The sequence below is a fragment of the Crinia signifera genome, chromosome 2, assembly GCF_055691185.1.
Source record: "Crinia signifera chromosome 2, ASM5569118v1, whole genome shotgun sequence".
Classification (NCBI taxonomy): domain Eukaryota; kingdom Metazoa; phylum Chordata; class Amphibia; order Anura; family Myobatrachidae; genus Crinia; species Crinia signifera.
The window spans coordinates 333,105,350-333,249,528 of record NC_139218.1 but is presented as its reverse complement, the minus strand read 5'-3'; the positions used below and the strand labels follow the sequence as shown (position 1 = coordinate 333,249,528).

Sequence of the window (144,179 nt, the reverse complement as noted above, 5' to 3'; positions counted from 1 at the left end):
GGGCGGGGGCGCTAGTCCAGAAGGGAGACTGTGAGGGAAGAGGGTTTGTCTGCCTAGGTCAGCACGGCAGTGGGACTGAGTGACAGTGAAGGGCAGCTGGGGGATGAATCCCAGTGATGTGCGATGGTGGCTGTGTCCATAGAGAGGCACAGCCACTCACCACGGCCGCTAACGCCCCCCCCCCCCCCAGCTGCCGCCAATACCTTACTCTCCCCGCCGCCTACGACAGCCCCCACTCCCCTCCAGGCTCCTCATTGTTCCAGTCCCCAGGAAACGCAGATACAAAGCTCCTGAGCTTCAGGAGACCGTTGCTACTTCCAAGTTCCGCCCCTAGTACTGTCTGTCTCTGCTCTGCAGATCGGGGACTGAGTCTGACAGGCAAACTTGTAGAGACATTTGCTGCTGTCAGTGAGTGAACTAATCACTCCTGATTGTCTGCCGTCCGTGAGCTGTGATTTACTTTAGGAAAGCGGCAAATTCAAAATGCTGCTGCGCTGTCTCTACAAGTTTGCCTGTCAGACTCAGTCCCCGATCTACTTGACTCAGAGTCAGAGCAGAGACAGACAGTCCTAGTGGCAGAAGTGGCACCGGTCTCCTGAAGCTCAGGAGCTTTGTATCTGGGTCACCAATCTCCTGCTGTGCCCCCTTGGGGTCTTTGGGACTGAGACACAGTCCCATTTATCCAACTCCTGATGGTGGCCCTGTAGCAGCACGCACACCTGCCCCCCCCCCCCCCCCACTCCTGCTATTGTTACATTATTAAATGGAACCCTATGCTCCCACAGGCCTCTCGTACTCCCACACTTGTAAAGCAGCCGTGGTGCCTGAGGAGCAGCGTGGGACAGAAGAAGAAAGAACATTGGTAAGTTTGTAATTGTCACATGTGTAATGGCATTGCGGTGTGTCGCATAATGTGTAATGGGCTTTGCGGTGTGTCTCATAATGTGTAATGGGCTTTGCGGTGTGTCTCATAATGTGTAATGGGCTTTGCGGTGTGTCACATAATGTGTAATGGGCTTTGCGGTGTGTCTCATAATGTGTAATGGCATTGCAATGCGTCAAATAATGTGTAACGGGCTTTATGGTGTGTCTCATAATGTGTAACGGGCTTTGCGGTGTGTCTCATAATGTGTAATGGGCTTTGCGGTGTATCGTGTAATGGGATTTGCAGTGTGTCGCATAATGCGCGAGGGGATTTGTGCGTTCTTTATGTGTGCATTCTTTATGTGCGCATTCTTTATTTTGAAAATATCTATTAGAGGGACACATTTCTACTGTTGACACTAATGGTGGCCACACACGGTGCGATGCGCACTGGTAGAGACTTCAGTTAGGGGGGGCCCCATTATAAATTTTGCTATGGGGCCCACAAAGTTCTAGTTACGCCCCTGTGTAAGGCTGTTGTTAATGAAGAGAAATATCGCGAGAACTACCAACCTCTCACGAGAATTCCCCTGTACTTTACTCCCGGCAAAACCGCCGGGCGGGTGGAAAGGCCACTCAGACCGGCTATGGGTGGCCGCGTATGGCCCCGGGGCCTGAGGTTCCCCACCCCTGCTGTAACTGAATGAAAGCAGGCTGGAACTGCCAAAGGCCAGGAAGGCTGTACTGGGCTAAGTGCAGGGAGAAATGGACAATTACCAGCAAACGGCTGGTGAACTCCAAACAAAGCAGTACCCAGACAGGTAACCAGCTGGGGATTGGAAATAGCAGCTACCTGCACAGGAAACAGGAAGCTGGTTACTGGAAGCTAGAAGCTATCACTGGCAGAGCATTGCAGGAGTCAATGCCTTATGAAGGGCTCAAGGGCTCCAGGCAGCTCCCAAGCTGTACTAATGAGCTCCTTACCTCGCAGGCCTGTGAATAAATTAAGCTCACATAATATAGAGCTGTAATGGCACAGACCCACCACTGGAGGCCACCACAGAGCCAAATGCCAAACAAACACAAAACAGAACTATGCCATCAATCCTGGTTCCTAACACCTGTTATATCATGCGGTAGTAGTGTACCTGGATGACATCCTGATTTTCTCCAAATATTTGACATCACATCAGATTCAAGTAAGAGAGGTTCTCCGGAGACTCCGTAGCAACCGCTTATATTGCAAGTTGGAAAAATGTATCTTCGAAAAACTTTCGTTGCCTTTTAAGGGTACATAATTTCTGGAGAGGGTCTACAAATTGACCTAGAAAAGTCCAAGCAATCCTGAACTGGTCGCAGCCATCCACTCTCAGAGCCATACAATGCTTCTTGGGGTTCGCTAATTATTATAAAAAATTCATCCGAGGATTTTCCACAATTGTGGCTCCTATCATTGCTCTAACAAAGAAAGCAGCTAATCCAGCCAATTGGTCCCCAGAAGCCATAATGAACAGGTCGGAAGGATGCGGACCCATCCCCTCGTGCCGCTGGCACACTTGAAATTAACAATTTTCTTTGGGAAAAAAATGGATCTTAGGATGAGGGGTAAAGGCCCTGGATTTAAATGGTGCGTCCCTCTGTTGTGGAAAACATAATAATGCAAAGATCAACTGATGCTACAAAGGGCTTTATAATCTTGCGGTGAATTATAACTGATTTCTATATATATTGCCATCACATAATGATTAAGTGTGCTGTAACCGGGTGTTCTCACACAGGCTAACTTCAAGTGTGTGACAACGAATATGCATACGTCTGGAGAAAGAGGTGTAAAAAGTGAAGTGGTTTAAGAAGTCAGAGCGGAAGAAACAAGCTTGGGAGGAGCTGACACTTCTATTTAACTGCAAAGTCCCCACGCAGACTTTAGGAAATCTGTTACCAAACTACTATGGCAGAAGCCAAGCAAGGAGGAGCAGGGGTCTTTGCTAAAAATGTCCAGAAGAGACTCTCTCGTGCACAAGAAAAGGTACAGTACAATTGTGAACAATTGCAAAATATTTCCAAACCTAGTGATATGAAACAGGATGCTTGCACTGTTTCATATCACTAGTAGTAGTGACAAATGTATTGTTTAATAGAGACAAATGGCTCATCAGTAAGGACCACTATGTGTTGTTTTGTCACACAAACTGCAGTGTATAGGCAGCGGAGCTTGTTTTCTACAGAAAAGCAGTGTGTGGCAAGACTGCTGTGGTTTTAGTGAACAATAACGTACGGCCGTATTGCTTGGATTTACATACTGTAAGTCCTCTTCCTATAGCAACGAGGCAAGACCAAACAGGCAGGAGGTGCTGTCACGTCAAAACTACTATCTGAGATAACTTTGCATTTTAACTTGAGGGATAAAATTGACAATAGGGATATGTAGTCAGTTAGTCTTCTACTCAATGCACACTCTAAAGATTACTGGCGACCATTTATTAGATATCCGCTGTTATGATGTTATCCCTTTATTCCCACCCACATCCCCTATAGGTTTTTATGAGGGATGTCATGCTGTCAGCTTTAAGAATATGCCGAATGCATATCACCATCTCTAAATAGCAGTTTTCCATTGAAGCCTATTGGCTACACATCGCGGAAGTAGTTCTGAAATGGTTCCCCAGGAATCCGCCACCAGAAATTGGCAATGTGCATAGCGGTCAGCGTGGACCACACATGCACAGTAGCCCCCGCACCACACTAAGGAAACATATATAAGGGGTATTCAATTAGTCATTGTTTTTGGCTACCCGGAAAAAACAGACTTTCCCTATTGTCAGTTTTATCCCTTAAGTAAGTTACCTCAGCAATCATTCTCATACCTCCTAACTGTCCTGTGACAGTCCTGTTTTTGGGGATTGTCCCACCCATAGGTATCCGCAGGTATGTGTGGGCATGTTGGGTTCTATTCACAAGAGACAGAGGGACTGGGGGCATGGTCAGGAGTTACAGAGCGCCAGAGCCGGCCCTAGCCTAAATGACTCCCTAGGCAAGATTTTGACTGGTGCCCCAGAGCACCGCCACTAGTTCCGCCTCTAACCCTGCTCCCCTTTCCCAGCACCCCTCATCATAGCAGTCATCATTTTGGTGCTCCTACCCACAATATTTTAAATAGAAACAGTGCACACATTCGGTGCGCAGCCCAAACAGGGGTGTGTTCTTGCTGGGAAGGGGCATGGCCACACAATAGTACCCCCAATTAAAATTATGCCACACAATAGTGCCACTTTATTCATATTATATCATGCGATGGTGTCCCTTATTCACGTTACATCACACAGTAGTACCACTTTACCTTATGTACATTACTCCTCATATTATTCACATTATACCCGTAGAAAAAAATCCTGAGAAAATATTGTATTTTAAGCACCTCCATGACCACACTGCAACCCATCACAAAGCAGTGTGTGCTGGGCAGAGGAGAAGAACTGCAGCTGCTGTTGTCACTTAGGGGGAGGGGTCCCGGGGCCCCCACTGGGTCCTGCCATCAGACTTTGGCCTGGGTAATTTGTACCCCATTCCTTTCCGAGTTCTCTTTAAACTCCTCACCACCACCTACAAGGCTCTCTCCTCCTCCACAGCTCCCTACCTCTCTTCACTGATCTCTATCCACACTCCCTCCCGTCCTCTTCGCTCCATCGCTGACCGCCGACTGACCTCTCACCTAATCACCTCCTCCCACTCCCGTGTCCAAGATTTCTCTCGCGCTGCCCCCCTGCACTGGAACAACCTCCTGCCACCCATCAGGCTATCTGATTCCCTTACCTCCTTCAAGCGCTCCCTCAAAACCCACTTTTTTCGACTAGCCTATCCCTCCTCCTAACCTCTTTTGATCCTCCTATCCTGCCTCCGTTCCCCTCCGTTCCTACTTATCCTATTGTATTTCGTTCGTCCACCCACCTATTTTTAGTATGTTAACTCTTATGAGCAGGGCCCTCCTTCCTCACGTACTCACCCTACCTCATTACCTCACCTGTACTCCTGTCCTGTTCTTCCCTTCCTCTACTTCATCTTCAGTCTCCTTGACAATTTTGACACCTACTTCTGAACTGATGCTGATTTTAGTTCTACCAGCTATACCCCTATTTATACTGTATCTTTCAACACACCCTGTACGTTACCTTGTAATTTGTTTGTTTTTTTGTTTGCTATGTACGGTGCTGCGGACACTTTGCGGCGCCTTATAAATAAACGTACTACTACTACTACTACCCCCTACTCCTTTCTCTCGGCACCCCTGATAATACCACACAGTAATGCCCCTTACACATGACACACATTATTAATGTCCTTATAACCATAATGCCCCTTACACATTATGCCAACCTTTATTAATGCCCTTCATACACATAATGACACACATAATGCCCCTTACACTTATGTCACACATTATTAATGCCCTTATACACATGACACACATAATGCCCATTACACATATGCCGAACACTATTGCACAACCTACCCACCCGCAGACAGCACTCACACAGCCGCTTACACTGTGACCTCTGCCTCTGCTTGGATACAGATGTTTCCTTGTACATCTTGCCTCAATAGGCCATGCAGCTCCTGGCCAGTTCTGCTAACGTTGGGTGCATTTTTTTGCAGAAAATTCATCTTATTTGCATTGTTATGACCAGCACACACAAGGAGCTTCCGATGATTAAAATGATATGCGGCATGGCTATATTCTGTGTGCGACTGTGGCTGTACCTGCATACGGAATGCTATGTTACAGTGATTTTCATGAATACACTATTTCATATGCAGATACAGCCTCACTCACACACAGAGTATAGGCATGCTGCATTTTGCCTATGCCTAAGGCTGGCTCTGCAGAGCGCTGGGCCTGCCTCCACACTGATGAAAACGGGAGGTGCAGCAATCCCAGAGTGAATATCCCAGATGTTGGGATAATCATACTTTGTATATGCTTATTCCTGGCTATTTGCATTATTTCTCACATACTCTACATTCACTTGCTCCAGGATCTTTGTTGTAGGGTTATTCCGGTTTATTGGGAGCATAGTGGCGCTGATTATCTCTTCATTGGTCTATCATAGTGCAAAAAGGTCATAGGACGCGTACCGCCGCCGCTCGCCACGCTTCGGATTGGCGTTGATAGTGGGGGTGGCGTTGACATTGGGGGTGCATTTAACATTGTAAGCACCCATCAGGGTGCTTGTACAATTAAAAATTGAATCACATCGCATGCGATGCGATTGTGTAAGATGCACTTCGATCAAAATCGGGGGCGCCGTGCTAGGAAACAAGTACCCTATTTAATTATACACACCCTCCAACATGACCCATTCCATTAGGTACAAAATGCTCTGTTCCTGGACTTCCGTGCCAGTGGCAGTTACAGAGGTTGGACTCCAGCACAGACCAATATTCAAAAAGGGGAGCCACACCTACTACCACCCAACACATCACTGTCCTGGACTCACTGGCAGTTGATGTGACCCCCCTCTTTGAATATTGGTCTGTGCTGGAGGCCAACCTCTGTAACTGCCACTGGCAGGGAAGTCCAGGAACAGAGTATTTTGTACCTAATGAAATGGGTCACGTTGGAGGGTATGATTATATAGGGTTCACATATATAACAGCATTTAACAGAGAATATTTTAGCCATTTACATCAATGCTGTTGGAGTTTACTATCTCTATTCCCTACCACACGTACATACACATTCACTCTAGGGTTAATTTTGTCAGAAGCCAAATTAACCTACCAGTATATGTTTGGATTGTGGGAGGAAACTGGAGTACTCTGAGATAACCCACGCAGGTACGGGGAGAATATACAAACTCCACACAGTTAGGACCATGGCAGGAAACAAACCCTTTACCTCATTACTGTGAGACTGTGCTGCCCAGGCAATATATATAAACCATGTGTAAGGGACATTGATGTAGGTGTAGTGCAGTGCATAGGGGTTATATTGTGTTTTGTAATGCAGCCTGTAAGAGCCATAATTGTGGAGGTAATGTTAAAAGTATGAAAGAAATAAAATTATATTCATCATTGTCATAAAGCTTGGCTTTGCTATTATTTTAATAATTTCCAAAAAACAAGTCTGTACCTTAATCTATTTCAAATTACATAGAAAAGCAGTGTATCACAAATTTGGGACACACACACCCACACAGTACATTGTGGTTAGGTTTTAACTTCCTCTTCACTATAAAAAAATATGTACGTACAGTAAGTGCAGCATAGCAGGAAGTCAGATAGTAACAATGAAGATGCAGCTTGACTTAAAGTTGACCTTTATTTTAAACTCCATGGGGGAGACGTACTAAGTACTGGCATATCTAGTGGCCTGATTCGAGTTGATTGCAAATGCAAAATGTTTATTAAATTGGCAAAACCATGTGCACTGCAGGGGGGGACAAATGTAAAATATGCAGAGAGAGTTAGATTTGGGTGAGTTATTTTGTTTCTGTGCAGGGTAAATACTGGCTGCTTTATTTGTACACTGTAGTTTAGATTTCAGATTTAACATCCTCCATCTAAATCTAACTCTCTCTGCACTTGTGATCAACTCTGAATCAGGCCCCATAATGGATGCAAGGTGTGTGGGGCACACAGGCCCCAGGGTTCTGGGGGGCCACCACACCGCACATCATCATGCACCCATTTATCTATACTCACCTCTGTGTTGGTCTGGTGTCGGGAGAATAGCGTCAGAATTCACTGAAAAATGGCCACCGTATCCATTTTGTGGTGATTCGAGCATGTGCAATATAGCACACATGCCTACAGTCCAGTAATAGCTGGGAGGCTCACGAAAATCATGTGTCCCTCCCACCCCCCTTGGACGGTAGGCAGTTGGAGAGAGCTAAAGCACTTAACATTAAGCTCCTAACTGTCATGTTACAAGCTGTGTGTGAAAAATTATAGTTAGTTTATGTTTTTTATGGTATAGCTGATGGTTTTTCACTCTAAACTATCACTCTCCAAGGTTTAGTAGATCTCCGCCATGTAAGATGCATTCATTTAATGGAAAAAAAAGGGGGGTGGTGGAGCGCTAGTACAGTATTAATCAAATAAACAATAATAAATATACTAAAGTATAATAATGAAGAGCGATCAATCAGTATAACAATATTTATTAGGTAAAAAATAGATACAAAATATACAGTACTGGTAAAGGTAATGCACCAATATTGTTATACTATTGTAAACCCAATTGGTCGCTCTTCATTATTATACTTAAGTATATTTATTATTGTTTATTTGATTAATACTGTACTAGCTCTCCACCTCCCCCTTTTTTTTTTTTCTTTGTGTGAGCAGCTGGCCAAGCACCCCAACTGTAGGCGCCCACCCTCCCCTATTTTTAGGGGAAGAGTTGCCTTTCTATCTTGCATTCATTTAATAGCCATTATGGATTGAGAGCGGTCATTGTTATATCTGGACCGATCCTCCCGCCTGCTCCCCTCTCCAGTCAAAATACACACCAATAATGTCACGCATCTGCATGCATTGCTGCTGCAACAGGCACAGGAAATAAAGAAGGAAAGGGTATAGCTGGCATGTCACCATACTCCCAACATTAGTGGCATTGGAGCGGGAGTCTTGCGCTCATAGAAGGGGCGTGCCTAAAATAAGGAGCGGGACCTTGCAGTCAGGGGGCATGGCCTACAAGTGCTGTAATCTGATGAGGCCACGGCCCCCTTTTCCACACTGTGGGGGGGGATACATGGCCAGCATTCTGAGAGCTGCTGGCCATGTCCTCAGCCCCTCTGTCTCACTGAATAGACACTGTGCGCATGCTAAGCAGAGCAGCAGTTAGCAGGGGGACTCCCAATGTGATATGATGTCGGAGAGAGGCAGGGCCGTCTTTTCGTATGGGCTTAATTGGCACTTGCCCAGGGACCCCAGGTATATCCTGATAGCTGAGGATCCACTTTTTCCAGGGATACCAGAATTTTGAAAATCGGCCCTGGGGAACTGGAGATATCCAACTTCAAAGCAGCAGTCTACATCTGACCTGTTAATTGCAATTCCCAGTCATATTTCTCATGTTCTCTCTGACATAGAGTTTTTCTGAGAGTATATTCCAAATGCTGGGTCTCTCTCCTTTCTGTCGACACTAGCGGCTTGTCTCTATCATGCCTAGAACCAGAGATATCAGCCTTCCAGCAGCCGGTCCTTGCTCCAGCTCCAAACGTCTGGTGTACAGTTTTATATTTTTGTCAATGGATTGCTCTGGCTCCTGATCTCTGATCCCCAAGTTCCCAGCACCTCCTGAAAGTTGGGACTCTAGGTTTTTATACTATTGAAGGCTAAGAAATCTATTTCCAGATAATGTCGATATCTGCAGTCAAACAAGCTGCACTTCCACCGGAAAATTACGAATATTAAGCCCACTCCATTATCCAACTCTCCACTGCGTATAAAACCTCCCTGGAAGTCATTTACAAGGGACCCTTCATTCAGCTCAGTGCCCCCTTCTACACATTAGTGTTCTATCTCCCACCACCTGTGCAGTAAAGGAGTAATTAGCAGAAGTTACTGCTCCAGGTCCTACATGTTGAATGGAAGATAGAGCACACCCTGCCTCCCGTGGGACATCAAAGCTTCTGCTGATAGCACCCCCCCACCCCTAGGAGGGGAGAATGGGTAAGGGCCCCAGTGCATTGCTTTGCCCAGGGGCCCACACTGCTGTTAAGACGGCCCTGGAGAGAGGAGATGGTGTGAAACTGTGCTCATGAATCGATGGTGAGAGAGAAGAGCAGAGGAGGTTGTAAAAAAAAAAATAAGCTAAGCAAGAGAGACAGGAAATACGTGGTAAAAACATGCATGAGAGGGTGTAAGGTTATTTGTAAATGTGGGTCAACAACAGAAAGTGAGCACATGTAATAGGAACTGAGGGGAGGTCACAAACAACATAGTAGTAACGGTGCTTTTCTTACAAAGATGTTTACAAATTCAATTGGATACATTTTACCAACATTATATCATAATGAGAACTAGACCTCATTCATGTAGTATATCTGTTTGATTTCAAATGGATTATGGATTATTCTCTACGCGTAGACAACTGGCTGTATACAATGAGTGGAAGCTGGTATATTGCAATGTTTTCCTTCATTTTTCAGGTTCTACAAAAACTGGGACGAACCATTGAAACCAAAGATGAGATGTTTGAGCAGTGTTCTAATAATTTTAATGAGCAACAGGTAAATGTATCAAATCCAAAGTAAAATGATCTACAATGCCTATGTTTTGTATTCTCTAAAGGTCCATACACACTGAGTGATAATGGCCAGTGTGTATATGGACTACGATGATGAGGAAAATCGCTGGGCTGAAACACGCTCAGTGCATACACACTGCATACACACTGAGCGTTGTTCGCACTTCCCTGCGATTTTTCCTTAGTAGCTCTAAGGACAGGAGGTACTGTTAGAAGTCGCCATGTGACGCTCCGGACACACAGCTCTCGGCTGTTGCCTGGTGACCAGGATGCTGCGTCTCTTCCAGGTACAGCAGCTGGCAGCATATGTCTGGTGTCTGACAGCGTAGACGCTGCAGTGCCGGGGATCAGCTGATTGCTTAGCAACAGGGATGCTAGTGTCTGAGGACGTTCCTCGTTGCTGGCCAGCTGATTGAGCAGGTGTTTGCCTCAGGGTGTGCAGCGATGCAGTTGCATACCATTTAGTCATTAGGCAGGCACTTTAGGGAATGGGTGCTCTCTCTTTTAAAAGTACTTCCTGTACACAGAACTTTGCTGGTGGTAATCTCTGTGTGCTGAATACTCTGCCTTGATGAGACCTAGTCCTGTTGCTCATTTGCCTGCCTGTGTGTACTTTTTTCAGTATTTATTCCTATATAGCTTTCATTTGTGTCTTGTCCTTCTGAATATATAAATCAGGGAGGCTGAATTCCCTGATTTATACTGTATATTCAGAAAGAATTAATCCAAAACCCCATCTCATATTAGATTATATACAAGGGTTACATGTTGGACCGGGCAAGCCGCAACTAATTAATCAATCTCATAGTGTGTGATAAAAGAACTGCAAATTGGGTTCCTCCTGGGTCTACATACACACCAGGGGATTAATACAATACACACAATCCAATACTAAGGAAATTGTACCTCGGGGGCACACTGTACAAGGATTCATATCCTTTTTTATAATCACCAGTCTCGTGTTTATATGTGTGTTTGTGTGTATTTAATTTCGCAACCTTTTAGAAAACTTTAAATAAAAGTTATATTTTATTGTACATTTTTTCTCAGGTGCACCAACCAAAGAAATTCTGTTTCTTTCTCCTTTTTTGTTCTTAATATGTGCTCACTTACCAATACCGACAGTGGTCCTGGTCATTTGTGGTAAGCTTACACTGGCACCAGTAGCATAAGTCCTGATGGCATCCAAGTACCAGTAGGCATATAAAGCCTTATGGGAACATGGCTATTATAGGAACAAAGACCGGCTAGTGACCTCTGTGAGTCTTACTACTGGGTGTACTGGGGCGACTGTCCAGACAGCTGCCAAGTACCACCTTCCCAGGTTATCCAACACTTCAAGCCAGCTTTATCTAGTCTTCTAAGGTACTCCCACTCTGGATCATAACAGGTACTGGAAGGGTAGAGAGCTCAAACAGATGGCAGCACTGTACATCTGCTGTTTGTACATTGAAGATCATATATATTACAGCACCAGTTATTCCTTGGCGGTCTCCCATCAAAAGCATTATAACACTGGTTCCTCTTATTTCAGAATGAAGGTAATAAATTACACAAAGACTTAAAGTCTGCTTTAAGTGCTGTGAAAGGTAAGACCTAACTCTTAATCATATCATTAACCCTTTGATTGCCAACATCATTGAGAGATGTTCAAGATATCTGCTTAAAATGCCAGCGTCGCTCACATTTGTTATATAAATTATAAAAAATATTGAGTAAAAAAAGATTATATTTCCTATATACGGTAAGGTAAACATTTCAGGCCATTATGATAAATATGAAAGAAAACTAACCGAGGTTAGTGTAGAGCGCTTGTACCAGAGTGGGTTTTGTCAATAAGCTGCTGCTTGTAGGGAGTAGTCAGCTCCCAAATGAATTAAGGTTAAAAAAAGAAAAAGGAAAGCAGCGCTGGTAAAATTAAATATGCATGAGGTTTAAATGAAGTATAAACATATTAAAAAATCACATATAAACATATAAACATAGATTTGGATAAAATAATTTAAATGGACCCAAGTTTGAATAGTCACCAATTAGTTGAGAATGGTAAGTCCTGCTCTGATCTTGGTATAAGGGTTTTTTGGGGAGTCCGTATTAGCCAATGATGGTATCCTGTAGATGTTATGAAGTGGACTTGACCGATGGCACAGTTGGAAATTAGCCCAATCGGGAGTCCTCACTACTGCGAGTGACAGGTGTCCAATTTCTGATGGCAAGAGACTTCCAGAGATGAAAGGAGAAAAAAACGATCAGATGGATAAGCAGGTGGAGCAAGTCCTTAGTGTCACACCAGGGGGCTTAGTCGACAAGACTGAGACCTCTGGTGGGGACCTGGACCGGTACCTGAACCGGGGAGGTTGGAGAGGACCCTTGCGCATGGACTGCGCGACAGTGCACCCAGAGCCAATAAGCAGTCAGAGGTAAAATACAACCGGAGTTTATTTGCAGATGGTTGTAATAATGACAGACAGTAAAGTATGCAGGAGAAATAACAGAGTTCATGCAGATTGCAATACTTTACAGATGTGATGTGATGTGGGATCGATGGTGGAACATCGGATGTGAAGACTGTGGGTCCGGAATGACGGACGGAAGACTTGAGCTTGACTGTGGGTCCGGAATGACGGACGGAAGCAGGAGATCCGGAATATCGGACTAGCGATGAAACATCGATGGTGGATGATGCTGGAGCATCGGAAGGACCAGAGTCCCGGAGCTAGGCTTGGTCGCTGGGCTGAGAGGCAGGATCACAGGCGGTGGAATAACCTGGACTTCACAGGAGATGGAACAACCTGGAACACACTGCAGCATGGAAAACAACACCAGCAGAGAAATACACTTGCACGGAGACAAGGACAGCTGACCATACACTGGAGACAACTGAAGCACTAGCAATGGTTCTGAGAGCTCCCAGCATACTTATCCCCACTGGGTGGCCAGGATTGGCCAAGGAAGTATGACAGGGAGATCAGAACCAACAGGATTGGACAGCACAGACATGTGACTGGAAAGAACATGGCAGCCCCCATGTCTGCTATGGCGGGAAAGTGTGTTTGTGCACACCATGCTGGATACTGGGAGCAATGGCGGCGGACAGGCGGATTGCCGTGCACTGGGGACTGTCACTGGGAGACAGGAGGCCGGCAGAGATGACGTCTGGACCGCAAGCTGAACCTGCGGAGGCACTTAGCCGGTAAGAAAGTCTGTCTGACAGCTCGGATCGTGACAGCACCCCCCCCCCCCCCTTTAAGGGTGGCCCCAGGACACCTTTTAGGCTTGCGGGGAAACTTGGAGTGGAACGCCCGGATGAGTCTGGGAGCATGGACATCGATGGCATTGGTCGATGATCGCTCTTCGGGGCCGTAGCCCTTCCAATCGATCAGATATTGCAGACGACCATATCGGATGCGAGAGTCCAAGATTTTACTGACCTCATATTCTGTTCCACGCTGGGTGCAAACCTTAGGAGCCTTGGGGAGCTTGGAATGAAAGCGATTCAGAACCAGCGGCTTGAGCAGCGAAATGTGGAATGTAGCTGGCACTTTCAAATAGGGCGGCAACTTGAGCTTGTAAGCTACTGGATTGACGACTCGCTCAACTGGGAAAGGACCAATATATCGGGGAGCGAACTTCATCGATGGCACTCTCAATCGAAGATTCTTGGTTGATAACCAGACACGATCTCCTGGACAGAGGGCTGGCACAGCTCTGCGTTTCCTGTCGGCAAATTTTTTGTACCTGCTTGAAGCCTTCAGAAGTGAAGAACGAATGAGCTTCCAGGATTTGACGAATTGCCGGATGGTCGTGTCGACCGCTGGAACAGAGGACACAGGTTGCAGAGTGAAGTCAGGAACTCGAGGATGAAACCCATAATTGGCAAGGAATGGAGTGACATTTGATGAAGAATGATATTGGTTATTATGGCAGAACTCTGCCCATGGAAGGAGTTGAGCCCAGTCATCTTGGGAAGAAGAGACATATGTGCGGAGAAATGCTTCAAGGTCCTGATTCACCCTCTCCGTTTGGCCATTGGTTTGAGGGTGGTAGGCTGTGGAAAACTTGGTACTTGTGAGTTATCCGGACGCCCGATTTTAAAATCGGGTCGGATCGGGACATCGCATCGCATCGCATGCGACCATCGGATGCGATGCGATGCGATGCGATGACCCGATTTTTCCATAGGAATCAATGTTAAAATGGACTGAGTCCATTTTAACATGGAATTCAATGGGAAAAAGGGGTCCTTTTCATACCCCTACTATCCAAGTGGGCATGGAGTTGGATATAAACCTGTGGCGAGCGTAGCGAGCCACCGAGCCCGAAGCGTGGCGAGCGTAGCGAGCCCCGCGAGGGGACACGGAATACCGTCCCCTCGCGGGGCTCGCTTCGCTCGCCACGCTTCGGGCTCGGTGGCTCGCTACGCTCGCCACAGGTTTATATCCAACTCCATGCCCACTTGGATAGTAGGGGTATGAAAAGGACCCCTTTTTCCATAGGAATCATTTTAACATTGATTCTTATGGAAAAATCGGGTCATCGCATCCGATGGTCGCATGCGATGCGATGCGATATCGCATCGCATCGCATCGCATCTGATTGTATGCCTTAACTTAAGGCATACAATCAAAAAATCGGGCGTCCAGATAACTCACAAGTACCGAAAACTTTAACTTGATTTGAAGCAAGGAGCACAGGCTTCGCCAGAACTTGGCTACGAATTGGACTCCTCTATCGGAGATGATTTCAAGAGGCAGCCCATGAAGCTTGAATATCTCTTTGATGAAGAGCTGGGACAGCTTGGAAGCTGACGGAAGACCGGTGAGGGGAACGAAGTGAGCCATCTTGGTGAACCGGTCAACAATCACCCAGATGGTGGTGAACTTGTCAGACTCTGGAAGATCAGTTACAAAGTCCATAGAGATATGCGTCCAAGGACGATGTGGCACTGACAGTGGCATCAATTGCCCAGGAGGAGACTGACGACTGGTCTTGTGCTGAGCACATTTAGCACAAGAGGAAACAAAGTCCTGTACATCCTGTTTGAGGGACGGCCACCAGTAGGACCTGGTGATAAACTCGTAAGTTTTCTGAATGCCTGCATGGCCAGCGAATTTTGAAGAATGCGCCCAACAGAGCAACTTCTTTCTTAGAGCTGGCTTTACATATCTTTTCCCTGTAGGGGGCGTGAGATTTGAAACTCTCGTTGCGGAGAAGGCCACTGGATCAATAATAAAATGTTGATGTGTGGACTTAGACTCACTTTCTTGCTCCCATGAGCGGGAAAGGGCATCAGCTTTTCGGTTTTGTGTCCCTGGACAGAACGACAGCTTGAAACGGAACCTGGAAAAGAAAAGTGTCCATCTGGCTTGACGGGGATTTAAACATTGAGCAGACTTGAGATACAGAAGATTCTTATGGTCTGTGATAATTGTGATCTCATGAACAGCGCCCTCTAGAAGATATCTCCATTCTTCTAATGCCAACTTGATGGCGAGGAGCTCTTGGTCACCGATGGCATAGTTACGCTCTGCAGGCAGGAACTTACGGGAGTAGAACCCACAGGGATGAAGAGGACCATCGGGCGCTTTCTGCGAGAGGACTGCCCCAACACCCACGGAGGAGGCATCAACCTCGAGAATAAAGGGCAAGGTGGTATCAGGTTGTCTTAAAACAGGAGCGGAAGTGAACCTCTGTTTCAACAGATGGAAGGCTTCGATGGCTTCTGCCGGCCACTTCGCTGGATTAGACCCCTTTTTTGTTAAGGCAGTGATGGGAGCCACAATAGACGAGAAATTACGAATGAATTTTCTGTAATAATTGGCAAAACCCAGGAAACGTTGAATACCTTTCAGCGAAGAGGGAATTGGCCAATCTTGGATGGCCTGCAGTTTTCCTGGATCCATTTGAAGACCAGAACCAGAGACAATGTACCCTAGGAAGGGTATAGACTTCACCTCGAAGACACACTTCTCCAGTTTACAGTAGAGATGATTTGCTCGCAGCCGGGACAGAACCTCTTTGACCCAATAACGATGTTCTGTGATGTTATTGGCGTAGATTAAAATGTCATCGAGATATACAACTACATGACGATACAGAATGTCCCGAAAAATCTCATTGACATAGTGCTGGAACACGGCTGGGGCATTGCTGAGCCCGAAGGGCATGACGAGGTACTCATAGTGGCCGTCTCTGGTATTAAACGCCGTCTTCCACTCGTCGCCCTCTCGTATGCGGATGAGATTATATGCACCCCTCAGGTCGAGTTTCGTGAAGATGGTTGCACCGCTGACACGGTCAAACAGCTCGGTGATGAGGGGCAACGGATATCGGTTCTTTACTGTAATGTCATTGAGGCCGCGATAATCAATGCAGGGACGTAGGCCTCCATCCTTCTTCTTTACGAAGAAGAACCCTGCGCCAGCAGGAGAAGTCGAAGGACGGATGAATCCCTTTGCCAGATTTTCCTTGATGTAATTGGTCATGGCTTGAGTCTCTGGAAGAGAGAGAGGATAAGTTCTACCTCTGGGTGGTTCTTTGCCTGGGATAAGGTCGATAGGGCAATCCCACGGTCTGTGAGGAGGTAGGACATCAGCGCCAGACTTGCTGAATACATCTGAGTACTCTTGGTAGGGAAGAGGCGGAAGGTCTGCTGCATCGGCTGAAGAATGACGAGCTGGGAGTACCTTTTGGAGACAGGTACCGGAGCAGGAAGGATCCCAGGAAAGGATTTCCGATGTCTTCCAATCAAGACGAGGATTGTGAAGACAGAGCCAGGGTAAACCCAGAACCAGCGCATGAGTGGCTCGGGGTAAAACCAGGAAGGACAAAAGTTCAGTGTGCAGGACTCCCACTTTTACTGTAAGTGGCAAAGTTCTGCGGGAGACTGTCGCATCAGGAATCCTACTGCCATCCACAGCAGTAAGGAAGACAGTCTTGGAAAGACTTTCAGTGGGTAACCCCCACTTGCGGACCAGTTCTGCAGTAACGAAGTTGCCAGCGGCACCGGAATCAAGAAGTGCGGAGACAGTCTTGAAATGCTAACCAACTTGTAGGGAAACTGGAAGGACACAATCAGTTGCTGATGGAGAGGACTTAATTACTCCTAGCCTACCCTCTCCTTGACGGGCTAGGAGGAGGAGTTTTCCTGACGCTTTGGGCATGCAGAAATTTGATGTGCAGGATCGGCACAATAGAGGCAGAGCTGTGCCAACCGTCGACGTCGACGTTCTCCTGGAGACAAACGGAAACGGTTTATCTCCATTGGTTCTTCTTTGGAATGGACCGCAGGAGCAGTGGGTAAAGAAGGCGGAGGAGTTGGCACTTTAACTGGAGCGCTCTTGTGACGTTCTACAGCCCTTTCTCGGAAGCGTAGGTCTACTTTGATACACAATGATATAAGGTCATTTAGACCTGAGGGTAAGTCTCTGGTAGCGAGTTCATCCTTAATATGATCGGATAGGCCATGCCAGAAAGCTGCGTATAAGGCCCCATCACACCAGGAGAGTTCAGACGCCAGAATCTGGAACTGGACCAGATATTGCCCGACGGAGCGGGATCCCTGACTGAGACGGAGGAGTTCAGTGGAGGCAGATGCTGATCGCCCAGGCTCATCGAAGATACGCCGGAATGTTGACACGAAGTCCTTGTAGTTGGACAGGATGGCATCAGATCTTTCCCATAAGGGAGACGCCCATTCTAACGCTGCTCCACACAGGAGGGAGATGATGTAGGCGATCTTGACCCTTTCAGTAGGGAAGTTGCTGGGTTGCAGCTCGAAGTGAATCTCACACTGATTGAGAAAACCTCGACAGGTCTTGGGGTTCCCATCATACTTGGTGGGGACAGAGAGATGAAGGCGAGGTGCAGCAGCCATTACAGGAGGATGAACTGGACTTGGAAGTTCTCTGACAGGCTCAGGGCCACTGAGAGTGGTCTGTAGCTTATCCAGCCGGGAAGACAGATCTTGCAGACAATGAATCACTTGGCTCTGCGCAGCCTCTTGCTGATCCAAGCGAACAGCCAGTTGCTGTACAGGGCTGGGTGGAGATGCTTGGTTTGCGGCTGGATCCATTTGGCTAGTGCTTACTGTCACACCAGGGGGCTTAGTCGACAAGACTGAGACCTCTGGTGGGGACCTGGACCGGTACCTGAACCGGGGAGGTTGGAGAGGACCCTTGCGCATGGACTGCGCGACAGTGCACCCAGAGCCAATAAGCAGTCAGAGGTAAAATACAACCGGAGTTTATTTGCAGATGGTTGTAATAATGACAGACAGTAAAGTATGCAGGAGAAATAACAGAGTTCATGCAGATTGCAATACTTTACAGATGTGATGTGATGTGGGATCGATGGTGGAACATCGGATGTGAAGACTGTGGGTCCGGAATGACGGACGGAAGACTTGAGCTTGACTGTGGGTCCGGAATGACGGACGGAAGCAGGAGATCCGGAATATCGGACTAGCGATGAAACATCGATGGTGGATGATGCTGGAGCATCGGAAGGACCAGAGTCCCGGAGCTAGGCTTGGTCGCTGGGCTGAGAGGCAGGATCACAGGCGGTGGAATAACCTGGACTTCACAGGAGATGGAACAACCTGGAACACACTGCAGCATGGAAAACAACACCAGCAGAGAAATACACTTGCATGGAGACAAGGACAGCTGACCATACACTGGAGACAACTGAAGCACTAGCAATGGTTCTGAGAGCTCCCAGCATACTTATCCCCACTGGGTGGCCAGGATTGGCCGAGGAAGTATGACAGGGAGATCAGAACCAACAGGATTGGACAGCACAGACATGTGACTGGAAAGAACATGGCAGCCCCCATGTCTGCTATGGCGGGAAAGTGTGTTTGTGCACACCATGCTGGATACTGGGAGCAATGGCGGCGGACAGGCGGATTGCCGTGCACTGGGGACTGTCACTGGGAGACAGGAGGCCGGCAGAGATGACGTCTGGACCGCAAGCTGAAGCTGCGGAGGCACTTAGCCGGTAAGAAAGTCTGTCTGACAGCTCGGATCGTGACAGCACCCCCCCCTTTAAGGGTGGCCCCAGGACACCTTTTAGGCTTGCGGGGAAACTTGGAGTGGAACGCCCGGATGAGTCTGGGAGCATGGACATCGATGGCATTGGTCCATGATCGCTCTTCGGGGCCGTAGCCCTTCCAATCGATCAGATATTGCAGACGACCATATCGGATGCGAGAGTCCAAGATTTTACTGACCTCATATTCTGTTCCACGCTGGGTGCAAACCTTAGGAGCCTGGACCGCAAGCTGAACCTGCGGAGGCACTTAGCCGGTAAGAAAGTCTGTCTGACAGCTCGGATCATGACACTTAGATGTTTGTAGGTGACTCCTGGGGAACAAGATTGGGCCCACTGGGCAGGCACCAACGCGTTTCGCAGTGTTCTTGACAAAGCAGTGAGAACACTGCGAAACGCGTTGGAGCCTGCCCAGTGGACCCAATCTTGTTCCCCAGGAGTCACCTACAAACATCTAAGGACTTGCTCCACCTGCTGATCGTTTTTTTTCTCCTTTCATCTCTGGAAGTCTCTTGCCATCAGAAATTGGACACCTGTCACTCGCAGTAGTGAGGACTCCCGATTGGGCTAATTTCCAACTGTGCCATCGGTCGAGTCCACTTCATAACATCTACAGGATACCATCATTGGCTAATACGGACTCCCCAAAAACCCCTTATACCAAGATCAGAGCAGGACATACCATTCTCAACTAATTGGTGACTATTCAAACTTGGGTCCATTTAAATTATTTTATCCAAATCTATGTTTATATGTTTATATGTGATTTTTTAATATGTTTATACTTCATTTAAACCTCATGCATATTTAATTTTACCAGCGCTGCTTTCCTTTTTCTTTTTTTAACCATTATGATAAATATACATGTTTGCTTGCCAATTTTCACACCTACACTATTTTGACAAATTCACTTGGCACACAAAGGGTTACAATTATAAATATTATAAACAATTAGCAAAATATCTTCAGGCAATAATTAAAAATGACAATTACTACAAAAAGTAATGCTACCATAATAATTTGTATAGTGAGAACTAGCTGTATATAGTTATTTATATCCATTACACTTTTATTTACAGTATCTCTGCTGGAGATATGGAGCGCTAAAGCATATTGGATGGGATGTTTGTGGTATAGAAATAGAAACCAAGGGGGAAAATTACTAAAATGGGAGTTCTATTAAAGATGGGATGTTGCCCATAGCAACCAATCAGATTCTATCCATTATCATCTAGAACAGGCATGTCCCATCATGCCTTGCCACAGTTTTGCTATTAGGGAATGCTAAAACTATGGCAAGGCATGCTGGGATGTGTAGTTTCACAACACCTGGAGGGCAACAGATTGGACATGCCTGTAGATGTGCTAAATAAATAAGAAATATAATCAGATTGGTTGCTATTGCCATCATCCCATCTTCAATAAACCTCCCATCTTGGTAAATTTACCCCCAATAGTCTTATTGTATGAATTCAGTCTCTATGGTCTTATATAACCAATATCTCTCATTTGGTACTTTACCGGACTCCATCTTGTTTCTACAGTATGTGTAATCAGATCACGGAGAGCTGGTTATGGGGTCTATCATGTTTCTTAAATGTTAATTGGTATATTGATTTTACATGTCGATTGTGCTAGGATTGTAGGCAGGGTGTTTATATATAGAATTATAATAAATATAATACAATAAATAGGACAGTCATAATGCATTAAATTGAACCTGTAAATTCTTTAGAAAATATCAAGGAATATTATTACTTATATTTCATTTATATTTCCTAATTCATATTCCCTATATTCCATAATCACTTGTACATATTGTACCTTTTATCTTTCAGCAATGCACGAAAGCTCTAAGAGATTAGCAGAAACACTACATGCCATTTACAGAGCTGACTGGGACGGATACAATGAGCTGAAAGCGATTGTAGAGGTAAAAGGAGTGTGAATGAGCCGTATTATATACAGCGTTATTACAAAAGACATACCGTTTTACAATTTTGGAAATAATTACTATTAAATATAACGACATTCACCATACAGCTTCATAGTTAAACTGAGCAAATTGTAACTACAGAAGGCAACGGTGACGTATGCAGTCAAAGTGTGTCATGCAAGCTGGCCATGAAGGGTATGGGTAAAAACCGGACCAGGACAAGAAATCTGCAGTCCGGAGCTTGTAGCGTCCGTCCCGGGGATGTCCTGTCCGGGGGTGTCCTGTCTGGGGGGGCTGCCTGTGACATCTGTCACCAGGGAGAGGAGGAGGGGGAGAATAAAGCCTCCCTGTATGTTCCAGGCATGTAACAAAAACCGGACGGTCCGGACCATATGGGGAGGCTGTAAACTCCCCATGTCCCTGGTGATAGCTATCACAGGGACCCCCGGATAAGACACCCCCTGGATGGGACACCCCCCGGACCGGACACCACAAGCTCCGGACTGCATATTTTGATGTCCGGTCCAGCGGTCCGGGGTTTAGTCCGGGTCCGGTTTTTACATAGTCCCTGCCATGAACGCTGAGAAGGCTTTCTTTGTAACTAAAATGGGTTCCGTCACAGTTGTTCAACACCATTTTAGAATACGATTCAGGAATTAACCACCAACTACAATTAGCACCAAAAATCTAAAACTTGTGCGGACTGCCAAGCCTGATAAGATGTCAGTATTATTTATCAAATATTCTTCTTCCTTAAGTAAACATATCTTCTCCTTTTTCTGTAATTCTGCTCTGCTCTCTCTTTTAACCTCGGCTATAGTTTTCCTGAAAATTCCCCGCATACAGGCCTTAAAAGTGTCCCCCATTATGGGTGCACTGGCCGAACCCCTGTTCAACTCCCAGAATTCTTGCCATTGAGCCCCCAGATCCACCTTTAATTCCATTCTATGTAGCCAATTAGAATTAAGCCTCCAGAAGCCACATCCCTGGTCACTGTCCAAAGAGAGCTCCATAAATAATGGGGAATGGTCCGAGATGCCTCTTGGTTTGTACTCGATCTTTTAGATTTGAGGGATGAGGCTCCTGGAGACCAGCATAAGGTATATCCTAGAAAAGGCGAGAGATGAGGTGGAAAAGCATGAGAACTGCAAGGTAGATGGATTTCGCTCCCTCCAGGGGTCCACCCATCCGATATCCTCCGTTTTATCTTTTAATTTAGCCCCCGAACATTCCAAGCTAGAATATTAATCATCGTACTTTAGTTAAGGATCTCTGCCAGGTCGCCTTCACGTTCCCCATTTTCCATATCAGGTTATATTGACAATTGAACAAGCGCAGTATCACATCACATAACATATACAACATATTACATACTACATTTAGTCCCTCCCTGTATACCACCCAACCCTAAGCATACTTATTCCCCCAACCCCGCCCCCATCTCCCCACCCCCAAGGAAAAAAAAAGACAAAAGAAAAAGAAACGAGCTCAACCCGATTACCTGGGGGCTAAAAAAAAATAGGCCACCAATTTGCGGGGAGCTCCCTGGTAATAAATTTATAATTTCACAAATGCCTTGCCGTCTGCCAGCTGCCTTGGCCCGGGGGCATAATTGTCCAGCCACTTAGTGGCTTCATGTGGGGTTTGGAAGAATATAGTCTCATTATTATATATCACCCGAAGTTTTGAGGGGAATACCATAGGGTATTTCAGAAGACGTTTTTTAACTTCCGCAAACTTCGCTCTCTCCTTCTGCACCTCCAGTGCGAAGTCTGGGAACACAGAGATGTGGACCCCGTTGTACTCCAGTTGCCGCTTGGAGCGTATTAAATGCAGTATCGTATCTCTGTCCTGGAAATTAAGAATTTTGACTATTAAAGTCCGTGGTGGAGACCCAGGTGGCCTGGATGGCACTGGGTCGTTCAGCACATTATTCATCTTCAGTATGTTCAATCAAAAATGACTTGATATTTAAGTTTGTGACAGATAAAATGGAAAACAGCCTCTATAGAAGCAGTTGGACTAATAAAATGTGGTAAATATGTACATCACTTGTCTTTAGTTTCTAACAAAACTTGTCCCCCTTTAGAACAATGACCTTCTGTGGAGTGATTATGAGCAGAAGTTATCTGACCAGGCTGTGCACATCATGGAGAATTATATGTCTCAGTTCTCTGAAATGAAGGTTCAACAGTACCCATTTTCCTATTTCATATTCTGTCTTTGTTTTATTGTCAAACTTACAGTATATGCAAGCTCTGGCTTTCTTGGATTAAATAAACCTACTGTATATAGTTTATGTCAGTGGTTCCCAACCCTGGTCCTCAAGTACCCCCAACACTGCACATTTTCCAGGTTTCCACACAGAACCACAGGTGACATAATTAGCTCCACCTGTGGATCTTTTAAAATGTACCTGAATAGTCTGTGCACCTGCTGGGTGACCTGGAAAACGTGTACTGTTGGGGGTACTTGAGGACCAGGGTTGGAAACCACTGGTTTATGTTATACAGTCATAAACCCATTATAAGTGAATTTACATTGTACTCTACATATGGTTTTTAAAAATGTGTATTTGTTGTCACAGTTTATTACAGTACTTCACTGACAACTTAATACTATTAATACTAAATACTGCTCACCCAATAAATCATCCATGAGCCAAAAAAATATGCAGAATTGAGAACACCTATAATATTGTAATATTATATCAAGAATTAGTTATTTTTATAATTATGATACTTTATATATAATATGCTGTTAGCAATGGGGAGCTATACTCTTCTACTCTATTACTAACATTTTGTCACACACTTCACAGGAGAAAATTTCAAAAAGAGGGAGAAAATTGGTGGATTATGACAGTGCCAGGCACCATCTGGAGGCTCTACAGAATGCCAAGAAAAAAGATGAGGGGAAAATCACTAAGGTAAGAGAGAAACTGATCTGACCATCTGATATAAGGGCAGATGGTCATTTCTCTTGATGGTGGAAAAGCTGCCCAAGTGATAGGCCGGGGTTTGGGCTACAGTAGGGACCACTGGAACTTTCTGAAGTGTTTGTACTATGCTGTGACATCTGTATGCTGCAGTTCTGTGCTGATTTACCTGGTATGCTGTTCACCTGTGGAAGAAATCAAAAACCAAGACTTTATCTGAGCCAGTGTATGTGCTTCCTTGGCACAATAGGTTACTTTTATCGCAACCAATCCACGTCCTTTCTGATAGTCATAGGACCCAGTTTTTACCTGGAGAGAGGCACCCATCAGGGTTGTTCCCTAGGTCCTCTACTATTTAGCACTAGACCCTTTACTGAGAACACTTCAGAATTGGTCATTGTTCCACGGCATACAAATTGGCCATCAACAAATCAAAATATCTGCCTTTGCTGACATATTGCCTAACCTAAATGGCATCTTCCCATAAGACTTTATAGGACCCGTATTAATGTGGAAAAATCACAGCAATGCTAAAACGTATATACCATACCTAGGAAATCTTTTGCCCAGACGTCCATAGAACCAGTATGGGTCTAATGTGGGAAGGGCTATCCGCATTGTTTGTAATGATACTAAAGGGTTGGGCTGCCTACCTTGTCTTGGATGAGCTAACCTGCTTAAAATTATTGTAGATCCCTGTCTGCTCTACCCATTACAGTCCCTCTCAGTGATTCTAAGCAATTTTGCCCATACACTAGGGCAGGCGTTACAAATCTTTTTTGAATCACGACACCCTATATTAATGAGCCAAACCAGTGCTGGTGGCTGCCAATCATAAAATATGTACAAACAGAAGCAAATCCTGCCCTTTACCACATAACTGACCCTAAGAATCACATATAAACCCAATCTCTAGGGCCTAGAGTATCAGAATTAGGCCAAAAAAAAACTTATTTAGATTGGGTTTATATGTGATTCTTAGGGTCAGTTATGTGGTAAAGGGCAGGATTTGCTTCTGTTTGTACATATTTTATGATTGGCAGCCATCAGCACTGGTTTGGCTCATTAATAATTAAACATTGATAATTTGAGTTGGTCCTGGACCACCAACCCAGGGCACCCCGGTTATGTGTCCTGAGGCACCCAAGGGAACCACGGCATACAATTTGGGATACACTGCACAAGGGCGATATTGCATACAATCCTTCGATTTCGACAGCACCTGTGCGATAAATCGAAGGATTGTATGCCCAAATAATGGTTCTCCTGACGCGATGCGTGGGCCCGCTGGTTGCATGTCACATCGAAAAATAAAATAAAAGGAGGGTCACTCCAGAAGAGCCCTGTGGAAACTTTACCAACCAAAATAAAATGGGGGCATTTTCTAGACATTGTTCCGATAACCTTGGAGCTGTTAATACACGCGTGTGACTGGCTGCGTAGAGACATATGAATACCTTTTTGGAAAGGGCTGTTTCAGATGATATGGATTTGCTGTGCTCAGGGCAGGCGACAGGGGGGGTCAAAGGGGACACCTGTACCGGGCCCCAAGCTTGTGAGGGGCCCCAAGGTTCTGAGGGACTCAGGGACTGTAAGCATGGCTGTGGCAGTGCAGTAACTAGCAATGGTTAATAAAGTCACCTGCCTGGAATCCGTAAGGGTACTTTCCTGGAACCCCCCCCCCCTGGGATTAGTGAACATGAATTGTTTCTTTTGTAACAAAAAAACACGTTCAGTATGCAGTGTACTAAAATATTCTGCACAAGGGGGCGGGGTACCGGGCCCCAAGATTTCTGTTGCCAGCCCTGGCTGTGCTTTCTCCATCAACATGACGGAAAGATACCATATCTGGTGAAAGCAAACTCGCTTCTTTGGACAGCCAGGAAAATGTAGCATATTCCCTGCTGCAGGTAAGACACATGTCCTACAGGGCTGGATTAACAGTACACCTCTTCAATTACCCCTAATTTTTTTTTTTAATAAACAGCACTTTTTATTCAGAATGGATTGGGTAGAAACTTCTTATATCAGGAAGACAGGTGGTATGCTTTTTTATGCTGTGGTAATCTTATATTGATGCAATCCCACAAACAACCAAGGAACAAATTATTCATAGCCTCTGCCATATCACCTGGAATCTTATAGTACGTTTGCACAGGACCCACCTATCTCCTTGTTGAGCGATATTACACTGACCGGTGCTTCCCTCCCAGGTTCTTTTAGCCACCCTTATGATTTGCTACCTGATTTAATTGCTATTTTGACTGTATCCATGGTTATTCTCTGATAAGTTATGTTTTTGTGTGTCCTCATAGTCAACACATGGCCATATTCAATACCATTTCGAGGTATCACAATGTACTATTTGTGTCTAGTTTTTTCAATACATTTGGTTTTTATTTCCAATGATAAACTGTTTAATTACAATGCCTCACAGTTACAGTTACAGTCTGTAACAGACAATACAGAAAATAAAATTGTTTCAATGCCCAGAGAGGAGCAGCAGACAAGTTCAACTATAATCTAACCTCAACTGCCTTCATGAAGGAACACCCCAAATAATATTTTGAACAGTTATGATACATAAATGTTTTTCTATAAGTATAATTATCACAAAAACTAAAGTGCAAGAATATATGTATTTGTGTTATGCCCTTTTTATATAGAAATGTAATATATAATGGCTATTATAAAACCAAAGTGGAAAAAAGTTGCCAACAACTAATTAGCTTCTTCCTATTATTTTATAAAATGCCCTTGATAAATGCTAGCTAGAATCTCATTGGTTTCTTCTTCACTTGTTTCCCACTAACCCTTCCACCCATCCTTCAAGTCAACAAGACCAGAAACTTAAACCAATGAAAATATTAATTTAATAAAAGTTTGACTAAATGCATATTTTAATTCATCTTGTCAGTGAAGTAAATACAAGTTTGTTTTTTAATCAGGCAGAAGAGGAGTTTAATAAAGCACAAATGATCTTCGAAGATTTGAATAAGGAACTGCGGGATGAGCTGCCAGTTCTGTACAGCAGGTACACTACAGCCATCTATAATAGCAACACCTGGCAAATTGTTGATGTTTACATATGTTCTATTGTAGGGTTTCTCAAAATATTTTGCTCTGGAACCCCATCAGACAATAAAAAATAATGACAGGACCCCAGCAAGTTACTGCAGAAGGTCATCACATCACATGTGTAGTCAGCAGACAGCACAAGGGTCATTCCATGATAACAACTGTTCATAGGTGCCGATTCTGTGGGTGCTCAAGGGCCCGAGCACCCACGGAAATTGATGAGCACCCACGGGCCCGAGTCCCACTGCTGGGCCGCCATATTAACTTGCTAGTTTGCGGCCACCTGGGAAACAGTATGCCGGGAAGAGTGTATCCTGTCCGCGGAGCACCTGCACTGTGGGGGCATTTATGTACCTGCACTGTGGGGGCATTTATGTACCTGCACTGTGGGGGCATTTATGTACCAGCACTGTTGGGGCATTTATGTATTTGGAACTCTGTTGCCGTAATTTGTATTTTGGAGACAACTGTGCTCTGTAATATAAATTGGTATTATTTTGTCGCCACACCCCTTCCCCATGAAGCCACTCCTCTATATTTTTTACTTGAGCACCCACCAGCAAAAACATAAATCGGCACCTATGCAACTGTTAAATTTTGACTAAAAATATAATGTGAACTATATTTTTTGAGCATGTGTTTTGCATATTCTGTGCATACCTCCCAACTTCTGCAGATTAGAAATAGGGACACTCGCGTCCTAAAAGAGGGTGTGGACTATGCTAATTAGGATGTGTCATATGCAAATTAACCACTATTAGGCCACGTCCCCATTTTACGCTCTCTGCGACACTGAATAGACGCTGTGCGCATGCAAACAGCATCTATTTACTTCAGGCTGGGGGGACTCCCAACAGCCCCCGACCACCGCGGGACACTGCCAGCCCGGGTGGGAGGCAGGACCATCCCAAAAAGCCTGGATGGTCCTGCGAAAAACAGGACAGTTGGGAGGTATGATTTGTGTGGTACATAATATGCCTTTATTTTGATGCAAAGCTTGTCATGAAAACTGGTATCAAACATTACATGAAATTACCATTTTCATGGAATGACCCACATGCATTGCAGCATTGTGGAGGCACTAAATGATGTGAGGAGTCTGAAGAATGTGTTGAGTTATCTGTTACTTCAGACTTTTTGAATCACTGATTGAGATTAGAAAAGTCATCACCCTGATGGTCAGCAACATGGAGTCGCATCCCCATGCTGAGAAGGTTGGGACCCACTTTGGGGTCAGGACCCACAGTTTGAGAACCGCTGTTCTATAGTGATCACTTTTCATTTCACTAATTAATATCTACTCTAGATGCATGCTCATATACACCCACTTGGACTTAACAATCAATCCACCAACGGTATATCTTCTTGATAAAAGACTTGAGGGTTTTTTTATCAATAAAAAAATATCGTGCAAATATCATTTGAAAAGTTTGGCAACCTTGTCACACAGAATTAAAGGAACGATTCAATGCTGGATAGTTAGTTTGAAATTAATAGCAACTAAAGCCACTAGTGCCATCTTGTGGTCAAGAGAGAATTTTTTAATGTCAGATAATGTCTAATACTGCTTTCACATTGCAGAAATGGGTAATGACACGGTATTCTTAAATGGGACTTTAAAACGGGTCTGAGCCTTGAGACCTTTCACATTGCAGGTGAAAACCGTTTTAAAAATCATTTAATACCATTCAAACATTCAACCCGTTTAACCCCCAAGGGACACGTTTCAAGCCATTGAAATAGAGCTGTTCAAACTGCCAAAAAAACGGCTTTGAACCGTGTAGGACTCTGCTTTTTAACCATGTTGAAATACCGGTTAACTTTAACCGGTAAATCAACTCTGGCACTTTCACATTGCAGCCTTAAACGTTTTAAAATGGAAAAAAAAACGGCAATATACCGTTTTAAAAGTGCGATGTGAAAGGGGTATCAGTCATATAGAAGTGTTGCAATTATTACTAATACATCATTTTATGGTCTCCTCTGTGGGAAAAAACCAAAGAGGAGACAATACAGGACACTTTTGGGGATCAGGGCTCGGCTGTGTTATTGCTTAGATCCACCGGGTCACAGCAAAATGCAGATAATTACCAGGGCCGAAACTAGGGTTTCCGGTGCCCGGGCCAAGGAAGTCATTTGGTGCCCCCCTCCCCTGATGGGGGGGGGGACCAAATGACCACCTTGGCCCTGGCGCCGGCGACCCGCCTCCCCGCTGAATTCAGCCAATCAGCGTCCGGCAAGTCTTTTCAAAATCATCAACAGCGCTTCCCGCCGCCGCGCTAGTAGGAGAGAGTAGAGATGGACAGAGTCAAGCTGCCGCTACAGAGCCTACCCGGAACCCCGCTGCCTGTCACCGGACCTCCGCTGGCTGTCCCCGGACCTGACAGCGCCCCCCTCCAGCGCCCGGTGCGCGTGACCCCCCAGCCCCCCCCCCCCCCCTCCCCTAGTTACGGCCCAGGATTTACTGATCTGTGGGGCGGAGGTGGGACTCAGTTATATGGATGCTCCTGTATACAGAGCCGCAAATCACGACAGTTGTCTCCTCATACTGCCGATTCCCTAGTAACTGGGTGGGATGCAGGAGATTCGTATACTCTGGTTGCAGGGTATTGCCTGGAAAATCATGAGTATGGGAGAATTGGCAAGTTTTTTCTACTCACTACTAATAAACTACTTACTACAGTACTCAATACTAATAAACTATCACTACAGTACTACTCACTAGTAATAAACTATTCTGGGAGCCTAGTGCTTTGGGCAGTGTCTTGATGTAAAACCTCACTTCAAGTAAACTATCATTAATAGACAGTTTTAAAAACATCAATGGTATACAATAATTATATACAATTTTATGACATCCCTCCCAATGATTTCTTTTTTTTTTTTTTTTTTGCAGCCGAGTTGGGTGCTATGTGACTATTTTCCAGAACATTTCAAATCTAAGGGATGTTTTCTACAAAGAGATGAGTAAGGTAAATACATTGTGTACATTTATTAGTATTATTTCGAAAATATAAAAAAATAAACCTTTTTGGATAACAAAAGTGAGTTTAATATTTTATAGTTCTTGGGTGGAATTTAATTCCTGGCATTGTACCTCTGGGCATCCCAATGATACCTGGCTATACTTACAGTAACAGCCAGTTATGGTGATACCTGCAGACATGAAGTACCATTTCAGATCGACTCAGCATGTCAATCTTGGGGAATTGGATTGTCCCTATTGATTATGCAAAATTATTGTTTCTAAAGTTTGTATCCGCTTTTTTTTTCTCCAAATGTTGCTTTTGTGAGTCAGTGTTTTTTTAAGGGGTATTTGAAGAAGAATCTAGTATACAGTATATCACAGGTTCTCAAACTCGGTCCTCATGACCCCACACAGTGCATGTTCTGCAGATCTCCTCACAGAGGCCCTTATTCTGGCCTACTCGCAAAGGCAAATTCCTTCTCAAATGGACAAAAACATGTGCACTGCAGGTGGGGCAGATGCCACATGTGCAGAGAGATTTAGATTTGGGTGAGTTATTTTGTTTCTGTGCAGGGTAAATACTGGCTGTTTTATTTTTACACTGCAATATAGATCTCACTTTGAAGTAAAACCCCACCCAAATCTAATTCTCTCTGCACAAGTTACATCTGCCCCACCTGCAGTGCACATGGTTTTGTCCATTTGAGAAGGAATTTGCCTGTGCAAGTGAACCAGAATAAGGGCCAGAATCACACGTCAAATAGTTAGCTTCACGTGTGGCTCTTTTAAAATGTGTCCGTGAGTAATGAATGCACCTGTACACCTGCCGGGTACACATGCCGGGTGACCTGGAACACCTGAACTGTGTGGGGTCCCGAGGACCAAGTTTGAGAACGGCTGCATTATTTTGTGCAATCGCTGCCAAACAGATGGATTTGAATAAGTACATATGAAAAAGGCTCATTTGCCTTCAAATGCCAAAACATACAGATGGTTCATTGCTTCTTTATTTGCATGTGGAACTGTACCAATATTTGCAGAATTGTAAAAACAGCTTAAATTGGCAATGTCTTAGTACTTGTGTCATTCTTCATGTGTGAAAGTTTATTTATACTAGTCAAAGAGCATTTATGGAAAGGTCCTTTTAAACAAAAAGAATGCACAAATTAGCAAAAATAGAATATCTTCAGAGCAGGTGGTAACACCAAGTACTTTTGTAGAATGAGGCTACTTAATGCACCTTTGTCTATTAGTTTATCTTAATAAAAGCAATTTTATTTTTCATGTGTAAAGCTGGCCATACACTTATACCATTTGGGCCCGTTTCACCCAATTCTGAGGGTTCGGGCAGAGAAAACGGGTGAAAAGTGCCCAAATGTGCCTAACCTCTGAATCTGATCCAATGCTCGGTCCCACGATCATCGGATCGGATACAGAGATCACATGTGCTGCGCAAAAGATTAGTCAGATTTGAAAGCACTTGCTGGGAGTCGCATATAATATATTGTATGCAGGGCCCCCAAAAGGGGGGGGGGGGGGAGCAGGTACTAATTACCTGGGACGGGCTTGCTAAAGGGGGCTGGCGGGGGCCCTGGTCCGACCCTCCCCCCCTTCCCCCTCTAGGGCAGCAGCAGCAGCAGCAGCTCACGCCTACAGCATGTGCTGTGCTGACAGCAGTCTCATCATGAGCGTCTCATGCTGAGCCTGCTGCCAGCACAGCACATGCTGTAGGTGTGTTCTGCTGCTGCTGGAGGGGGCAACAATAACAATCCCGCCTCGACTTTAGGGTGTTTTTTTCAAACCCCCATAAACACGCCTCCTGCGATTAGACCTCACCCCCAAAATGGTACCGGGGCCCGGTATACCTCTCTGTGGCCCTGATTGTATGCTAAACGACATCCCAGCATCTGCATGCGATACTTCGGTTTAGTGTATAGGCAGGGCCTGATTAACCAATAGGCTGATTATAAAAAGTAGGTTTTTGTGCTGTGTTCCATCCCTGTATCTTACTGTGGTGCACTCAGTACAAAAACCTACTTTTTATTACTGTCTATCAGGACGGTGAAGTCAGACCGTGTGCCAGCACACGCCTGACAGCCAGCCGCACAGTGTAGGCAGCCAGCATCCAGGCAGTGACCGCGCTCGCCAGGACAGGGGCAGCCTGCTCTGCAGATGCCATGGCTGCTGCAGATCTCCAGGACTCCCTCCTTCAGGTATAGCAGATGGAGGCTGGATGTTGTGCTGCTGGCCTCCTCCCCTGTCACACTGAATGGCTGCATGCTCTATCTCCCCCATGTACAGCCCACCCTCTGTCGCCTCACACACACTCCCCTCACTACAGTGCAAAGAGCAGACATGTGTTAAGCCATCACTTACATCAGATAAAGTGTAAATTGTCTTAACTCATGTCTGTGTCATGATCTGGCATATGGGGGTGGGAATATGATTATGATTTTAGGAATGATCACCCTAGGGCACCTGTAACCTTTAATCAGGCCCTGTGTATGGGGGCATTTGGAAAAAAGAATTATTGCTAGATCCAATTCCCTAAATCTGCTCTTACCATGTATGGTGTAAAATATAATATATTTAAGTTATCAATTTAAAACAATAAAAAGTCCAAGTCCTAGTACACCTAAATGCAGGTGTAGTGCCCTGTTTCTGTATATAGGCCCTGGTTCTGGTTGACTTGCTAAGCTGAGAAGCTCGCGGCTTACCGAGTCCCAGAGGGCCTGCCCTGCCGCCTGCCGAATCACCACCCCCGGTGTCGTATCCCCTCGCAACCATGTCACGAACTACCAGAATGACCCTCATAGTGTATCATAATTATATTATGGTTATATCCAGCAGTAGAGTCGTGTAGAGTAGGAGCAGCGTCCTATGTCTGAATGCTGAATATTAGAATAGTTTTATGTTAAAAAACATTTTCCATGAGTTTCCATCTCATGTTGGTTTTGTTTAGTGCTTTATGACTCTTCAAATGAAAGTGAATATACATACCTGTTTTATTGTTATGTCATGTAAGTTGGTATTATGTAATACCTGTATAACAACTAATAGTATTGTGCTATCATAATGTGATTAGTGATCATATAATGTTGTAGAGATATGTATACAGCAAAACCATCTGTACAGCGTGTAGAATGATTGTATTATGTCCAGCAGTTAGGTATTATATATCTCTTTATATTGTTTACATCTGTAGCTCTTTAGGTACAACAAGGGCCAAAGCATAACACATCCCTAGGGCAAGTGTAGTGATGCCGTTCCAGCAAGGCTTTCTAGGAAAGTGAGTGACATGCCTACAACCATGGCTTACTCTCACGTGCAGATCTAGTTACTAGATATTGTTTTCAGGATGTAATGGAACTGGGTTTTCCCCAGGCAAGTTTGAGCGGCTTTCAGCTCAAAGCCGCCCAGTGTGTATTTCGCTGGGAAAGCCGCTCATCTGCTAGTATTACCATCAGATGAGCAGCTTTGAGGACGGCTATGCATAGCACTGCACTTTTCATGGCCGTCCACCCCCACGCTGACCGCGTCGGGCAGGGGGAAAGCCGCTCAGTGTGCACTGAGCGGCTTTCCCCCCATCGATGACAGCGGTCATTGCTGTCCATACACGCTGGGCATAATCACCCAGTGTGTATGGACCTTTGCGGGTTTATTTACAAAGATGGGAGTTCTGTTGGAAATGGGATATTGCCCACAGCAACCAATCAGGTTCTACTTCTTGTTTATTTAGCACCTTCTAGAAGATAATAGATAGAGTATGGTTGGATGCCCATAGCAACATTCCATCTTCAATAGAACTCCAATGTTAGTACATTAGCACCGCAAAAACCCAGGTCATCGGCGGGTCAGAGGCATTGTAAATGGGTCACCCTGTGTCCCTTTACATGGGACTTCTGACCTGGGTTGAACACGGCTAGGACCTGGGTAGAGGGCAGTGCAAACGGGTACGCCGGAAAATCCGACCCGGCTCCCGTTTATATCAATGATGAAAGCCCAACCTGCGGACTGTAGCGTCTGCAGGTTGGATGGGGGGCACACACAGCCTCCACTGCTGTCTGCTGTACTCTGCAGACAGCAGCGGTGGTAGGGAGGAGGTGAATGGATGCCTGTGTGCAGCATCCATTCACCTCGCGGACAGGGGCTGGGGGCTGCACGGGTGCTGGGGACAGCCCAATAGTGTCGGATCCGGGATTTTTGGTGTAAAAGGGGTATAAATAAACCTCTTTGTTTGTCAAAAAAATTCCCGCAACAATTGTCTGCTACAAGTACAAACACAGGTCATCATGCTTACGATGAATAATACAATATGTCCTTGATGATCTTCCCTGCAGCTTAACCATGACCTATATGAAGTCATGAGTAAACTGGAGAAGCAGCATTCCAATAAAGTTTTTGTCATTAAAGGAGTTAAAAGGTATGTTCTGTTTACTTACAATATTCTGCATGCCAAATGTGAGTCATATACTGTACTTTGTTTTATGGTGTGTTTGATCAAGGTCTCAGCAGCCTATTGTATCCAATCTTCAACTCCTGAGCTACACGGATGTCCTCAGCTCCAGAACACTGAAATGGTTCCAACAGCTGGTGAAGGAGCTGGGCTTGGAAAAGGGAATGACCGGTCCACATGTGTCAGTGGCATAACTATAGCACCGCAGCCCCCGCGGTCGCGGGGGGGCGCTGTGCATATGGGGGCGCCGGGGGGCGAGGGTGCTATAGTAATCCCCCCTGCCCCCCATCCCCTGCATGCTTAGCTGTCCGCGCGTCCCGGCTCCCCTCCGGGCTTCAACCAATGCTATGAAGACGGTCCACGATAAAATGGCCGCCCCATAAAGCAGACTGTTCTCTCAAACTGTCTGCGGTATGGGGGCGGCCATTTTATCGTGGTCCGTTTGCATAGAAGTTATTGAAGCCAGGATGGGAGCCGGGACGCGCGGACAGGTAAGCATGCGGCAATGGGGGGAGGGGGCACAGGGGGCATGGGGGTCAGGCACGGGAGGCCGGACGGACGGGCGGGCGGGGACGCCCCAAACAAAGCTACGTCGCTGACATGTGTGATTGTATTAGTGATGACAGCTTCAGCATCATAATGTGTGGAGGGGAATGAAAGCAAGTGGAAAACCATACACTTTATAAAGGACAATGATGTGAGATCACACTAGGGCAGGAACACTGGTGTTAAAGGCACCACTATAGAAAAGTTAGTACAGTGATGTATCCCCCTACCCAGCGTGCTTGATTCATAACCACAACAAAGGCAAACAATACAATATTATCACATAAGGATGAGCATCCATCGGAATACTATCTTGAAAAAGACTTGCTTACCAAACTAGAATAACATTAGCCGATTCACTAACAGTTCTTTACATAGATGTATCAACATTTCCAAATAGGATTTACCAGGGCCGGAGGGAAGGGGGAGCAAACAGTGCCAGCACCTAGGATGCAAGTGCTTGGGGATGGCCAAAAATGCAGGGCCCCAACACTAGCAGGTGTCTGGAATGGCTACTACTGCAGTGTATTAGTGCTTATATAACCTGCAGCGTCCTCTCATGCATTGCCTACCAACCTTTAATGACTGATAATTCGCAGTTTTAGTGGTAGATTTAATAAGCAATGGATTGCCAAAACCCACAATCTTTGTAGCTTTGCCTAAAGGTGCCCACAGACGTTACAATTATCGAATGCGTTTTGTACTTTTTAAGCACAAATTGCATCTTATGTACAATTATTGGATGGTGTTTATGTTCCCTGGAGCCCGATATTGTATGTCTAAAAAAGTACGTGCTGCACGTACTTTTTAGACTACATCTGAAATTTAACATTACAAACATGGGTTCATCACATGCATCCAAGTGCACATCTCATAGCAAGCTGGAAGAAAAATTGTATAGAACCATTGTACAGTCAAAAACGCATAGCCCAGTACAATTGTAGCGTCTGTGGGCACCTTTACAGATTTAAAAGAGCAACAATAATAATAAATACAAAATAGTTTTGCATTAAATATTGACATTTATAAATGTGCCAGGCAAAATCTGCAAAATTCATTGCTTAGTAATAGTCTACATTAAATCGAAAGTGGCCCAGAATCGTACAGTGTCAGCCGCATTCGATGCCGATTCGATCCCAATGCGTGGCCTGCGGCATTCGGATCAAAAGCAGAAATAAGCGGGCAGGGCTATTTCTACTTCGAAAGGATCAAAATGAGGGCCATGCCCCCCCTTCCCCTGCCATTACACTAGATGATTTTTCTCTGGAATAATTTCATAATAAGAATATTAATCCCTTCTTTGGTTGTGTGTGGGGAAAAAACATATTTTCTCGCACATGTAATTAGAGATTATAAATAGGATTTACTATAATCACATATGCACAAATGTCATCTTCTTGAAGGAGATTCTTTGCATTTGGTCACTTTTAAGACTTGTTAATATTGTTCCTGTCTTCATTTCCCATCAAGTAATCATTGTTTGGCTAATTTAAATATTTTACTTTTCAGTAAAAGAAATTCCCTGATGATCTCATCTCCCATAAGTTCTACCAATTCCTTTTTCATGGCTTCAGTAGACCCTGGGACAAACATTACAGCTACTGACAAAGAGTCCATAGATCAGAAGTGTGAGGAGAGCTCCTTATCTTCCACTGCCAGTGACATACACGATCCCTCCACGGATGGCATTTCTTGTACTTTATCGGAGGAGGTAGCGCAGGATGTATCACCAGCTCCTCCTGATAACAATTGTGGGAAACAATTAGAGGAATCTGAAAGTGAGGGGATTGTACAGAACACAATTAAATGCACAGAAGAGACGCAATCGGAGGACAATACAGCAAGTGGATTAAAAGAAGGAAGTAAGGATTTCACAGACACTGAAGAAGTGCCACAGCATAGTTCTGGGATTGCCGATACAATAATAACACAAGGCCAAAGTGGAACTGAAGACAGTACATTTAGAGGTCACTGCATTGAAATGGTTGCAGAAGAGGCTGCTCATGTGGGTCCAGGTGATACAATAGACAAAGACACCGGAAAAAGCATACAGTGTCATTCAAATGATGTAAACCAGGGCTTGGTGCACGCAGCACAGGATCATTTAGAAAATACAACACAAGTTCATCCAAACTATCCTACTGAAATGGTGCAGAGGGACATGGAAGACACGCAGGACCTGCTACAGGAAAATACCAGTGATACACCCCAGGACAAGCCAGGAGATGCAACTATAGAGGATTCAAAGAACTACACACAAGAGTGTTTCAGTAGCAATTGCCAGGAAGACACAGTGGACATAACACAAAATGATTCACATGATAAAACACAGGATAATTCCAAATCGGGAACACAGGAGGTCACAGAGGACAAAGTGGAGACTAAACCCCAGAATGACAGAATGCAATGCTCAAAAACTGAAGTGTCATCAGAATCTGAAGGTATACCTGAAGACAACGAATCTGTCGGGCAAACAAGAACTACTTGCTCCACACCACAAGCAACTGATCAAGTGGCTCCACAAGCAGATGTGGGTGCTGACGTACTGACTGGGAGACAGCCGGATGATTCAGGTAGAGTTTCTAATTATTATAGATCTATATTAGACATCTCCCAAATTATACTAACTGAATACATTACCCTCTAATTAAGGGCCTGATGCAGAGTCCCACACATACCGCATAGTTTAGCATTGGTTTTTCAACTGCGAATGCACAAAAATTCCCATGCCGAGTGTCACCAAAGGTAGGGACGCCCCTGGGGCAGTGCGTTAACATAGGGCATTTAATACTGAGCATTTTGTTTTAGGTAAAGTTGCAATAAATCAGAGTACTACAGTCTGAGAGAGCTACCAGCAGTTCATGTTTTCCAGATCACCTAGCAGGTACACAGGTGCACTCATTACTCTCTGACAAATTACAAAAGTTCCACAGGTAGAGACAGGGCAGGCGACAGGGGGGAAGGGGGGTCAAGGGGGACAAGTGTGACGGGCCCCAGCATTCTCACGGGCCCCAGAGCTTTCATGCCCCATCGCGGCCGCTGGCCTGTCATTGACCCTTGCGGCCAGGCCGTCTACTGTGCACCATCTGTGTGTGGCTGAGTCTGACTGACACTGTGTGCCACTGCTGTCTACTGTGTGTGCGCCTGGCCGTTCGGTGCTCAGAGCCATCTACTCTGTGTGTGCACATGGCCTGTGGCCGCAGGTGCACAGCCATACCCGCCGCTGCCACTGTAGCCTCAGTCTCTGGCTCCTGTACTTTATAGCACATGCGCGGGTCGTCTGTTCCGTGCCTGCTTGTAGTGCTGAAAGTCAACATTATACCTCACCCAATGATGTGATCATGTTAATTATCACTCACTATGTACTCAACAACCTGACAAGTGCATGTCTGGCACTGAAATAAAGAACTGTTGGCATGGTTTAAGAACAGTCCCTCCCTTTGAAGGCTAGGTTAATGTTATGCTAGGTACACACCAGAGCGATTATGATCGTGAGCAGATTGTGAGACAATTGTAGAATGGTCGCATGATCTGTTGGAGCACACAATCTGCTCATGATCCGCTCACGATCTGTACCCAGTAGAAGGGATCTTTTACACATCCTGACTACAGCAGGTAGGATCTCCAAAACCACCAAACCACCAGCGGGGACGTGCATCGGATTGAAAACCCACCCAAACATGCCCAAATTACATACAATCGGTCGAGATCGAAATTGGGGGAAGTGAGGCCAGATCGTTCTGATGTGTACCCAGCATTAACCCCTTGAAGTGGAGGGTTTTCCTGGGGCAGGACAAACCTATCAGGGCAGGTTTGTCCTGTCTCAGGAAAACCCACCAATCAAGCTGCAGCCACTACCTTCTGCCCCGGTCGTTCTGCAGCCAGAAGCATCAACAGCAGTTCGTGGGGGGGGAGTGCCCGGCAACAGTGGCGACGGTGCCCAGCACACAAACGCCGGAGTGCTCCCGAGAGTTCCCGAACCTCCGGGGGAGCGGTGCTCGGCGGCAGAGGGGAGTAATGAGCGGCGGAGAGTGATGATCGGTGGCTGGGAGTGCCCAGAGGGGCCAGGCTCGAACGGGACAGATGAGGGGAAAGGTGAACAGCATGTAGGTGCACGCCAGTGCTGGAGGCACCACTGGCGCTCACCTACCTACTGTATTGTGTTATGCCTGGAAATCTTCTGGGACAGCCCGCTGCGGCAGCGCAGCTGAGTCCGGAAAATTTCGGGGCATACCACCGAAGTGGATAATCATTACTAAACAATACCAGAGACGGGGTATAACAGTGGCCAGTTGTTGAGATACTCTTATAGAGAATGGTGCTGCTTTCCACTTGCACAGCTACAGACATAAAGACCATATAAGGTGCACATGGCCAGGGGCGGATCCAGGATAAAATGACAGGGGGGGCACCATGATAAAAGAGGGTTTAGGTGGGGGAAGAGCGGTGTTAGTGGTGCAAGTGTATATGCTAAGAGAGCGTCAAAGAGAGGGTGGGAATGGGATTAAAAATAGTCCCTGGCATTTAAAGTATGCAGGCCCACCCTGGCGACAAAAGTGAAGGATGTAGTTGTGCGCTCGCCGAAGGCGCGCTCCGGAAAAGGGGGTGTGGCCACTTAACAGAGGGCGTGTCTTTGGTGTGTAGTGTACAACACCATATACAACTTCTACACATTATGCAACAAAATACTAGACCCCCTTATACTTGCCCCTTACACATGATGCCAAATGGAATGAGTCAAAAGTCACATAATGCCACATGGATATAGCCAAAATTCACATAATGCCACACGGATTGAGCCAGAATTCACATAATGCCACACAGATTAAGCCAAAATTCACAATACGCTTCATAAACAGGGACATTGTCTGCCAAAGGCGCGCATTAAACATTTACACCATAATGTCCATTACACGTTAAGTTACACGCCATTATGTCCATTATGTATTATGCCAAACACCATAATGCATATTAAAAATTATGCTACATAAGTGCTGCTTATCTACATGCTCATTGCCAAGGGTTCCATGCTCATTGTCAGAGATTCCATGCTTGTTGCCATGTGGGATTACATGCTCATTGCCAAGGGGGAATACATGCTCGCAGTAAATGGGGGACAGCCGCCGCCAGGCAGAAGTGATAGCCACTGACAGTGGCAGAGCCTGGCTGTATTCAGAGCACTGCAGGTCCCGGCTATTTGAAATAATACCCCCTTCACACCAGAAAATGCATTCCCAGGTTGGCTCCTTTTACACCAGCCTAGTCCCTCCATTTTCTGGTGTGAGGGGGAGAGAAAACCACCCCTCCCCCCCCTTTAACCAGTTATCTATTTAACCGGCTATATCTTTGGAACCAACTGATCCATTTACATGAGACAAGTATCATATTGAAGAACTTTTGAGTGGGCTTTGAATGATTTTGGTCCAGTAAAACTGGAACGTTTGGTTCCAGAGTAATCTGCCCTCAAAGAACATGAACAGCCATGAAATTACATTTCAAATTATAGAAAAATCGGTTTACACGCAATATCTCTGGAACTGATTGACCGATATGGACCAACGATTTGGAATTGAATGAGATCAACCACAAGCTTTTGTGATGCCAGGGGGGGAATTGGCAGCCATCGGAACCGGGTGGGGATCGGAATTGACGGGTCCCATATTATCCTATGGGGAAAAAAAAAGTTACAGCTTTACCAGGCGATATCTCCGGTTCCCGGGGGGCTAGAGATACGGGGCTGGGCTTGTTGGAAAGCCCTGGTCCTCAGCTACCAAACTAACTGACAGTGGGGGCACGTGCCCAGGTGCCCCCCCCCCCCCCTGAATCTGCCACTGCACATGGCAGCCCAGCACCCTCTTCTTATGTGACTGTATATTGTTGTCTGTTCACTACCTGTACTTACAATCTCTGTAAAGAAAATGTTTAATAACTGCTTATTGTCTTTATTTGATGCAGGTTGTGAAGAACAAGTGAGCGCACCAATGTCTATGCAGACACAGGTCACAAAGCTGTAGCTAATGAGGACATAAGTAACTCTGCATAGATAAGCTATGGAACAAATATGTCACTCTGCATATTCAGCATCATTCTTCATATTTAGCTTCTGTATTACAAGATAACATCCACTGGCTGCAAAAAGTGACTAGGTTGACACCTATAAAGGGTCGACTTACCTTAGGCAACGCTGTCAAAAGTTGACACCCGTTTATGGTCAACATAGGACAGTCAACATGAGCTTTTCATGATTTTTTAGTGTCTATGTAATTGTACGTCGACATGGACACCATATATATATGTACTGTGTCCCCTCACATAGCTCGCTTCTCACGCCATGCTTTGGGCACAGTGCCTCGCTGCACTCGGCACACTATTATATTCCCACTCTATGCCCCCTTGGATAGTAAAGTATGAAAAACCACCTTTATTTGGAAAAAAATATAAAAATCACATTGACCTTTTGACAATCGACATAGCCTATGTCGACCATAAGCGTATGACGACCTTTTGGCAGTGTAGACCTAAGGTATGTTGACCATTTTAAGGTGTCGACCTAGTCACTGTTGGCCATTAGTGGTCGACCTAGTGACTGTGGACGTACACATTGTCTGTCCACTGACTGCATACCTTCTAACTAAGGGAGGCCATTGACATACCTGACCTGTGGAAAATGTGCCACCTCTAACTTTCCACTCTGAATGTACTCCTTTCCCATTTATAGGGGGCAGTTCAATTGTTTCCTCCTATGACTGGCACTAGATGGTGCCCAATGGAGCATCCATCAATTGCTTTGTCTGAGCATGATGAGCTGCGGGAAGACACATTTCAGCTCATACCCCCCTGGACTCGCAAACTGAACTATGCAAAAAGTTACCCATTTGGGCGCCCACGTGTCACTTTTCACAATGCAATGATCACTTTGGTTGGGTTTAACCCATCATGTCTGGCACGATCAGAGCAATAAAAAAAATTGAGAAAAGAAGTGACATAAAAGTCACACAGTAGCGCTGGTTCTGAAATTCCTGGCAAACCTTCTCCCTGTTCTGGGTATAGTTGCAGGCCCTTATCAGAGGATTTGTGATCCTCTGTATACAAGCAACACTCAGGGGTACTAACATTATAAATTGTTACCTTTCAGAGGCACAGCTGTACCCAGTGCAATAATTACAACAGTTTAGGTATATAAAAACTATTTTTAATAAAAATATATATAATTCAGAATACTCAACGTGCACTTCATTACGTATAACTCATAGACAATACATGACATAATACCTTACATAGATAGATAGTACTTGCTTAGGCACTTTGGTGGTGTCTGTTTACAGTGCAGTTCTCCCTTTATTCAGAGGTGTGCTCCAGGTACTTTGATGTCAATAATTCGCAGGTCACCATATTATTGAGTCAGAGAATTTCCCAATATTTTACCAGCACTATTATCAGCTCAGCGGTGACCAGACCGGACTGTGTAGGGCTCACAATACGCGTTTCTCCGCCTGTTATAATGGATCAGTGGCTACCTCAGAACTCGGAACACTGCACACAGCTGTAACCTATGATCATCTTCCCCAGTGCAATGACCTGTTCATTACACATTTCTGTGCCTTGTCTGATGATGTGGAACATGATGTAGCATTTTTTACGAAACACAGAATTCAGTACATTAAGGAAAACATTACTGCTGTCAAAAAAATGTGTATTACTGGGTGTACGCAGGGCCGGCGACAGGGGGGGTCAAGGGGGACAAGTGTGACGGGCCCCAGCAATCTGAAGGGCCCCAGAGCTTCTGTGCCCAGCCCGGCCGCTGCCTGTACTAGCTTGCCTGTCAGTGACCCCTAAGGCCTGGCTATCTACTGTGTGTGTGTGCTCAGCCACCTGTGGCCACTCTGTGTTCTTTTAAGTCGGCAGAAAGCAGGCCAGCAAGAAGCAGCAGCCAGGAGTCAGGCCAGCAGGATGGAGAACAAGAGAATTCTGCACTTAAAAGCAGGATCTGGAGCCGCAAATGGTTAGGTGAAGCTCATGCAGAAGAGGGTTGTATGGGTTTGGGATTAGGTGGCGGGATGGGGGGCCCCAGAAATATAAATGTACAGGGCCCCTTTATTTCTGTTGCCGGCCCTGGGTGTGCGGGGCAGTATAAGAATTGCAAAACGTTCTCAATTTGTACTGCCATGATCAAGACTTCACTTTCAAAGCATCGTGGGCATTTTTTTGCAACCAGCCATAGTAAATCTCTTTGTAATGGCATTGGTGGAGCAATTAAGCATCTGGTTGCCAGAGAGAATCTTCATACTGTAGAATCAGTTCAGCGAAAAACTTCAGTTCCATTTCTCAAATCAGAAGCACGAGTCAATATGTCACAAATCAGTACAAGGTCATACATGGCATGTGTTTACAATAGTTCATGTTTTTTAGGGATTGATACTTTCAAAATATGAGGAGGAATGTGATGCTGAAGTTAAGTTGACAGTGGCGTAATACAAAATGTGAAGCTCCCCCCAACACCCCCCCTCTTCCTCCAGCCACCGCCGCTGAGTCTGTAGCTGGCGGGAACTGCAGTTCTACTTGTCTGTGGTCCCGGCATTCCTGCTCCCATAAAAATATCCCACAAGATGCCACCACGCAGAAGCCAGTTATTAATAATGCTAGGAGAGGTCCCCCATGAAAACAGGGGAACTTTTAATGGGAGCAGAAGTGCTGGAACCACAGCCAAGTAGATCTGTAGGTCCCATCAGCAAAACAGCAATAGTCCCAAAGACCCCCAGGACCCACACTTTCCCAGCGCCTCCAAGCCACTGCGGGTCTACAGGGGCAATTGCTAAGCCATTGTAAGTTAATGTCCCCTATGGCCCTGCTCGATCATTGCAATGGCCTCTAGAGAAGAATTAAATCATTTGTTATGCTCAGCAGCTATCAATGCAGGTAGGGAAAGCAGGGTTGCCCAGCTGCTCAGGGAGTGCTGGACATGCCCACAAAATGATAAAAAACGGTACTTGTGTATTTTGGCGGCGCCCGTCGTGGGCATCGTGTGCCTTAACTTTAAGGCACAGGACGCGACGCGATGGACGCGATTTCTCCATAGGCTTCAATGTTAAAATATTTTTAACATTGAACCCGATGGAGAAATCGGGTCCATCGCGTCGCGTCCTGTGCCTTAAAGTTAAGGCACACGACGCGACCGACACGATTTCTCCATAGGCTTCAATGTTAAAATATTTTTAACATTGAAATACTGTCGGTCGCGTCGGACTTGTGCCATTATAATGGCACAAGATCAAATGTAGTTGATAAAGTCCATCTAACATAGAAAACAATGGGAAATGGGCCAATATGGCCCATTTCTCATTGTATATGGTCCCGTCATGTCCAAATAAAAATGCCCCCCATTGTTAGCGGCACCCCAGTATTGACGCCAACCCGAAGCGTGGCGAGCGTAGCGAGCCCGCGAGGGGCGGCGGTACGCGTCCTACGACCTTTTCATACCCCTACTATCCACGTCAGCGTGGAGTTGAGAATAGAATAGTGTGGCGAGCGCAGCGAGCCACCGAGCCCGAAGCGTGGCGAGCGCAGCGAGCCCCGCGAGGGGACGCGGATACCTTCACAGGTAAACGCGTCCCTTCGCGGGCTTCACAGGTGTCCGCGTCGCCATGGACACCTGTGAAGCCCGCGAGGGGACGCGTATAGCTGTGAAGGTATCCGCCTCCCCTCGCGGGGCTCGCTGCGCTCGCCACGCTTCGGGCTCGGTGGCTCGCTGCGCTCGCCACACTATTCTATTCTCAACTCCACGCCGACGTGGATAGTAGGGGTATGAAAAGGTCGGAGGACGCGCACCGCCGCCCCTCGCGGGCTCGCTGCGCTCGCCACGCTTCGGGTTGACGTCAATACTGGGGTGCCGCTCACAATGGGGGGTCAGTTATATTTGGACATGACGGGGACATATACAATGAAAAATGGGCCATGTTGGCCCATTTCCCATTTTATTACATGTAAAATGGACTTTATCAAGTCCATCTTATCTTGTGCCATTGTAATGGCACAAGACCGACGCGACCGACACGATTTCAATGTTAAAATATTTTAACATTGAAGCCTATGGAGAAATCGGGTCCATCGCGTCGGTCGCGTCGTGTGCCATGTTAATGCACACGACGCGACGCGATGGACGCGATGGACCCGATTTTTCACACACGATGGACGCGATCCTCATCGTGGGCGCCGCCAAAATACACAAGTACCTAAAAAACACCCCCACCCACACCTGCAGCCACAATCCTTTTTCAGCCATGGCTATGACTTTAGAGCTCAGGTCCATCTTCAAGGACAGCGGAAGGTGGAAGGAATGGTGTAACTGAACATGTCATCACTTTTTTCTCTTTGGTTTTCTTGTTATTGTTTGTTCTGTATTGCAAAATCAATAAATACCACTATTCTCCAAGAACAAATTTATAAAAATTGTATTAAGCTTTGGCTCGTGCATTGAAATTCCTTAATTTAGTATGAATTATTCAACATTAGGGGGTATTCAATTAGCTGCAATTTCGCAATATTTTTTACGTTAATCAGGTGAAAAGTGACATGAAAACGTATTGTTGCTTGTATACATGATACCATTTTTGTACCTATTCAAATCCAAAATTGCAAAACAGGTTTTGCGCAAAAATTGTTGCTGTGAAAAGTGAAAATGGGGAATTCAGCCTGTACCCCCACAAATGCCAAACTGAAAGTGCGCATCCACTACAATGTATTGGGGCAATCAGCCGATCCCCTGATGGTTGCGTTGGGAGATCGGGGATATTAAGCATGCTTAAAAATACTGATCCTCTGATACTGTAAGGGAACAAAGAATCGGTACATTTTTAACATTTAATTTCCCTGAAATGCTGATGGATCATAGGATCAACCCCACTGATTTACAGTGGGCACCTTAATATAGGAAAACAGTATAGAAGTTTAATAGTGATCATATTAAATAGATATGGGGTACATAAATTCAAATGGCTGTTATTTGCATTTTTAAAAGATGATAAAAGCTATTTTTTCAGAAAAAGACCGACTACTCCCACCTTCATTCTTAAAGCCCCCCGATAAACTTCAAGATTATTATCACCACCTCTTGTGCCTCAGGGCTGCAGCCAAGGTACTCACTAAAGCTGGGGTAGCCAACTCCAGTCCTCGAGAGCTAAAACAGTGGGGGTGACATTCTATGGTATGAGATAAAAGCACATTTTTTTATCTCGCTCCACATCGCCGCTTTTCGCACTTACTGAAATCGCATTTTTTTGTAATAAATCACATATTTAATGGGATGCGCTTTGGAGGCTGAAAAGTGCGATGTAGTGCGATTTGCGGCGAAGTGGTGCGATTTTATGACACATAAAAGTGTGATTTCTTCCGCCGGTCATTTGCGAGTTTTGGACCAACCGGAGTGCGATTTACAAGACTGTCTCCGCATTCCTCCCTCCTGCGCAGCTCCTCCAAATGGGCCACATCACAAATCAGCAACTCCAAACCACTCTGCATAATGTCCATGTCTAAATCCCTCACAGGTGTCCTTAATGATGTTGGGGTATATGTAGGGGTGTTTCTGAGGTGAAATTGAGGGCACCTGTGTTGAAATTAACCATTTGTGCACTTGACCAAAGTGAGTTCTGGGCCAAATCGCCCAACAGAACCTGGTCTGAAAAAAGTGCGATTATTAGACACCTTAAAAGTGCGATTTACGAAAACGCATCCCATTAAATAAGCGATTTGTATACTTTTCTGTACGAAAACATCTGGATGCGATAAAAGTGCGATTTTTTACCACACTTTCAGTACGCATGAGTTATCGCACAGAATATGCGATATCCGGTCATTAGCGCTTCCCTTTAAATATGCGATTTCATGTAAAAATGCGATGTCTCCATTTTTTTACTAATAATCGCCAAAAAACACACATCTCATCCCATAGAATGTCACACTTAATGTTTTCCAGATCTCCTCACAATTGAAGTAATTAGCTCCAACTGTGGATCATTTAAAATGTGTTAGTGAGTAATGAGTGTACCTGTGCAGCAGCTAGGTTGTCTGGAAAATGTGAAAGGTTGGTAGCTCTCGAGGACTGGAGTTGGCTACCCCTGCACTAAAGGATACCATTCCCCTCACAAACACAGAATACAACTATGTGGTTCCCAGGCGCTGTCCACTTAAAATCTTTCTCTAGAAGCCTTTGTGTGATGTCTCTGGTTCTCCAGGAATGGGAAGTGAGAAGAAATCAAATGATTAGTTCTCCCATTTGCTCCCACTGCTTCCACCAGTAGACACTGATAGTATCAGCTCACTGATGGTATCAGCTCACCAAATGTTGAACTCAATGAACGTATGTCTTTAGTCAACTTTAACTACAATGTAATAACAGTGAGTGGGGTTTAAATAAATGTTTATTTTACAATTCAACAGGCTATGGGAGCCACTGGTTTCAAGTTCTCTCTGAATGACACTCACCAATAAATTCAGTCTCGCATTCATCAAAAGGTTTCTTTACATGTAAAGTCCCCTCATGGTGTGATATTCTCCAATCATCAAGGGGCATGTATTTCTCCAAGTAATAGGTTTTATTTAAAAATATACAAAATAACAGACATCAGGGTGCACATCTGGATCCCACATACAGGTAAGTAGATCTCTAGTCTGGACTTATATGAAGATCAGCTCACTCTTCATCAAGATGTATTAGGTAGATATAGGTGCTGGCTCCAGAAGGCGATCCCCAAATCACTTTCACCACCGTGTTTCTGACCTTTAAGGTCCTTTCTTAGAGTGTGTATCAAAGTATTATCAAATTATTATCAAACATGAAGGGTTTTTAAACCCTCCAAAAATCACATGGTGTTAATGGTATTTCTAAAATATGGGATGGATTCAATGTATATAATTCAAGTATACTAAAACATCATTTTCCTAATACATAGAACATACTACACTATCCATATAATACAGTAAGAGAACACTTGTAAAATATATTGTAAAGGCATTTCAAAATCAGCATCCATAAAGTCCATAAACAATCCAGTTAACGTTTTTGAGGAGCTTCCCGCATCTCCCACCGTTGATGACTTCCAGTCTTTGGAACTCACGTCTGTGAACCGCATCGCTGTTCACCGTGTTCACACTGGACTTCATCCTATTCAATAAGGACTGCCTCTCTTGTCGTATTGAGCAGAGAGTTGGGGCAGATCATCTGATGTGGCGGTGACATTTTGTGGTAGATCGGCAATTATGCAACATTATATATAAGATAGTCAGCCATTTTGTTGTGGTCCAAGTGCCACATATTAAAGATGATAGATATAAATTACTAAACAGCATAGACCATAGCCATATGTAAAAGTCCCTAACTAGTCATTGGGAGAAGGGAGAATTTCTAAACCAAATCTTGACATTTTTACCTTAAAATAGGGATTTTCGTCCTTAGACAAGATTGGCCTTATGTTAAGTCTGTATGCCTCTTTACGACTTTTGCATTGAAACCCAAGAATTGTGCCTAGGTCTGGCCACTATGTTCTTGATCACATCCTAATATCTGCCATATCTACTATTGCCCAGCACTTGAAATCTCCCTCCTTTCATTTGATAAATTCTATATTCTATGTTGAAATGGAAATAAGAGACATTCCGTACTCCTCTTCCCCTCCTATGAAATGGCTTCTATAGTATGTTAATACCACAGAAGGTAAAGGTGCCCCCCCCCCCCACAGGGTTGGAAGGTCGACCTAAGCATTGGCAAGGTCAAAGTTTTTTACTTTTTTGTCGTGAATGACACTGTCAAGGTGTCCATATGGCTGCACTCGCCATGCTTCGGGCATGGTGCCTCACTGCGCTTGGCACACTATTCTGTTCTCCCTCCACGCCCTAATGAAATATCTAAAATATGTGTAAACTCAAGTCAACTTTTTGACTGTCGACCTTGCCATTGTCTACCCAATATAAGTTGACCTAATGACCGTACCCTGGAGACTCGGATGCTTAAAGTATATGCTGCATTTTGCAGGCTACTTCAGCATCCATTGTAGATGAGGCAATTTACGTTAACCTGGACATGCACACACATAGTAGCGTGTATGCGCGAGTGATGAAACTGCTATTGCATTCAGAAAAATGTGACCGCAGTCTTAAGGGGCCAGTGATGGGGCGACTATGCGGCTGCATTGAGATTCTGTTGCAGGGATGCGGTGTCCGGACTGTTTGCAGGGAAGGCCACAGCAGCTGTGTGACAGCACATGCAGCTGCTGCGACCCAAAAGATGGCGGCCCAGCTACCCTTACCATACGAAAGCTTCGATGTTTAGTCAATCTTTTGCATAATAGTGATGAGATTGCAAGTTCTTGCTATTGTGAAATGTGGAGGGACCAGGCATGCGGTGCAGACTTGTCTTTTGCTGGGTGACCACTCACATTCTAGTTCTGGGTGTTGTAGTTTTTAAATAGGCCATTTATATCTTATGTTAAGTTTACTTGTCGTCTTTGGTTGACCTGTTGCTGCCACCCCCTCCCGGTATACCTTTTTTCTTCTGTATACCCCTGTTTGCATTGTATAACTACAAATAAAAATGTTAAGCTGAAAAAAAACCTTAATTTTTCCAACTTTGTTTCGGCTCGGAGTAGGTGAAGTGAAATTTGTGGTAAAATGACCTCCAATAAATTGTTTAGAGGTAATTTACGATTTGCAGAAGAAATGCAGCTTTTCACACCAAAAAAAAACGGTCATTACAGCTAATTGAATACCCACTCTGTGTAATAAGAAATCTGCACATTTATATAGAAATATACAAAATTAAATACTCACCTGAAGGCCAAATTATACCTACTGGTAATATTTATTTTTGAAGAAAAATGTATAATTAAACCTTAAAATACTCATAAAGGCAATAAAAAATGCCATATGTCTTGTCCTTATAGCCTAAGTATACTTTCAAGTTGTACAAAAAATAATAATTATGTATGAACGAAAGGAATGTATATTGACTTTCAAGGGTTTATTTAATAAGATTGGAGTTCTACTAAAAATGGGATGTAACCCTTAGCAACCAATCAGAATCTACTTATTATTTATTTAGCACCATTTAGAATATAGGCATATCATATCTCATAGCAACATCCCAACTTCTTCATCCCAAGGGGTACATTTACTAAAGTGTGAGTTTTGTAAGGGTTCTGGGAGTGTCCCCGCCAAACCTACCTCCGTTGCCTCAGACTAGGGTTGGCGGGCGCGTGCAGAACTAGGCTTCGCCAATAATAGCCGCGTTCGAAGGAGCCAGTTAGTCTAGCTCCAACCCCGATGCCACCTGGTCTTAAGAGTGACAACGCGCCCACCAAGGCCAGGAGAGAGCAAGGGGACAAGCTAACTAATACCCACAAGAAACAGGGAACTCCCAGAAACCTCAGTGGAGCAACAATGCTCAGGAGATGACACAATAAAAATTAATGTACCGGTACCAATAGTGCCAATACAGGGTGCTGGTGTAACAATACACTGAGATGTAATAAGCAACTGTAACAATGCAAAGCAATGGGCAGGTGGGTAATCACCAACTTAGCTGAGAGATGTTTATACAGCCGAGAAGTTGGGACACCGCAGCACAGACTTGCAGGACAACCCAGAACAGGTACACTGGATCGCGGGTATGACACTCTGGGTACACGGTACATCAAACAGACTGGACAGACAAGGGTTAACCACCAGGGACCAGGAACACCACTGAACACAGCAATTCAGGATCCAGGGATCACAGCAGACCGGCAGGAACACAGCAAGACTGGAATACAGACTGGACATGAGACTGACTGGAAGCTGGACAGTGTGAAACTGAACAGTATAACTGGCAAGGGAGTGAGTGACCAGAGGGTTTATATAGTGAGAACCAGTGCTCGAAGTGGGCCGGTATACCCCGGTATGGCATACCGGCACTTTTCTTCGAGCACTGGTTTTTTTTGTGAACACTCAGAACAGAGCCAATCAGGACTCTGGCCCTGGCAGCTGCAGCGCTGTCCGGGTGATGGGAAGGAGGAGAGTCTGCGGCTCCGGGGGGTTAGCGCGGGCGGCAGGAGAGACATGTAAGTTGGGGCTGGCTCGGTGACATCAGCCCGAGGTCCGGCAGCCCAGGCAGACAGGGGGTCCCTCCAGGGTATGGGAAGTCGCCGGCGGGGTCCCTCCAGCGCATGGGAAATAACCGGCGGCGTCCCGTAGGTTGATTCCCATGTGCTGGAGGGACCCCTGGAGGGGTATGGGAAGTTGCCGGCAGGGTTCCTCCAGGAGGACTCGCAGACGCTGCCGATAATTGGAGCCGCTCCACAGAGGAGACCTTGGAGGGGTATGGGAAGTTGTCGGCGGGGTCCCTCCAGGAGTACTCGCAGACACTGCCGCTGTACGGGTGATGGGAGGGAGGAGAGTCTGCAGCTCCGGGGGGTTAGCGCGGGCGGCAGGAGAGACATGTACGATAATTGGAGCTGCTGCCACCACAAGCAAGGGACCAAGGAGGAACCATTGCCACTGTGTGGAACCGCTGCTGCTTCCCTGTGAAACGGAAGATGATGGTGAGTAACCCACTATCTGTCTGCCTGTGATCCCTCCGTCCTGTCTATCTATGCTGCCCTCTACCCTCAGACCGCACATCTGTCCTGCCCCCATCCCCTGGTTGTCCATCTATGCTTCCCATCACCCTCTGTTTATCCATCTATAATGCTCCCACCCATGGACAGTTCATCTATCATTTGTCAATCCATCTATGCAACCAAACCCCCCTCCCCCGGTCTGTCCATTTATGCTGCCCTCCCCAGTCCATCCATCTATGCTACCCCAGAACCCCCCTTGGGCCATCTATGCTGCCTCATCTGTCCATCTATGCTACCACCAGCCCATCCTTCCATCTATGCTGTGTCCCCCTGTGTCTGTCTGTCCATCTATGTTCAGCATATGTATAACAGCCACCACGGTGTGTGGCATATGTATAATGGCCATCATGGTGTGTGGCATATATGTATATATAATGGGCATCATGGTGTGGCATATGTATAATGGCCATCATGGTGTGTGGCATATATGTATATATAATGGGCATCATGGTGTGGCATATGTATAACGGCCATCACGGTGTGTGGCATATATGTATATATAATGGGCATCATGGTGTGGCATATGTATAATGGCCATCACGGTGTGGGGCATATATGTATATATAATGGGCATCATGGTGTGGCATATGTATAATGGCCATCATGGTGTGTGGCATATATGTATATATAATGGGCATCATGGTGTGGCATATGTATAATGGCCATCACGGTGTGGGGCATATAAATAATGGGCATGACGGTCTGTGGAATATGTATAATAAGCATCACGGTCTGCGGCATATGTATAATGAGCATCACTATGTGTGGCATATGTATAATGGGCTTCACGGTGTTCGGCATATGTATAATGTACATGACAGTGTGTGACATATGTATACTGGAGCATCACGGTGTGTGACATGTATAATGGCCATCACGGTCTGTGGTATATGTATAATGGCCATCATGGTGTGCGGCATATGTATAATGGCCATCACGGTGTGTGGCATATGTATAATGGAGCATCACGGTGTGTGACATATGTATAATGGACATCACGGTGTGTGACATACAGTATGTATAATGGACATCACGTTGTGTGACATACAGTATGTATAATGGCCATCACGGTGTGTAGCATATGTATAATGGACATCACGGTGTGTGACATATGTATAACCGCCATCACGGTGTGTGACATATGTATAATGGCCATCACGGTGTGTGACATATGTATAATGGACATCACGGTGTGTGACATACAGTATGTATAATGGACATCACGTTGTGTGACATACAGTATGTATAATGGACATCACGGTGTGTAGCATATGTATAATGGACATCACGGTGTGTGACATATGTATAACCGCCATCACGGTGTGTGACATATGTATAACCGCCATAACGGTGTGTGACAAATGTATAATAAGCATCACGGTGTGCGACATATGTATAATGGCATCAGAGTGTGTGGCATATGTATAATGGGACATCACAGTGTGTGGCATATGTATAATGGGACATCACAGTGTATGGCATACAGTATGTATAATGGGCATCACAGTGTGTTGGATATGTATAATGGAGCATCACGGTGTGTGACATGTATAATGGCCATCACGGTGTGTGACATATGTATAATGGACATCACGGTGTGTGACATACAGTATGTATAATGGACATCACGTTGTGTGACATACAGTATGTATAATGGCCATCACGGTGTGTAGCATATGTATAATGGACATCACGGTGTGTGACATATGTATAACCGCCATCACGGTGTGTGACATATGTATAATGGCCATCCCGGTGTGTGACATATGTATAATGGACATCACGGTGTGTGACATACAGTATGTATAATGGACATCACGTTGTGTGACATACAGTATGTATAATGGACATCACGGTGTGTAGCATATGTATAATGGACATCACGGTGTGTGACATATGTATAACCGCCATCACGGTGTGTGACATATGTATAACCGCCATAACGGTGTGTGACAAATGTATAATAAGCATCACGGTGTGCGACATATATATAATGGCATCAGAGTGTGTGGCATATGTATAATGGGACATCACAGTGTGTGGCATATGTATAATGGGACATCACAGTGTATGGCATACAGTATGTATAATGGGCATCACAGTGTGTTGGATATGTATAATGGTCGTCACGGTGTGTGGCAAATGTATAATAAGCATCACGGTGTGTGGCATATTTATAATAGGCATCACGATGTGCGGCATATGTATAATGAGCATATGCCACACACCATGATGCTCATAATGCATATGCCACATACCATGATGCCCAATATACAGTACATATGTGGCTGTCTCGGTGTCCCTGCGTTCAATCCCACTGTCTCTCTGCTGTCACTCTCCCTGTCCCTTTGTCCTTGGATTTTGGCTCATACTGTGTGGCAAAATGTGTAAGGGCACTAGTACTGCATAGTATAAGGAGTCCTACTAGTGTGGTGTATAAGATGTATGTGGTGTGGTACACTTCACTTAAATACACGCCCCCTTTCCAATGGCCACACCCCCTTTCCCAGAGCGCGTGCGCCTTCGGCGCGCGTAAAACTAAATCCTGCGTTTTTCTCCATACCCCCACTTTAAAATTTCCACTTCGAGCACTGGTGAGAACAAGGAGGTGATAATCACACATTGCCTGCAGGTAAGCTCTGCAAGCTAGCAGCCTAATTAAGACACACCTGAGTCCTAATAACACACCACTGAGAGTGAGCTGCAATGGCCCAGGCTGACCACTGGAGGCCACCAGTAAACACACACACACAGGCTGGAATAAACCCAGGGAGAAGAAGCCAGGGGGAAACAGACTAACTACACACAGAAAATGTGAATAGCACATTGACACCGATCCGCTGGAGGCGGATCGTAACAGTTTTAGAAAGAAGATATGTTGCTCATAGCAACAATTAGATTTTACTTATCATTTATATATCACCTTCTAAAGGTAAATTGATTAAATTAAAGGTTAAAATTTGATGTGTATGTTTGGCATGGAGATATCATTCCAACCCATCCCCCCCCCCAGCAGTGAAATCAAGCCGTGTGCAGGGGCGGATCCAGGAGAAAATGACAGCGGGGGGACCAAGATAGAAGAGGGGGGGGGGGGGTTTAGTGGTGCCAGTGTGCACACTGAGGAGGAAGGGAAGGAGGACAGAGAGAGGGCGGGAATGGGATTATAAATTAGGCCCTGGCATTGAAAGTACACAGGCCCACCTAGGCGTCAATACTGAAGGATGCAGTTGTGCGAGCGCCGAAGGCGGAAAAGGGGGTGTGGCCTTGAGTGTTGTGTACCACACCATATACCACATCTACACATTATGCAACAAAATGGTAGACACCCATTATACTTGCCCCTTACACATTATGCCAAACTTATTGAGCCAAAAATTCACATAATGCTACATGGATTGCGCCAAAATTCACATAATACTACACAGATTATGGCAAAATTCACAAAAGGCTCCACAAAAATGGATATTGCGCCAAAAATTTTCACCATAATGCCCATTACAAGTTAAGCCACAGACCATAATGTCCATTACGTATTATGCCAAACACCGTAATGCCTATTACAAATTATGCAACATAAATTCTGCTTATCTACATGCTCATTGCCAGGGATTCCATGCTTGTTGCCATGTTGGGTTCCATGCTTGTTGCCACGTGGGGTTCTACAGGAACTAGTTGCCGCCCGCCACCTGAAAGAATTCACAGCCGGGCAGAGCATCCAGCTGCCCGACTGTACACAGAGCTCATTGCAGCAGCCAGCCCCCTGGGACATTTGTTTTTTTCAATTTAAATGCCGGCTGCCGTCTGAAATATTTAACAGCCGGGCAGAGCGTCCTGCTGCCCGGCTGTATACAATGTCCGTCACAGAGCTCACTGCAGCAGCCAGACCCCTAGGACATTTTTTTTCCATTTTAAATGCCGCCAGGGACCAAGGGGCTGCTGCACAGCTGAGCCTGACGCACACTGTATACAGCCGGGCAGCAGGCCGATCTGCCCGGCTCTTAATTCTTTGCAGTGGTCGGAGGCATTTAAAGAAAAAAAATTGTGTCACGGGTGTCCCCCCCCCCCTAAATCCCCAAGTGGCCGTGGGTATGCCACACCAGTTCAATATTATGCAAGATAGGTATTACATTCCTCCCTCTTACAGAAAGGTGGCAGCCTTCCAACACACCTGTTGTTCACTCAGGGGTAAGCATTCGGCTGGAAACAAAGGGAAACAGATTGTGCTTTCACTATATGGATGACAGTGTTTCTTCATTTTCCCAAGTGTACATTGTATTGCATAGTTTTCAGTGATTACATGCAGGTATACATTTTCTCAACTCATTCTAATTCATTTTTTATACACCCTGATTTGAATGAGTTAAATGTGCAACATTAGTCACTGCAGAGTCCACACTGCTGTTGCAGTTAAACTGGAAAGGTAAGAGCGGGGAACGCCTTAAGCTACAGTATGTAAGCTTCAAGTTTATTGCTTTAAATTCACACAAACAATTCAGGCCAGACAGACACCCAATGCACCTGAACGACTTGTAAGGTATGTACGCATTTCTGATCTTTAACACTTGGTACCTACAATAATCATCTTGCCTTCAGTGTTACTGTGTTAGCAGACAGACGAACAAGTGATTAGAATATTCTGAACCTTCAAACAATGGAGCAAAAATCAGCGAGCACTTCCTGTAATGATTGTGCCAGCAGTTCTGATATGAGTATAATGGTTATGCAGTGTGAGACACACGTCCTTCTTGCTGCGTCAGGAAAGATACAGATAACCTCAATCAAATCGTATTTATCTTTTTGTGCTTTTAAGTTTAAAGTAGAATATCAGTCATGTCATGTGAAATATTATTTGTATGCTTTTAGTGTGCAATTTTAGGACAAGTACATCCATAGCTTCTACATCTAACAGTGGACTAAAAACAATCAAAATGGGGCCAGGATATGTTGACCCAATAGGGTATATATTCATACCTCCCAACTTTCCCGCTTTTCACGAAAATGTCCCATTTTTTTGGGATGTTCCTGCGTTCCGACCATGGCCGGCAGTGTGCTGTGGTGGAGCAGTTGGGAGTCCCCCTTGTCACCCATGAATAGAGGCTGTGCGCATGCGCACAACCTCTATTCTGCAGCCTGAGGGGCTGGGGACATAACCAGTAGCTCAGAGAGCCACTAGCCATGCCCCCACAGCAGCGATAATGGGGGCGTGTCTGCATGGGAATAGGCCATGCCCTGTGCTGCTAGACCACACCCCCATAATTTTTATGTGTCCCTCCTCTCACCTGTCCAATGTTGGGATGTATGTATATTTCTTGGTACCAGTGCAGTCACTGACTCTTTTATGCATGGCATTTTTATTATGGCAGACACATACGCTATAGCACACTAACAGACTTGGGGGGGGGAGCACTTACATTCGCTCCCCCACATCGCCGGCTACCGCATTCTTAATAATTGCATACGCACTAACATCTGCGTTTATTAAGGCGAAGGGCAGCTCTTGCAACAAGAGCTGTCCTTTGCAATGTGCTGCGGGGCATGCTGGGAGGGATCCGTGACTGAAACACCACGGCGGTGAGAAGCCTATAGGTTTCTATAGAGTGACGCCAGCTTTTTCTGGCGTTACTCTATTTTTCGAAAACATGGTGATCGGGTTTTATTGCATGGGGAAATGCATTTCCCTTTAGTACATCTCCCCCTTGTTAAATAAAAACAATCATAACAATTTGTTGGTGACAAGAAATTATTAACTTATAAAATATATGGATATACCATTTCAAATGAAGCTATTCCAGTCGGTTATACAGGAGAAAATAGAGGCATTCATGCCAACATTGCATGCTTCATATTTATAATACAGGTTGAGTATCCCGTATCCGGGCATCCATTATCCGAATTATTCCAAAAACCGTGGTTTTTGGAATCATTCGAATAATTCCCCCCCCCCCCCAACCCTCTTTTCATACTTACCAAGTCCCAGGGCGTCCACAGCAGGCCTCCGGCATCTTCTCCAGGGTCTCCAGCGGTCCCAGGAATGCATTGCGCGAGTGTGCGCGCGCGCCGGTGACGTCACCGGTGCGCGCGCGCACACCCGCGCAATGCATTCCTGGGACCGCTGGAGACCCAGAGAAGATGCCGGAGGCCTGCTGTGGACGCCCGGGGACTGCGTGGATGCCGAGGGACCACCAGACACCATCAGGGGACAGGTAAGTATGCCTCAAAAAAATTATTCCAAAAACCGAAAAATTCCCCTATCCGGAATGCTCGTGGTCCCGAGCATTTCGGATAGGGGATACTCGACCTGTACTGTAAAATGACTTTCCTTGTAATAAATGTGATGACTGAATGCATGGTACTGTGTACACAGCTTGTTTATGGACATGTATCATAGGCACTCCTACAAAAAGCCTACCGCAGATCTGTCTGTATTATACAGCAGTCTGTAAATTGACATTTACCCAAGGATGTCCAACATCAAATAGGTATCCACCCACACAGCCTTATGGTGTGCTCAGTTGACCAATGTTTCTTGTATTGCGCATTTGTCTGAGTTAACACCATGCATGCATACTGATAGTCTGCGCACAAAGATGCAGTACAAAAACAGACACAAAGGGAGTAAATTACTAAGATTAAATAGTTAAGAAGGCACTCATTTGTACCCATTCGATGTCAAATACGGCCGGGATCTGGTAGCCGGTTAATTTCCAAAAAGCCGAAATCGGCTGATTTGCAGTTTTTTAGAACGGCAACATTAGTTGAATTCAGATGTACGAATGAATACACCATTGATAGAACTACGGTGTATATGGCCATAGAGTTCTTTCTGATACGCTAATTTACTATCATTCGTACTAAATTCAATTCCATCAGCCTGGCGTTCACTGCCCATGGATGCCAGGGAGGTAATAAGGGTCTGACAAATCCTGCACTGGCAAAGAGTGTTGGATTCAAGAGCAGATTACTGAGGCCATAACAGCTATGCTGGTATTGGACGTGAGGCCGGTACCCGCCATTAGTGTAGAGAAAATTAGACAGTTGATGGAGCTACTTTGTCCCCAGTACAAATCCCATCTAAATTCCACGTCACTAGGCAAGCGATTCCCATACTGTACAGGGATATTAAGAAACGTGTCCTTAATGTCCTGAAAAATGCCGTTGTACCCACTGTCCACCTAACCATGAACATGTGAACAAGTGGAACAGGGCAACTAAGGACTAAATGACTGTGACAGTCACTGGGTCGATGTATTGCCTTCCGCAGCAACAACAGCAGTGGCATTAGCAGCGGCACCTCACAAATGCCAACTCGTTCCTAGGTAGTCTACGCTGCATATCATCATAAACTGTTTGTGTATTTCCATAAGTGGCACACCGCTGGGAACCTGTTGTTAGAGAAACTACAGGACATCATCGCACAATGGCTTACTCCACTTAGACTCACTGAGAGAGAGTCTAAGTGGGGTAAACAATATTGTGCGATCATTACATCTGGGCAAATTCCAGCACGTTCCATGTTTTGCTCACACAATGGGAGAAATTGACTAACCTCTTGGGATATGGCCAATCCTGGTTACGAATTGATAAGACCGGCATTGCCCGTATCCCGGGGAAAAGATGAATCATGAATAGGGCAAATTTTCACCCAATTCATATATTCCTATGTCGTAGCTGGCCGTATCCATTTGTATTTGTATGCATTCGTATTCCTATTTGGCAGCCGTATTTATGGCCACAAAATACATACGAAGCGGCAGCATTGCACAATCAGTCAGATCCATGCAATGCTGCCCTGTGGGTTCCCCCCCCATGGCTATAACCAACCCTGAGTTTAAAGAGTCGGTCCTGGTTTTAGAAATCCAGGGACTAAAGAAGTTGGGGTTACCTGATATTTCAAAAATCAGTACCAGGCTCAAGGGCCGGTCCTGGTTTCCAAAATACGGGGGACAAAATGACTAGGGTTCCCCCATATTTTGACAACAAGCATCAGGCCAAACAGCCATCAGGATAGTGCCACAGCCATGGGAAGCTATTTATAATAGTTCTCCTGACCAAAGCATTATCCCCTTGTCTCGTCAGCCCGGGCAGGGAACCTGAGGGAGTGGGTACGCCCCCAATGAAAGGGTCCCAACCCTCCAGGATAGTCCCCACCTGGGCTGAAGCCCGGGGCTGTCCCAGGTGCTCCAGGGCAGTGGGCATCGGGCTGTTTTGTGTAAAAAAATAAAAAAATAAAAACTAAAAAATTCCAGCATGCGGGGCATTAAAGGGCCTGCTGGTACTTGTAGTTCTACAACAGAACAAGTAGTAAAATAAAACACAATCATACTATGAACATACTATGAGCTCCTCTCCTGAACTGGGGGATTGGCCATCCCCCAGCCGATCAGGAGCAGAACTCCCCTGGAGGCCGCTCCTGATTGGCTGAAGGACGGCTATCACCTCACTGCCACAAAATGTAATTAATTTTAAATTCCTCCAGGAACACCTTTACCAGTAATTGCCTCAAGACACTACAGAGGGACCTGTGATGGTGGATTCCAGCGGGGATGAATTAATACTCTATTAGGAAGAGTATGTACACACTGAAGGGGGTGAGGAATTGAAGGAGGATGATGAGGAGGACATTTTGCCTCTGTAGAGCCAGTTTGTGCTAGGAGATATTAATTTTTTTTTTTTTTGTGGGGGCCTAACCAAACCAATCAGTATGGCAGACCATGTTGTTGAAACAAAGACAAGAAAAAATGGCGAACCCACCCTGGGTAGGGGAGGGATCTGCGGGGGCGCTTGGTAGGAGTGGCTTCCCAGAAGCTGCTGTATAACAGGTTAGTTACTCCTGTATAGAAATGAAAATGAAAAAAGAGGAGTAGCAGTGCTAAAAATTATTTAAAAGAGAAATCGGATGATCTTTACTAAGATTTTACTTAAATAAAATACAAAAAGCAAATGCACATGAATAAAATTAAGATCATTTGCATACACAGAATAAAATATAATTAATATTGGAGGCCCATTTCCACACTATAGCAGCAGTAGGAGAGTCCGTTCCTAGTACACCCAGAATGTCAAGAAGAAAACATAGTTACCGCTCCATATAGGTTGGTAATTGAAATGTCCTGATATCCAAGATGGCGCAAATAACCGAAGTCCACTGGAGTTGGTCTAGGACAATTGAATGTATATCCTCAGGTACCTGAATGGTGAAGTTGGGAATGGAAAGCGGTGGTTTTTGAGGTTTTAATGTCCCAGGGATGTTGAAAGGGAGCAATTGGATCCTCTGCTGGCCTGGTACGGACTACAATCCAAGGTGATGATGGCAAATGGGCAAGAGCACTACTGATGCGTTTCGCTGCTACAGCAGATTTATCAAAGGTGTTGTTGAAATAATTGGTTTGTTAAAGTGTGCATGTCCTGTTTATGCACCATAAGATTGGGTGGGACAATTCTATCTTGCTCCTATTTTCTTTGTCTGCCCTATCAGTCCAGGGGTGTTGCTGCTTGTCTGCTGTGCTCTGTACTAACTAGTGGGGTGGTTGAGTACAATCGGGACTAGTGTGGCATAAACTTATCAACTGAAGATGCAGTCAGTAGTCCTGGAGCAAGACTAAAGAGACAGATGTGCTGTCCTGTGTACGTCATACAAATAATTATACCGGGTTACTGTCTTGTGTGCTGTTGCTGTAGAGGGGTGCTGTCCCGTGGGCACCATAGAAATATACAGGGTTGTTGTCCTGTGTGCTGTTGCTGTAGAGGGGTGCTGTCCTGTGTGCTGCTAAATTTGACCTCTGACCGAATCTTACTCTTGCCTGTGTTGTACTCTAGTCTGTCTTTACCAGCTACAAGCCTCTTTTTTTTAAGAATGGTCTTTTTCAAAAACCTTTTTTTTCAACAGCATTATTTTTAAGAACCATTTTTTTTTTCAAAAAATCATCTTCCTCTTGCCGCTCCTCAGAATGTGAAAAGTCATCAAAAATGGAAGTTGTATGATTCGGACTCCTTGGTCAGCTTTTTCCAGGGGTACCACCTGTCGCTAAAAGTGTTAGTTTATTTAACTTTTTTCTTTGTATTATGTGCTCTTTGGGGCCTAGTTTTTAAAAATGCCATCTTGTCTGCCATTGCAGTGCCACTCCTAGATCGGCCACGCGTTTGTGCCACCCACTTGTGTCACTTAGCATAGTTTTCCAGCTACCTCGGTGCAACCTTTTGGCCTAAAAGGGTTGTGCGAGACATCATTTTTGTCCCTCCTAATCCCCTCATGTGATGTATATAAATGTCATGTATATACTTCAATTGATAATAGAATCATTTTCCAATGTTTTGTGTTTCCTGTTTGTGGCCTTATGGCAGAAATAAAGCATAGGCAATTACTGTATTTATTCCTTGGCTTGTCTTCTGCTCCCCGCCGCAGCTGGTCTTCCTCTGCTGCCGCTGGTCTTTTGCTCCCTGCCACCGCTGAAGCACTATTTAGTAAAAAAAAAACTTCAAAAGAAATCTAAAGGGTGCAGGGGATTTTCTGCTGGGCCTTGGGGCCCCCCAGACCCCATAGCAATTGCATCCCCTGCACCCAATATATTTATGACACTGCCATTAAACGTCATAGCGCTGCTTCATATATTATGGAAAATACATTTTCAATGCTGGTGAGGTGGATCTCAAACGCCATGTTAAGGAAAGATTACAAACTAGTGCCAGCTCTTTTGTATTCGGTTACACCTTTTATTTATTTAAAACACTTCTTGTGGTCTAGTGGGTGGATTAAAGCCACCTGTAATCCTTCAAATGCTTCTGTATTTAGGAAGTCAGGTAACGCCTTTATTTTTTACACAGAGTTAACAGCTTTGAATTGAGACATTGCTCTACTAAATGATAGATAAAGGTTGTAAAATTCAAAGTGAGAAATTATATATTAGCATACCTCCCAACTGTAACGATTACAGCGGGACATTCCCGATTTTCGGGTCCTGTCCCGCTGTCCCACCCGCGGCAGGCATTGTCCCGCTGCGGGGGGTGGCAGTTGGGAGACCCCCCAACCTAATAGAATAGACGCTGTGCGCATGCGCACAGCATCTATTCTCGTATGAAAATGAGGTCGCGGCTAATTAGCATAAGCCGCGCCCTCATTTGCATACGCCCCGCCCCCTTTTCGGATGCTCACGCGGCTTCGCCGCGCGAGTGTCCCTATTTCCCAAAGACAGAAGCTGGGAGGTATGTATTAGCGTTAAGATAATATTGTTTAATGCAGAAGTTCATGCTTTCCAGGTCACCTATGGATCTTTAACATGTTACAGCCGGTAATACCCCTGTACACCTGCCAGGTCCCAAGGACCATGTGACAACCACTGGTTTAAGGAAAACTGTGGCATCCTAATTTTAATTCTGACCTTACCCCAAACATCTTACTCTAGAGCAGGCATGTTCAAACTGTTGCCCTCCAGCTGTTGTGAAACTACACATCCCAGCATGCCTTGCAATAGTTTTAGCAACCCTTAATAGCAAAACTGTGGCAAGGCATGATGGGATGGAGGGCCACAGTTTGAACATGCCTGGTCTAGACCTAATATTCTACCCATAAACTTAGCTAAACCTGTAAAGTTGCTATATAGGTACTGTACTAATACAGTGAAGCTCTCACTTTGGGCCTAATTCAGATTTGATCGCAGGACAAATGTGGGGCCTGATTCAGACCTGCGGCTTATACTCACTGCCAAGCAAGCAAGTAAGCACATGCCCCCCACCGCCGACCGTATCCCCGCACTAGGATGTGTACGCATGCGTCCATATTTACTTTTCAGATGCCCGCTATCTGGCGAATTGTCATGTGATGTCAGCTGCCTGGCATGAGGATGCTTGGGCGCGTTTGCATTCGCAGGGGTATGCCCAGTGTTTTTGTGGGCATGCCCATACAATGCCCGGAGGTCCCCTGCATCTGCCCTAGGCCCGCTCCCTTCCCTCCCTTCATTGAGCTAACACCTTGGTGAGCATGAAACTAGCCAAAGGCGGTCGCTCCTGGAGTTTGTGCAGGTGTATGTGCAAACCCGGACGGTGGGCTAATTCGGACCTGAGCGATCAGCATGTTTTTGTCCATTAGAGAGAGAGAGAATTTGCTTTTGCAAGTGATACAGAATCAGGCCTCTAATTTAGACCTGATCGCAGGGCAAATTTGTTCTCAAAATGGGCAAAACCATGTGCACTGCAGGTGGGGCAGATGTAACGTGTGTGAGAGAGAATTTGCTTGTGCAAGTGAACCAGAATCAGGCCCTAGACTCGTTGCCTCTACAAATACCAAGTCATTGGGAGTTGCATATAAAAATGAGGTGTTACTAATGTGGCCCTTATTAGACACAGCATACTGTAATTAGATCCATGTTCATCCCACTCTTAGATGGGCACTTTATAACAAAAATCCATGTATGCTTCGCTTATACTTTTAAACTATGGTACAATTAAGGAGAATTCAATTAGCTGTGACCTGTTTTTGTCATATATTTACCTATTATGGCAGGCAGATCCTGCTTTCTCCTCCATAGACTGTTGGCATAACTGCCTTCTATGTAATGAGTAGAAGCCGCCTGGACCAGTTCCATTGGCTTCAGCGGTGTAGCTAAGTTTTGGGCGCCCCCCCCCCGGCCTCCCGCCGCCCATTTAAACCCCCCCAATCCCCCGCAGCCTTACCTTTTGCGCTGGTCCCAGCGGCTCCGTTCTTCTGCTGAGGACCACCACAAAATGGCCGCCCCCATACAGCAGACAGTTTCAGAGAACTGTGTGCTATATGGGGGCGGTCATTTTGTGGTGGTCCTCAGCAGAAGAACGGAGCCACCGGGACCAGCGAAATAGGTAAGCCTGCGGGGGATTGGGGGGAGGTGTAACTATAGCACCGCAGCCCCTGGCGCCCCCATATGCACAGCGCCCCCCCCCCCCCACGGTGGCGGGGGCTGCGGTGCTATAGTTACGCCACTTATTGGCTTCTATGTGTAAGGGACGAATTCACTTAAGTGAGGTTCTGCCTCAACCTAGTAATGTGTGCGCTTTATTGGTCAAGTACTGAAGGATGTTTAATTAACAACAGGGCTGCCGAGAACGGCCACCGGCCCAGGTATTGAAGGGGGTGTAGCCGAAAAAGAATACCTTTCCAGAAGCCAGTGGTGCCGTTTGCGAAGGTGGACTCAGTAGTGCTGCAAAGGTGGACAATGGCCCTTATTTCCATCTGATCGCAGTACAAATTTGTTCTCAAAATGGGCAAAACCATGTGCACTGCAGATGGGTCAGATGTAACAGGTGCAGACAGAGTTAGATTTGTTAGAATGCAGCGCCCAGCGTCTGTCTCCATACACTGTTTAGTGTGCAGCCTACAGACTGCCTTGTCCCCTTGCAGCCACTGTAGCTAGACGTCACCCTGAGTGACAGCTCGCATAGCGAATAGCAGGGCAGAGACCCCTGACCCTGCTGGCAGCGTTTCCTTTCCTGTAGGGAAGTGATAGTGTGTGATTGTGTGCCTCAGAGAGAGCGCGTGACATCCTCCATGCCTGTTTCCAGCTCCACGTGCACCAGAGCGCGTAAGAGCAAGCCCCGCTCTACTCCCGTTACAAGCGTGACCTTTATACAGGGAGATTCATCATCATTGGCAACAGCGTCGACTGGGAGAGATACCGCAGCGTAAACCAGTTAATTGCCATTAACCCTGCACAAGCTGAACGCTACAGATAAGTAACACCCGTAACTGTGATTGCCATGCATCAGTTGTATTACACCTGAAGTTAACTACCGAAGTACTGTTGTATTCTACAAGCTTGTCACTTGAATAAACCTCAAGTTGGTTATATCTTCTAAGTGTGTCGTCTAACAACCACACAGCACGTATTTATAGACACTCTGCCAATAAGATTTGGGCGGGTGTGTTGAAACTGAAATCTAAATTGCAGCGTAAAAATAATGCAGCCAGTATTTACCCTGCACAGAAACAAAATAAGTCACCCAAATGTAACTCTCTCTATGCATATTGCATCTGCCCCACCTTCAGTGCACATGGTTTTGCCCATTTTGAGAACAAATTTGTACTGCGATCAGATATGAATAAGTGCCAATGTCCCTTACCAGCTGCCCCATGCCTTGCCCCTCCAGCATGCATAGGCACAGGTATTTTAGTACACAACCCCCCTCTTGGCACCAATGACTGTCTATAAATGGAACCTAAAAAAGGGCTTTTGCAGTGTGCCTATGCTGCAGCAGACACCAATGAATTCCCCCTAAATCACTGCAGCAACACAACCAATATGCCACCAAACACAAACAATCAATCAATATTTTACAAGATTTCATTACAAAGATGAACACTAAGAACCATAAGCCACAAGATGAGCCCATTTTCAGACACTGCAGATGTCACTGGATTTGAATTCCAATAACAATAGCTGATCTTGCAGCATTTATGATAGATATGGAGCCGCTAGTAAATTGGAATTATAAAAAAGTTGTTGGCTTAACTGCAAACAAGCATGTATACAGTATCTGGCAGACAGGACAGACAAGTTTCAGCCTGACAACTATAGAGCTGAATCAGGGCCACTAGCATCTATGTATAGAACAGTGGGTGTACATCCGTTTATGATGCATCCTATTTTAGGCTACAGTAAATGAAACTCAGCCTGCCTAGCTTCATCAAGTCTCAATAAATTGCGGACGTCACGCGGGCCAGCTCTTGACCTGGCGGCTGCCGCATGCACATTTGCGCATACAAAACGCTACAAGGCAACGTCCTCCGAGTCCTCATGGCATATTGTGCAGATCCTGTGAGTGTGACTGCTGTGGGGCTGTTGCCTCCATAGGCGAATCTAGGGGGTGGTCCGGGGGTGCACAGGACCACCCATTAGCCCATTTTGTAGCTGAGGGATGGGGCTTTCCAACAAGCCCAGCCCCGTGTCTCTAACCCCCTGGGAACCAGAGATATACGGCCAGGCAAAGCTGGAACGTTTTCCCTATAGGATAACATGGAACCCGCTAATTCCGACCCCCCACCCAGTTCAACGGCTGCCAGTTCCCTCTTCGGCATCACTGAAGCTCGAGGTTGATCTCAGTCGAACCCAAATCACTGGGCCTTCAATCTGATACAAGGCTGGATCCATATTGTTCCATGGTTCCAGGGATATTGAGGTTAAACGTTTTTTTTTTTTTTTCATTTCTTAAATGTAATTTCATGACTGTTTATGTTCTTTGGGGCAGATTTCTCTGGAACCAAACAGCCCAGTTTCACGGAACCAAAATCATTCGAAGCCAACTCAAAAGTTCTTCACTATGATATTACTCATGTAAATGGGTCAGTTGGTTCCGAAGATATAGCTGGTTGGTTAAAGGGGGGTAGGGAGAGGGGAGTGGTTGTCTCTCCCCCTCACACCAGAAAATGCAGGGACTAGGCTGGTGTATAAGGGGTCAGCCTGGGAATGTCCCTGCATGATCCTGGGACCATATTCCCGGGTAAATCCCTGCATTTTCTGTTGTGAAGGGGGTATTATTTCAAACAGCCGTGACCTGCAGTGCTCTGAATACAGCCAGGCAGCCCCCTGCTCTCTGCCCAGCTGTCAATGACTGTCACCCCTGCAGCTTCCGCTCCAATTCTTCTCCCCGCTTTCACCTCAGCCCGCCCCCCCCCCCCCTTTAATCATGTGATGCCGGCGCCTGGCGTGCTCCCCCGACATCACACACAACAACAGCGCGCACAATATTTAAAATGTCCACTCGGCTAGAGGGGACACCAGGAGGGGAGTGGGAGCGTGCTCTGCGCTGCACTCTGCTCCTCTCCCCATAGAAGCAGCTGCACCGCTCTCCATCTCTCCCTGCAGCAGCAGCGAAGGCTCATATAAAGATTTACAGTAAGTGGCACTTTTGGGGGCATTGCTTAAGGGACGCTACAAGTGGCGGTATGTGGGGACATTACGCATAATATGTCGCTTAACGTGTAAGGGGCATTACGATGTGCAGCATCATGTGTAAGCGGCATTATGTGTGCAGCATCATGTGTAAGGGACATTATGTGTGCAGCATCATGTGTAATGGGTACTATGGTGTGCGGCATCATGTGTAATGGGTACTATGGTGTGCGGCATTATGTGTAATGGGTACTATGGTGCCATCAAGCAAGAACCCCCTAGCAATGAGCACGTAGGTAAGCAACACTTATGTGGCAAATATGTAATGGGCATTACGGTTTGTTATATAGTATGTAATGGGCATCATGATGTGTGGCACAATGTGTAATGGGCATTATGGTGTGTGGCATTACGGTGTGTGGCTTTATGTGTAATGGGTATTACGGAGTTTGCTAAAATGTGTAATGGGCATTACTGTGTATGGTCTAAAGTGTAATACCACACCCCTTTTTGTGATGCCACGCCTCCTTCCCATGAGGCCACAACCCCTTTTTGTCGCGCGGCTACGCCGCGCAAAGGTCCCCCTCCTGTTGTGTCTAGATCTGGGACCACCCATTACCATAATTCTAGATTCGCCTATGGTTGCCTCCTGTAGTGCTGTAAAGTGGGAACTGTGGATAGACCAGCCTGTGATGACTCCAGCTCTGTACGCCGCAGTGTCGGTGAGCTCATGCCACAGAGATGATTGACGTCTGTCATAGCTGCCCTTCAGGCTGGATGCTGGGGGCACAGGGAGGGCTGTACCCATGTATTATATAATGTAATTTACACCCCTGACACTGATGGGCAGCCAGGTATCTCTCCCCAGAGATGACCCCAGAGGGAGAGGAGGAGTGAATAATTTGAATATTGGAGACAACTGTGCTGCGTAATATAAATGGTATTATTTTGTAGCCACGCCTCTTCCCCATGAAGACACTCCCCTATATTTTTGACTTGAGCACCCACCAGCAAAAACATAAATCAGCACCTATGACACATGGGTCCAGGATAGCCCATGTGCTATCGATAAAAATGGCCTATAATTGGATAGCTCAATAATTACCTAAAATATCTGTTAATATCTGTTGATTGAATGCCCGGTACTTGTGTATTATAGTGGCGCCCCCGATGTTGGTCGTAGGATGTTTTTATCGCATGCCATACAACCGATGGCATGCGATGCGATGCAACGTGATTTTATACCAGTATTCGATTAAAAATTGTACAAGCACCCTAATGGGTGCTTACAATGTAAAATGCACCCCCACGCCACCCCCACTATGAACGTAAACCCGAAGCGTGGCGAGCGCAGCGAGCCCGCGTCCTACGACCTTTTCATACCCCCACTATCCACGTCGGCGTGGAGTTGATTTTATATAGTGTGGCGAGCGCAGCGAGCCACCGAGACCGAAGCGTGGCGACGCGTATACCTGTGAAGTTATGCGTGTCCCCTCGCGGGGCTCGCTGGGGGGTGGGGTGGGAGTGCATTTAACATTGTAAGCACCCATTAGGGTGCATTTAACATTGTAAGCACCCATTAGGGTGCTTATACAATTTATAATCGCATCCCATCGCATTGTATGGCATTGTACAACATCAATTTTAAAATTGTATGTCATTGTACAACATTGCGCGATATCGCATCGCATACCATCGCATGCCTTATGGTATACGATGCGATGGGCGCCGCTATAATACACAAGTACCCAATGCCCCATTAGAGATGTTTGGTAACATATTTGTGGAGAATTTGTCCTGTTCCCAGGACAGGGGACTGTACAAAGGGGGTAATTCAGACGCACTCGCTAGGCTGCATATATTCGGTGCCTAGCGAGCAGGTCCAATGCACGCTCCCCTGCTGACCGATGGTCGCTCACCAACAAATGATTCTTCCTCTCTTCGCACATAAAAGTAGGCCTGTACTTATATTTATGATGGCCGTTCTTGTACAAATTCAGGGCAGCGCTGATGTCATGAGACCTCATCCGCCCGCCCCAAACAGGCAGGGCCACGCCTGCATACGCAGGTGTCCACACATTGTTTTCATGGGTGCGCCGACCATTTTTGTGGGCTACAGCCCCCTGACTGTCAATCATTTTGCGAAGATTCTGGTCTCTGCGAAGGGACTAGAACAAGGGCTATAATTTCACTCTGTATGTAACAACAGAGGCTTGAAACATCTGGGTGAAGGAATAATTGGATTAAACTCAGCTCTCAGAGAAGCAAACTTTTCCTCTAAATACAAATACATTGTGGATTGGCTAGGTAATTGTAGTCAAAATAAACATTTCCTTTCAAGGATTTAGTACTTCTTCCATACAGTTTCAGTGACACTTATATTTACTTATATTTACTAAAGCTTCTAAAAAATGAACAAGAGCTTATGTTGCCCATAGCCACCTATCAGATTCCATCTATCATTTTCTAGGATGCAACAGAGAAATAATAGACAGAATCTGATTGGTTACTATGGGCAACATCACCTATTTTAATTGAGAAGCTTTAGTAAATGTACCCCTTAATGTACAAACCAAATTGAGGGCCTAATTCAGCATGGATCACTAATAAGAGAATTTGCAAATCATGCGAAAATGATTGTGCATGCGCAGTGTTCACATTGCGCGTGGTCAATTAGCGAAATATTATCCGTACGCATTCAAGTTGCAGAATATTGACAGGAAGCGAGCACTTAGGGTGGAAAATGGGTGTGTTTGTGAAAATGCAGGGGAGAGAAGAAGGCCCATGTGCAGCCTCCTTCTTATGGGGTGGGTGGGTCCTTTCTGCCAGGAGTAGCATAGTGCAGTAGTCAGAGCACTTAGACCCTACTGCGCATGTGCAGATCTCCGGAAAAATGGAGCAGCAGCCAATATCTACTAAGGGGGTATTACTAAGGGGCTCTGCAAAAAAAAAAAAAATTATTTTTGCTGCAGGGCTACTCAGCAGAGCCGGCCTTAGGCATAGGCAAAGCAGGCAATTGCCTAGGGCATTTGGAATGCCTAGGGGCATCAGCAGCTTCTGCTGATTAAAATGATATGCAGCATGCCTATATTCCGTGTGTGAGTGAGGCTGTATCTGCATATGAAATAGTGTATTCATGGAAATCACTGTAACATAGCATTCTGTATGCAGGTACAGCCACAGTCGCACACAGAATATATTTATGCCACATATAATTTTAATCATTGGAAGTTCCTTGTGTGTGCTGGTCATAACAATGCATATAAGACGAATATTCAGCAAAAAATGCACCCAACGTTAGCAGAACTGGCCAGGAGCTGCATGACTTACTGAGTCAAGACGTATGAGGAAACATCTGTATCCAAGCAGAGTTCACAGTGTTAGCGGCTGTGCGAGTTCTGTCTGCGGGTGGGTTGGTTGTGCAATAGTTTTCGGCATATGTGTAAGGGCATTATGTGTGTCATGGATAAATGCATTAATAATGTGCGACATATGTGTAACAGGCATTATGTGTGTCATGTGTTTAAGGGCATTAATAATGTGCAACATATGTGTAAGGGGCATTATGTGTGTCATTATGTGTATGAAGGGCATTAATAAAGGTTGGCATAATGTGTAAGGGGCATTATGGTTATAAGGACATTAATAATGTGTTTCATGTGTAAGGGGCATTACTGTGTGGTATTATCAGGGGTGCCGAGAGAAAGGGGTAGGGGGTACAAATTACCCAGGCCAAAGTCTGATGGAAGGGCTCAGTAGGGGCCCCGAGCCCCCTCCCCTAAAGTGACAGCAGCAGCTCTTCTCCTCTGCTCAGCACACACTGCTTTGTGCTGGGTTGCAGTGTGGCCGTGGAGGTGCTTAAAAATACAATATTTTCTCAGGATTTTTTTCTAAGGGTATAATGTGAATAATGTGAGGAGTAATGTACATAAGGTAAAGTGGTACTACTGTGTGATGTAACATGAATAAGGGACACCATCGCATGATATAATGTGAATAAAGTGGCACTACTGTGTGGCATAATTTGTATTAGGGGTACTATTGTGTGGCCATGCCCCTTCCCAGCAAGAACACACCCCTGTGTGCACTGTTTCTATTTAAAATATTGCTGGTAGGAGCAACAAAATGATGACTGCTATGATGAGGGTTGATGGTGCTGGGAAAGGGGCACAGGGTCAGAGGCGGAACTAGTGGCGGTGCTAGGGGGCACCAGCCAAAATCTTGCCTAGGGCGTCATTTAGGCTAGGGCCGGCTCTGCTACTCAGTATCAGTCCAGCTGTGCTGCCCAGTATCCCATATCAGTCCAGCTGTGCTGTCCAGTGTGCCATATCAGTCCAAGGGAGTGAGGTGTTTTTGTTCATGTTCTTGTTTTTTTACTGCAAGGGCTGTTAAGTGTGTTCAGTATCAGTCCAGGGGTGCAGTATCAGTCAAGGGCGAGCCAAATGTGCCACACTGCCATATAATTCATGGGGTGATGCTAAGTCTGCCGTATCAATCCAGGGGTGCTGAAATTTTTTAAATTAAAATAATAAAAAAGTTTTTCTTTTTACTACACAAGTGTCACTATGGGCCTTATTCTAGTTCACTCTTCCTGACAAAATCCTTCTTAGATGGACAAACCCATGTGCACTGCAGGTGGGGCAGATGTTACTTGTGCAGAGAGAGAGTTAGATTTGGGTGGGGTTTTACTTGAAAGTGAGATCTATATTGCAGTGTAAAAATAAAGCAGTCAGTATTTACCCTGCACAGAAACAAAATCTAATTCTCTCTGCACATTTTACATCTGCCCCCCCCCCCCCTGCAGTGCACATGGTTTTGTTCATCTAAGAAGGATTTTGTCAGAAACAGTGAACTAGAATAAGGCCCTTTGTGTGCCGTATAATTCCATATGTGCTGTATCAGTCCAGGAGTGTGTGGTATATGGTCCCAACAGTCAGGATCCCGACAGTCATTAGCCCGACGTCGGGAACCCGACTGGCCGGACTCAGACAGCAGGGCAAGCACAACAAAGCCCCTTGTGGGCTCGCTGCGGGCACAGTGGCTCACTACACTCGCCACCTATTCTATTCTCCCTCTATGGGAGGGAGAATACTCGGAGGCCGTCAGGACCCCGAGTGTCAGGGTTTTGACTGTTGGGAAACTGTCCGGCACCCCCACCATCTGTGCCGTATAATTCCATGTGTGCCACCATGTGTGCTATATAAAGTCAGGGGAGCCACCATCTGTGCTGTATAATTCCTGGTGTGAACCAAGTCTACCGTATAATTCATGGGGTGTTGCCAAGTGGGCCATATCAGTCCAGGGGTGATGCAAAGTGTGCCGTATCAGTCTAGTGTTTGTGCCACTGATCATAGTCATCCAGCTACCTCGGTGCAACTTTTGGACCTAAAAACAATAGTGGGGCAGATGTATTAAGCCTTAACTAGAGATAAATGCAAGGGTGATAAGGAGAGATAAACGTCCAGCCAATCACCTGCTAACTGCTATGTTACAGGCTGTGTTTGAAAAAAGTCAGTTAGGAGCTGATTGGCTGGATGTTTAGCTCTTGTTATCAACCTTGCATTTATCTCTTGTTAAGGCTTAATACATCTGCCCCATTGTGAGGTGTGAGCTGTTCAAAATAACATTCCTCCCAACATGACCCTCTCCAGGAGGGACAGAATGCTCTGCTTCTGGACTTTCCTCTTAATTTATGATTGCCAGCACCTGTGTTGAAGCACCTTTCTTATCAATTAACCTGTTCAACACAGATGAAGGTAATCATACATTATCAGGGATGTCCAGAAACAGAGCATTGTGTCCCTCGTTTTCATACTTTTTCAAAAAATCCAGACCCAAAACCCGGAAAGGTGTTTTTGGCAAAACCCATTAGAACCCAAAACCCGAAGGAAATCCAGACACAAAAAATTTGCAAACTCTCACAAAACTACAACTCATGCTGAATAAGCCTCAACGTTTTTTTTATTCGGTTAGTGTTTTTACCACTTGATGGTGGCATTTTGCAGAGCATGTGTGAATCAAATGAATTTTGTTTTCTAACAAATTCTTTTGATACAGTCAGGGCCGGTGCTAGGGTGTCCGGCGCCCTCCTGCAAACCATACATTTTGTGCCCTTTCACATTGCCATTGCAACAAGCTGAAGCCCGATTGTGGGAGCCTATGCAACAGGTGATCCTATGGAGGATCTCGGGTGCATGTACATGTATGCATACACTATCTCAGTGCTGTGTCCGCAAAATGTTGCAGGCACTAAAGGTGCCCATACACGCTGCGAGAATCGCATACATTATGGGCTAGATCGCATCGCAGGGCATGCATGCAATGTGTGTGCGATGCGATCCGAAAGCAGTACAAAAAGTATGTGCAGCACTCGTGACTAATGCTGGCCACACATCAGACCAACTTTCCTCCAACCACCCAACTAGTTGCTTGGATGGAATAAAAATATGGCACTGGATGGGAGCAAATCTAATATTTACTTCAGAAATTTGCTCCCAAAATCTGAAAAAGGACAAAAACTGTCGCTCAGACACGGTACTGTAGTTGAATCTGTTTGATTTAAACAATTTGACTGAATGATTTTTGTCCATTTCCTGGGTTTGTGAGCACATTTCTGATTGTCCTTTGCTCCCATCCAGTACCATATTTTTATTCCATCCAAACAACTAGTTGGATGGTTGGAGGAAAGTTGGTCTGATGTGTGGCGAGCATAAGGGGGAAAGGAGGGGAGAGAAGGAGGAGATGGTAGAAGAGGGGAGGAGATAGAGTGTTGAGGACTGGCAATGGCACTGGCACAGCACACTGAGAAGAGAGAAGGAAGGGGAGGCGGTGCTGCTGCCTGTTGTTTGTCATTTGATTGACAGCTGACAGGAGCAGGTAGCAATGGGTAGGGGGGTGGATCCGGACATGACATATCATTAATGCATTCACAGACAGCGCTACATGCCTCAGCGCAAGTGTCCGTGAGGAAGAGGGGGCAGGTCGCAAGAGGACAGTGTGTGTGCGGTGCAGGGAGCTGCTCCGCCTCTCCATACTGCCGCCCACTGTCAGACTGGCGCTGTGGGCGGCGTGCAGGAGGCAGTGACAGTGAGGGCTGAGGCAGCTATAGCAGAGCAGGGAGGGAGACAGCGCCTTTTCAGCAAGGCGCCTCCCTGCTTTGCAGGAGCTGCTGAGTGGGTAGCGCCGGCCCTGGATACAGTGGTTAATTACCATCACACTGAAAAATATTATGGTAAAAGCCGAGCCAGCCATCTGAGCAGTCAGCCAGTGAGCTTCCGATGTCTATCCCTATGTCTGGCTGGCCTGGCACATATATAACATTTTAAACTGGCATATGTGGCAACTTTGTTGTCAGTACTTGGTAGCTGAATTATTTCCATATATGGAATAAATATACCGTGTTAGGGCCAGATTCTCTAAGCTTAAAAAGTGATAAAATGGAGAGTGATAAACAGACAGCCAATCAGCTCCTACCTGCCATGTCAGACTGTGTTTGAAAAATGTCAGACAGGAGCTGATTGGCTGGCTTTTTATCACTCTCCATTTTATCACTTTTGAAGCTTATAGAATCTGGCCCCTAGGTGAGCTAGGAAGGTATTATGCTAAGCGTGAATAAACGTTGCTGTACAATACTGTAAGTACAGCAGCAGCAGCAGCAGGATGATGTAACCCAGCCAGTGTGAGGTCACGGTGAGCAGCAGCACTCACTGCAGTAACAAGTTAGCATGGGTGTGAGGAGGACGGAGGTAATCATGCTGCTTACACAGAGATGGGTGTGGCTGATGTCCGCCACCGCCTCCTCCCCGCTGCACCTGACATGTTGTGTGTGTGTGCTATGTATATGAGCTGGGTGAGGAGGCTGCAGCACTCTGGAGATAGGGGGGACATTATTACTAGGTGAGTACTGGCGGGAAAGTCAAGCTCAAGCAGCGGCTCAGGAGCCCGGGGCTCGCTGTTATTATCAGTGTGTAGGTGGCAGGACGCAGAGAAGTTTCGACTTGGTTTGGAACAAAGCAGCGAGAGCCAGGCGGAGTGACTGTGACATCATGTAACCCGAGTCCTGGGGCTGGGTCACTGTGCAGCCATCTGCTGGCGCTGTATGCAAATAGTGCGCTTTCTATGTAAGTGACAGCCGGGGAAGACGGCGCTATTCCCGGTCCCTACAGCCCTCTACCCTCCCCAAGGACCGTGGCTTCCACCGTTGTGGCACTACAAGTAACCGCACACAATGAAATGGGACCTGCTGCTCCATCTGCTCCATGGCTGTAGTAAATTGTAATACTTGCTGCTGGTACAGGACTGATGTCCCGCCGGTGATGACCTGCCCATATACAGCCCATGTTTTGGGTATATATAATGTTGAGATCTTGTGTCTATGAATACCCCACCAGAGAGTGCTTTACATTATTTGGTGGTACAGTACTGATCCCCCATGATAATGGGGCACATGTATTAAGTCTTGTGAAGTGATGGTGGCAATGCAGCAGCCAGTCACCACCTGTCATTTTTCAAACCCATCCTATCTGACTGTGATTAGCTGATTGGGTGGTGTGCTAACACACCTTCCACTTTATCACTACTCCAGGCTTAATACATCTGCCTGTGTTTGGAATCTGTATTTGCTTACATAGATTATGTATGAGGCGGATGTTGGCTTCTTGGTTGAGCTTCAAGAAACCAACTTCAGCCTTGTGAATTTTGTTATAACGTGTTTTATTTTGATTTTATTTATAAAGGTACCCGGTACTTGTGAGTTATCCGGGCTGCCGATTTTTTGATTGTATGCCTTAAGTTAAGGCATACAATCAGATGCGATGCGATATCGCATCGCATGCGACCATCGGATGCGATGACCCGATTTTTCCATAGGAATCAATGTTAAAATGATTCCTATGGAAAAAGGGGTCCTTTTCATACCCCTACTATCCAAGTGGGCATGGAGTTGGATATAAACCTGTGGCGAGCGTAGCGAGCCACCGAGCCCGAAGCGTGGCGAGCGAACGGTATTCTGTGTCCCCTCGCGGGGCTCGCTACGCTCGCCACGCTTCGGGCTCGGTGGCTCGCTACGCTCGCCACAGGTTTATATCCAACTCCATGCCCACTTGGATAGTAGGGGTATGAAAATGACCCTTTTTCCCATTGAATTCCATGTTAAAATGGACTCAGTCCATTTTAACATTGATTCCTATGGAAAAATCGGGTCATCGCATCGCATCCGATGGTCGCATGCGATGCGATGTCCCGATCCGACCCGATTTAAAAATCGGACGCCCGGATAACTCATAAGTACCAGGTACCCATACAAGTTGCGACGCGATGCAAGCTGCCCGCGCATCACACCGAAATCGCATTCGATGCGATCCGCCCGATAATGCATCGCATTGCATGCTGTTATCACAACGTGTATGGGCACCTTAACCGTTTGACAGTAACTGGTATTTTTTATTTATTAACCGTTTCTTATATAGTGCAGCATATTCCGTTGCGCTCTACAAAGGAGACAGTGATACAACAAAACTGTATTTACAGACAAAAATGTAGGAGGCCCTGCTCGCAAGCTTACAATCTATAGGCATCTATGTTAATGATATCCTGGTGGATCAAAGCTGTCCTGTCCCGTATAATCCAGCACTCCTGATCATGCCATCAGCCTGTGTGTGGTTATGCATTGAAGTGATGGATAGTACGCCTTGGTTCTGCCTAACCTAGGGGGGAGATTGTTAGCACTGTGGGGGTGTAGCCCACATACACCTGACCTATATCAGGCCTGAACATATAATTTTAAGTGGTCATGTGATGAATTGTGGGGGAATATTGATACGATGTGCGGTCCCCTAGGTCGATCCGCAGATATCATATCATACATCGGCTTTGCTAGTGGTCGTAAGTGCTTTTTAAAGCACATACAATCGCTCGTTCGACCGCTCTTACGACCTGCATACAATCAGGTCGTTCTAATGTATGGCTAGCTTAAGTGGCTGGAGCTGTGCATTACTGTAGCTGTAAGGTTCACCTGGCTCAAGGACTGGCTGAGATACTAAATCGGTCATCTGTCCTCAAGCCTATGAATATCCTTAACACCTTTTTACTGCTGCCAATAATGGGTGTTTGATAGATATCATTAACATAGATGCCCAGCAATGGCCACAGGAAATAATTTAATTCCCCCCAATATGTTATGAAAAATGTTGTATTTTAGATAGATGTTTCTACTCAAACCTTTCAAAATGTAATGCACTAAAGTGAATTCTATGGATTGTTCACTTTCTGTTTACTTTTTTCTTCTCCAGTCATTCTGTTATCCTCTTTCCTGCTTAGGGTGTCGTTCTCTATTGTGACACTTAAAGCCCATTCTGGCCTGTATTTCAGATAGTGTGCCGATTTTTCACAATGTGGTTTGTCACCGATCAGTTGGAGATCAGAGGTGCTGCACGTAAGATTTTGACAGCGGTGATCCAGCTGGATGTGATCCTCCCGAGCTGTTCAAATGGGGAGGGGATTTCAGCTGCTGCTACTCCTCCCCTCAGTATTCGCAGTAGTGTATGAGGGGCCTTAACGTTAGTTGGTGACCACAAATAGAATAACCTCATGTTTATCGATATTATAACACATCTTCCATTTTTCTGACCAACCTTCCAGTTTGTTATTCTGTAGAGAGGCTACATCTTAGTCTTATTTAATTACTTTACACAGTTTAGTATATGTTTATACCATCCCCTAGGGCTGGGGTAGCCAACCCTAGTCCTCGAGAGCTACCAACAGTGCAGGTTTTGCAGGTCTCCTTTACAGAATCACAAGTGAGCTAATTAGCTCCATCTGTGTATCTTTTAAAATGTGCCAGTGATTAATGAGTGCAGCAGCTAGGTTGTCTGGAAAATGTGAACTGTTGGTAGCTCTCGAGGGCTAGGGTTGGCTACCACTGCCCTAGGGCAGTGATAGCCAACTCCAGTCCTCGAGAGCTACCAACAGTTCATGTTTTCTAGATCTCCTAGCTGGGGCACAGGTGCACTCATTACTGACTGACACATTCTAAATGATCCACAGGTGGAACTAATTACTTCACTTGTGATTCTGTGAGGAGACATGGAAAACGTTAACTGCTGGTAGCTCTCGAGGACTGGAGTTGGCTATCCCTACCCTAGGGGAGAATATGGTGACTAGGTCAACATGGGATTTTTCACTTTTTTTCTTTTTTTGCGGGGAGGGGGCGCAGGCGTCAGGTGGTATGGATGCCCTACCATCCACTAGGGCATGTTGGGAGAGTAAAATAGTGTGCCACTCGAAACATGGCGAGCGCAGCAGTGCACTTTATTTTTTTTAGTGTCCGTGTCGACATTCAGGATAAAAAAAATAGTGAAAAACCCATTTTGACTGTCGAACTTGCCCCAGTCAACCTAATGACCCTGTTGACCTTGATGCATGTCGACCTTCCTCTTGTTGACCCTATGACCAATACCCCCCCCCCCCCCCAGGTCACAGGGAGTGTCTCCAGCACTGAACCTTGTGGCACACCACTTTAGGCCATTTTGAAAATGTTATTTTTATATTTATTTACCACAACACATTGGAGCAGATGTATGAAGGGGCAGAAGGGGTATTGGCGCATGTTATGTGCACTGATACCGCTTCTCCCCCATGTATGAAGCTATGTGCCCATGTCCATATCGGCACTGCTATCCAAATGATAGTAGGCCGATATGCAGGGTGAATATATGTCAGCACTGACCGTTCTGCCCGCTGTCACTATCTGCTTCACCAGCAGCAGGCTGGCGAAGCCCTTTCTCAACAGCAGGAACAGCGCTGTCCCTGCTGCAGGCTCTGGGCTGCGCTGGAGATCTCGCGTTGATAGTGAGATCCCGTGCATGCTCGGTCCAGCCGGCCGGGGGAAAGCACGGAGCATCAGTGTAAACCAGGATGGGGAATTTGCGCTCCCTCGCTTTGGCAGAAGAGATGTTGGTACATCTTGTTGATGTCCCTTCCTGCTTCGCCTCGTTAATGAGGCGAAGCAGAAAGTATTATAGCGGCGCACTATGTGCCGCTATAATACATCAGCCCCTTTGTTCCCTATTCTCCAGTAAATTTTTGATCCAAGTGCAGATGTTGGCTCCGAGACGCAACTCCCATTTTTTATAGATCAACCGCATGTGAGGCACTGTATTAAAAAAGGCCTTAGTAAAATCTAAGAAAACCATATCCACTGCATTGCCCAGGTCTAAAGTTGTGTACACACGGGGGCGATAGGGGCTGAAATCGCTGGAAATATGGTCGCAGTCGACCATATTGCCAGTGATGGGAGTGTGCCCCGGTGATAAATCGCCAGGTGCGCGCTCCCGTTTTCAGCCCCGTTCTAATCGCTGGTCGCAGGAGCTTGCTCCTGCGACCAGCTGATTACCTCTGCGGCACCGCCGGCAGAGGTTTCCTTTCATCAGCGACCATCTCTGGTCGCTGATGAAAAGGAGAAACTGAGCAATATATTTCACTCCCAGATCCTAAGCACCTGCAATCGACCCGGGTCACTAAAATCCTCAGATCGAATCCAGGAGTGAAATCCTGGGCAGTATGTCTGAAAGGGGTATTCGTTTGACATGACCTATCTCTCACTAATCCATGCTGATTCCCACTATTTTCTCCCAAGAAACCTGAATGCTATCTCTTATAATGCCCTCCAGTAATTTTCCCAATATAGATGGATGTTTTCTTACCCCCTTTTTTGATCAATGTATTTGTTTTATTTTATTCCAACTATTTTTATATCTATCTATCTATCTTAAAATATGTAGTTCTTGGAAACTGTCAGATTGGGCTTCTTGCTTATTAAGGTCATCCCTCATTTTCATGTGCTTTTGTGTCTGCTTGTTGGGCAAAAACTATGGAAATCACGTTTTTTAAGGTTAATATAGGTGTGTTTATCTTGAAAAAGAACACATTCTGAATGACATTATGAACACTATAAAACAGGGCAGTAACCGCTTGCTAGAAATAATTAGTCACCTGAACCTAGGATGTAGGGTATTTTTAAGTGTAACAAGATTGTACTCCCAGTAGGCCAGAAAACCATTTATGTGCATCAAACTTTGTAGTTTGTAATTTGTAGAGATCATTCATGTTTTATAAACATGACTGCACAAGAGAAATACTGTATTCCATAGAGTAAAGCGGCAACAATTCAAGTATTTCCAGTTAGGGATGTTTTCTTTCAATCCTGGGAATCTGGATTGAAAAAATGATTGGCATCCCTAAAAGAAAATGTCCTGTCCCCCACATTAACTTACTTGGGGGGGAGCAGGTGGAGGCAGTCAGTGGGTGCTGCGGCGGAGCTGCTGAAGTGCTTCCGAGAGGGTTCCGGCGGTGGTACAGCAGTGGGGCCTGCTGCCTATGACTTAGTCACGGCCGGCCCGCACCGGGGTCATGGGCAGCCATGCGCAGTCTAATCTTGAAATTGATTGAAATCCCAGGATCCCGGGATTGGCCACCCTATTTACAGTTAATGGGAATTATAAGTATATGGGGGGGATTTGCTGCAATATACACAGCTGCTTGTCTGATTGTATTATTCTGATTGCTTGAGGTGATGGTTGTATTGATCCTCCTGAAATATCATATATTGGGCGTAACTCAGAGGTGATCTCAGTGCAGGTCCCCACTGCTTCTTTATACCAAAGCCGATCTCTGTAAATAATGCTAATGTTACAGCCACTGGGATTTGTATTGAGACACCCAGCACTAGAAGTATGGTTGTTCAGAATGTTTGTTGCAACTGTGCAAAGGTGAGATCTTGTACAAAAAGTATGTGCTGCACATACTTTTTGAACTAGATCTCATCGCAAAACAAAGATGCGAAGAAATGCGATATTGTATACAATAATTGTAACATGTATGGGCACCTTTTAGATACTAGGGACAGAACCATTACATACGATTTTATGGAGTTGCTGCTACCAGCAAGCCCTCAAAACACACCTGCGTTTTAGTAGCCTCCCTCATTACTTCCCCCAAATGTTGACTTCCTGTCAAACACTTTGGTGCTGATTTCAATTCTTCCATGTGCTGTTTAAGAGAAAATGGTTTAAAGTTTGTAATTTGGGTGCCCAAAGAGGAACTTTTAGACTGGTTTAGCTGCTTGGCGCAGCTAAATCCGTAATTGTCAACAGCATAAAATTCTAAAGATTGTCTGATCGGAGCAATCATTTGTTAGCTCTAGAGATGCCCAGCGCAGGATAAAACATTTAATCCGCCCCTCTTTCCTAACCCGCACCGACTGATATTGCGAGACCATAGTGGCACAGTGCGACTGACACATGCACAGAATGACCAAACATTTGGCCTCTGTGTTGCGTTCACCATTGAATCAAGCTCATGGTGTCCAGCGGGTTATGGTATATAAGATCTACAGTGTCTAGGTCAGGGGTAGCCAACTCCAGTCCTCGAGAGCTACCAACGGTTCACGTTTTCCAGCTCACCTCAGATACACAGGTGCACTCATTACTGACTGACACATTTAAAAAAAAAAAAAACACAGGTGGAGCTAATTATTTCACTTGTGAATCTGTGATGTGACATGGAAAATATTGGTAGCTCTCAAGGACTGGAGTTGGCTACCCCTGGTTCTAGGTCTACAATCATATGGTTGCCAACTAGTAGTTGACAGGGCCCAAAGGTCGACATGAGTTTTTCATGATTTTTTGGTGTCTATGTTGACACGGACACTAAGCGTCCCCTCGCATGGCACTTATATTCTTCCTCCACGCCGTAGTGGATGGTAGGGTATGAATTACCACCTGACGGCTCAAAATTTTGTCAAAAAAAAAAAATGCTGTATACCATCCAGCGACAATATTAGTTTGTCATCACATCCCAGAGATGTGCAGGAAAACTAGGTACGTTGAGTTCCGCTACCCTAGTCCGATAAAATGCGAGTAGCCGAACATTGCAGTGATGTTTGGCAGCAAATTGCCAGAAACTTCCCTCCCCCAGTGTGCACCGCACCATACAGGAACACATTTTATATTGTATGAACTACCATTTTCCAAGTGGACCACACAATCTTGAATAAAGACTTTAAATAGGCCCAGGTAATACCTTTTGTGCTGAGCTTCATGAAGCTGTAATACGTCCATTGTTACAGAACAGGATTATGCATTCACCAGCTCAAGCAGCTGCTTGTGGTTCCATTCATATATATATTTCCTTGTGCCTGCCCACCACACGTGTGGCAGTGTCAGACATGCCTGAGCTCTAATCACCTCTACTGCATACAGGTGTATGTGAGGATTTGGGCCATTATAAAGGGATGGCTGACTAGAGATTTTCTGGTCTGTATTTGTGTGGCAATGACTAAAAACTAATTGGCAGTGTTTCTGATATGTTGGCTATTATAACTTATTTTGGGGAAACAATTTTTTTTAAGGCCCATACACACTATAAGATTCTTTCCAATCTGGCTGGTTGGAATGAAAATCTCGACATTTCTGGGAACCTCATCTGCATAAATTGATTTTACCAATTTGTCGGAATGACCATTTTTTTGTTTTCCATGTTTAAAAGCAAATGGTCAAGTGTCATTTTCTCCAAAAAAAATCCAGATTTTCATTCCAACCAGCCAGTTTGGAAACTGGCTTATAGTCTGTATGGGCCTTAACATAAGGGTCCTTTTTTAAAATATAGTAAAGGTATTTAATACCATAAAGTTCTAAGGTGAGAGCCCTCTCTTGAACATAAAAGGAATTCATATAGCACAATATGTTCAGTCATAGAGTTTTATTGCGGTGTGTCCGGCACTTTGCAGCACTCCCCAGTGTCACTTGGACCTGTTTTAAGAGGGGCCAACAATTACCTACAAGGGAAACTATCAAATCACATGTTGCATTGCAAGGAATATATTCCAAATATTTATTTAGTTAGTCAAATTGGGGAAGGAAAAATGTCAATGTACAATTGCTGATCTACTGTATGATTATTTGTGCCCTGAGATCATAATGTTACTCTTGTGCTACACTAATGTGGTATAAAAATCTTCTTTTAGGGGTCAATTCAATTACAAGAGTGGGGGACAATTTGTAATTACAATGGCCTAGAAGCAATGGCATCTGAAACCCCCTCTTGCAGTGTAATCTCACCCTAGTCTAGTAGATCTTTGAACACAGCCCTATTGAAGCTGTAAATAAAAATCCATGAGATTGTTCTAATAGTAAGTTTAGCCGCACTTCCATGAGTGACAGTCAAGTGTAATTGAACTGAGCCCTTTACGCAGTGGTACCCAAACACTTTTCTCATAGAACCCCCAAAGGCCATGTTTTAAGGATATCCATGTTTAGACACAGGTGACTTAATTAGTACCTCAGTCACTTTGATTATACAATCTGTGCACGAGCATGGATATTCCTAAAACCTGGATTGTCGGGGTGCTTTGGGAAGCACTGCCTTGAGTTCCATGTAATACTGGTTAACATTTGAGCATACTTCCTTAAATAAAACAAATGCACAATGCTCACATTTGTTACAGACTTGCTGTGTAGAATATCTATATATTTTCATTGGTACTGGTTTCCTAGCACGGCGCCTCCGATTTTGATCGTAGTGCATCTTATACAATTGCATTGCATGCAATATAGCTGCATGCGATTCTATTTTTAACTGTAGAAGCACCCTGATGGGTGTTTACAATGTTAAATGCACCCCCATTGTCAACGCCACCCCCACTATCAACGCCAACCCGAAGCGTGGCGAGCGATCCCGCGAGGGGCGGTGGTACGCGTCCTCCGACCTTTAGCATACCCCCACTATCCACATCGGCGTGGAGTTGATTTTAGATAGTGTGGCGAGCCCGAAGTGTGGTGAGCGGACACGGATTACTTTACATGTATTCTGCGTCCCCTCGCGGGGCTTGCCACGCTTCGGGCTCGGTGGCTCGCTACGCTCGCCACACTATCTTCAATCAACTCCACACCGATGTGGATAGTGGGGGTATTAAAAGGTCGGAGGACGCTTACCGCTGCCACTTGCCATGATTCGGGTTGGCGTTGACAATGGGGGTGCATTTAACATTGTAAGCACCCATCAGGGTGCTTGTATAATTAAAAATCGCATCGCATACCATTTGCTGGCATGCAATGTTATATTTCATTGTACAAGCACTCCTGTTAATTTAACGGGAATATCGCATCACACACCACTAAGTACGGTATGCGATGGGTGCCGTGCTAGGAAACAAGTACCTTTTCATTAATTCTGTGGAGTTGTTACATAATCTCAAAAGGAATGAATGGATGCAAATCATGGAATTTTAATGAAGATTTTTTAATAAAAATACCAATTGTATCATTATCAGTTGTACATATTTTGTCTAAATTTGCCTTAAACATTGGTAAAAACCATCAGGTGGTGGAGTACATCAGCGGTTCCCAAACTTTTTTGAATCACGGCACCCTAGAGCATCAAAATATTTTCAAGGCACCCCTAGGCCATATGCTTATCGAGAAATTCAAAAAAAAAATATTAAATCAAGTACATTGTGTATATATGTCACGGTTATCTGTTTGTCCACATATATTATGATTGGCAGCCACAAGCACTGGTTTTGCCTGGTACATTGACCATAAATAATATAAATTGATCTTGGGCCACCATTTTTTTCCTTGTATAGCGCAGCATATTCCATTGCACTTTACAATTGGAAACGGTGATTAAAAAAACTGGGTAGATACAAACCGACATGGAGGTGTGTGTGTGTGTGTCTATCTATATCTATATTTCTCAAAATATTAATTCTGTGCTCCTTTTCCTTTCAGCTAAACTTTGATAAACGGTCATTTGTGGATTAACTTGAGTGCGAGTATTCCACCTACATTATGAACCATTCTACTGACTCTGGTAAGCATTTCACTGCTGCGAGACCTTAAACTACCTTAAATTACACCTTTTGTACCTGCACAAGTCATGTGGATGAGCTTAATCGGCATATCTTACTGTACTTTTAAAACCAGACACTCTGGCGTGGCACTCTCGTTCTGCAGGATACAAGTTGCTGGGTGCCTTCTCTGTTAATAGAATACAAACCTTGGCAGTGGAGCGGCACTCCCAATATAGACACTTCAAGCAGTTTGTGCAAACGACAACGTTTCAGTCATATTTTAACTGTTTTCAAGTACACAAAACATTTGAAAAACACATACCTTTGTACCAAAAAAAGAGTGTGAGCGATCAATGCCATGGCGGGGACCTCCCACCCGGCGTGCAGTGTCAGATAACTATGACGTCATACCCCTGCGACACTCAGCGGCCGCCGCAGGGTAACCAAGATTACTAAGATACAATGTTACCAATGCGCTCTGTATCAATGAAGTTTACTACCAGCTTGCAATAACATATATCAATGACATTCTTGTCGCTCCATCGCACTGAAGCCCCCGCAGCATAACCTAGTTGCCGGGATCCAGGCCGCCGTTACATAAAGTACGACTGCCGGGATACAATGTCAAATCTGCACAAACAGCAACATTGATGCTTCCAAACGCTACTCCATAATACTATAGAAGTAACTTTTTAGCTATACATATTTCAACACAGTAAATAACAACTCTTACGATATACAGAGGCTAGAATATATTGTGGGAATTAAATTCAAGTAAAACATGTATAAGAGATACTCTCGTTCAAACCCTGAGGTATCGGGGTACCCAGACGGAATATCCGCTGGGTTTCACATCTCAATATTTTTTCTTCTACGATCCCCATGGCAGCCATAACACTGGGATGTTTCCCTTCCCCCATAGATTAGACAGGAGGTTTTTCTCTAGGACCGCCCACCTTGGGTATAACAGCCTCCTCCACCTCAGTGTCTTTTTTTTTTTTTTTTTTTTCCTGTCTCCGTTTAGAGAGGACAGTGTAGGAGTATTTGTTTATTTTAAAACAGGGTTACCTCTTATCTATGGAGTGGCTTCCAGGGGAGAAGAATATGTGAGGGGGATTAGATTTATCTATATCCCTGTACATGTGCCCACTTATGTCTGCTGTATTGGTATGTACTTACGGTCTGGAACCATTATGTCCGGTGTGGAGAGAAGGAGCCAGCCTGTGGAGCAGTGGTGGCTGTGTCTTAAGGCATAAGTAAGCCTGCCTAGGCGAGAGACATGCAGCAGTCCGTGCTGTAGGCCGTGACTGCACGCTGCAGTGTAAAGCCCGGTAAGGGTGGAAGTACGCGGCGGCGTCTTACTTCCGCCCAGAGCTACCTTGGTGTGCGCACAAGGTTTTTCCCCGGAAACAGGGGAAACGAGATTCGTTCCGCTCAGCCATCCTGGCTATTACACGGACGGCGCATGAAGGGTTATGGTGCCCTATTTAAACTGAGCTCAAACGCTAAACGTTACATGCTGTGCTGGAGTTAGCTGCTGCTGTTATGGACGTGCCTTCTTCCCCTAAGCTGGATAATGCCCCTGTGAGGTAAGCCCTTTGGTTTTGGGCATTTAGATTATTTTATTTCAAGTTATTTAGTACACATTATTATTTCTTATAGTGTGCCTACAGAAGGTACCCCTGTACCGAAGAAAAGAGTTTCTAAGAAGAAATATATTGAGTCAAATTGCATGTCATGTGACAAAGTGTTTTCTGCTAGTCAAAACAAATCATTATGCGAAGATTGTGAAGCAAAACAAAAGGATCCCACAAGGGACGTTATAAAGAAGAAGTCAGACCATACTGAGATATTAAAGGAACTTATGTTATGGATGAAGCAGAATTTCGTATCTAAAGACGAATTTGTACAGTCACAAACAGCAAAGAGATCCAGATCACAAGCTGGGTTTAGTCAAGATGATGGTTCATCAGGAATGGATGATCCAGTAAAGGATTCCACGGATGAATCGGGTGAGATTGAGGATGACAGGACCTTCAATCTCGATATTGTGGAAAATGTATTAAAGAACATATATAAGGCAATGAACTACCAGGAAGCCCCAGGTACTTCAGCTGAAAAGGATCCGTTATTCGAAGACCGATCCAGAAAGGGAAGGACTTTTCCAGTCAACAAAGTAGTAAGAGATATGATTGCTAAAGAATGGACAAATGTGGACAAGAAGTTCTCCCTTAGTAACAGAGTGGAGAAAATGTATCCGTACAAGGATGGAGAGTTTATTGGATGGTGTAAGATTCCAAAGGTGGATGCAGCGGTAGCAGAACTCACGTTGAGGTCAACAATACCAGTAGAAGACGCAGCTGCTTTCAAGGATTCTATGGACAAGAAGGTAGAAACCTCTTTACGGAAGGTGCATACTGCTTCTTCAGGAGCGCTCAAATCATCAGTGGCTATTGCGTCCGTATCCCGTGCCCTTAGACTCTGGGCAGCCAATCTACATACTGATGTAGAAGACAAAATATCGAAGTCATATATATATATATATGTATGTGTGTGTGTGTGTGTGTGTGTGTGTGTGTGTATGTGTGTATGTATATATATATATATATATATATATATATATATATATATATATATATATATATTATATATATATATATCGCAGTTTAGAAATTATGCAGAAATCCATTGACTATTTATGTGAAGCATCTCTTGACTCTGTGTCTTTTGCATCAAAATCCATTAGTATAGGGGGGTAGATTTCGCACTGGATAGCTGCTTATTGGTACAATGTACGTGGGAATTATAAATAAGACAGTATAGGCTCCTATACCCCAAAATCGTAAGCTTAGGAAAAGCTATCAAAATAGGATGGGGTAGGAGGTGCTCCCCAAAGTCAGAAACAACATAAATTTACACATAGAAAAAGAAGATTTATGTTGGGGGCACTAATTAGAAAGGAAGGGATGTAATGGAATTATTATATTAAAACTTAACGTTTATTGTATACACTTAGAAAAAGGTCCTGTAGTACCCTCTCAGTTTGTATATCCGAGCCGGGTATGGGACTAAAGAGGGGAATATAATGATATTCCACTATTACATAAATTAACATACAGACTTACAAACATAAAGCACACACACAGAGTGTTGAGAAATACCCAGTGATTAAATTAATTAAAGGTAATAACTGTCTCAAGTGGAGAGCTGTTTAATTTAATTTCTATACAGTCTCAACAAAGGTATAATGTTCAAAGACTAGAATTTAGACAGAAAAATAGGAAAATAGAGAGCTGTTAGCTTGTTATCTCCACCTATCCTCCTACTTTCACTATCATGTTTCAGAGGATAGTGGTTCGGAGATTTCAAGGTAGTGAAGCTTGTTTGCTCTGAAGTGATAGATTCACTATTTCCTTCTGCTGCTTGCTTACATCTGTATGGCAGTACTGGTGTTTAAATAACATTTACAGTACCGTCGTTCGTCTGTCAGCCAAGTGAGAGAGGAAAGAAAGGGAGAAGGGAAAAAATAAGAGTATTTTTGTGCAACCAGTTTAAATACAGGCTATGTAGTGGTAAATTGTGAAATTGTTAGCTTGGATACACAATAGCTACCGTATTTTGTATTCAACAAATTGGTACAATGTATCCGTTGGTTTGCACAGTAGAGAAGAGTACAAAAAGAGATTAACAAGATATTGATTCCCACTCAAATTCTACTGTCATCCCATCTTTTAATAAAGCGGATGGGTGATGAGAGATCTGGTGGGATATCTGTTAATTTGTAGAAATAGGTTAAGAAAGAAAAACTTTCTGCTCCTTCGCGTTTAACATGTGGCTATACTCCTGATATCCTGTACATTGCAGGAATAATGCCACCGGTCCCGCTAGTGAGAGGAGTTTTATAGAAAATTTATAGCAAAGTGCTTATTTAGACATAGATATTTGTGAACTTGGAATTGTTCCCTATAGGGTTGTCGCCTATATTGTGCAGTCTACAGTATTAACAAGGGTCAGAATGTCTGCCCGTATAAGCAATAGCAAATATTCTCAATTATACCCCCAGCCTTCCTTAGGCAAAACAGCAGGAAAGAGACAGAATTACTTTTGCAGCAAGAGCACATAGAACAAACGGCAGATCAAGGTTCAACTTCAGCGGTGATAATATGTTTAGAAGTACCTCCTACAGAATGTATACATCTATCTCTAGCATAGACACCGCTCCAATTAACGGTAACATTCAGTGGGGATATGTTACTTATCTGGTGACGTATTCACCCCCCACTCGTATGTGCCAGGTACAGTCCTCAGTATCGCCGTTCTGGAGAGAGGTGCCACCCGCCGCGCTTGCCTTGTGGATGCGCTCGTCAGCGTTCAGTGTCTGTTCCCCGCTAGCGTAAGACAGGCTCCGGTTGTAGGAGCGGACCTGTCAACTGAGTATCACTCTGTGCGGTGATTTGGAAACGTGGGAAGACTCGTTTCGCCCGTAGTGTCTTCCCACGTTTCCAAATCACCGCACAGAGTGATACTCAGTGACAGGTCCGCTCCTACAACCGGAGCCTGTCTTACGCTAGCGGGGAACAGACACTGAACGCTGACGAGCGCATCCACAAGGCAAGCGCGGCGGGTGGCACCTCTCTCCAGAACGGCGATACTGAGGACTGTACCTGGCACATACGAGTGGGGGGTGAATACGTCACCAGATAAGTAACATATCCCCACTGAATGTTACCGTTAATTGGAGCGGTGTCTATGCTAGAGATAGATGTATACATTCTGTAGGAGGTACTTCTAAACATATTATCACCGCTGAAGTTGAACCTTGATCTGCCGTTCTATGTGCTCTTGCTGCAAAAGTAATTCTGTCTCTTTCCTGCTGTTTTGCCTAAGGAAGGCTGGGGGTATAATTGAGAATATTTGCTATTGCTTATACGGGCAGACATTCTGACCCTTGTTAATACTGTAGACTGCACAATATAGGCGACAACCCTATAGGGAACAATTCCAAGTTCACAAATATCTATGTCTAAATAAGCACTTTGCTATAAATTTTCTATAAAACTCCTCTCACTAGCGGGACCGGTGGCATTATTCCTGCAATGTACAGGATATCAGGAGTATAGCCACATGTTAAACGCGAAGGAGCAGAAAGTTTTTCTTTCTTAACCTATTTCTACAAATTAACAGATATCCCACCAGATCTCTCATCACCCATCCGCTTTATTAAAAGATGGGATGACAGTAGAATTTGAGTGGGAATCAATATCTTGTTAATCTCTTTTTGTACTCTTCTCTACTGTGCAAACCAACGGATACATTGTACCAATTTGTTGAATACAAAATACGGTAGCTATTGTGTATCCAAGCTAACAATTTCACAATTTACCACTACATAGCCTGTATTTAAACTGGTTGCACAAAAATACTCTTATTTTTTCCCTTCTCCCTTTCTTTCCTCTCTCACTTGGCTGACAGACGAACGACGGTACTGTAAATGTTATTTAAACACCAGTACTGCCATACAGATGTAAGCAAGCAGCAGAAGGAAATAGTGAATCTATCACTTCAGAGCAAACCAGCTTCACTACCTTGAAATCTCCGAACCACTATCCTCTGAAACATGATAGTGAAAGTAGGAGGATAGGTGGAGATAACAAGCTAACAGCTCTCTATTTTCCTATTTTTCTGTCTAAATTCTACTCTTTGAACATTATACCTTTGTTGAGACTGTATAGAAATTAAATTAAACAGCTCTCCACTTGAGACAGTTATTACCTTTAATTAATTTAATCACTGGGTATTTCTCAACACTCTGTGTGTGTGTGCTTTATGTTTGTAAGTCTGTATGTCAATTTATGTAATAGTGGAATATCATTATATTCCCCTCTTTAGTCCCATACCCGGCTCGGATATACAAACTGAGAGGGTACTACAGGACCTTTTTCTAAGTGTATACAATAAACGTTAAGTTTTTTAATAATATAATAATTCCATTACATCCCTTCCTTTCTAATTAGTGCCCCCAACATAAGTCTTTTTCTATGTGTAAACTTATGCATCAAAATCCATGGCAGCAGGGGGTGACAGCAAGAAGGGCGTTGTGGCTGAAGCCATGGAGTGCCGACGCAAATTCTAAAAATAAATTAACAGCGTTACCTTTTTGAAGGAAATTATTTATTCGGGTCCAAACTTGACGCCATGATCCAGAAACTGTCAGGAGGTAAATCGGTTCATCTCCCACAGGACAGAAGTATTTGTTTTCCATATCCAGGGACACCTAAACCATCTTTTAAAGAGGCGAGAAGTTACAGGCCCGGAAGACCATATTATAGAAGAGGGAATCCAAACCTATCCCATCAGTCCTTTCGGCAACCATTTCGTGGAAGATTTCAGTCTGACAGAAGTGGAAGACTATGACTATCAAGGAATCAAGTTAGGAGCAAAGACTATTGAATTTCCCAGAGGTCTGGAGGAAGACGATTGGGGACAGATGGGTCTTGAATATAATACAGAAGGGTTATTCAATAGAATTTGCAAGATATCCGAGGCAAGATCGGTTTTTAAGGTCCAGAACACCAAGAGTGATGGAAGAAAGAAGGGAGTTGTCACTGAAGATAGAACAACTTCTAGAAATAAACGCTATAGAAGAGATTCCCAGACGACATCACAGAAGGGGGTTTTACTCAAACTTATTACTAGTGAAGAAAACCAATGTTGAATACAGGACGATTCTGGATCTGAGAAACCTGAACAAGAACATAAAGAAGATAAAGTTCAAGATGGAAAGTTTGACATCTATAGTGGCTGGAATAAAGAAAGGGGCGTTCTTAGCTTCAATAGACCTGAAGGACGCTTATCACATTCCAGTAAACACCTATCACAGAAGATTCCTCAGGTTCTCGGTGTCAAACAGGCACTTCCAGTTCACATGCCTACCCTTTGGGCTAAGAACATCTTCGAGGGTATTCACAAAGGTGCTGGTCACCCTTATTGCAGAATTAAGAAAACTAGGAGTCCTGATATGGCCATATCTGGATGATCTGTTAATCGCTGGAGATTCGGAGGAAGAAGTTCTACAAAGTATAGATCTGACATTGTCAACTCTACAGACGCATGGCTGGGTCATAAACGAAACGAGAGTCGCCTATTACCAAGCCAAAATATTCAGTTCCTGGGCGTCCTAATAGACACTGTAAAATTCAACATTGCTCTTTCACCAGAGAGATGTTTGAAAATTCAAGGATTGATAGAGACAGTTCTATATTCAAGAAAGGTGACACTGATTATGGCAGTACAATTGTTGGGCATGATGACGTCCTGCATAAGGGTCATACCATGGGCCCAGGCAAATATGAGGAAACTACAATGGTACCTATTACCTCTGATCGGAAGGGGATGCAGGGACCATCATCTAATACAGGGGTCTTCAACATGATCTCAGTGGCCCCCTGCCCGCCATGCACAGGATATTTTTTTTTTTAAGTAAAAGAAAATGCTGCCGAGGGAGGCAGTGTAATGGAGTCCCCTTGGGTGCCGCCTACCCGATTTCCATTGGCTGCAGGCAGGGCAGAGGAGTGGATCCAGCACGGCTGAGGGAGGAGGAGGCACGTCTGGTCACGAGCTGGGGAGTTGGGACCCGGCGAAGCTGCGGGAGGAGGAGACGCAGCTGGCGGGAGCAGGGGACCCGGCACTGGAACTGCAGGAGGAGGAGGCACAGGTGGCGGAGGGGACCCGGCGAAACTGCAGGAGGAGGCATGGATGGTGGAAGCAGGTGACCCGTCAAAGCTGCAGGATGAGGAGGTACATCTGTCGGGAGCAGGGGACCTGGCAAAGCTGCAGGCATTACTGGGGGCATTGTGTGTGGGGCATTACTGGGGGCATTGTGTGTGAGGGGCACTGCTGGGGCATTAGGTGAGGGGCACTGCTGGAGCATCATATGTATAAGCAGGAGTAATGCTGGCATTATGGTCTGTGGCATAATGGGCATCAGTGTGGGGCATAATGTGCAATGGGCATAATTTTGTGTGGATTAATGTGTAATGGGCATCACGGTGCGGCATAATGTGTAATGGGCATTATGGTGTATGACATAATGTACAACAGGTATTACGGTGTGTGGCATAATGCCTAATGGACACTATGGTCTAATGGACACTATGGTGTGATGCACAATGTGTAATGGGCATTACGGATAAACAGTGTAACAGTGTATATTGATTTAAGTAGCCTTTCATTGTTTGGGTTTGATCTGTGAGGCGTACTAGGTCACTGTGTGGGCCTTCATGTTTATATGTCATTGTGCAGCCTTCAGTCAACTTAAGCGTGTGAGGACAACGACCATTCCTGCGGTAACCAATGTCTGGTCATGCAGGTTGCAAAAGAGGTGTCGGGTAATTGTTTTCCTGCTAGTTCACACTCGTTATAATAAGACCACGCCCCTTATAATTAGGTCACACCCGTTTTTGGGAGCGCGCCTATGGCGCGTGCAATTTATTCAATATCAAATTATATATGGGAGGGGGCACATATTTTACTGTTTGCACTGGAACCCAAATTGGCTGCTGATAACTATTAGTGTGTGTGTGGGGTTATGTGCTGAGTATGGGCGGCTCTGCCAACTATCTATGAAGGACTGTGCTGACGTTATAGGGGAGCTGTGATTCTATGGGGCTGTCCAAAATTCCGTAGACTATTTTAGTGGCCCTCGGGCTTCACTGGATTTTTTTAGGTGGCCCACGCTGTCTTAAAGGTTGAAGACCCCTGATCTAATCGTACTAAAAGACCCGGTAAGAAGATCCATATTGTGGTGGACAAGAGCTCTGAAAGAGAAGAAGTCCAGTCTGGAGAGTCCGAGTTTTATGTGGTATTAACCACAGATGCCAGTCTTACTGGTTGGGGTGCACACATGACTAATGCATCAGTACAATGAGTATGGTCCCTGGAAGAAACAATTAATTCCTCAAATGTAAGAACTTTAAGCGGTTTGGGAAGCAATAAGACAATTGAAGAATTACACAGAGGGGAATCATGTCAGAATTATGTCGGACAATGTGACGGTGGTCTCACATATAAATCATCAAGGAGGCACCAGGAGCTCACATATAAATCATCAAGGAGGCACCAGGAGCAGAAAGCTGATGATTATGTCAGAGAATATTATGGCATGGGCAGAGAAATATCTTCTCTCAATCTCCGCAATATATATATATATACCGGGCAGAAGAAATATAGTTGCAGATTTCCTGAGTCGCAAGCTGCTGGATCCAGGAGAATGGGAACTGAACGAAGAAGTTTTCAGAGAGATAATACAGAGGTTCGGAGTTCCGGAGGTAGACCTGATGGCTACTTATTCCAACAGAAAGGTGAGGACATTCTGCTTAAAATACTATCATGCCCAAGCAGCGACGTTGGATGCCTTTACAATCAACTGGCAGTTCAAACTAGGGTACATATTCCCACATTTTCCCTTGATAAACAAGGTGATAAAGAAGGTACGAGAGGACAGAGTAGACCTGGTGGCAATCCTACCATATTAGCCACTGAGGGGTTGGTTTTCAAATGTCCTAAGACTATCTGTACAGACACCATGGGAATTGCCCAACAGACCGGATCTACCGAATCAAGGTCCAGTGCTACACTCAGAACCAGAGACATTATGTCTAAGGGCGTGGAGATTGAGCGGCAAATACTAAAGAAGCATAAACTCTCATCACAGGTCACTGATATGATGATGAAGGCCAGGAAAGATGTCTCCTCATTAGCGTATTACAGGACATGGATAAAATTCATCGAGTGGGGTCAGTTCTCAGGTGAATATTCCAAGATTTCCATTACAATTCCAAGTTTGACGGATTCCTATTACGTCTAGCAACAGCCACCATCAAGGCTCAAATCTCTGCCTTAAGCATTCTGCTGGATAGACCATTAGCAGAAGAGAAGTTATGCTGCGGGGGCTTCAGTGCGATGGAGCGACAAGCTGTCCTTGATATGTTATTGCAAGCCGGTAGTAAACTTCATTGATACAGAGCGCATTAGTAACATTGTATCTTGGTAACCTTGGTTACCCTGCGGCAGCCGCTGGGGTATGACGTCATAGTTATGACCCCAGTTATGCTCACACACTGTTTTTTTTGGTATAATGGTATGTGTTTTGTGTATTTGAAAACTGTTCAAATATAACTGAAACGTTGTCGTTTGCACAGACTACTTGAAGTGTTTTTATTGGGAGTGCCGCTCCACCATATGTATGTGTAGATCTATATATAATATCCAAAACTGCCGGCGCTCCATATGAATAAACAACTGGTCCCAGTGCCTAAAAAGAAACCGCATACAAAAAATCCAAGGAATGGCACTCGGGAGGCAAACATCTGATTTTTAAAGGATGTGTATTAATACACATCCTTTAAAAATCAGATGTTTGCCTCCTGAGTGCCATTCCTTGGATTTTTATATCTATATCGCAGCGCAATTTTAAGCACAGTATGCCTGCTCGGTAATGATGTTAGCGAAAGCATTTTTTAACCGTTTTGGCACTTTGGGGTAAATGTGATAAGACGGAACTGTGGGCATTAGCAGATTCCTGGTGAGTCTGCCCAAAGTAGCATTCATTTAAAAAGCAAAAACAATCTTGTTGCTACTTTAAAACATCGGCTAGACTCCCTGCGATTTCTCCAATACCTACAGTTTGCAGGCTTATTACACTTATACCCCTTTCACACTGCTTGTTCGACCTGGGTTATTGCTGGGTTGATGACTTATCAGTCAGGGTTGAGGTGTGGTGTGAAAACACCAAAACCTATAACCCAAGTCCAGCAACCCAGCATTCCAACCTGGGTTAAAAGAAGGGTTATTCCGGTTTGAACCCGGATTGCTTTGCATCGTGAATTGGTAACCCTGGTCGAGCATCCCCGGGTCCCATTCACACTATGGAGGTGGCGATGCTTGGAGACTAATCGGCTCCATGCACTGCCCCCTGATGCGGCTCCACCCCGTTACCAACTGACGTCAGCGTCGGAATCCCGACTGTTGAAATGCCCAACATTCAGGATCCCGACTGACCAGCTATTCTCCCTATTCTGCTTTGCTCCCATCGAGGGAGAATAGAACCTGTGGCAAGCCACCAAGCCCGCAAGGGGCTTCTTTGCACTCGCTCCCCTGTTGGAGTACCGGTGGTTGGGATTCCGATGTCTGTATACTGACAGTCTAGTTCCCGACTGTCGGGCCATCATACCACATCAATTCCAAGCAAGTGTACCTTCATGTCTGGTAAGCAGGTCCCGGAATGCTGTACATGGAGAAATTATGGTAGAGCTTGGCAGTGGGTACAGGGACAAGCTGCAGTATAGGGGAATAAAATGGTTATTTGAATGTAATATGTCGTGATGCCATTAGTTTGTTAGGCCTGGCTATTGCCTGCTACATGATGGTGGACATCTATAGAAATACAGGCATTAGAATCTAGTTCATGCCATAGTGTCATGTGCAGACGTTCCTCATGGAAGTGAGAAGACTGGCGGCGGGAAATAATACAATCAGAGTTGGCGGGATGAGATGCAGGATGCCGGCCGAACTCGCATGTTTGGGGTTTGATTGTTTTTTCTAAAGCGGCATACCTTTACAAGGAGAAACCATGCTTGTAAATGATTGACAGTTGGAGATTTGGGGTATCCCTTCTACTTCTATATTGAAGGGGACCCTGAGGGGCGCAGTGAGCTGAACTGCTTTGCTCATTAGCAGCTGCAACTTGACAGGTGTGTCAGACCTGAGGAACATTTACTGAAAATGGCGAGAAACAAAGTATGCAGCGCTAAATGATTAAAATAAATATACTAAAGACTGTTGGATTAACTATACAGAATTTTATATCATTTTAAAATCAAATAGCTATTTAATAAGCCACATGGCTGAATATACGATTACAATAAAAAATAAGTTAAAATAAAGCTCATACAAGCAATAATGGCAGTGTTTTGTAGCTCTGTCCTTACTGTCCGTTCCTTTAAACACCTGGACAAATTTGGACCAACTCTGTTTTCAGAGTGAATATAATCTCTAACAGAAGTGACCTAACAGTTCCAGCTCAACTCTGACTCCTTCAATCTGGACGGACCAGAAAATCTATTTTATACCTGCCAACACCAGTGGCGCTTGCCACATTGATATTGGATATACAACTGACTCTGGACCACAAACGGAAATTCCTCATTCCAACAGGATCCATTACCCGATAAATCCAGCTAGGTGGAAGGTAATTATATTCACTCTGAAAACAGAGTTGGTCCAAATATTTCCAGGTGTTTATAGGAACAGACAGTAAGGACAGAGCTACAAAACCTAACACCCTGTCATTATTGCTTGTATGAGCTTTATTTTAACTTATTTTTATTGTAATAGTATGTTTAGCCATGTGGATTATTAAATGGCTATTTTGATTTTTAATGATATAAAATTCTGTAGTCAATCCAACAGTCTTTAGTATATTTATTTTAATTATTTAGCGCTGCATACTTTGTTTCACTCCATTTTTTGTAAATGATTGACACTTTAATAAAAAATAAAAAAAATCCAAGTTCAGCCGGCATCCTGCACTTCCAGTGAAATTGGAATATATTACATCCCGCTGCAGATCTGGTTCAGGAGGACCATATAATGAGTTTTGGAAGACTGTAGTGTACGTTGATCCATGTTGGTGCAGGGGACTATTTCAATGTATTAAAAAAAAATAAACTGTCTAATTTCTTATATACTTAGCGCCACCAGATCTGAAGCCCACAACAAGCTCCTCTTCTGACATGGAAGAGTTGGATACAGCTGTAATTGCAGGTAACCAATTGCAGGGTGCCTGTTAATATGTAATTATTGATGACTGATTCTTGGAGTCTGTAGCATATTGATGAAAATATCTATATATCTCTGAGGTTATTCAATTCACACCTATTCAATGTGGCCATAGATGAATCTACGTTGGAAGAAAATAGTCAAACTGATGCATTTTCAACTAATGTGGATTGGTGAGTAATTTGCCAATCCACGTGTTTTTCCGACCGTTTAAAAATCAGCACTTGAATATTTTGAATGTACATTTGACCTAAAAGAGCAGATTTTCCCAACTGTTGGGAAAAATCTAAACTGATTGAATACCCCTATGTCTTTATTAATTGTGTGATGGGTTATATATGCGTATACAGCAGGTAAAATAAGTATTTAACACCTCAACATTTTCCTCTGTAATATATTTGTAGTGAGGCTATTGTAACAATGTCAGCAACAGCCCATGGAATCCACACAGGCAAAGAAATCAAATCATAGCTGTCCATAAATTACGTTTTGTATTGAACACATGAAGAAAGAGGTGCGAAAAAGCATGGAAAGCCAAGATATCGGCTGAAATATACCAGTAATTATAAAGCAATCCTGCTCCTTGGCATTGCAAATATACAGTTAGCTGGTTTATTTGCTTCTTTATTGTTACTAAACATACTGATGGCATTGGTTACACTTTTGAACGTTCCAGTGAGCACTGTTGTGGCCATAAGACTGAAGTGGGGGGAAAAAACTTTTCCACAGTAAACTGCCACGACCAGGTGCTCCTTGCAAGATTTCTGACAGGTGTGAAAAGCATTATCAGAGCAATTGTTAAAGAGGCAAGGACTACTTGTGGCGAGAAATATTTTAGAGAAAACCATAAATAATGCATTCCACTGACATGGCTTGTATGCACACTCGCCACTCAAGACTCCATTGTTGGAGAAAAAGCATGTTGAAGCTTGTTCAAAGTTTGCTGCACAACTTTGGAAAAGCCTTTGAAATATTGGGAGATTATAGTGTGGTCAGATGAGACCAAGGGGGAGATTCTCTAAACCAAAATTATCCCCGTTATCTGGGTTTTTACCGCATTTCTGTATGCTCTGTCCCCCCTCCGCAGTGGCAGCGCTGCAGAGGGAATTGCCAGCAAAAGCTGGCAATTCACTGCAGAAGCCTATGGGCTGTGTGAGGGACCAGTCACGGATCCCTCCCAGCATGCCCTGAGGCCCGCGCCGTGCTCTGCACATGTGCAGATGGACTCCCGGGTCTCAGACCCGGAAGTCCGGCGCCGCATCGCAAGGGACAGCTCTTATCGCAAGAGCTGTCCCTTGCGTTAATGATCGCATATGTTAGAGCAGGCATTCCCAACCACGGTCCTCAAGGCACACCAACAGTCAGGTTTTTGTGATATCCAGGCTTCAGCACTGATGGTTTAATCAGAATCCCTCAGATACTAATTAAGTCACCTGTGCTCAAGCCTGGATATCTACAAAACCTGCACTGTTGGTGTGCCTTGAGGACCGTGGTTTGGAATGCCTGTGTTAGAGCATATGCAATCATTAAGTATGCGGGGGACGGCGAAGGGGGCAAAACAGGGCTGTGGATGTTAGAACATCACACCCCAAAACTGAACTCTTTGGATGCCATATTACGCAGCATGTTTCTAGGAGAAATGGTACTGCACATAACTCCAAAAACACCATGACCACAGGAAAGCTTGGAGGTGGGAACATCCTGGTGTGGCGCTGTTTCAGCATACAATACTGGCTTACTTCATATCATTTATCAATGTAAAATCGTACCAAGACATTCTTGCATTAAAAATTCTGCTGCCCTCATAAGGATGCTGAAGATAAAATGAGGGTAGACACTTCAGCAAGAGAAAGATACTCAATTGGTTTCAGAGAGGAAATAAAATAAAGCTGCTAAAATGGCCCAGCCAATCACCTGACTTGAATCCAATATGGTAAAAAGAAAGGGGATTGTATGTAGTAGAGGGTTTTCAGGCTCCTCCTCTAACATACGGGTCCTGGCGCTTTATAGATTTCGATTTTTACTATACATAATTTTCTAATTTGATTGATCTTCAGGTGTTAAGTGAGGCTGCTGGGACCTCACAATATGAATTACACAGGACAAAAAGAATTTTAACACTGTGCGCTGCTGGGAAATTTTACTAATATGTGAATTCCGCTGAATAATTGACACTGGACACTGTAATGTACTAAACTTTTATAAAAAGAAAAAGCATATGCAGAATAGTACCATACAATTAATACACAGTACACCACACAGTAGTGCCACCTATACACACTGCGCCACCCTAATGCCCATTACATTGTTGCACACCGTAATGCTCCCCAGTACTCCTGCTTATACTCTTAATGCTCCCAGTAGTGCTCACCACTGCGGCCCTGTGGAGAGGAGAGGGAAGCAGATCGCTTACCGCTGTGTGTGTGTGCGTTTAGCTCCTATGCTGCTGACTGCCACAGGCTCTGATTGGTGCTGACCCCTGAGCTGCTGTGTGGTGGGCATAGGCAGGCAGCTGTTAGTAGTGCTGCCAGATGGTGCGCCCACAGTGCAAATGTGTGGCGGGTAAGGCACCACTGGCACACCCCTAGTTGTGGCCCTGTGTTCAATACTTATTTTACCTGCTGTATTCTGAGCCACTATTTGCTTAATACTATAAACTTTCCTAACCTGTACACACTTTATTTCTTCCTTACCCCTATAGGTGTGATAGCTGCTGTTTTCATAACCCTGCTGATTGTGTTGGCACTGGTTGCCGTTTACTTGTACAAACACAAAGGCAGCTACCGTACCCATGAGACTGAAGACGAAGGGGAGGCGAAGCAGGCGTTACAAATGCAGAGTGAGAACTCAGAAGAAAAGCAGGAGTACTTCATGTGATCAGCACCAGATGCTGACTGTTACACAGTAGCGCACAAGATGCCTTACATCCTTTTATTTATTTAGTATAATATGTTTTGGAGTCAGAGAAATGTGATTGATCAGAAAATGCATGCCTCTGACTTATTGAAAACTGGATGTATGTATACCACGGATAAAGCCACAAAAAATTTTTCCACGTAAATCAGAACCTATTAATGAATATTAAAGTGTTCAATGTACTAAGCGAGTGTATACTGTACTCTGAAAGTTTTCACCCCATTAAATGACATTGTTTATCTTCCATGTTACCGTCTTTCAATATAGAACATTTAACCTTGTAATCTAGTACTGCCTCCAAGCTGAATCAATAAGTGTAAAAATGTGTTTGTAATGACTCTTTTCTATCTAATAAACTTGTGTTGTTTTTTTTACAAAAAAATTTATGTTTTTTTTTACTTGAATATTAAAACACAACCTACTCACTCACAATAGGTTGTGCCCAAGAATCTGTTTCTTTTAAGTGAATCCTACCCTTAAACTACTCTGTACTCTACGGTAATTGTAAAAAAAAAAATATTTTTTTAACTTTAACCCCTTCCCGACATTTGACGTACATGTACGTCATGGCCAGGATGTACTTCCCGACACATGGCGTACATGTACGTCATGACTTTAAAGTGCCACTGCGTCTAGAGACGCGGTGACAGAGGAACGATGTCTGCTGTCCCTGACAGCAGACATCCTCCCTCATTGCCCAGGGGGGGCAGCGATACCCCCCCCCCCCCCCCCCGTTCGGCGATCGCTGTGATTGGCTGTTCAAACGTGAACAGCCAAAAACAGCGTTTTAATGTGTGATGTGTAAAATTTAGACTCTGCTGCCCCCTAGTGTCCAAAAAAAATAAAGGAGCTTGAAATAATGATGTCATAATAAAGTTTAGATATGGTTTATGTTGGTTATTAACTATTTTGAGTGGTATGATTATTTGTCTCACAAGCAGAAAATTTTACATTTTGAAAATAGCAAAATGTTCAAGTTTTTTACGACATTTTGGTATTTTTCACAAAAAAAAAAAAACCTGTATCAACCAAAATTTACCACTAATTTAAAGTACAATGTGTCACGGGAAAACAATCTCAAAATCACTGGGATAAGTAAAAGCAAAAAAAAAGTTATCCCCACTTAAGTGATACATGTCAGATTTGAAAAAAAGGCCTCTGTCAGGAAGGCAAAAACATGCTGCGTCGGGAAGGGGTTAAACAAATCTCCCACTCAAGTGGTGGTTGCTAAGTTTCCTGAGAAAACATCAAGGATATTGCAGAATAAGGCTGCGCTCTGAGGAGAGGCAGCCCATTTATGCATATAGGAAGTGCAGCATGCATAAATATAATTATCCTGTATGTATTGTATATTCACATATAGTATAGAAGGTATGGTACTGCGCTCTGTCCTATGACCGTTTTGTAATATGATGCTGTTGGGAACCCACGTATTTTATATTGTTTTGAAATTCTAATGATGGTGTAAGTAATCAGAGAGGTGGTATTTTAATCACACGTTTTTACTGATGTTAATGTATGAACACATACATGAAAAATAAGGTCAAATCAAGTTGGGATGAAAGCAAAAAATAAGAAGTAATATAATATACGAAAAGCAGCAAAAAGTGTGGTTTTCAAATTAAAATACAATTTGTAGTTTTACAGTGTCCAATTTAACACTGAGGGGAATCGTCTATTGCAGTGGTTCCCAAACTGTGTGCCTAGGCACCCTGGGGTGCCTCAGGACACTTGCAGGGGTGCCTTGGGTTGGTGGACCAAGAACAATTCATATTATTTATGGTCAATGTACCAGGCAAAACCAGTGCTGGTGGCTGACAATCATAATATATGTGGACAAACAGAAGCAAATCCTGTCCCTCACCAGATAACTGACATAAACACAATGCACTTAATTTAATAATTTTTTTCTGAATTTCTCTATATGCATTTGGCCTAGGGATGCCTTGAAAATATTTTGATGCTCTAGGGTGCCGTAATTCAAAAAAGTTTGGAAATCACTGGTCTATTGGTTGAATAGCACAATTATGTGAGTGGACTCTAGGTCCCTGTTTTTCCAGCAAGTCTGGGAGAGAAGGGGGGTGGTGAAAGCTTTACAGACAGCGGTGTCCTGCTCGTTGATTGATAATGGGGATCTTGGGGTGCGACTAACAGGAGAGGAGGGTGGGGTGATGGAGTGTGCAGGATCCGGACCAGCGTTGGTTGTCCGGGTGGTAGCTGTGCGGCGGCGATGGAGTGTGATCTCCGCAGCCATGCTCCGGGACCCGTGGCGGTCTTGACGGGGGCTGGACACAGCACAGACTGGGGAAGTCTGATGCCACGTCAGTGTCCCGACTACAGCTCCTCTAAAGGTGCATACACACTGTACAATTTTTTTTTTTACCAATTTGGTTGAAAGACCTTTCCATTGAACCCAGTGTCCTGGACGAAAGATGTTGACGACAGACGAATGATGATGCGCATACCCACCAGTTGTTTATCAAGATTGTTTGTCAACTGTGCATGCAGCTCAATTTGGATAGCTGTCAAAACGAGCCTATAAGCTGTAGCTAGATCTTTCATCTGTCGTCAATATATTTCGTCCAGGACACTGGGTTCAATGGAAATGTGTTTCAACCAAATTGGTCAAAAAAATTGTACAGTGTGTATGCACCTTAACTCACCCTATCCATACTCTTCTCTCAGCTGCTGGGCATCCCGCATCAGTCTTCACTGTCTTCTTGCTTCGTCTGCAGCGGCTGTTTGTGCCAGGTACTTCCAAGTCACATGACCGCTGGGTCTTTCGACCTGTGTTGACTTCAGGGATGACTGGGTTGTGTTAATGACCAACGCGTTTCAGCCCACAATGGGCCTTTTCAAGGAGACCACACATTCTCAATGCGCAAGTAGCCCCTTTTATATCTAAGTTGTATATTCACATGGATCAATGTGACAGAGATGGTCTTTGGTTTTTTTTCATTTGAGCTGCATACTTGCATGTCTGTAATATCTCTAGCATGTATGCACATGGAGTTGGCTCAGCTGGTACAGAAAAAATACAGTACATAACTGTTCATGTCTAACCAGCGAACTACAAAGTGAAAAGATGCAAAAAGAAAAATCATGCTACGCAATGTACGGCGTCCACATACAGGGCCTTATTCTGGTTCACTCCTTCTGGCAAATTCCTTCTTAGATGGACAAAACCATGTGCACTGCAGGGGGTAGATGTAACATGTGCAGAGAGAATTAGATTTGGGTGAGTTTTGTTTCTGTGCAGGGTAAATACTGGCTGCTTTATTTTTACACTGAAATATAGATCTCACTTTGAAGTAAAACCCCACCTGAATCTAACTCTCTCTGCAGAAGTAACATCTACCCCACCTGCAGTGCACATGGTTTTGTCCATCTAAGAAGGAATTTGCCAGAAGGAGTGAACCAGAATAATCCCCACTATGGGGGTCTATTTACTAAGCTGTGAGCAGAACAAGTACCAGCCAATCTGATACTAACTGCAATGTTACAGGCTGTGTGCCTGATTCACAAAAAAGCAAGCCACTGGACAGAACCATGCTACTCCCTAAAGAAACAGTGTTTTGCACTGGGATATGGAGACTGGTGGAGGAAGCAGTACTGCACAGTCTCCGTCCACATGCAGAGACCTGCGCTCCTACAAAATGGCTGCTGTCTTAAATTTGACAGTCGCTAGATGCCTTCTGCACCGCTAGCGTCTGTCAGGGGAGCACTGGGTGCCCAGCACTACCTGGAAGTGTGGATTCCGGGAGCGCTGGCAAAGGTTGTTGATGACTTTGGAAGAGGGTAGTCCTGGAGTGAAAGGAATAAGAACATGTACACACGGGGTGATTTCATTCATACATGGGGCGATGTGTGCTAATCAGGTAGCAAAACATAGCAGCATATAGCGTTGTAATATCAACTTAAGGGACTAATAAAACAGATGTCCATTTGTCTAGAAGTGGCATAAATATGTTCTGTGATTAGTGTTTGCGCTTCATGCCTAATACCCATGAAGCGCAGACAGTGGGGTAGATGTATGAAGCAGTGACAGCAGCTGCTACCTAGAATTTTATAGAAAGCACTTGATGTTGTTTCAAAGCTCATTGGTTACCATGGGCAACTTACCACTGGCACACTCCAATTTTTTTTACTGCTACATACATCTACCCCAGTAGATCCAACATATACCCAAGTATTAATATGTGGGTACTTTTGTCAAATAACTGATGGCTTTTCAGGTAATACATTATCTATACAAAAAATAAAACTAAGAATGGTTTCTAAATTTGTCTGTTCATTCCAACATCATGCAAAAACTACTGGATGAATGTGGATGGAGTTCTCACTATTGTATAGCTTATACCCCATTCACACTGGCCAGGTCCCCGGGAACAACCCTGCTCCATAGCATGGTTGAAATCCTGCCATTTTTTTTTTGCTGGGATTTTGGCCCGGGAACCTTTCACACCTGCACTAGTCGCGGGTTGTTCCTGGGCCCAACCCTGGAAATTATGCTGGTGTGAATGGAGTTTTAGTGACCTAGAAAGAAACTGAGGTATGTGTTATGTGACATCGGGAAGAGGAGCAATAAAGGTAATACCAGACACTAGTCTACACTCACCGGGTATTCGTTCTGCAGAGCAATAACATGCATCCACGCACCAAGTGCTACTGTATAATACACCTTTTATTGAACGTGCATAAAATGTAACTTTTCATAGGTACAAAACAGATTGCAATATGCAGACAAAGGAAAGCTGAAGATTGTAAAATGACACCTGGTGCTAAATTTATTAAGATGGGAGTTCTATTGAAGCTGGGATGTTGCCCATAGCAACCAAATTCCATTCTCTTCCAGATATTGCTAAATAAATAAGTAGAATATGTTTAGTTGCTACGGGCATATCCCTTATTCAATAGAACGCCCATCTTGGTAAATTTACCCCCTTTTACCCAAATCTTGTTTAATGATGTAGATGAGTTTTTAATACTTTTCATTTATCTCATCAGATGCTTGTGCCATTGCCTGACTTAATAGTCTGTTTGGGGGCCAGAGGCTGTTTTTAAGAAGCTGCATTCTGACCGTATGGGTCTTCAGTCACCTCCAAGGGCTAGTTTGAAGATTTGATTGAAGACATTTCCTAGACAATCAAAGATCATAAAGCAGAAAATACCATGGGACTGAGGGGTAGATGTATGAAGGGAGATGTGATAAAGAGCCTGGTACTTTATCACCGGCCAATTAGCTCCTGACTGTTAAGTTACAGGCTGGGTTTTAAAAAGGGACAGTCAGGAGCTGATTGGCCGGTGATAAAGTACCAGGGTCATCTTGGCCTGGAGGCATATTTTTATTCCGCGTCGGCTCTCTAACACAAGATCAGCCTTTGCCAACAAAACCATTTAAAGATAAAGTTAACCTGAGCCAGAAGGCAAGAAAGGGCCTGATCTGTTGTGTAGTCATCAATAGGGGGGGGGGGGGGGGGGGGGGGTACACACCAGAACGATTAGGGCTCAATTCCATCAATCTGGATCCAATTCCGACCGATTGAATGTAGATTGGGCATATTTTTGCATGTTTAGATCCGATTCCAATCCGATGCGCGTCCCCAGCAAGACCTTCCTTTGTTCCCCGCGTCCCCGCTGTCGTTTGGTCGTTTTACAGATCCTACCTGCTGCAGGTAGGATCTGTAAAATATCCATTCAACTGGATACAGACTCAGATCGGATTGGGGTCAGATTGGATGCAGATCGTTAGCAGATCGTGTGCTCCAACAAATCGTGCGACCATCACACAATCTGCTAACGATCTATTAACAATCAGGATCATTCTGGTGTGTACGGGGCCTAACTGTGCGGAGTTTGTATATTCTCCACGTGCTTGCGTGGGTTTCCTCCCACAATCCTAAAATATACTGGTAGGTTAATTGGCTTCCAACAAAAACTAACCCTAGAATGTCTGTGTGTACATGTACATGTGGTAGGGAATGATTACCCTTTTAGAACGCTGATTGTGTGGTTTATTTAATATAATCCACACTTCAAGACACTGATGCAAAGCCAAGTACATTCATATAGGTGAAGAGTCTTCCGGTGAGAACGTGTTCCTGTTCGAAATGGCATCGTTCAACTGATAGGAAAAGACAAGGGAGACTAATTGGAGATTTTCATTTATGATGTTTATTTCAACTTCATCAGTTTATTCAAATCTTCAAAATAGTTTATATTCTACAATTGTTTTTAGTATATATATATTTTTAAAAAAAATTCCACAAGTGCACCACAGTGTATTAAAGATATGGACTGTTGAATGCCCTTTATCACATCAGTTATAATAGTCAACACACAGAGTATGGACCAGGCCCTGGCTTAAAGATAGGTTGCAGAAGAATGTATAAACCTGTTAATTAAAGAGGTCTAAACTTCTGCTAACACATGAAATGCAGATACACTGCCTATTGCTTCAGAGCAACACAAAATATAATCCAAATCTATGATCTTTGGAAAAGCAGAATTAAGTGATTTTATCAAGCAGCTAATTAATCACATACACAACACTAACTGAACCGGATTCCCTGAAGGTTATGTTTGTCATTTAAAGGGACACTAACGTCAAAAAGTGTATTAGTATTGGTGTATTACCATAAATAGATAGTCAATAGAAGTTTATTTTACAATCAAACTCAAATTAAATGGGATGGACTTTATATGCACAATGCACCTGTTTTCCAGAGCCTCAATGATTAATTTATTTAGTTCAATGGATTACCATTTAATACTGTACTCTAAACATTGTTTTATGGTCACCAATTATCTGGTAGTGTAGCATTTGGTCAGGCCTGACAAAGGCTAAAGAGTAACCTGTGGCTTTCCTGCTATTGTAAAAAACTACAAATCCCAGCATGCCCTGCCACTTTTTTGCTATTAGGGAATGCTTATCCTGCAGCAGGGAAATCTGGGATGCACGTTTGACAATAGACTGTGAGCCATAGGCGTCCTAGTACCTAGACTAGCACACATTAGCTCAAATAAGCAAATGGGTCAATAGAAATTAGCACTGTGCATGACTCATGTAAAGTATAAAATATATATTTTTTTTTTAGTTGAACTCTAAAATTGACCTCAGAAAAAAGAGGGGTGGGGTCTACACTGATCTGCGCAGTGGAAGCTGCCTATATTTCTGATTCAAGTTGGAAAAGGACACACCCGAGCCTTTTTAGAAACTGTGCAGGAAAAAGAGCTTACTTGAATCTGTGAAAAATGGGCGCTACTAACTGTGTGTGAAGGAGGGATATATTATGTAAAAGGAGGCCTATACTCCCCTGTTTATGTCCTCCTGTTGTCTTCCTTTTCACTGTCCCCTTCCGTGTTTGTACATATAGAGACAAGAAAAAAGAAAGAGGGCAATGTCCCTCGTGTAATCCTGTTTCGGCTAGATTTGTCAAAACATAAACTTATTCTAAAATTTTCCAAAGGACAATGAGTGATAAAATATATATATATATATATATATATTTGGGTGTATAGGCGACACTCACTAATATTCATCCATAAATGCTGGGGTGTCCACTCAGTTTAACCTCAGATGAGGTAACAAAATATACGTGGGTACAGGAATGAGGCCACTCTCCAGACTTGTAGATATTTCAATAATTCATTTTATTCATGTACGCTGCCACAATAATTGGTCAACGTTTCGGCTCTAGACATGAGCCATTATCAAGACATGTGAACAGCCATCAGTGCATACATCGTATGAAAATTACACCTTGTGATGACAGCAGACAAGGCGCACGCCATTAGCCACGTGCAGAGTGTGGCGTGCGCCTTGTCTGCTGTCATCACAAGGTGTAATTTTCATACGATGTATGCACTGATGGCTGTTCACATGTCTTGATAATGGCTCATGTCTAGAGCCGAAACGTTGACCAATTATTGTGGCAGCGTACATGAATAAAATGAATTATTGAAATATCTACAAGTCTGGAGAGTGGCCTCATTCCTGTACCCACGTGTGTGTGTGTGTGTATATATATATATATTGGAGGTTTTCGCCCCCTTTTCCAATACACTCACAATGTATCAATTTCAAAATGCTTATCACAAATCATACACGGTCACATATAGACTTCAGATAATGACTTTGTGTTGGGGGTAGATCCCCCTACTCAACGTACTCACTCGACGTCTGGTGCAAATTCGTATATCATATGGGTCTTTAATCCTCAGGATCCTATATTCAAGGTCCTGTAACGTACCTCCCAAAAATTTTGAGAAGAAATAGCAAAAAAACACAGCGAGATAATGTATAGAATAAAACACAAGTATCTCTTTATTTCAAAATGGTGTCTAAAAAAAACATACTATGCTAAATAAACATATAGCCACTCTGGAGCCACTGGTACTATTGTGAACCGGTCAGACCTGAGAACCTGAGATGTTAAAGCAGTGGGCAGGGTAGTTGGGGCCCCGTTTACCTGACCACTGATGTCTTGCAGGTGTTCCCGTCCAATAGACCATAGACATCCAAAGGGTAAAAAAGTGTAAGAGAGGATCGTCCACCGACGCGTTTCGATCCAACCGGATCTTTTTCAAAGGTGCATCCTCTCTCTGTAGTCTTCCTGTATATGTAGTAGATTCCCTGATGTTTAATTGGGGGCGGTACCCTCTCGTTTCCCGCCATTTTCCTCCGCGCTGTATACTTCATATAAATCTCTTTTCCTATAGCAAGTGTTATGTGTAAATACATGGTGCCGTAATAAAGCTGTTTAGCAGCTTCCTGGTTTATCATGAGATCATATCCTGTCCCCATCTGAACAAAGTCCCGCCGTCGCACAGGAAGCGACGGCGGGACTTTGTTCAGATGGGGACAGGATATGATCTCATGATAAACCAGGAAGCTGCTAAACAGCTTTATTACGGCACCATGTATTTACACATAACACTTGCTATAGGAAAAGAGATTTATATGAAGTATACAGCGCGGAGGAAAATGGCGGGAAACGAGAGGGTACCGCCCCCAATTAAACATCAGGGAATCTACTACATATACAGGAAGACTACAGAGAGAGGATGCACCTTTGAAAAAGATCCGGTTGGATCGAAACGCGTCGGTGGACGATCCTCTCACACTTTTTTACCCTTTGGATGTCTATGGTCTATTGGACGGGAACACCTGCAAGACATCAGTGGTCAGGTAAACGGGGCCCCAACTACCCTGCCCACTGCTTTAACATCTCAGGTTCTCAGGTCTGACCGGTTCACAATAGTACCAGTGGCTCCAGAGTGGCTATATGTTTATTTAGCATAGTATGTTTTTTTAGACACCATTTTGAAATAAAGAGATACTTGTGTTTTATTCTATACATTATCTCGCGGTGTTTTTTTGCTATTTCTTCTCAAAATTTTTGGGAGGTACGTTACAGGACCTTGAATATAGGATCCTGAGGATTAAAGACCCATATGATATACGAATTTGCACCAGACGTCGAGTGAGTACGTTGAGTAGGGGGGATCTACCCCCAACACAAAGTCATTATCTGAAGTCTATATGTGACCGTGTATGATTTGTGATAAGCATTTTGAAATTGATACATTGTGAGTGTATTGGAAAAGGGGGCGAAAACCTCCAATACCTATATATATATATATATATATATATATATATATATATATATATATATATATATATATATATATATATATATATATATATATATATATATATATATATATATATATATATATATATATATATATATATATATGTATATGTATATATTATCACTCATTGTCCTTTGGAAAATTTTAGAATAAGTTTATGTTTTGACAAATCTAGCCGAAACAGGATTACACGAGGGACATTGCCCTCTTTCTTTTTTCTTGTCTCTATATATGTACAAACACGGAAGGGGACAGTGAAAAGGAAGACAACAGGAGGACATAAACAGGGGAGTATAGGCCTCCTTTTACATAATATATCCCTCCTTCACACACAGTTAGTAGCGCCCATTTTTCACAGATTCAAGTAAGCTCTAAAATTGACCTGTATTTAAGTCAGAAACTGAATTTTAATGTGAATGCCCCTTTAACCGTTATATAGAAAGTAATTTGAGGCTCTTATTAACCTGATGGGCTGTCATTGTACGAACTTTTACCATGCTGCAAAAAAGCAAAGTAACTTAAATGGAAACCCATTCACTAAACATCACATGCAATACATTTGTACTGCACTCAGCGTAGGTACACTATGTACTGCCAAATCAAAGCTTAAGGAACATGCCTCTATGGGGGGGGGGGGGGGGAGAATAATTAATCTATACCGATCGCACAGGTCCTAATCACTTATCAAACCTTTTTAGCATTCTGCCTTTATTTTTTGTACACTCCTTAATAGTAAAAGGCACATTCACAAACTTTGGGGCTGGGAAAAAAAAAAAAATAACTTGTACGCACATGGCCATAAAATATTAAATTATTAAGTTGTTCATTTTACATAGTAAATCAAACCGTGCTAAAGCAAACATGCAGTGCACACTATAATGCATGCTATAGCAACTTGCAATTTCATATTTGCTGTGGAACCACAAGTTTATGTTTTACTAGCCTCTGCTTTACCTTCCACAAAATGTAAATCTCATCTGTTTTTGCTTAGTTGGGTTTTCCAATAAACAATATCCTCCAATATCGTATTTGACTGTCGTAATAAGACCATGGAAAATAAGCACTGCACTATAGCACCTGTGTACAGTGGTGCAAAAGGTCATAAGTTGCTCAATACTTTACTGACAAAAAGGCAACTAATTAAACCGATGGTTATTAGCCTACAAATGGATTTCTAAACTTAAACTATAGCAAAAAAGAAAAAGAAATAAATCGGCACCTCTTTGCATTTTTTATTGATCATCCTTCAATGCGTCACACATGGAACATGCAACATTACTCTTGGATAGACTCTCAAAACAGTTTTACAAGGTAGTTTACTCCTTGGTAACATGTACAGAAATGTCTGGGTTTAACAGTGACATATAAAATTTCCATTTGAGAGAGGAAAAAAAAAATAAAGTGACCACATGTGGACATCAAAACAGGCTATTTTAAATGTGAAGAAAAAAAAACAGTTAGGAAGTCCTGACACTGATACAACAACATATCTTAGAAACCGTTAGTAACACCCTTGAAGGGGAACCAATTTTCTCCACTCTTTAAACAGAAGTTCTTACTGTCTGCTGAAATGTATTGTGTAGAAGTCCTCCTACTGGCCAAAATCACTGTCTGTGGAGGAAATAATGTACTATGCATAACCAATCTTTATTATAGATTTACAGACAGGGAGTTATCCACAACCTCTTTATCGTGGTGAAATGCAATATGTTCTAAGTGACGTGGCATACAGAAGGCATTCAAACGTTTAGAGCGCCCTCAACTGCTCGGTGTTTACAGGATGTTCTTTTTGCAGTAACATGGGGGTTTAATATCCTAAAAACATAGATCTTATAGATTTATTATAAGAAAAAAAAAGGACATGTAGAATTTGTGGTAAGAGATGTACCAGTATTATAGAAATTAACAGTTGCATACAGGCGTTATTTGCCTTCACTTAAAAATATACATGCCCCTTCTAGAGATTACGCAGAACATATATTTTCCTATCAAACACAAGTCAAAAAAAAATCTGCAAATGATTACCTCCAAGATGTTATTCCTTTGTACCCGTTGCCCGTATTATCCAATCAGCCGGTTTAGATATAATAAAATGGTGCAGGTATGTGTGGGGTGGGAGGTCGGAGGTTATATTAAAGGGATGCAAAGCTTTTATTCATTTTATATTTTTTTCCTTTTTTAATTAAAAACAAAAAAAAAGGATGGACCTCCTTTTCCTACAGCAGGAGTAAGACGGCACCGAGCAAACATCCCACTTACACCTGTGTCTAAACATCAATCCTGGGTTATTATTCTAAAGCAGAACTTTGTGGGAAGTGCCTCACGCGGTGAGATGTCATTCCTCGTACAAAATAGTTAGCCCCTTTTTATTTTTATTTTTTTTGTTGCTTTATGCCCCCCGTCCGTGCTTCGAAATCCTTCTCACCACATGGTGTAACCTCCATCCGAGCCACCCATAAAGTAGTTGCCTTTTCTCTGTGTGAGCAAGACGTTGGCACCTTGCATGGCTGCCAGCTGAGCTGCATTGGGAGGGCAGCCAGGAGGTGGTGGCTGGAAGAGAAAAGAGAGAGAGAGCACATGAAACCGTGTACAACACCGTACAGTCCAAGTGGCTTCTGAGATATACACAAGCTGGAGAGTGCAGCATACCAATAACTTTGGGTTTCATTGAATGTTAGGAGCAAATATTTGCTCAAGGTGAAAACCAGTGTTGAAATGGAAGCAACAAAAAAAGCATGTATTGTTTTGCATGCAGGGAGTATACCAGATTCAGTATTGAATCCCGGCGGTCGGGATCCCGGCGCCAGAATCCCGACAGCCGAAATGCCGTCAAGGGGGGGGGGAGTGGATCGCCCCCCCCCCTTGCGGGCTCGCTGCGCTCGCCACGCAGCGGGCCCGGTGCCTCGCTACGCTCAGCACACTAATTTATTCTCCCTCCAGGGGTGTCGTGGACACCCACGGAGGGAGAATGTGTCGGGATTCCGGCGTCGGGATTCTGAACGCCGGGATTGTAACTGCATTCCGAGTATACCATCTGCTTTATCAGGGTTACTAGAATTTTACACTTCAATGTAGAACTGAGACAGGAAACGCGCTTCCCAAATGCAAGTCTCTGCCTATTTGTCCCACCTGCATTACAATAGGATTTTACCCAGATGCTAATTGAACCTTTATTTGTTCCTAACTAAGGGGGTGATTCAGACCAGATTGTTGCGTACCGAATTCGGGCCCCCTGCCAATGGTGCGGGTTTGCGCAAACATCCGGAGCAAACACCCTCGCCTGGGTGTTCAATCCAGTATGGGAGGGCAAGGGGGAACGCCCAGCATTTTATGGGCGTACCCCTGCGAATGCAGGTGTGTGTCAATGCCTGCTTGGGGCAGGCAGCTAATGTCACATGACGTCAGAGCCCCCCCTGAATTCGGCCATCTCCGGACAGCGTTCAGCTGGGTGGCATTTACCTGTTCGCTAGGAACCGAAGAATATGTGCCGGTCTGAATCAGCCTCTATTCAGTTCATGTATCTAGGGATCATTTACCGCAGGTCCCTCTTTCCTCTGTTTGTTATTACTCAGTCTTATTTCATTTATACAGTGTAAAATGGAGGGAAGGGGACAAAGCCTTATACTAGAACCGTAAAGGCTAAATAAACCTTAGTAGCCGCTTGCCAAGTGTGCAACTAGGGTTAAACTAATTTACAACACTGTATTAAGAGCAAAATGGCTCTCACAATTTATACATAAGGGTGTTGCCGGTGATGTCATACAAGTTCTAGAACAGCCATCCACTATACTTTATGAGCATCCTTTGTATCAGTATCTAGAATATGCACAATGCAGACTTTTCAGATGTTACAGAGAGAACCTAAACATGAGCACAACTGTACATACTATGTAAGCTTGCATTGGAAAGTAAGATTTTTAGGACACAGTCTTTAACCAGCAAATAGTGTTTAAGTTAGATACTACATAAGGTTCCAAAAAAACTTTATAATGAATGTATTACTTGGAATTTAGTAAACGATCTTAATTCCAGCTGTATAGTATGAATGTGGAGCTGCATGGGGCACATGGGTTATAGTATTGAGGCCAAGTGCATCTTTGCCATGAATGTGTTCTTCAGATAGTCTGGTTGAACAGTCCCTAAACATAGCGGAACAATATGCTCCAATGGTGCAAATACTGATGTGAATGATAAAGTACAGTACTGTGCACTATCGTAGTTCTGCAGGAATAATGATCAGAAATAAAAAATAATTGTGTAGGATCAAACAGATGAACTTTAGAACTCTAATACTTTATAGAACATACTTACTGGTACAGTTGTGGAACTACCAGCACCAAACCTTGCACCAGCATCATACCCTCCTTCAACAAGGACAGTAGAGCCAGGGGGATACACCGGTCCAATAGGGTAGTACATGGGTACTGAGGAACCCATGGGTCCAACTTGCATGGTCTGAGCCATGGGCAAGTACATCGAAGTTCCAGGGTAGGCTGCAGACAAAGCAGCCATATTGGCAGTGGGTTGGTGAACATACCCTGGGCGATAAAGCTGGAGGGAATGGGAGTGAGAAAAAAATAAAACAAAATTATGACCTGGATTTCTTATGTAGAATACTTTTATAGCTACAATCATGGAATGTATTTTCAAAATGGATAATTAACCTTGGAAATACCTATACATTGTATTAAGAACAGTACCTAAGAATTACACAGAATCATATTATGGAATCACTAAAATCTATAATAGATCAAATCATGAAAACTAATGAAGTTTGTTAAAAATAAAGACCAGCTCAAGCAAAGCTGGTGGAACCCAGTATGCATGGCGGGAGGGGGGCTCCAAGCCAAAGAGGCACTCCCCTCTGCCGACATCACGATCCCCAGTGACTCATTTAAATAATAAATATATCTCTCTCTCATATGGGTGCCATTAGGACCCAGCATCCTCAGCACACGCTCCTCCATGCTCCTGTCTCAGTGAATGTCGGGTGTGACATCACATCTGCCTATCATTCAGGAAGGCGCAGAGAGGAGACTAATGCAACAAGCATGTATCCCCCCAAGTAACAAGAATGTTAAACCACACACACACACAACCGGGGTAAAGAGCATGTAGGTAAGCAGCACTTATGTGACATAATATGTGATGGGCATTACAGTGTGCCCGGGGGGCTCTACCTTGCCTAGTGTGTCCAAGGGGGTCTACTGTGTGGTGTAATGTGAATAACATACACTATTGTATGGTGTAATGTGAAAGCACTATTATGTGACCAGGCCCCTTTCCCACAAACTGATGCCCGAGTTTTTTTTAAGTGCACCTTCAGCGCACAATGTCCCTATTTTAAGTGTGTGCGTGGAGGGGGGGCACAAATTCCATTTCTGCACCAAAATGTCTACTTACGGCACTGCTGCTACTGGGCACTTATGTGTATAAGAGGCACTATATACCCTTTTATTCAGCGTGTGATGTCTCTTTCTTAAGTATGGGAGGGTGCAAATTTATAGTTTGCAGGGGGGGGGGGGGGGGGGCTATGAACACCCTAGCACCTGCCCTGATATAAAACTATGTTAGCAGTGGGACACTAACCAAAAGGGCTTCTTTGTATAATAAGCGTGGCGAGTGGCGGCGGAACGCGTCCTCCGACCTTTTCATACCCCCACTATCCATGTCGGCGTGGAGTTGATTATTTTATAGTGTGGCGAGTGCAGCGAGCCTGAAGCGTGGCGAGCGGACACGGAATACATGTAAAGTAATCCGCGTCCGCTCGCCACACTATATAAAATCAACTCCACGCCAACGTGGATAGCGGGGGTATCAAAAGGTCGGAGGACGCGTTCCACAGAGTGATTGCTGTGAGGATCTGACAGGGGACGGGAATGACAGGGAGCGGGTACAGGAAAATCGCATTACATGGTACTATAACGTAACGCAATGAGATTTCAGTACGTTTGCGTACGTAATAAATCTGGGCTTGCTAGGAAACAAGTACCTAAACTATCAATGATTCAGATCACTTCATCGACAATTGCCAAGTACCCATTTGATACATGGTTTGTTGCATTTTTATTCAGAGGGCAGCTCTAGTGTCCATGGTATAGATACCTATATAGAGGGATATTCAATGCTCCCGACGATGAGCTATGACGGCGAGAAGTGCTGAGATCTCGCCTCCAATTATTCTACTCCCTCCCCTTCACTTGCCATTTCCTTTGGCAAGGTGAAAACACTGAGTGTGGCCATTAAGACGGCAGGGCTCGCCACAAAATGCAGTGGACGATGCATTTGCGTTGAACCTCGCTGTATTGGGGGATCCTAGCCGGCCTCTGACTGTGAGGGGATTCTGGCCAAACATGGAATACGGCAAAGATATCGATTGCTCGCCGAAAAGAAGCCCTCCTCACCGCAGAAACCCCCATCATGGCAGCATAGAATACCGCCCTCAGAATCAGAGACAAACACTGAACCATAACAGTCCGCCAATGAAACAACCATTTTGAAAGATTAGCATTCAGTTTGACAAACAATCATTTTTGATTATCAAAGTGGTTTAATTGTTCCAACCATTATTCAGTTGCTTCCATGCTGGGAAGAGAGGATTTCCTAAAAACATCTATGGTGCCCATACACTTTAGCGATCGAATACGATGCGACATCGCAATGAGATGTCCCATCACATCCTATTGCATTGCAAGTGCTTTTTTCCAGCACCCGAGATCACATGCCACCTATCGCATGCCATCGGGTAATGGAAGAGGGCTGGCATGCAGAATTAGTAAGAATTTGAAAAAACACTGGGCGGGACTCTGAGCCAATCAAAGGCCTCACACTCAGACGGACACTGATTGGCTCAGAGAGGACCATCCAGTCTTTTGAAAAATTCTGTCACCCCGCTGTTCACATGTGGTAAAAAATCCACATGCGATTAGATATTATGTGCTGCACATAATTTTTATCGATCAACAAGACATTCGACAGACGGGCCCACGCAGAGCAAAGGGAGTCTGCTTTGTGCTTTATCAGGAGAGACAGGTACAGAAAATCTTGCAAGCCCTAGGTTTAGGGTAACCAACTCCAGTTAATGTTTTCCAGACCTCCTGACAGAATCACAAGTAATCAGCTCCACCTGTGGATCTTTTGAAATGTGTCAGTGAGTAATGAGTGCACCTTTGCATCAGCTATGTTGTCTCGAGGACTGGAGTTGGCTACCAGTGCCCTAGGTCATGCTAATTCAGGCATAGGAAGGAATTTTGTTTGATGTCAGCTCTTTACATCTAAGGTAATGGAATCTAGAGGAAGATGCCAATTACCTGACAGGACAGCCCTTTGTCTGGGTTTCCATATGCAGGTACACCACCATTTTTCCGGCAGCCGATGGTCCGGAACCTCTTTCAATCCAGACACATTGAAGAAGGGAATTTATGCTGCGGGAGGGTTTAAAGGGTACGGCTGGCTGGTCCAGGTGCGGAGAACAACTTCACTACAGGGGATCCCACAGATAATCTGACACTGCTAGAACCCATGGTGCCCAATTATCGGTGGTGTACATGTACAGAAAAGCACACCAGGGGGTGTTCTCATGCCACAGGTGTATTGAGATGCCCTAACAAACTATCTATACTAGGTTCAAGGCATAAGTGATATGGTTTAGGACAGGCATGTCCAACGTTGGCCCTCCAGATGTTTTGAAACTACACACCCCAGCATGCTTTGCAATAGTTTTAGTATTCTCTAATAGCAAAACTGTGGCAAAGCATGCTGGGATGTGTAGTTTCAAAACATCTGGAGGGCCAACGTTGGACATGCCTGGTTTAGGACTTAAAATATGTTTCCAATAGAGAAGCATGTAGAAAATATTCTAGCTCCTAGCTGATGTTGGTTCGCTGTGAGGTACAATTTTCATTTATCTGAAAAGCACCGTTATATGAAACATCTCCCCAATACAAAATCCCAACACATATACTGTAATAGTGTTGCTGATCAAATTTCAAAGCGATAAATGGATCCAGATCTTAGAGTATCAGTTCGCTAGGATTGCTATGCCCAAATATGTGAAGCTAATTTATAACGTCGCAAGGAGTATGTTATGGGAAGACCCAGGAATTTATTGCATACGCCAGTCACCCAGGCAGAATACTATTTTTAAAACTGCCGGCATTTGGTGTCCTAGGAGGTTCCATCACATATCGTTTTTTTGACTACAACGCATATTTTTGTAACCATCACTTTCTGTAAAACAAATGGTTGTACCCCTTTATTTAAACTGTCTCATAACCGCTAACAAAACCCAAAATCTGGGAAGAGGCGGTTATTGTTGCCAATTGCCAAGTAGGAGGATGAAACGTGGACTGTAGGACCCGGGGTAGGCTGTGCTTGTGCAATTTAAATATTATTAACACGCTCGCTGTTGATAAACTGCAGAGAGGGAGCGTTTACCTAGACTGTGTGGAAGTGGATATCGCTAAGCGTGGGCCCAATTACTGAATAAGGTGTTGGGAGAGGGAGTCCGTAAACTACAAAGAAATGAATTAAAATGTATTGCCCGGCCCGTTGATATTTTCCCTAAGGCTTTGAATGTTGGTGCATTGTTTAGTGGTTGAATGGTTATACTGTACCTCTGAGTAAGCAGGAGGAGCATCTGTATAAGGAGGGGCTTGTTGCAGATGCATGGCTTGCGGGTACACAGACTGTGGATTGGGATGCTGGGTTGGGTAGGCTGGGGGTGTAGGGTACTGTCCTGTAGAGGAAGGAAAGAGAATAGCATCATTGTATATAATACAAGCAGAGCATATAAACCAAGTAAATCAAAATAGAAGGTTTCTAGAGAAAATAATGCTGAGTCACATGTTAAATGGAGGACTTCATCAACAGAATGGTTTTAGATGTCAAACTTTAGGCAGCCTATATTGTTTCATTATCTAGTTTTGGCTAAACTATGATACATGGAAGAGTGCAAAACAAACACAGATTCGCGTGAAGCACAGCTGATTATATGAACAAATATTACCAATCACTTAATTTACTAAATAATTCAAGTAGATGTTATAAGTAAATAGAAGAGATTATTCTGCAGCTGTGATAAGGATCACAAATAGGGGGACTCAGCTGAAGACTTTTGGTGTTTAGTCTCAACAGCAGGTTACAGCATAACAGGTTGGCATGGCAGACTCTTGAAAGGCTCCAATGGTCCCCATGTAAAACATCCCCAGCCTATCACTCGGTAGATAATCCACCATCAAGAGCAAGGTGACTCTGCCCTGGAAACTCTTATATCAGGAAATCCCAGGTGCTGCTGATTACATCTTAGATTCTGCTACGGATCCTCCACATTATGTTCATGTGGGGGAATGCTGGGTCTGCCACACAGCATAGCTGGAAGCACCACAGAGTCAAACCTTATGGAATCTGGAAGGTAGTTAAGTAGTTCTCTTACCCAGGAACATTAAATCATATGTGCAGCCTTTAGCAGAACATTGTGGGTGCTTTTTTAGCACCCACGATGTATTGCATCAGACTTCCCTTGAACTCCCTGGGTGCCTTCACATGCAAAAAACTGCACGTAAAAAATGGTACATTAAGTGCCAATGCAGAGGTTAGCTCTCCCTAGGAGTTGCCGAGGGAGCTCAAGGGAAATCCAGTCCGACTTGCCCTTAAGTCATGTCAGACTAGGGACTGCAATATATATATATAAAAAAAAATAAAATAAAAAAAAAGTTACAAAAACTCCAGATACACCGTTGTAAATAAAGGGAATAAATGACTGACTGTACTAATGTTATTCCCATTTTGGACTTTTAATCCTCAGGATACAAATACTGATCTGGCGATGTGTCTAGCCACTATTTCTCCAGAAGACATTTATGAGGACACACAGAACCAAACTGCAGTAGTAGTATTGTTTTGCAACTCTATTCCACCTATGGCTTGAACTATCAATGCTGGAAGAGCTGGCCAAAGCAAAAGGTGGAAAATAGTTTAAAACAGCCTAAATGGGGATACATACAGGATCCCGGCGGTGGGTAAGCTGGCGGCCAATAGACTGACATGGAGGATCCTGACAGGATCTGTAAATGCCCTACCCCCTTAGCCCTTACCTTTACAGCCTAACCGATTGGTTCCCAGCCTGTGTGCTGTGGCAGAACGTAACGGATCGGAATGGGGCGATAAATCGGCCCTAAATCGGGTACGTGTGATGTCCCCTCAGGTCTGATGTGCAGTCCTGAGTTGGAGGGCGGACTGAAATGCAGGTCTAACCTCGGACCTCCCTCCAGGAGGAGGGCTGGGAACAGGGGTCACATGCAATCCATCACAAGTAAAGGATCGCAGGTGATCGGCTGGGCATACACTGCTGCGAGAAATTGCAGTACTGTATGCCCAGCTTAAGGATGTCATAAACACATTATAATTAATGTAATATTTTTCTCTAAAAGAACTCACACAAATGGTGCCTGCTCAAAAACTCAGAAGATTGGTGGATTTTCTAGCCCATGAACGCATCTAGGAGCTTGCTCATCCACCGTACAGTGTAGACCAGGGGTAGGCAAGTAAATTTTAATGGAGTCCGGATATTTTGATCAAGGTCCACAAGTTCCGACTCTGCATTAACAGTATTGCACTGCGCAGGTGATGTCATTGCGCGATGCAGGACTGAGAACGCTTAGATTCGCCTATGGCTACTATATGGCAGCACTAATCTATATTCTATTTTTATATATTCATTTTATAATCTCCCAGAGAGAAATAGTATAGGTAGGAGATTAATGGAGGGAGGGAGCACTTGGAGGGTACCTACTATTGAGAGAGAGGAACAGGAACCCACATAAGGTAGATGACCACAGCAGGGTTGAGATCAGGCACAGTGTCTGCCTCCTGTTGTGTGCTTGATGTGCAGCAGGCAGCCGGACCTTGTCCCCGCAATCACTGTGTCCCATCACGGGCAGAGAGGAGGGGGACCCCAGAGGCCAAGGCCGAACCCCAGCGTCCGGCAGAGGGGCTGCAGAAATCGAGGCCCCGGCTTCAGGAGTACTGGAGGTCGCAACCCGCAGGAGCAATCTAAGCGCTCTCCAGCACAGGTGGCGGGACCAATGTGAGAACACACTGTGGGGGTGAGCAGGGTGTAGGAGAAGGCCGGGAACTGGGAGGCCAGCACTCAGAAGCAGTGAAAAAGAGTCTTCTCTCCTTCACGCCCCCTAATCTATATTCTAGAGACTGTCCGGTTCCCTGACCTTTGCAGTCCGGAGTCGGACCGCCAGTTGCCTACCGCTGGTATAGACTGTTTCCATAAGAAAGATGCATGCTATTTGTTGTGAGTCACCAGAAACTGCAGTGGAGACCCTCACACAACACATAGAAGACATGCTTCAGATTGGTCACAAAGCCGTTTCACAAAGCCGTTTGAGCGCATGCAAGTTTGTCCTGTGGCAAATACTTTAAATAAAAAAAATCTAACGTTCTTTGTTTACAGCTGTAGTAGGTTTTGTGCCACAAGAAACTTATTGCTCCCCAAAAAAATATTAGACGTGACGCTGTATGATAAACAAAAAAATGATTGACATGTACATATAATGCTAGTAAGCAGGCTGACAAGTATCTTTACACAGCTGTTTATATCTCGTCAAGCCAGACTGTGGCACCTGTATAGCATATTAATGCGAGAAGGTTGCAGGAAGACTGCAGTGTGCACAGAAACTTGAACAGCTATCCCCTACAGGCTTCCCTTCTTGTAAGTCCCTGATGGCCTATGAACGGCTTGGCACAGCTACAAGCAGTATGGATTCCACATTCACAACACCGCACAAACACAATTGATGAGAGTTGCAGATTTTTTTTCTGCCAAGGAACAGAACTGAAGTATACTCTAGAATATAGTGGCCTCATTTTTCACATATTATCCCTATAGGACCAAAGATGCCAGCAGTGAGATGCTTCTGCAGTATGACATAACACAGCTGCGACTTGCTATATCAGCAGTTATGAGCTCTCAACAATTCTAACCACGAGCACTGTGTGTGTGTGTGTGTGTGTGTGTGTGTGTTTCTGGGAGGGCAGGAAATGGCTGAATTGGGCATATGGCTGACTGGCACACTGCCCACTTTCTTCTGTGTTAAATGAGGACATGCACATTGAGTACAAGGCACAGGACAGGGAGGAGACATTACATTACAGGACAGATTATTAAAATTCTACATTCTATAAAACACATGGAGGTCATTCCTGGATTCTGATGTAACAAATTACCGAAGTATTAACTAGATTTGCCCAGCGCGTATGGCCAGCGACGAAGTGTGAATTGCTGGCTGTAAAATCACGGGGGTGAATGACTTTCCATAGTAGGAGACTACGGAAAGCCTTTCATTCATTCTGTCAAACAGGACGATGGACGGTGGGGGCTGGCGATGATGCGGGAGTGCACATAAGCTCTCACTGCTCATCGCCCGGCCGAACACACCAGACGGTTTTCAGCTGAAAGCAGCTCAAAACGGCAAAAAGTGAGCAACTTACAGCTCAAAATCGATTAGGGTCTATGAGCCTAAACTCTCTTGCTGCCTATGAAGGCCAGTGTTTTTCCTTGGTAGGAGAAAGGGAAGTAGAAGGGTTATGAAGCTCTCTAACTCAGAAAGAGAAATTCGCTGGAAAAGAAAAACATGTTTAAGGTGTGAGAAGGTGCAGAAGATTAGGCACTCACATCTATTCCCTGATCACTGCAGCAGGAACATCATTAACCCACAGATCCTAAACCTGACACTATCCTCATTCCCAAACTGATCTACAGACTTTAAAACATACAAGGCCAGATGCACTAAGCGTCAAAAGTGATAAAGTGGAGAGTGATAAACAAACAATCAGCTCCTGCCTGACATTCTTCAAACACAGTCTGCGACTTGGCAGGTAGGAGCTGATTGGCTGGCTGTTCATTATTCTAAATTTTATCACTTTTGAAGCTTAGTGCATCTGGCCCTAAGGGATATATCTTTCTCTTCCCAGTCTGGGTTGTCACCATCTGCTGTTGTGCTTCTAGCACATGTGTGGTCTGCATATCAGCGCTGAAATGTAGACCACACTGTGCTAGAAGCACCATAGCTGAGAGCGACCCCCAGACAGGGAAGAGGAACGCCTTAGATATTGGAAGATGCAGGATGCTACTAGGTTCATTAGCTGTTTCAATGGAACAATGCTGATGTACATTGTGCTACAGAGCAGCAGTTTAACACTCGCTCTGGCTACATTGCAGGAAGACATGAAACCCCTCCCTCACACACAATTGAACTGTAGCATAATAATGGTTCTCCCTAAAGACTACATGCATCCATGGTGGGATCATTTATTTGCACAGCTTCTCGGAACACACTTATATAACTAACAAAGTTCCACACCTTATTATAAACCTGGGAAAGAGGAGAGGGTTGGAGACACAGGTGCATACATCTTTAAAGGTCAAATAATGGGTCTATTATTATACACAATAAGTAGCAAAGTCAATGCATATTATTGACTTAATTAGGGTTTTGGGTCACTGGGTCGGCCCATATTAGGTCAGCATGCATTGCGTCAACCACTGAAGGTCCACATGGCTTAGGTCAACAGGGTTGGAAGGTTGATAATTAGGCCAATGGGAAGGTTGACAGTCAAAAGGGGTTTTCATGGTTTTTTTTGGCCCGAATGTCGACAGACACCATCAAAGTGTACAGTATCCCGCATAGCTCAATGCGCTCGTCACACTATTTATTCACCCATCACGCCGTAGTGGATGGTAATGCATGAAATACCGCCCATCGGCACGTCTGGTAAACAAGAAAAAAAGTGAAATAATTTCAACCTTCCCATTGTTGACCTAATGCTTGTGTCAACCTTGCACACCTGTCTATCGTATCTTGATAATTAGGAGCATAATTTATTTAAAACCCTGCCTTAAAAAAAATAGGCAGCTGACATGGCCTATGTGGTCATATGCGAAAAAGGTTAATTTTTCATGCTCGATATCCACATGGATTACAAATGATAATGATTGTGTTGGGCGCAGCAAGGCACCTGGCCCAAAGCATGGCCATGTAAGGGTCCGCACTACACTAATTGAGTGTCCAAATGCTCAGCTGTCGGCATTCACACCAAAAAAAAAAAATATATATATATATATCCATGTTCACCTTATATCTCGACCTAGACATGTTCCGCAAAATTCACCAGTTTAATGTAGATTAGTATAGTGGTTTAGCCAACAGCTGAAGTTTGCAGTCTTCTGGTCTGTGCAGCAGCCATATGAATCCCCACCACTAGGATGTCCCAAGAGTCTCCCTGGCTGTGGCGAATCTCTCCTGGGTCCTGGCACCCACACCACAAGGACAGTCTATGCAGGCATGGCCAAACTATAGCCCTCCAGCTGTTGTGAGACTACAAGTCCCATCATGCCTTGCCACAGTTTTGCTAATAGGGAATGCTAGAACTATGGCAAGGCATGATGGGACTTGTAGTTTCACAACAACTGGAGGGCCATACTTTGGACATACCAGGTCTGTGGTTTAGATAGAGAGAGATATAGATATATATGTTGGTTTATTGTTTAACAATGTAGTTGTACGATTCCAGTGCTGTATGTGGCAGATCCCTTGTTAGCACATTGGAAGTATATTAGGGGAGGGGTTCAGAGATATCAGTTTACCCTGAGATTTCTGTTTCTGGTGCAGGGGAACGTCCAGCTTTACTACAGAAACCACTTATTGTCATTTACCGTTTATATTAAAGAAACCTTCCGCCTTCATTGTTGATATCTGCATAGCCTGATCATTTTGCACTGTCATAGTAAACATGACTAGAGTTAAGGTCCATACACACTGGGCGACTATGCCCAGTGTGTATGGACAGCGATGATCACATTCATCGCTGGGGAAAGCCACTCAGTGCATACACACTGATCGGTTTTCCCCCGGCGCCGACGGAGGGGGGAGGACGGCATTGCATAGCGGACCGCTATGCAATGCCGTCCTGAAAGCCGCTCATCTGCTGGTAAAACCAGCAGATGAATGGCTTTCCCGGGGATGTTGCGGGAGAGTGCAGCAGCGTTCGCCGCTCATCACCGGGCGGCTTTGAGCTGAAAGCCGCTCAAACCTGCTGTTTTGAGCGACTTTCAGCTCAAAGTTGCCCAGTGTGTATGGGCCTTAACACCATACTTGCCTACCTAACCCTCTCCATGCGGGAAAAAATGCTCTGTACCTGGACTTCCCTGGTAATGTTGGATTGCCAGCACCTGTGGTGGAACAACCTTCTTATCAATTACCTAGCTCACCACAGGTGATGGCAATCCTACATTACCAGAGAAGTCCAGGTACAGAGCATTTTCTCCTCTGGAGAGGGTCAGCTAGGCAAGTATGCTTAACACACATTCTTTAAATTGGCAGCATCCTGAATAGAATAGCTCTGGGAGCTCCCTCCCTGCGATATTCATTGCAAATCGTATTGGATCGACCCTCAGCCAGAATTTCTTACCTAGAGGTGATGTATACATCCTTGGAGACAGAAAGTGGAGTTGTCCAATAAGATTCTTTTAGGGCATTCAATTAAAACAGATGACTTTGTGGGCATGAAAAATGCCCTGTGGGTCTATTTTTGCACAACACTAGTAAGGTTTCTAATGGAGTTATGCTAATGCTGGGAACACTCCTAAAGATATCTGCAGATATATCGCTAGAAAGATCAGGCATTGTGCTCTTCATACACACAAGCCAATCAGCCCTGACTGACATCACAACCTGCCCAGTTGCACTTTCCATCACTGTTGGCTTGTACAGTGAGTTTACGGGCGATTGCCAATATACATGGCACAATGTATCTTTAGATATCAGCCCTACTACACAATCGTGATATGTCCGATTGACGTACACAGACATTGAAAATATTTAGGGGGGTAGTTATCAAAGCTTAGTAAGAGAAAATTGTGAGATACTAACCAATCAGCTTCTAATTAAATTTTGTAGGCTGTGTTTGAAATATGATCTAAGCAGATTGTGGGCAAAGTAGCAACCAATTTTAACTCTTACAAAGCTTTGATAAATACCGCCTTAAATATTACCTTGGCATACACTAATTTAACTTTTGGGTGAAGTGGCAGGATTAGCCTAGGTTTGGCCACCTTAAAAACTAAACACACATATACACAAACAATACTGGCATTTTAAGTTTTGATCCTTTCCTGAATAAAGCAGTGCTTTCTTTTAAAGAACCAATAGATCTTAGATTAAAATTTGTAGTAGAAATTGGACCATCAACTAGATAGTTGATAATGGTGCACAGGGGAAAAATTAAGGGGAAAAAAATGTATACAAAAACCAGCTATTATGTATAGAGATACATATATATATATATATATATATATATATATATATATATATATATATATATATATATATATATATATATATATATATATATCTGTTTTTTGTATACAGATTTTGTTTTGTTCTTTTTTTCTTCATGTTCCCCTGTGCACCATAAACAACTATCTATTTAGTGCTCCAAAATTACTAATAAATAATCACACACACAGTGTGCACCCAATTTCTAGTTGTTGTATGACCATCGGCACCTACATTGTGCTTTTAGTAAGCTACACCTTATTGCCCCGGCCAATGGCAGCCAGTGCTACAGGTGATGTTGAGACTCGTCAGGGCACGGAAACAACGGCTGCTGTGGCCCTAGCGGCACATGCGGTGAGGGCAGGTATTACACTAGGCCTTCAGCAGCCTGCGGACACAGCACCAATGCTCTGACACTGCCGGCGTGGCAACGGTGTTACCAATCCGAGCCCCCACTCACCCTTATTATTCATGTCGGTGCCGTTGATGTCTCCGCTGCTGTTGCTGCTGCTGTATTTCTCCGTGTTGTTGTTGCTGTTGCTGCTGCTGATGATGATGATGACTCCACTTCCGGTCTCTCCACTTCCTTATTGTGTTATTGCTGTGCCCGCAGCCGCCAACCTGTAATGCTGGAGACAGCGCCCCCTGCTGGTACTTTCACTTTCTATTTATAGCTGCTATTCGTGCCGTCTCCGCGCTCAGGCAGCGGCAGCCTGTCTGGTTAGGTACGCAGCTTACACACATACAGCCTCACACCTAAGTATTGTACGCATAATTGCTGTCTTGTTTACACAAAAATACATCTATGTTGGGCAGCTGTATTTATATGTTGTACTTTTTCTCCGCTTAAAGCAATGGTATGAAAATGTATTTTTCAGACAGTGGAATTAAAAAATACATACCCTCTAACATTTGAAGGGCAGAAATAGGTACACATTCAGAAAGGGGGCGTGGCCATGTGGAAGGGGGCGTGTCACAACACAAAAGGGGCGTGACATTACACAACACATCGTAATGCCCGTTACACATTTTAGTAAACGCCGTAATGCCAATTACACATAAGGTCACACACCGTAATGCCTATTACACATTGTACAACACATCGTGATGCCCATTACATACTAAATAACAAACCATAATGCCCATTACATATTTGATGCATAAATGCTGCTTACCTGCATGCTCATTGCTAGAGGGTTCTTTCTTGATGCCAGGGCTTCATGTTTGATGTCTAGGAGGATTTGGCTTCATGCTTGTTGCCAAGAGGGAGTGCATGGCATGTTGCCAAGGGGGAATATAATACTATAATGCAGATTGCAAAGGGTGGGGGACTTGCTCGTTGCCAAGGGGGGGGGGGGGGGTGGTGGAGAAAATGCTGTTGTCAAGGGGAGGAATTGCTCGTTGTCAAGGGGGGGAGAAAATGCTCTTGTCAAGGGGGGGGTTTTGCTCGTTGTCAAGGGGGAGCCGCCGGACACACACAATTGAATAAAATGATAGCCGGGCAGAGAGAGCAGGCTGTGCGCGCTGCCCGGCTGTATAGTGTAAGCAGCGGCAACATCCTCGTCCCTGACCCTCACTATTTTAAATTCTCCCGCTGGGCGCCGCGGCCGCGAGCCAATAGGAGGTCGCGGTCAGACAGCCAATCATGAGCGGCTGCTAGACCGCGACCTCCTATTGGCTCGCGGCTGTCCACTGACTCCAGCCTGAGCCTAGGGAGAAAGAGCCTGCCCTGGGCTGGGCCTTGAATTACGCGGCAGAGACTATGCTGCTGCTGCCGCCGCTTTAGGTAAGCAGAGGGCAGAAACTAAATCCAGCCGGGCAGCGCACAGACAGCTAACTGCTGTCTGTGCGCTGCCCGGCTCTGAATTCGGTACATTCGGTACATGTTTAATTTGCCGGTACAGACCGTAAAAAAACGGTACTGTACCGGCAAATTCGGTACTGTTGGAGGGTATGAAAATATAATATAATTGTGAAATAAACATCATTTTATAATCTGTTTAAAAGAATGACTGGAATGATGGGGCAATTCAGACCTGACTGCACGGCTGTGAATTTCCACAGCAATGGATTATCAATACATACCGTACGGCCTGTAGTACGCATGCGCACGAGTACATACTTTTTCTATTTGCACGGCGATTGACAGGAAGTAGGCGTCTGGGCAGGGGCGAATTTAGGGGCCAGGCCGCCCCTAGGCACAACATTTTTGTGTCCCCCCCTCCCCCTAATTTAATGTAATCATATATGTATATGCATTGTTATTTATATATTTCATAAAAATTTAACTAGCCCACCTTAATATTTTTTTAAGCACTCTGGACTGCTCACTATACGGAGGACTCGGAGGGAGACACTTATTAGTACAGTGATTAGCACAGTGTCTCTGTCAGTCTCTCTCCGGCTCACACACTGTGACTGACTGAGCGCAGGGAGGATCTGCGCACCGCTCAGCTCAGCTGCTGGATACACAACAGCCAATAGACTGTGTGTGTGTAGAGTAGCCAATGGGCGGGAGCCGGCAGCAGTGAGCCTGAGCCATTTCCGGATGCGCAGGGGGAGCGTCGGACCCAGCCACTAAGTGGTGATGTAATGTTCATGGCAGAGCGGGTGGGCAGTGGCGGGTGACGAGCGGCGCTGCTGCCGACATATGATAATTCATGTCTGCGGCGGTGGCGCTCGTCACTCGCCGCTGCCCACCCGCTGTGCCATTTAACAGAATGTCAGCCTGCCTGCCGCCCTTAATTGGTGCCGCACTGAGGCCGGTGCCTCACGGGCCTAAGCACAAATCCGACCCTGCGTCTGGGGGTGGAAACTGTCCGTTTATTGGCAGTGCCAAGAAACACACTCAGAGGGGGAGATTTACTAAGAATACAAATACGACTCAGTCATTCATAATCTTAATACAAATCAATATGACTGCCAACGGCCGTATTATTGCCAAAATACGATTCGTAAATAGGGCAGATTTACTAATATGCCGTATTTACAGATTTGTATTTGGCCAATAGCATAGGCAGTCGTATTCTGCCGTATTCATTTTTAGCGGCCATAGTCCCTGTATGCAGTGCAGGCTTGCTGGGACTCATAGTTCCACAGCAATACACAATAGTTTATTCTGTTTTTTACAACACATCAGCCTGGTGCCACCACCCAGGGGCACTGGAGACAACCCAGGTTAATTCTGGAGGGGGGGGGGGGGGGGACAGGATTGGCCCTTGAGCCTGGTGCTGGTTTTAAAAATCCAGTGGACCCCTAATTAGTTTGTTCCTTGATTTTATAAAACCAGAACTGGCTTTGAGCCTGGGGCTGGTTATGGCCATGGGGGAGGACCCCATGCCGGCTTTTTTTATTTTATTTTTATTAATTATTATTTTTTTCATTTTATTTTTTTTACACTGCGGTCTGCACGAATCTGGCTGATGCATGTGCAGGCTTTTGCCAAATACACTTCATTTTCCAGGCATATTTTACTGTCAATTAGCGGCCGTATCCCACTAATTACCGGCCGTATATTGCATACAGGTTGGCTAATTGGCTTCTGACAATTAACCCTAGTGTGCACATGTACATATAAGGTAGACTAGTTGGGTCAAGATCCTGAACCAGGTAAGTCAACGCTAGACCACCATGAATGTTTTTTTAGACATTTTAATTAATTTGACATTTTATCATTGTCATTATGATGCATAGATACGGTCAATGCCGAATGTAAACATGATATTTATCCACAAAGTGTACTGAACCCTAATGCACCTGGTTTCACCCAATCCCTCACAGCCACAGTGAGATTATGTATATTCACAGTGTAAATTCTATTTAAAAGCCTAAGGCCACTCCTCACCTCTGTGGTGCATACTTGCATACTTTTGAAAACTAGTTTCAGGGAGATTACAGTTGGTAGCAGAATTTTCCACAGCTCACCATTGAGGGGGTGTGTCATGCTCCACCCTAAGGGTGTGTCTAGTTCCATATATGTAGAGATTGTGAAAAGAGATTGTGAACGTGGTACCTAGTAGCGTGGGTGTACTGCTACATCTGAGAGGATTCTTTTAAAATTACTTACCGTATTTGCCGGTGTATAAGGCGACCGGGCATATAAGACGACCCCTCAACAATAGGAGTGCCCCAGGAGGGCCCAGCTAAATACAAAAAGGGCCTGGAGGGCCCAACAATGAAATGCCCACGACTATCATGCCCACAGGCCGGAGGGGCCTGATCTGTATCCACAGGCCTAGTGCCCGATCACCCGGTGGTCTAGGGAGGGGTATTTGGCCTGGGGCCGCCTACCTGCTGTTGGGAGAGGCCGCAGGGGGGAGCTTCGTCAGCTCTTCTGCTTTCCACCCCTGCTGGCCTCTCCGGATCCGGTCGCCCTCTTTCTTCTGCCGCTGGCCTGTCCTGGCCAGCAGTGGCGCTGCTTCTCCTCTTCATTCAGAAGGCACCGGAGATCTTCTTTCTGGATCCAGGCGTCTTCTGGCCTCTTCAGTGGCCGCAGGAGCTCTTCTGCACCGTTCTCCGGCGGCTTTGGCATCCTCTTGCTCCTCAGCCGGGGGACTTCCTTCCTCGCCCTCCCGGCGGCATCTGACGTCAGACGCCGGGGGCGGGGCCTAGTACGGCGCGGCAAGTGCTGATTGGTTGGCCGCAGCCGTCTGCCATTGGCTCCCGACTCGGGAGCCCTGATTGGCTCCCGAATGGCGGGAGATTCAAACCGCCGCGAGCGGCACTTTGGATTGGCGGCCGCAGCAGCGCCAGATTCAAAGCACCGCTCCGTTCGCCACCGCTTCCATCCCCACTGCACCTGTACTGTGGGTGCGGGGATCATACAGCTGATCCCCGCGCCCAGCTCCCCTCCATTAACCCAGCGCATCCTGTACCCGGCGTATAAGACGACCGTCCCATATGGAGGCATGTTTTTCAGGGGAAAAAAGTTGTCTTATACGCCGGCAAATACGGTATATTTGGTAGGAAGCGTGGCCATGCTGAGCCTGTTGGGACATCATGGGATCACAGCCACTTCTCCTCCCAGTAATATATCAGTAAAGAGAGACAGACCCGGCTAAGACAAAAGATAGAACAACACCCTATGGCAACAGACTGCTTGGAAAGGTAAAGCCGCCCATGGGGATGTGGAGATAAGTGCTCACCCGCACCTCAGTCATGTATGGGGGCCCCCAGTTCCAATGCCTCAGGGTCCTGTGTGAGTAGCAACTGCTCCTTAACTAGTACACAAAAAAGAGACAGAACCCAAACATTTTTCTTTTGCCGCCGCAATAACTGTTGCAAACAATTAAATATTTTTCATTCAGAGTAGTCATTGTGTCTTAACAGAAGCTCTGTCGCTGCATCACATTATTAATGGGTTGGTCGAAAAATAAATCTCAATGCTGGGAATAGTAATGTACAAATGTACATACATAGGGCCCTACATTTGTCAATATAAGAAATCAGTCATGCTTCTTTAAGACCCATTTCTAGAATTCCATGCCCCTTACCTTCAGATATCAGGACTGTCATGAGAAAATTGTCAATGTTGGTAAATCTTTTATAATGTACAGTATGTGTCCGCAGTTGGACTGGATCACAGGATTATTGGCAGGATCCACTGGCAGTCCAGCTCCCTGCACCTGCTCATTCACATACAGTATGGTCACAATTATTCAAAGGTGTGAGTGCATGTAAACATTGTCCCAGCATGTGCAGATCACATAGGGCCTTATTCTGGTTCACTCTTTCTGACAAAATCCTTCTTAGATGGACAAAAGCATGTGCACTGCAGGTGGGCAGATGTAACTTGTGCAGAAAGAATTAGATTTGGGTGGGGTTTTACTTCAATCTATATTGCAGTGTAAAAATAAAGCAGCCAGTATTTACCCTGCACAGAAACAAAATAACTCACCCAGATCTAATTATCTCTGCACATTTTACATCTGCCCCCCTGCAGTGCACATGGTTTTGTCCATCTAAGAAGGATTTTGTCAGAAAGAGTGAACTAGAATAAGGCCCATAGCTCAGGGGTGAACCTCTTAACACATTTGGTATGATGAATGTAATATATATGCTGGCTGGTTCCCTCAGAGATCTGCAGTGATGTGTGTATCAGGCATCGTGGTGCACCTGGGACTCAGCATAAGGCTTCACACTTGTTATAAGCCTAGCCCCAGACTTTTGTAAAACTAGTCAGGGTCGTCTATCGGTAAGGGGGATTGGCCTATGATTGCGGCAGTCCAGTCATGCCCCATTTTCAACACAGTGGGGGCATGGCCAAGTCTGTTGTGAACTGCTAGCCATGCAGCCTGTCCATCTGTCTTGGTCATGCAATCTAAATAATATACCTGTCACGGCCGGAGGACTGGGTGGGTTCGTGTGGTGCTCAGGAACTACTTTAGGACCAGAGGTAGTAGGATTAAAACGAGCTGGTTTTATTATAGAAGGTTTCATAAATGGAAAACAAATCACTTATTCAAATCACGGCTTTGATATAAGGCTGAAACAAAGAAATCTCAAATAACGTCTTTGAGGAAATGTCTTGGGAAAAATAGGGATGCAACAAGTCCTTGCAGTAAGTAACGGGGTGACCAGCGGTAATGGAGGAGATATCTGGACACAGAAATAAAGGCTTTGGTGGTAAGATGAGACCGTTATGGCGAATGAATGGAGTAGATAGGAGAGTAACTTGTTCCGGTAATCAGGCACGGGAAAGACGTGGGTAATGGTCCAATGAGTTATGGGAAAGACTGTGGTTGAAAAAGTTTCTGGGTATCCAGAAGAGCCCAAGCGGTCAGGACTGGCGGACACAGGAGCAACGTAAAGCAAGTCCCCAGGCAGGCGGTACTGTATCCACGATCTGGAAATAATGGAAATGACTGCGAAAGGAATCAGCGTTCCTTGGGTCAGTTAGCAGGGCGGACTGAACTGTGAAGCAACAGTGGCCTGGAGTGAGCCAGAAGTCTCCAACTGCATATAGCAAGAAAGACCTTTGCACTGACACAGGGCAGGTCCCCTAAATACATAGTGGGCGGCTGCCATTGGCTAGACAGTACAGGGAGGCTGAAAACTTATCCTGGCTGGCCAATCTGCCTTTTGCCCATTTTCAAGATGGCGGTGCCGGCCTTCCGACGCCGCCTCAGTCACAACTCCCCCATGACCACCGGGATCCCGCCCCCACATGCAGCGCTTACCAGCAGCCCCAGACCCGGAACCAGCATGCTGCCCAGACACCAGCAGATGCACGGACAGGTGGCAGCGGGCACGGAGGGGTGAGTACCGGACCTCCCGTGTCCCGCCGCGGCCGTCCGTGACAATACCATTCATGCCAGCTACTTATTCTTATTATTTTCTTACCAACAAACTATGTGTTCTACAGAACATAAGATGCATATAATATGTAATATTGATTTAGATTTTTTTCATTATTGTCTTTCATATTTATTACATATTAATTATTATTATTACACTTAATTATGATTACATTTTTAATTGAAGGTGTTTTTCACATTTTCTATTTACTGAATGGACATTTTGGTTATATATACTGTATAGTACATGGGTTCAGGTAATGGTTGGAGGCGTGGCCAGTGAGATGAGACATGGTGAGACCACGTTCTAGGAAATGTCTGTGCAGCTATGCTGCATAGGGGGATACCGGTCCTCGATGCGCTGGCTGGCAGCATAGGAGGAGCAGGGCCTGATCAACCAATATGCTGATCAGACTGCAGTCTGCAACGTTGTGCCCTTTAGGGGCGAGGCATCCAGCCCAATAGATTATTTGGGTTTCTTTTTTTTTCTCGAAGTGGATAATTTCTGGCATTGCCACTCATCTGCCCTAAGCTGTCATCAGCCTTCCCCCTGGTTTCAAGGGAGCGGGCCCCATCTGTTACTAACACTCTGGCTTAAGGGGTGTACACACGGTGTGATTTTGGCAGAACAAGCAGCTGATCCCAATGCTGCTCTTGCTGGGCTGGAATGTAGGACTAACACAGGCAATACAGTACAGGAAGATATTAGGGATGTGCACCGGACACTTTTCGCATTTTGGATTTTGGGTTCTGATTACCTTCAGGTTTTGGGTTCTACTGGGTTTTGCCAAAACACCCCTTCAACGTTTTGGGTTTCTGATTTTTTTTTTTTTTTAACCATAAAAAAACATTAAAATCACAGAATTTAGGTGTTTTTTTTTTCTCCTACGTTATTATTAACCTCAATAGCATTCATATACACTCATTTCCAGTCTATTCTGAACACCTCACAATATTGTTTTTAGGCCAAAAGGTTGCACAGAAGTAGTAGGATAACTATGATAAGCCACACAAGTGTGCGGCACAAACAGTAGACTGATATGGCACACTTAGCATCACCCCTGGACTGATATGGCACACTTCGCATCACCCCTGGACTAATACAGCACACTTGGCAGCACCCCATGAATTATACGGCAGACTTGGCTTACCCCAGGAATTATAATACAGCACACATGACAGCACACGTGGTATTATACGGCACAGATGGCGGAACCCCTGGACTGACACAGCAGACATGGAATTATACGGCACACATAGTGACACTCCTGCAGTAAAAATAAGTTATTCTTTTAATAAATTAAAGTTATTCTTTTAATTAAAAAAATGGCAGCACCCCTGGATTGATACAGCAAACTTAGCATCAGAGGCGTAGCGAGGGTGGTGCCGGTGGAGCACCAGCTCCGGGCGCTGGAGGCTATCATGGCGCCGGAGCTGTGCCGGCACCGCCAGCTCGCCCGCTCCCCTGCGCGCTCTCTGCCGCGCCATCTGCCCCGCTAGCTCCCGGCTCCCCGCTGTGTCCGGGAGACGCGGTGCTATTTAAAATTCACGTCTTCCGCTGGACCGCGCTAGCCAATAGGCGCTTGCGGTCCAGCAGCCAATCAACTGGGGGCTGCTGGACCGCGAGCGCCTATTGGCCAGCGCGGTCCAGCGGGAGATGTGAATTTTAAATAGCATTGCACGTCTCCCAGCACATAGGCGTGCGCACGGGGGGTGCCGGGGTTGCACCCCCCGCATGATTGCAGCCAGGCCCCCCACCATGATTGCAGCCAGTGCACTGGTTTTTACCTTGACTCCGCGCTTCCCTGCCTGCCGGTGTCATGGTGGGAGTACAGGAATCGCTGTTGCACTCCTGTCATCGAGCCGCTGTGGGGTGGGGTGGGGGGACTAGCCGCAGCCCAGAGCTGCATCATGAAGGGGGGAGAAGAGGGAGAGGACCCACTGCTGATTCCTTTGCTGGACATAAATGCTCCGCACAGAGAGGAGGAGCCGCTGCCATTGTGTGATGAAGGAGAGAAAGTAATGGTGAGCATCCCAGCATCTGTTTGTCAGTTTGTCTTTGCCCCCCCAACTCTTCCCTCTGTCTATGCTGCCCCTCCATCCATCTGTCAGTCTGTCCCCCAACATGGTACTTTGTCCCAATCTGTCTATGCTCCCCTTGATCCATCCATCTGTGCTCCCCCTCCCCTCGTCCATCTTTCTATTAATGTTGTTCTATCTGTCCATCTTTGCCTCCCCCCCCCCCCCCCCCCCTGTCTGTCCTGTGCCGTATAATATGTAATGGGCATCACAGTGTGTCAAATAATGTGAATAGAAATCATGTGTGTCAAATAATGTTTAATAATGTGTAATGGGCACCACAGTGTGTGGCATACTATGTAATGGGCATAACCATGTGTTGTATAATGGGCATCATGGTCTGAGGCGTAATGTGTAATGGGCATTACGGTGTGAGGCGCAACATCTAATGGGCATCACGGTGTGAGGCATAATGTGTAATGAGCATCAAGGTGTAAGGCGCAACGTGTAATTGGCATCACAGTGTGAGGCGCATCGTGTAATAGGCATTATGGTGTGTGGCAAAATGTATAATGAGCAATATGGCATGTGGTATACTATGTAATGTCTGTGTGACATTTAATAGGCATTACTGTTTGTTATACAGGTTGAGTATCCCTTATCCAAAATGCTCGGGACCAGGAGAATTTTGGATAACGGATTATTCCGTATTTCGGAATATTTTAATATTTCAATGATGTTTTTTGAAGTATCTTGCATTTATGCTGTATAAACACATAAAATACGCACATATATATTTTATTACCACATAAAATACACACAAATATATTTTATTTGTTCAAAAAACAAGGTTTCAAAACATTTTGTGTACTATCTCAGATACTGAATTTGAATGGCAAGCAATCATTTTATTGTACATATATAGTGCCAGTTACATGTCATGTCCTCAGTAGTGCTGTTACATATGTCCCCAGTGAGTTTTTATAAAAAAAAAAAAAATGTATTCACTTCCTGGAATGTATGGTTTTCGGAATAATTCGGATAACGGATATTCGGATACGGGATACTCGACCTGTATAGTATGTAATGGGCATCAAGTGTGACCTTATGTGTAATTGGCAATACAGCATGTGGCTTTATGTGCAATGGGCATTATGTTAGGCGGCGTCCCCTTTTTGCCACTCAAGAGCCCCGCCTACTACAAATCGGGGGGGGGGGGGGACATGCCCTTTCTCCGGGCACCGTGGCACCTAGCTACACCGCTGCTTAGCATCACCCCTAAAATTATACAGCACACTTGGCTCACCCCTGGACTGATACGGAACACTTAGCATCACCCATGGACTGTGAGGGCACACTTAGCAGCACCCCATGAATTATTCAGCAGACTTTGCCGCAACCCATGAATTATATGACATACTTGGCTCACCCCAGGAATTATGCATCACACATGTGGGCATCCCTGACCTGACACAGCACACATGGAATTATACAGCACAGATGGCAGCACCCCTGGACTGATATGGTACACATGGAATTATACGGCACAGATGGCAGCACCCCTGGACTGATATGGCACACATGGCGGCAGGCATGGAATTATTCGGCAGACAAATTCCTGCAGTAAAAATAAAAATGTGTACTCTTTTAATTATAAAAAAGAGCAGCACACCTGGAATTATATGGCAGACTTAGCAACACCCCATGAATTATACAGCACTCTTGGCTCACCCCTGGACTACAGCGTATTTAATAGCCCTTGCAGTAAAAAAAAAAAAAACCTTATTTTTATTTTCATTTAAAAAAAGGGCAGCCCCCCTGGTCTGATACGGGACACATGGGGGCACCCCTGGATGGATACAGTACACATGCGGGCACCCCTGGACTGATACAGCACAAATGTGGGCACCCCTGGACAAATACAGCACACATGTGGGTACCCCTGGATGGATACGGTACACATGCAGGCACCCCTGGACTGATATGCACACATGTGGGCACCCCTGGACAAATACAGCACACATGTGGGCACCCCTGGATGGATACAGTACACATGCGGGCACCTTTGGACTGATACAGCATCCCTGGACTTATACTGGGCACTGGCAGCAGTAATTAAAAAAAACTTTTTTTTCTTTGATTTTTTTTTACATTAAAATAATGCAGCCCCCTCTATGCATTAATCATCCCCCCCCCCAGCAGGTTTCCCCCTCACACCCCTCAGCAGACAAAAAATCACCAGCCTGTTTGAAAATGGCGCCGACCGCCGGCAACTATATATCCCCAGGTCTTGCGAGAATCCGACGCGGGATGATGTTTTTTTAGCCTCGATTTGGACTCAGAAAGATGGCGGGAACCGGCGAACTCCTCAGATCCATCCTCGGATCAGGTAAGTTCGGAGGGGGTCGGATCTCTAGGATCCGAACCCGCTCATCTCTAGAAGATATGGGGACTTCTACATAGGACCATGAAAATGACACCACCAAAAAGGACTGCACTTCTCTTTGGAGATTCCATTGTTAGAGGTGTAAATCTGTAAAATGCTACTAAAGTAGAGAAACAAGTAATCCGCCTTTCTCACTGCTAGACAAATTCCTGGGTCAAGCATGTCAACCCGGTAATTTGCCTTTTAACGCACGTTTTTTTCAGTGTGAACGGTTCAACTCATGTCAAAACTCCCGGGTCTCCAACCCTGCTTTTTACTCGGGTTGGAGACCCGGGTATGCCGACACAGGTTGACCCAGTGACACTGCAAAGAAAACAGTGTTAAATGGCAAATTACCAGGTAGAACTGCTTCAACCGGGAATTTCCCTTTAACAGTGGGAACGGGGGTCCGGCAATTCAAGGATGAAAACGGTTAGCTAAAGCCGAAACGCGTAGTCAGACCTCTCCTGCACCAACAGGAAGAAGGTCCACAACATATACAGCCGGACATGGAGCTCAGAGTACCGGGTGATGTCATCAGCAGGCGTGCGCCGGGAGACCTGAGGACCACGGCGCAGAAGCTCCGGCCGCAGGGACTTCGCAGCTCCCCTAGAAACGAGCACTGGTGGTCAAGGTACAACACAGAGAAACAGCCCAGCAAAGCGTGAGTGTGAACCCAAAGACTGACACTGCACTTATGTCGCAGGCTGAGACGCATACAGTACTGAGACACAACCTGAGGAGGAGAGCACATAGGGATACACCTATGAGATTGTAAAGGGGTCTACCAGATCGCCTGAAGCCTACGCAGGCTCTCTCCAACTTTTTGCTACAAGCTACACCTAAAATACCCGAACCACAACCCAGTGGAGACTGGGAGGAGAGAAAGGACATAGAGCCTATAAGATTATAAAGGAGTTCTCTGAACTCACACAGGCTCCTTTCTGAACCACAAACCTGACAAAAATTTTCTTTGCACATCACCCAGGGAGACCGTAGATCCAACCAAGGGACCTACGGAGGTCAAAGCAACCCCTAAGGGGTTACCTGAACCCCTGTCGGGGATCTCCTAAGGGTGACACGGCTCTGGAAAAAAATCCCGCAACAGGGGACCCCATTAGGTGTACAATAAAAACACCAATTAAACGAACATCCCAATTATAAACCTTTTATTAATGCTTTACACCATATTGTAAAAATTTAAAATAAAAAGCAATCACCTACATAAACCCTCTTTTCTCTCCCTTTTTACACCAAAAATCAAGCACTTACCTCACACACAGGCAGTGCTAAAGCCCACCCAAATAGTAAGGTCGTTCTGGTTGACTCGCAGAGCTGCGAAATTCGCGACAGGAGAGGTGGTGCAGGTCCACCACCGATTATCGAATGCGTTTTGTACTTTTAAAGTACAAAACGCATGGCATGTACAATAATCGCAGCATGTTTATAGGCGGAAGCGATGCGACGTGATGTGCGTTTCCGGGAGTCCGATATTGTATGGTCCAAAAAGTATGTGCAGCACGTACTTTTTGGACTACATCGCATGTACTGTTATACTGCATACGATGCGATGCGATTTCCGGGAATCCACGCCCCACCCCCCCTGTCAGTCACTTCTCCTGCAGAGGCGCAAAGACGTGGTGTCACGAGGAGCCTGCACGCAGACCAGAGTGTCGGAGGTGCCTGTCCTCTCTGCGTATTGGTAAGTTCTCCTAATTTTTATTTTTATTTTGCAGGTGTCTCTATGCACAAGTGACATCTGCCCCACCTGCAGTGCACAGGGTTTTGTCCATCTAAGAAGGATTTATTTTTATTTTTTTATTGAAGCAAATATACATTAATCAAAAAGATTCAGTTCAGTTTCATATGTACATTATTAAAAGAAGCATTCATGCAGTTGCATCAGGTAGTCAATACATCAGAGATGGTTACAAGTATGTGTTGATGACAAAAACATTGGTACAAATACTAGAATAATTTTTCTGGTGGAGGGCTATATACATTCTCATGTGAACAAGGCCCAGTAAGGTTTTGTATCTTTATGGATACGCTATATAACCCGCTTCAGAATTTGTCATTTTAGTCACTAGGATGATCCCCGATAAGGGCCACGCTAAAGGTTTGTATATTCTATCTCTCAAATGGTTACCAAGTGGTGCTAGGGTTTTTTTTTTTATTATTATTTATTTATTTATTTTTATACTTGAATTAGTGAAGTGCTCCATAGGGGAGGAAATTATAAATGTAATCCTAACTCATGAAAAATAGATAATTAATCATACGACAAATAATATAAAATATACAAAGCAATTAAACAACAAACAATATAAAAGGACATATAAGACCGCTATTATGCTGCCTATAAGGAGATGGGGTTCTCCCATAGGGTTATCCCCATATAGATGATTTTAATACTTTGTTATACCTGGTGCCTAAGGCCCCCGATCCCCTGTGTAATAGGTGATAACCATTGTTTCTAGGATTTCCTTTCTTCCGATAGGAGCAGGTGCGGATAGTGGCCTATAATACAGACAGCATAAGGTACATTCCTACCAATCACGTATTTTGGTACTTATTTCCTAGCACGGCGCCCGTCTAATTGATTGTATTCCTTAAGTGTAAGGTACTTAAGGTACTTAAGGCATACAATCAACACGATGGACCCGATTTTCTGTCAATCACCTGCTAATTTGCCGGTGAAAGAGAAAATCGCGTTGATCGAGTCCATCGCGGCCCATTATAACGCGATTTTACATATGGGACAATGGGAAATAGGCCAATATGGCCAATTTCTCATTGAGTATGGTTATAAAGTATGGTTAATGCCCCCCCATTGTTAACGCCACCCCACTATTGACGTCAACCCGAAGCGTGGCGAGCGCAACGAGCCCGCGAGGGGCGGCGGTACGCGTCCTCCGACCTTTTCATACTCCCACTATCCACGTCGGCGTGGAGATGACTTTATAAAGTATGGCGAGCGCAGCAAGCCACCGAGCCCGAAGCGAGGGGACGCGTATACCTGTGAAGTTTCGGGCTCGCCACACTTTATAAGATCAACGCCACGCCGACATGAATAGTGGGGGTATATAAAGGTCGGAGGACGCGTACCGTCGCCCCTCACGGGCTTGCTGCGCTCGCCACGCTTCGGGTTGGCGTCAATAGTGGGGTGGAGTTAACATTGGGGGGGTATTTAAAACATGAGGGGGGGTTTCTATTAAAATTGGGGGTTTTGGGGCTTTTTACATTGAAATCAATGTAAAATCGGGTCTCAGGGACCATTTTAATCGATTCCAATGTAAAAATCGGGTCGATCGCATCGCATGCAGTTTGGTTGGCATGCGATGCGATCGACGCGATTTTTCCGACCTGATCTATACAATCAAAATCGCGGGCACCGTGCTAGGAAATAAGTACCCGTATTTTATCCTCTTTAGTTCCCATCTTCTTTGTGCCAGTCTAAAGGCCCCCATACACTAGGGCGACTTGTCCTTAGGACAAGTCGCCCCCGACTTCCCCCTGAGCTTCCCCGGCTGCTCCCCAGGGGAGCTTGATTAGATTGGCACTTGATGTGCCATTTTTTACATGTGATAAATCGTCTCGATTTATCACATGTAAAAAACCCGGGGAGCAGGGGGGGGGGGGGCTAAGAGGTGGGAGCTGGTGGGAGCAGGAGGGCTGGGGACGCTGCGGGGGACACGTCTGTGCGGCGAGAAGGTAGAGGGAGCAGGGGGGGCTGGAGACGCTGCGGGGGACACGTCTGTGTCCCCCGCTGCTGGGGACGCTGCGGGGGACAGCGTCTGTGCGGCGAGAAGGTAGAGGGAGCAGGGGGGGCTGGAGACGCTGCGGGGGACACAGGCTGCATAGAGCCGGGCAGGGGGAGCCGGCCGGGAGCTGTCAGTAATGAATTAAAAAAAAAAGCCCATACAATGAATGGGCGGCCTGTGATTGGCTGAGCGCTCTCTCAGCCAGTCAGCAATTGGCTGAGAGAGCGCTCAGCAGCCAATCACAGGCTGCCCATTCATTGTATGGGCTTTTTTTTTTTCATTACTGACAGCTCCCGGCCGGCTCCCCCTGCCCGGTCTATGCAGCCTGTGTCCCCCGCAGCGTCTCCAGCCCCCCCTGCTCCCTCTACCTTCTCGCCGCACAGACGCTGTCCCCCGCAGCGTCCCCAGCAGCGGGGGACACAGACGTGTCCCCCGCAGCGTCCCCAGCCCCCCCTGCTCCCTCCACCGCCGCCCCACTAGGTCCCAAGTCGGGTGGTCGGACGTGCAGCAGGTCCGACCACCCGACGCAGATCCGATGCGCACGGGACCGCGCATCGGATCTGAGGGGACATCAAAACTAGCCGATTTTGGTCCGATTTCGGCCAGATCCGACTGATCTGGCTGAAATCTGACCAAAATCGGCTAGTGTATGGGGGCCTTAAGAAAGGATCTTGTCAGAAAGAGTGAACTAGAATAAGGCCCGTAGTGACAAAACTTCTCATTTTGAAGTTCATGCCACCATCAATTTATAAGAATACTTGGCAGATTAGTGTCCATTCATATGGAAATTCCAGCTATTATATGTTAATTTTAACAGTGATTTCTAATGATTGTAAATTTCATCTCATTAAATCTTTTAAATGATATGTTAATTGTTAATTGGAAAACATCCAAGTTTTGGAAGGCACCGCCATTCAGCATTACCGTACGTAGCATCAGGAGTGGAGTTGAGTGCCGCTGACTACAGCTTCTTTTATATATATATATATATATATATATATATATATATATATATATACAGCACTCTGCCGGCACTCCCAATCTTGCTGATAACAACGGCCCGGTGCACTCCACAATAAGTAAATACAAGTGTCCAATAACAGGAGGCACACGGATGAAGTAGAATAAACAACGATTGTATTTAGGGCATAGCACAATACAAGCGCTTTCGGGGAAGCATCCCCATCATCAGGTTAGCAGCCCGTTACAAGGAGTGTTTTCTCCTTGTAACGGGCTGCTAACCTGATGACGGGGATGCTTGCCCTAAATACAATCGTTGTTTATTCTACTTCATATGTGTGCCTCCTGTTATTGGACACTTATATATATATATATATATATATATATATATATATATATACATATACAAATACAGGGACTCAACACTCTCCATAATGAACTAACTCACCTTAGTATACAATTAATCAAATAAATAATGGGGTTTTAGTTCATGAATTGATCAATGCATTTAAGCTTGCAGCCCATCAC

General features: G+C 44.8%; 3 protein-coding genes across 6 annotated transcripts; 2 read left to right on the top strand and 1 right to left on the bottom strand.

Annotated features, from left to right (window-relative positions):
* The first annotated feature begins 2,771 nt into the window (after positions 1 to 2,771).
* BIN2 (bridging integrator 2) lies at positions 2,772 to 44,104 on the top strand. The gene is made up of 11 exons (XM_083169454.1): positions 2,772 to 2,890; positions 10,017 to 10,097; positions 11,649 to 11,703; positions 21,004 to 21,098; positions 23,191 to 23,286; positions 23,923 to 24,030; positions 26,988 to 27,073; positions 30,014 to 30,089; positions 34,426 to 34,508; positions 36,597 to 37,660; positions 41,043 to 44,104. The coding sequence occupies exons 1-11, from the start codon at positions 2,813 to 2,815 to the stop codon at positions 41,099 to 41,101; spliced, it is 1,881 nt and encodes a 626-aa protein (XP_083025580.1). The 5' UTR covers positions 2,772 to 2,812; the 3' UTR covers positions 41,102 to 44,104.
* Positions 44,105 to 75,329: 31,225 nt separating this feature from the next.
* On the top strand, positions 75,330 to 101,535 carry SMAGP (small cell adhesion glycoprotein). Of its 4 annotated transcripts, none has more exons than XM_083171240.1 (4): positions 75,330 to 75,480; positions 85,371 to 85,452; positions 98,183 to 98,254; positions 100,971 to 101,534. In XM_083171240.1, exons 2-4 carry the CDS (start codon positions 85,431 to 85,433, stop codon positions 101,144 to 101,146), a joined length of 270 nt encoding a protein of 89 aa, XP_083027366.1. In that variant the 5' UTR covers positions 75,330 to 75,480; positions 85,371 to 85,430; the 3' UTR covers positions 101,147 to 101,534. The 4 variants fall into 4 exon arrangements, with proteins under 4 accessions (XP_083027366.1, XP_083027367.1, XP_083027368.1 ...); XM_083171241.1 differs by lacking the exon at positions 75,330 to 75,480 and adding an exon at positions 75,506 to 75,704 and having other exon boundaries at positions 100,971 to 101,535; XM_083171242.1 differs by lacking the exon at positions 75,330 to 75,480 and adding an exon at positions 75,741 to 75,798 and having other exon boundaries at positions 100,971 to 101,535.
* A 10,515-nt stretch (positions 101,536 to 112,050) lies between these two features.
* On the bottom strand, positions 112,051 to 127,802 carry DAZAP2 (DAZ associated protein 2). The gene is made up of 4 exons (XM_083169451.1): positions 127,649 to 127,802; positions 119,458 to 119,579; positions 115,154 to 115,393; positions 112,051 to 113,392 (listed from the first exon to the last, which is right to left on the bottom strand). The coding sequence occupies exons 1-4, from the start codon at positions 127,659 to 127,661 to the stop codon at positions 113,264 to 113,266; spliced, it is 504 nt and encodes a 167-aa protein (XP_083025577.1). The 5' UTR covers positions 127,662 to 127,802; the 3' UTR covers positions 112,051 to 113,263.
* Between the last annotated feature and the right edge of the window lie 16,377 nt (positions 127,803 to 144,179).

Excerpts from the sequence above, each read along its gene's own strand:
- SMAGP (XM_083171241.1), top strand. The coding sequence starts at position 85,431 with ATGAACCATTCTACTGACTCTG. Across the intron at positions 85,453-98,182 it reads GAACCATTCTACTGACTCTG|CGCCACCAGATCTGAAGCCC; the intron begins GTAAGCATTTCA and ends TTATATACTTAG. Across the intron at positions 98,255-100,970 it reads GGATACAGCTGTAATTGCAG|GTGTGATAGCTGCTGTTTTC; the intron begins GTAACCAATTGC and ends TTACCCCTATAG.
- DAZAP2 (XM_083169451.1), bottom strand. Across the intron at positions 115,394-119,457 it reads CTCCTCCTGCTTACTCAGAG|CTTTATCGCCCAGGGTATGT; the intron begins GTACAGTATAAC and ends CATTCCCTCCAG. Across the intron at positions 113,393-115,153 it reads GTAGTTCCACAACTGTACCA|CCACCACCTCCTGGCTGCCC; the intron begins GTAAGTATGTTC and ends TTTCTCTTCCAG.
- BIN2 (XM_083169454.1), top strand. The coding sequence starts at position 2,813 with ATGGCAGAAGCCAAGCAAGGAGGAGCAGGGGTCTTTGCTAAAAATGTC. Across the intron at positions 2,891-10,016 it reads TCTCTCGTGCACAAGAAAAG|GTTCTACAAAAACTGGGACG; the intron begins GTACAGTACAAT and ends TTCATTTTTCAG. Across the intron at positions 30,090-34,425 it reads TCTACAAAGAGATGAGTAAG|CTTAACCATGACCTATATGA; the intron begins GTAAATACATTG and ends TCTTCCCTGCAG.